Source organism: Medicago truncatula, chromosome 7 (assembly GCF_003473485.1).
Source record: "Medicago truncatula cultivar Jemalong A17 chromosome 7, MtrunA17r5.0-ANR, whole genome shotgun sequence".
Taxonomy (NCBI): Eukaryota; Viridiplantae; Streptophyta; class Magnoliopsida; order Fabales; family Fabaceae; genus Medicago; species Medicago truncatula.
Window position 1 is genome coordinate 54,102,226 of NC_053048.1, and position 144,179 is coordinate 54,246,404.

At 31.9% G+C, this 144,179-nt stretch overlaps 11 protein-coding genes, 1 long non-coding RNA gene and 1 pseudogene across 17 annotated transcripts in view; 2 read left to right on the plus strand and 11 right to left on the minus strand.

The window, feature by feature from the left end:
* Positions 1 to 3,758: 3,758 nt before the first annotated feature.
* Positions 3,759 to 11,680, minus strand: LOC11434191 (protein BONZAI 3). Its single transcript, XM_003626302.4, has 16 exons — positions 11,201 to 11,680; positions 10,192 to 10,239; positions 8,443 to 8,591; positions 8,241 to 8,289; positions 7,909 to 7,965; positions 6,831 to 7,010; positions 6,618 to 6,752; positions 6,461 to 6,522; positions 6,252 to 6,348; positions 6,047 to 6,161; positions 5,883 to 5,959; positions 5,563 to 5,700; positions 4,926 to 5,093; positions 4,559 to 4,672; positions 4,359 to 4,455; positions 3,759 to 4,162 (listed from the first exon to the last, which is right to left on the minus strand). Exons 1-16 carry the CDS (start codon positions 11,345 to 11,347, stop codon positions 4,038 to 4,040), a joined length of 1,758 nt encoding a protein of 585 aa, XP_003626350.1. The 5' UTR covers positions 11,348 to 11,680; the 3' UTR covers positions 3,759 to 4,037.
* Positions 11,681 to 18,878: 7,198 nt separating this feature from the next.
* LOC11432260 (uncharacterized) lies at positions 18,879 to 24,465 on the minus strand. Its single transcript, XM_003626304.4, has 2 exons — positions 24,321 to 24,465; positions 18,879 to 22,536 (listed from the first exon to the last, which is right to left on the minus strand). Exon 2 carries the CDS (start codon positions 22,419 to 22,421, stop codon positions 19,167 to 19,169), a length of 3,255 nt encoding a protein of 1,084 aa, XP_003626352.1. The 5' UTR covers positions 22,422 to 22,536; positions 24,321 to 24,465; the 3' UTR covers positions 18,879 to 19,166.
* A 7,279-nt stretch (positions 24,466 to 31,744) lies between these two features.
* Positions 31,745 to 34,830, minus strand: LOC11433320 (bifunctional 3-dehydroquinate dehydratase/shikimate dehydrogenase, chloroplastic-like; annotated as a pseudogene).
* A 1,273-nt stretch (positions 34,831 to 36,103) lies between these two features.
* On the minus strand, positions 36,104 to 41,597 carry LOC11433321 (uncharacterized). Of its 5 annotated transcripts, none has more exons than XR_003006588.2 (6): positions 41,184 to 41,593; positions 40,631 to 40,706; positions 40,186 to 40,324; positions 39,735 to 39,819; positions 38,083 to 38,189; positions 36,104 to 36,320 (listed from the first exon to the last, which is right to left on the minus strand). It is a non-coding gene; the product is annotated as an uncharacterized lncRNA (long non-coding RNA). The 5 variants fall into 5 exon arrangements; XR_003006586.2 differs by having other exon boundaries at positions 40,186 to 40,334; positions 41,184 to 41,592; XR_005643276.1 differs by having other exon boundaries at positions 40,186 to 40,334; positions 41,093 to 41,592.
* A 1,682-nt stretch (positions 41,598 to 43,279) lies between these two features.
* Positions 43,280 to 46,274, minus strand: LOC11423174 (trafficking protein particle complex subunit 6B). The gene is made up of 4 exons (XM_024771531.2): positions 45,919 to 46,274; positions 45,546 to 45,663; positions 45,218 to 45,449; positions 43,280 to 43,676 (listed from the first exon to the last, which is right to left on the minus strand). Exons 1-4 carry the CDS (start codon positions 46,068 to 46,070, stop codon positions 43,648 to 43,650), a joined length of 531 nt encoding a protein of 176 aa, XP_024627299.1. The 5' UTR covers positions 46,071 to 46,274; the 3' UTR covers positions 43,280 to 43,647.
* A 937-nt stretch (positions 46,275 to 47,211) lies between these two features.
* Positions 47,212 to 59,917, plus strand: LOC11432261 (coiled-coil domain-containing protein SCD2). Its single transcript, XM_024771124.1, has 21 exons — positions 47,212 to 47,232; positions 48,556 to 48,870; positions 48,962 to 49,015; positions 49,112 to 49,165; positions 49,258 to 49,317; positions 50,525 to 50,919; positions 51,191 to 51,272; positions 52,103 to 52,144; positions 52,433 to 52,495; positions 53,518 to 53,567; positions 53,707 to 53,728; positions 54,519 to 54,590; positions 54,691 to 54,759; positions 54,839 to 54,899; positions 55,468 to 55,592; positions 56,161 to 56,262; positions 58,472 to 58,541; positions 58,708 to 58,749; positions 58,968 to 59,008; positions 59,186 to 59,312; positions 59,577 to 59,917. Exons 1-21 carry the CDS (start codon positions 47,212 to 47,214, stop codon positions 59,696 to 59,698), a joined length of 1,989 nt encoding a protein of 662 aa, XP_024626892.1. The 3' UTR covers positions 59,699 to 59,917.
* A 1,821-nt stretch (positions 59,918 to 61,738) lies between these two features.
* On the plus strand, positions 61,739 to 64,698 carry LOC11432262 (superoxide dismutase [Cu-Zn]). Its single transcript, XM_003626314.4, has 8 exons — positions 61,739 to 61,895; positions 62,798 to 62,886; positions 62,998 to 63,099; positions 63,378 to 63,473; positions 63,604 to 63,635; positions 63,744 to 63,819; positions 64,108 to 64,161; positions 64,405 to 64,698. The coding sequence occupies exons 2-8, from the start codon at positions 62,811 to 62,813 to the stop codon at positions 64,425 to 64,427; spliced, it is 459 nt and encodes a 152-aa protein (XP_003626362.1). The 5' UTR covers positions 61,739 to 61,895; positions 62,798 to 62,810; the 3' UTR covers positions 64,428 to 64,698.
* A 770-nt stretch (positions 64,699 to 65,468) lies between these two features.
* LOC11430566 (sodium/hydrogen exchanger 2) lies at positions 65,469 to 69,721 on the minus strand. The gene is made up of 14 exons (XM_024771125.2): positions 69,459 to 69,721; positions 68,630 to 68,748; positions 68,318 to 68,415; positions 68,097 to 68,156; positions 67,960 to 68,006; positions 67,673 to 67,867; positions 67,545 to 67,591; positions 67,268 to 67,334; positions 67,086 to 67,186; positions 66,867 to 66,968; positions 66,651 to 66,789; positions 66,493 to 66,555; positions 65,991 to 66,074; positions 65,469 to 65,879 (listed from the first exon to the last, which is right to left on the minus strand). The coding sequence occupies exons 1-14, from the start codon at positions 69,612 to 69,614 to the stop codon at positions 65,523 to 65,525; spliced, it is 1,635 nt and encodes a 544-aa protein (XP_024626893.2). The 5' UTR covers positions 69,615 to 69,721; the 3' UTR covers positions 65,469 to 65,522.
* Positions 69,722 to 77,159: 7,438 nt separating this feature from the next.
* On the minus strand, positions 77,160 to 87,464 carry LOC11429604 (protein HASTY 1). Its single transcript, XM_003626316.3, has 22 exons — positions 87,171 to 87,464; positions 86,378 to 86,482; positions 86,129 to 86,272; positions 85,952 to 86,032; positions 85,790 to 85,859; positions 84,377 to 84,447; positions 84,139 to 84,302; positions 83,954 to 84,025; positions 83,624 to 83,861; positions 83,140 to 83,202; positions 82,764 to 83,039; positions 82,160 to 82,273; positions 81,911 to 82,040; positions 81,654 to 81,823; positions 81,439 to 81,540; positions 80,376 to 80,479; positions 79,975 to 80,269; positions 79,337 to 79,545; positions 78,633 to 79,136; positions 78,225 to 78,519; positions 77,905 to 78,088; positions 77,160 to 77,629 (listed from the first exon to the last, which is right to left on the minus strand). Exons 1-22 carry the CDS (start codon positions 87,273 to 87,275, stop codon positions 77,550 to 77,552), a joined length of 3,576 nt encoding a protein of 1,191 aa, XP_003626364.1. The 5' UTR covers positions 87,276 to 87,464; the 3' UTR covers positions 77,160 to 77,549.
* A 19,744-nt stretch (positions 87,465 to 107,208) lies between these two features.
* On the minus strand, positions 107,209 to 112,887 carry LOC11420855 (probable serine/threonine-protein kinase At1g54610). The gene is made up of 7 exons (XM_003626320.4): positions 112,224 to 112,887; positions 111,858 to 112,142; positions 111,424 to 111,741; positions 110,831 to 111,058; positions 109,918 to 110,018; positions 109,409 to 109,526; positions 107,209 to 107,793 (listed from the first exon to the last, which is right to left on the minus strand). Exons 1-7 carry the CDS (start codon positions 112,557 to 112,559, stop codon positions 107,470 to 107,472), a joined length of 1,710 nt encoding a protein of 569 aa, XP_003626368.1. The 5' UTR covers positions 112,560 to 112,887; the 3' UTR covers positions 107,209 to 107,469.
* A 1,732-nt stretch (positions 112,888 to 114,619) lies between these two features.
* LOC11432263 (double-stranded RNA-binding protein 2) lies at positions 114,620 to 118,810 on the minus strand. 2 transcript variants are annotated; one of them, XM_024769357.2, is made up of 4 exons: positions 118,668 to 118,810; positions 117,636 to 117,895; positions 116,209 to 116,428; positions 114,620 to 116,017 (listed from the first exon to the last, which is right to left on the minus strand). In XM_024769357.2, the coding sequence occupies exons 2-4, from the start codon at positions 117,879 to 117,881 to the stop codon at positions 114,966 to 114,968; spliced, it is 1,518 nt and encodes a 505-aa protein (XP_024625125.1). In that variant the 5' UTR covers positions 117,882 to 117,895; positions 118,668 to 118,810; the 3' UTR covers positions 114,620 to 114,965. The 2 variants fall into 2 exon arrangements, with proteins under 2 accessions (XP_024625125.1, XP_003626369.1); XM_003626321.4 differs by having other exon boundaries at positions 117,636 to 117,883; positions 118,668 to 118,805.
* Positions 118,811 to 127,153: 8,343 nt separating this feature from the next.
* On the minus strand, positions 127,154 to 133,576 carry LOC11429794 (acyltransferase-like protein At1g54570, chloroplastic). Its single transcript, XM_003626323.4, has 13 exons — positions 132,880 to 133,576; positions 132,221 to 132,272; positions 131,825 to 131,880; positions 131,293 to 131,451; positions 131,078 to 131,182; positions 130,621 to 130,727; positions 130,240 to 130,361; positions 129,989 to 130,097; positions 129,430 to 129,563; positions 128,447 to 128,816; positions 128,014 to 128,127; positions 127,672 to 127,757; positions 127,154 to 127,587 (listed from the first exon to the last, which is right to left on the minus strand). Exons 1-13 carry the CDS (start codon positions 133,307 to 133,309, stop codon positions 127,284 to 127,286), a joined length of 2,148 nt encoding a protein of 715 aa, XP_003626371.2. The 5' UTR covers positions 133,310 to 133,576; the 3' UTR covers positions 127,154 to 127,283.
* A 3,257-nt stretch (positions 133,577 to 136,833) lies between these two features.
* Positions 136,834 to 144,179, minus strand: part of LOC11433323 (WD repeat-containing protein 48) — a 10,948-nt gene continuing 3,602 nt past the window's right edge. Inside the window, exons 8-19 of the mRNA XM_024770496.2 lie at positions 142,975 to 143,010; positions 142,779 to 142,899; positions 142,407 to 142,643; positions 141,600 to 141,695; positions 141,437 to 141,502; positions 141,247 to 141,285; positions 140,984 to 141,118; positions 139,839 to 140,197; positions 139,095 to 139,188; positions 138,574 to 138,774; positions 137,788 to 137,910; positions 136,834 to 137,291 (exon numbers count right to left, since the gene is read on the minus strand). Coding sequence (XP_024626264.1) covers positions 137,812 to 137,910; positions 138,574 to 138,774; positions 139,095 to 139,188; positions 139,839 to 140,197; positions 140,984 to 141,118; positions 141,247 to 141,285; positions 141,437 to 141,502; positions 141,600 to 141,695; positions 142,407 to 142,643; positions 142,779 to 142,899; positions 142,975 to 143,010 — 1,483 coding nt within the window. The 3' untranslated portion in view covers positions 136,834 to 137,291; positions 137,788 to 137,811. The remainder of the gene's footprint in view (positions 137,292 to 137,787; positions 137,911 to 138,573; positions 138,775 to 139,094; positions 139,189 to 139,838; positions 140,198 to 140,983; positions 141,119 to 141,246; positions 141,286 to 141,436; positions 141,503 to 141,599; positions 141,696 to 142,406; positions 142,644 to 142,778; positions 142,900 to 142,974; positions 143,011 to 144,179) is intronic.

Below are 144,179 nucleotides of genomic sequence, written 5' to 3' on the forward strand. Positions count from 1 at the left end.
ATAAAGAAGAATAAAACAAAAGAAAAAAAGCTGAATCCTACTAATTTCTATGTGTAAATTCTCTTGTGCACTCTCCCATAGAATAAGAAAACTTCCATACATGAGACATGAGAAATACTAAGTAATAACCCATGAAATTGGTTAGTTTTGACCCGTTTTATGACCCACTTTTGGTCATCCCAATACCCATTATATTATACTATTTCATTTTATTATTCTTTTACTTGAATATATTTAGCCAACTCAGATTGGTATACATTTGGTAAAAGTTGGTGATCACACTCCTTTATAAGTACCTCTATTAACACTCACAAATCTATAAACTTTTTGTAACGAGGGCAAACAAAATAAAAATTAGAATGATAAATAATTAAATTTATTAATTTACTCTATTGATTCATAGAACTTTTTTTACATTTATTTTTATTAAAATATATATTTACGGAGAACAAATAACAATCATGTATATTTAGGAAATTTCTATGGTACACTCACAATCTTAAGTGTACCGGTACTCTTGTTTCACAAAATTTAAAATTAACGATCACTTTAATGAAATAAAAAGGTATTTATTAATATTTATATTTTAGAAAACATCATTTCATAAGAAAAACCATCATTTCATTGTTTATAAGGATTAAATTAAAAAATTTACATTTTATCATAAAAAATAATCAATATTCATTGTTATGAGTAATAAAAATTCTTAAAAATTAAATTTTATTTCGTCAAAGTTTTTGGTAAATAAAATTTAATTATCTTAGTTGTCAATGATAGAAAATAATTATTTTTCTTCAAAAAAACATCCCATTTATTATTAATTTTATGACTTGGTGTACCGATACATCCAAATTTATTGGATGTACCATAGAATTTGCCATATATTTAACCATCTAAATTGGTTTGATGATGTTGACTTGAATTTTTAGAGTATATATAAACTTAAATACCTTTTTACAGGACACTTAGCTATTAGGAGTGTGATAATCACTTAATAAAATTCAAAGATTTTTCCCATTTCTATTTCACTTGAAACGTACAGCATCGAGTTTTTCAGATATAAAAATGATTGACTCGAGCAAAATTTGGGCATGTGTTAGGTTAAAAGAATAAGTCTCAATTAGGGGTGTTCGCGGTGCGGTTTGGTTCGGTTTCAAGCATAATAATCATCCAAACCGCGAGAGAAAAAAGCATGCGGTTTGGTTTGGTTCGGTTGATTTTTAAAAAGTCATCCAAACCAAACCAAACCAAACCAATGCGGTTTGGATTGGTTCAGTTGATGCGGTTAATCGCGAGATAAATAAAAAAATTACATTAACTCTAATATTGCCAACTAGTACCAAACAATTTTAATTATTCAAAAAAAGAACTTGAAGTTCCAAAATAGCATTACAATACCAATAAAAGTTATTTATCTAAAATAACATTACAGTACCAAAATAATATTTAAGAACCAAAAAAGAACAACTTGGGCTTGGGCTTGGGTTCACTTTGGTATTGGGCTAGTACAGTACTTACTTAGTTTAATAACATTGAGTATTTTTGCGGTTTGGTTTGGTTTGGTTCGGTTGCTGAGATGCAAACCGCAAACCGAACCGAACCGCGCGGTTCAGTCTAAAAGTCATCCGAACTCATCCGAACCAAGTGCGGTTTTTTGCGGTTTCGGTTTGGATTGGTTCGGTTTGCGGTTTTTCTATTGGGTTGGTTTGGTTTTGAACACCCCTAGTCTCAATTCTTAACTCACTCATGATTATTAGTTTTTTTTATTTCTAGTAGCTTAGTGGCTAAAGCTCACACAATTAATTGTAGAGAAGTGGGATGTTCAGGGTTCGAACCCCGGTCCCTGTATAAATTATGCAATGTCCATACCAACTGAGCTAAGCTCACGGGGACTAGTTTTATTATGGATTGGAAGAGAGTAGCGAGTAATGAATAAGTTAGTTGAAGATTTTAAAAATTCCGCATTGTTGAGATGATTTTATATATAGAAATCGAGAAATACTTATTTAGGACAAACCTAAATTTAAAAAGTTTAGCCACACTCACACAAATATTTTTCTTTATAAAGATAAAATGATTTTTTTTTGTGGTGGTCAGGAATCGAACTCGGACCTAATAAATTTTATGCATTGTCTCAACCAACTGAGCTAAGCTCACGATGACAAAGATAAAATGATTTAATGATGTGGTCAATTTTTTCATCATTTAATTTTTGTCATTGTTGTGTGTGCTCAAATAATTTTATTTGTATTTGTGAATATGTAAGTCATTCTCATCTAACTTACCCAACCAAGAACTATGTCAATTGCCAAGTGGATGGGATGAATTGAATGGAACATGGATGGGATGAATTGAATGGAACATGGATGTGAATTTGATGTCTCACATGGAAATTCCCAAATAGGATAAAAATTTGGAATAAGTGAACTTCAAATGTTTGTGGTACCAAATTTCCAAATATTTATTTTTGCTTGTGGAATTAGACATCTAATCAGTGACGTCCCTGTGGTAAAATTTGCTGAAGATTTCAAAGAGTTCGATGTCATTGAAGTTCCGAAAAAATACATATCACTAAAAAATCATTTTTCATCACATATCAAAACTTTGCTAAAAGATTAATAAAAAAAACCTGGTTAAAAGACATGTACTCAAATCTCAATTTCAAACTAGAGTACACATTAGTACCAAAGACCTAAAAATAAATAACATTGATAAAGAACGTGTTCAATTTTTTTTTGTTGTTGAGGAAAACGTGTTCAAATGTTGTAATTCTCCCATTTATCTATTTTAATAAATACTTTAATATACAAAGTAACATATAAATAAATAAAATTAAGTAAAATATCAACTAAAATAATAATAAGAATAAGAATAATAATAATAACATGTGATAATGATCGTTATCAACTCATTGTTACGATGAGTCGACTAAATAATTCATTGTTACAATGAATCGACTAAATTTACTTTTCAACAACTACCCGAGAAGCAAACAAAGCGATCAAGGAATTAATAATCATTTCAAAATTTAAAAAATTATTCTAGAACCTTAATAACTATAGGTAACCATAAAATCATGTACTATTTAGTATTTACTCTTTTTTTTTTGGTAGTGATTTAGTATTTACTCTAATCTTTATAATTAATTTCCAAAACCAAACTACATATGTCCAAATATGCATTATTTGGATTATAGGTTGTGTATTTACTTCAAAAAGTATCCACGAACAACTACAAGGGGTGGGTACTCCTCTCCTTCCAAAAGCACTTATAGAACTAGGAGAAAAAATTGGTTAGATGAGCAATTTTTCTCATGAGTTTGATTTATTTATGGAAGAAAATTTGTGGCTTGGAAAAGATCAGATGATGAAAAATAGAAATGGACAGTAGTGTTGAAATAGAGGAGGGAAAAAAAGGAACATAAGGAAAGTGAAGAAAAAGTGGGGGGAAGTATCGCTTCCAACCTTTTATTTATTTACTTTTTTTTTCCTTACAAAATTGAAACGTTGCGTTTGAAAAACAATAATGATGCAAGGTGATAGATGAGAAGATCATGAGAGGTTTTTTGACATTCAGGGTTAGTCATGAATGAAGGTTTGCTAACAGAAAAAGGTTTTCAGAGAAGAACAGATGAAGGTGGTAGAAGTAGAATTATTTGTAACTGATACCCTATTATGAATATGAAGCAATGGATTCTTACTTTCAATAATTAATGGTACTGGGTACATCAATTATATACATTTTGGAAGAAAGGAAGATCAACTTGAAACTGAATCAAATAACATAATGTAAACTAAAAGCTAACTAACATGAAATAGAAAGAGCATAAACTACTACTATCTAACTTTCATAATCAAGATGCTACATATGGCAGAGATTCATGCTTCAATTTACAGTTCATTTGAATGAAAAAACGCATTTGCGACCTAAAATTTCGTCCGCATCCAACACAAATAAAATGTACCACTTAATATCTAAGGATTGTTGATCAAGTATCTATACAGAGAAGAACGGTTGGCTGTCTCTAATTGTAATATCTATAGAATAGTGGATGGATGAGGGAACTGGGAAACAAGTGGTTTGATATCTCTACTTCTCATGAAAGTCAAAAATTGATTAGGTAGTTCCTCCAAAAGAGCTTGCACAACAGAGATTTGTCCACCTGTCAAAAACACAATAATGGGGTTCAATTAAATGAATAAAAATTGTTAGCAAAAATATAAGAGTAATAAATATTATATTTGTCCACCTGCTAACTTAATGGTACATGGATTGGTGTCAATAAAACAAAAGACACAATAGTTATAAGAATTGAAAGACTATTACACAAGTTAACTAGAGAAGCAACTAGTACTTACTTTGTATTTCTCTCATGGGGACAAACTGCACTATATCTCGTGTAGCTATTCGACCGGTAGAACTTTCTAAGCGACATCCATTATCAGCATCCAGTACCTGTAATAATTAACCTTAGTACTTGTTATTCTCTCAGATAAAAAAGCATACTTAGCAGGAGCCATGTTAAGGAAAAGAAACTTAGGCAAGGATATAAGTAAACCTCCATGCTCTTGAAATCAGTGCTTCCAACACCAACTATAAGAATTGATAAGGGAAGATCAGATGCTTTAACCACAGCATTTATGGTTTCTTGAAGATCCGTAACAACTCCATCCTACGGGAAGATCATGGACATTTGATTGGTTATTTTTAAGGATTTAATTTATATGCGCTGTTAGTGTAAACTTTTTGCATACTGTCAATCAATTTTAATCGTCGGATTATTAAAATGTTTGACTTTAATCAAAACTATTTGAAAGTCACATAGATATATGATTGACCGTGATTGTTTGACAGTGTAAAAAGTTTTACACTAAAAATGTATCAAAATTCTATTCTTAAATCATAGTACTTTGTGTCTTTCTCACCGTTATGATAAGCAATACATAGTACTTAGAGCTGTTATATGATGAAAGGGACGCTGCAGCCATTTGTGCAGCCAAATTTATAACCGGGCCAAATAAAGTGGGTCCTGATAGACTGACACTGCGTAGAGCACTACCATAAGCCTCCATTATTCCTTCAACTCCTACAACCTAAACACATAGGAAAACTATATGTTAGTTTTTTTTAAAGAATGTAACAAGTTCATGATTGATGAGCAAGAGTCCTTCCCTGAACTGTATGCATAACAAATTGTTATTATTAACTTATCGTATTAATATTAGGAGCTGCTACCAAAATTGTAAATGAGAAAACATGGTGATGCAAGTTTTTTAGGAAGATTTTTTTCTGCAAATTTTAAAACTCATGCACTCCATTTCATCACTCATAGGATCAGTAATCGTCCAATCCAACTATGGTCCATAACAGGCTCAATGACTTGTAATATAACTTATAGTAGTATATAAATATTATTATCATTAGAGTTGATGAATGAGGTAAAATTGAGTTTATTAAAGAAGGAAAATAATAATTAGCTATAGTTTTCTAAGTTCTCTAGTGAGTAATAGAGAAAGAAGTCAAAGGACCATTGTACTAAAAAAACAGAAGAGAGGTTCTCACCTCAGAGCTAGTTAGACTCCCATTCAGATTAAAACAATGAGATACGATACCTCCAGGTATCTTTCCTCCAAATCCCCAAGCAGGAAACCGCTTATCAGAATCATAGAACTGTATAACTTCTCCAACCTCCATTATAGCCTACATAAATTGTAGGGTGTTCATTAGGCAAGATAGTGATAATATCACACCAAGTTACTCAGAACCAAAAAAGAAGTTAAAAAATTGTAGGGTGTTCATTAGCGATTGATTTCATTATGTTTCACAAGTTGATGATTAAAAAAGTTGGAATCTTCCATTGACAAGTATCATATTAAGCTTACCTTTTGATATGAATTTAACCGACCAGATAAATCCATGTAATGCAAAGAATCTGGCTGTTGAGGATTTCCATTTGAAGCTGGACACATAGTGAAGCACTTAACAAACTACAGATATGAAATTAGTACTATTATTCACCTTAGTCAATAGAAAAATAGCTACTTACCAGTGAAATCTACCGCAACCATGAAGTTTAGTTCAAATCCACTAGATACGTAGTCAATAAAGCTGAATTGTTCCTTTTCACAATATTGATCCACAAAGAGTTGACCCTTCAGAACCTATAATGAAGAAATTTTATTAAGTGTGAGGTTAAGCAGAGATCAAATCCAAAATATAACACAAATTCGATTTCAGGGACCAATGAATACCTTCTCTTGTCCATTGCGTGTGGATCGCATGACAAAATTTGCGCCTTTTCTCTCTTGGTATAGCTTTTCAAGGTCTGCTACTGATTTTTGCAGTTTACTGTTGCCAACAAACATTGATGTCACTATTTTGCATCTATAAAGTATGAACTAGAAAGTGTAAAGCCTAAAGAAGTTTAGGCTAAACAAAAAGCTATATAATTTGACATTACCCTATAAGTGCATGATTTCCACTGCTATTGAAATCAAAACACTCAATAAGTAACGGATTATCCTGCATAGAGAAAGAAATTAAAAAAATGTCAGAGTAATCTATATATGAATATGATGTAACATCAGACATGTTGCAAATAAAGATGGAAAGCTTACTTTACTTCCAAACTGCTGGAAATTAAGACAAAGTGGTCTCCATTTTGGATTTAAATTGTTGTCTTTAACTTCAGTCTTGCAAATAGGAACAGAACCTCCACTCTCAACAATTCTTGATATCCTTAGAAAAGGATCCTACAAGAAAAAGCAAGATGAGTTTTAAGAATGTAATAAATAAAACGGATATGATGGAGCTTGGTATTGAATATTTACACTTTTAGATAAAATGTCTTTGTTATCCAAGTGAGAACAACGGAAGATAATCTCAACAGCACTCCTTGCAGCAACAGTCTCCTCAGCATGAATGGTAATTGCCCCTTGTTTTCTTTGACCACTAATCCCTCTTTTGTTTTGAAGCTTTACAGTTAAGCTCCGGCTTGGTTTGGTCACTATCTGTTAACCACATCACACAAAAACAATAGAGACACCAATGTCACACAAAGTCTATAATCTTAATTCTGGATGCAACAGAGTTAGCAAGCAACTATAATTATGCTGACCAGCTACATGTGTGTTTATTTCATTGAAATGTGTATTTGTAACGTTATATGTATGCATAATTTTATTACTGAATGAAATTAATGGTGATCACACTAAAGAGACTGATTCATTAGTCATTTTAACATAGAAATATTTATTTAATATACTACCATAGAAGTTTCAATAATGAGAAACTTTGAAGACTGTACATATGAGATTATATTTGGGTATTTTTTTTTTATATTTCCGCAAGAGTTTGTATGTTACATTTTCTAAAAAATGTGAAAGTTAGAAATATGGATTCTCATGTTTGTTACAAACTAAAGAAATTATTCTCAAAAATAAAACATTTACTATAACAAAATAACTATCAATTTCTAATTTCTTGAAACAGATAATTCTAAGAAATTTCATTAATCAAACATTTATTTTAAAATAATTTTCAAAACCATGGAACGAAATTTCCATAAAATTCTCTCATCAAATTTTGAATTAAAAGATTTTTAATATTAAAATAAGTTAATTCATGAAGAACTAAAGAAAATGTCTTATTGCAGAATGTGGGCCACCCAAAAGTTGACTAATATATTTGAGGTCAATAGTCCATCACCAACGAAATTTCTAGCATTAATTAAAGGTTTCTTGAAAAGAAAGAAGAAAATAAAAAATAATGGCTTAATTCTATGGGATCGGATTGAAACATGGGTGGGAAATGGTTGTCACCTAGTAAATGTGAATGGAATGGATAGTTTAGGATAATAGAAAAATACAAACAAAAGAAATACTGTAGTGGATAATATATTATACTGACCTCTGATAAAGTGCAACTCGCCTCTCCAAGGAAATCCTGATCACTCAGTTTCAGTGTCTGCATGAAGTAACATAACATTCAAACTTTCAGTTTTCAAATATATAAACTTCACAGATACCATTACAACTTTTTATTGCAAACTAAAAGACCCTAATGCTGAAGTTTTTTCTTTCAAGAATTTAGCAGGCTATAAGTAGGCCCTGTATTTTACCCCAATCTAAAACAATTTATAGTGAAATTCTGATTGAAAAAAACAGTATAGGGAGAACTCATGACTTAATTAATCATAAAATGCTTAAAATGCAGAGTTATTATATGGTTGGTTTACAAACCTTGGTGGGAACACGATGATATTTTGTGTCAATGTCATACACATGAAACCTGAAAGATAGCAAAATGAGGGGGAGAGAGTTATATATAGGTTAATCAATCAAGTCACACAGAAGCCTCATAAATCTCATTGCTATATCTATAAACAAAGCACATCATTTATGTAGGAATAGGCACATGAAAGATAGATGGAGGATAACTTACACAAGTGGTTGCACCATCTCAAAATGAAATGCAATACTAATTTTTTCTATCCATTCTGGATTCAAAGAATTTGGTATGACTTCAGTGCGTCCTAATTCTTCCAATCTTCCATCTCCTTTCTTTGCATAGACTACAACCATAGGATCACTCTGAAATTTAAAAAAAAAAAAAAACATTGGATGTAGTAGTGGTTCTAGGTAGGGGCAACGTTTAGCATGGGGAAATTGACATATTTCCCTATCTTAGGTCAATTTATCAAGGGCCATTGATTTAATGTTAATAGAGATCAATGGATAAGATTGCTCTTAAATGTTTACCTTGAACTTGGATGGATTTTAATTTTAAAAAACTGATGTACCATTTTTTGAAATTGTACAAATCACCTAGGTTTGATATATTTATAAATTTGGAACATGTTGAAAACAGTCTTGTTTTACTTTCCGTTACCAAATTATTTTTTATTTTTTTTATCAAAATCAATATTTCATTTTCTTTATTATTTAGAAAAACTCGATAAATATTAGTATTTAAATTAATATTTCCTCATTCGTTCAGCTTGAAGTCAGAATCACTAACTTCTTTAACGGTTAACTCAAACTAATAACTCTCTATTCACTTTGTTTATTATAAATTTTTATATTGATATCATTTATTTGAGTTGTTGTTTGACGTAAACATGATATATTTTAGAATTAATTTTTTAATTACTTGTGTTTTTCAGGAATATAGTTGAACTTGTTCATTTCCTTTGGCATGTGGTAGAATTTGCCATGAACTTCTTGATTTTATTTTTATATTTTTTTATTTCAAAAAAAAAGGTAAATTTAGTATTATTAATGATGACCTTAATAATTTCACAAATAATATGAATTTTGACGATGTATATTTATTATTTTTTATGAACCAAGTCATAAAAAAAAAAAAAAAGGCAATCCGGTGCACTAGAGCTCCCGCATATGTAGGGTTTGGGAAGGGGTCCCACCATTTTGTGTATTGTACGCAACTTTACTCTATTTTACACAAGAGACTGTTTCCAGGACTTGAACCCGTGACCTTTCAGTCACATGACAACAACTTTACCAGTTGCGCCAAGGTTACCCCTCTTATGAACCAAGTCATATTCATGTAAAAATAAAAATAAATAAAGTGATAATATTTATTTTTGGAAGAACGTTTTTCACTAAAATCTGAAGGGTAAATAATTGAAAGAGTAGTGTTATTTGAACAACCAATTTTGTAACAACTTATTTGACAACCAAAATTTACAAAGAAAAAGTAATATTGGCACGGAAACCATAGCAATAGAGAGATAAAGTAAAAAATAATGTGAGTATGAGAGAGAAAGTTGTCATAAAATAGATGTTCAAATATCATTTCTCTAATTGAAATCTTTTCTTTTTTGAGGAGATTAAGGAAATAAAATCTGAAGTATGAAAATGGGGCTGGAAAAGGTTAGTAGAGTGTTAAAAAAATATTGTATCTCCCTCCGATAAAGAAATAAATAAATTAATTGGGTTCAAATTATAATTTTGAGTCAGGGGTACAAATTTAAATATAAAAGAATAGGGAGTACAACTCTCATTACAAGTAAAATAAAATTGATCTAAGATGGAGAAATTTGATAACTTGCCCATGTTAAAACTCGCCCTAGGTAGGTAGATAAATAAATAAGAAACATCGCAGGGAAAAAGGTGGCAACCGTTTCAGATTATTAAATAACAGATGCATTCTTATGTATAGGAATATTACCTTTGATGCAATGTCCAGATCAAGCAAGTTACAAGCTGAAAGAGATAGCTGCAGCAAAAGATTTGAAGACCATAAGTAATTGACCAAGGTTCCAAGTTACAAGTAATTGACCAAGGTTCAATAACAAATAGTATATTTGAAGTAAATAAAACAAAAGTCAAAAAATAGGATACCAAACAAATGAAACTTCAAAACACATTCTTCATTGACAAAAGTACTTTGGTAAAACTAGAAGTAGAATGAGAATTGGAATATCAAAGACTAAACATACCATGAAGACATCTTTATGTAACAATTAATTTAATTTATCATGATTATCAAATAAATATATAAAGCAATTTATATATAGGAAATAGTTAACAATTAATCGACTGGGGTGCCTGATTTTGAATCTTAGTTGGGAAAAATCTTTAACCAAACTTTACTTATCTTCTTACCAATTACAGCTGGATTTTGATGATTCAAAAATTAATTCCATACTTGTAAAAATGATTATGACATGTTTGGATGATGTCAAATGTAATTGATTTGATCTTTAGAATTATTTTATTTTGAAGTTAGCATTTTTGTATGCAGAGACTAATCTCTCGAATAATTGTAATTGTTTAGTTATAAATATATTATTCAACCCAAATTTATCATTCTCGGTCACTTATTGTCAGACAACACAAACTCTTACGAATCGACAACCGATAATAATATAAGAAAACGACGTAATTGAGTGTAATCACAATTGTCATGTCAGCGGTGTCTGACATTGGCATGGGTTGAATAACGAACAAATCTTCAATCAGAAGTGTTGGTGCTACATAGTTTCATTCACATTCAACTTATCTTAAAGTTGTTTTTACAAAATCTAACTCATTCAAAATCAATTGTCGAGGACAAAAGAATCAAAAACACACAATATTTAGTCCAAAATTTAAAATATTGGTGTAAACATTTGCAAAACAATCTGTATCAGCAGTAACAGTGATAACGATGATGATGAATTAGAAATGGTTGGTACCTCAACATGCGTGAACAATGGTTGAAAACCTTGAGCGGTGTAGAAGAAATCGACGGCGTCATTGTTATTGTTAGTGGTTCCAGTTTGAGCATTAACACCTCCGACAGCTTGTTTGGCTCCTTTCAAGTCAGAAAAACACGACCCCATTATAAACCCTAATTCGATCGATTTTCAATCACAATCAAACAGTACTTGGATGCTTTTAACTTGTGATTAATTTCTTATCATTTATAATAATGCTTTCACGAACAAACTACGAAACCGCCGTTACTGAACAAAAAAGCTGCTGTAAACAGCGAAAGAAATTGTTTCGTGTGTTTACTTCGCGATAAATACCTTTTTTTTTTTCGTTTAATAAACAAACCAATACTGGTACAAAATAAATAACAAACGAATATCGTGATGATTTAATTTAATTTCTGGAATGTGTTGTATCTATCTGGCTGCAATTTAAACTCATACAGAACGCGTGCGTCCCTTGATCTTATCCAATTTTACTCCATCAATTCAATGCAAAGAATTGGTAGTCACTCGGAAAATGCTTATTAATTCATAATATTAACTATTTGACCAATTCGAGATATCAAACAAATTTATATTCATTATTGCTTTCCATTATCAGTGGGTGGAAGGACTGTGTGTATAAGACTTTGTTGGAGGGTCAATATCTTCTCCATTTATAAATTTCTCCATTTGTTCTATTTAGAGAGATAGAGACACATAAAAAGTAAAAAAAAATAAAAAATTAATGATGGTGGGACCCGCTTAGTGATAGGACCCATCACTTGTTTTTTTGTGTCTATCTCTCTCCAAATTGCAACAAATGAAAAAATTTATAAATGGAGAGGATCTTGACCCTTTGTTGCAGAAGAAAGCTCTCTCTAAAGGTGTGAAAACAATAAGGGCCATACCAACTAATGGTCCGCCCGTCCTACAATAGATGACCTATTTAAAAATGTGTACTATTGATCTAACATACTATGACCTATAAGATTGTATTTTTCTACTAATATACAAAGATAAATAATATTATATAATATGTCGTTGGATTTGTTTCGATGAATATTTTTAAAATATCAAATTTTTATAATTTTTTCTAATAGATTAGTAAAGTTATTTAAGATCAAAATTATGCATTGCATTGATATGTGTGACAAAATCGACTGTTTCATTTAATATGGAACGGAGGCCATAAGTTTTAAGTAAAAATGACACTTTTTACATTTTTGACTTTTGAGTAATCGATTACACTTTTACACTTTTGAAAAACCGATTACACAAGTTACTAGTTACTCCCTCCGTCCCTAAATGAATGACCTAGTTGACTCTGACACACATACCAATGCATATGTTTTATCTTTGATATCTTAAATTCTCTACTAAAAAAAATTATAAAAATTTAATATTTTAAAAATACTCATCGAGACGAATCCAACAACATCTTACATGATATTATTTATCTTTGTGGATTAGTAGAAAAGTATGGTCAAAGTATATCAAGTCAATAATGCATATTGTCAACTAGGTCATTTATTAAGGGACGGAGGGAGTAGCATTTTTCAAACAATAATATAAATAAAATATATGATTTTTAGGGTTGAGTTTTTCATTCTCCTTTAAATAATAAAGTTATAACCTTAAATAAACTTGCTTTTAATAATGTTATATTGTTATATTATTGAAAAATAATAAGTTTTTTCATATTTAATATATTATTAATAAAAAATAAACATTGTTTAACATATATATATATATATATATATATATATATATATAATTTTAATCAAAATTAAAATTTCATAAAAAATATAGAATAAAAAAAAACACAAAAGAAAAGTTGTATCCAACTGATTTCTTCCTTTTTTGGTACAAGTATCTTTCCTAAAAAAAAAAACTATTGATTTATTAATTTTTATATAAAAAGTATCACATAGATTTTTTTTGAGGGAAAGATGCTTATAGCATTTCATTGATCATAATAGTCTCAATACAATTGGGTATATCATAATAGACAGCGGGACTAGCTAAAGACGTGGCCTCTCGTGCAAGAGCATGAGCCACCGCGTTAGCTTGTCGCCTAACAAACTCCACCCTAGAGTTGGAAAATAAAAGTATCACATAGATATCTATGTGTGCAGTGCATAATTGTATAAAGGCTTAAATAGGTCTTTCGTCCCTTCAAATATATGTCATTTGAATTTTCATCTCTGAAGTTACTAATCCTTTCAATCTGCCATTGTAAATATTAATCATTTGATTTTTGGTCTTAATTAGGTTTTTTTGCTGAGGTGGGTTGTCATTAGCGACGTGGTGTCAATGTGGTAAATGATGATTGAGCGAGTTGGTTGGTTTAAATAAGTCTTTCGTCCCTGCAAATATAGTTCATTTGAATTTTCGTCCCTGAAGTTATTAATCAGATGTAATTAGAATCATTTTTCAAATGATTAATATTTGTAGTGGCAGATTGAAAGGATTAGTAACTGACGAAAATTCAAATGGTCTATATTTTCATGGACGAAATATTTATTTAAATCTTGTATAAAATAAAATAAGAAAAAGTAGTTTGTCAGACATGAGAAATAACGTCTGAAATTGAATTGAAAGGGTTTGGTTGGTGTTGGACACGTTTTATGACTGAGTTTTGGTCATCTTTTTTTTTGTCATCTCAAAATGCCCAATTTTATTTCTTATTTAAATATATTTTTGGAGATTGAATTCAGTAAGCAAATGGCTATATCTTTCACACAAAAAAAAAGGTTGTTCGTCTGTAATAGACTTGATAAAATTACACATTGATTCATCGCGATTTGGGAAAAATTATAAAGGTCGTGTTTGTATTCACGGTGATGTGATGTCAAACCTCTGCCTACCGCTACAAGTGTTGCTTTGAAATTTTAAAAGTACAAGTGCATTGGAATGCAAGAAATCTTGAGCTACCACAAAACCAAACATATGAGAAGTGTGGCTTTTCTATGATATCAAACACACACTAAAGACAAATTATTCAAATTCCTACTAAATAATCATCGATCAATTTTTAATTATGTCTCGACCGAACTCTAAATTATTTCACTTGTTCCTATTAAAATTTCTCACATTCCTAATCCTATTTCACTTGAAACGTATAACATGGAGTTTTTCAGGTTTAGAGACACGCCAAAAAGAAATTATTAGTTCTATTGTGTTTGTTTTGAAGCTTTGATGAACATAATATTCAAGTTGGAATTCATCTTAGTTTAATTAGTAATTTTGTGGAAAAATACCATGCTAACCAAGTTGTATGAACCATTTTTAGATTGGTACAAAGTAGAATATTAATAATTTGACTACTAAATTTTAGTCATGAATAAATTATTATCATATATTTTATTGGGAAATGTTCACCGGAACACCGGTTAAGGATATGAAAAAAGAAATTATATAGTAGTTAATGTATTGAAATTGTGTAATTAATTGATAATAAAGTTAAAAACAGTTTCCTTTTATGGTAATAATTCCCTTTTATGATATGTTTAACCAATGCTCCGGGGCACCGGTTAGTAGAACCCTATTTTATTTCAATTCTCTTTTGGGTCAACTGCCTTATGCTTAAATAAACACGATCTTAATTTGACTATAGTAGAGCATCAAATGTGTATCATCAGAGCTAGGTGAGTTATTTTTTTGAAAGAGGTGAGTTATTTGTTTCTTGACAGGACCCAATCAAAATTTAGGGTCCAGTTAGAGAAATGTACGACCATTCCAAGATCACCTGTAGTAAATATGACTCTGGATCACCTATTACCACCATGATGCATTTGCAGCAGAACTTGCGTGGAGGAGAGGAGAGAGAGAATTTTGAGAAAAAATGGTAAAAAGGTATGGATGTGAGAGGGAGAAATCAAGAAAGGGGTGATAGGACAACAAATTTTTGGATTATTGTAATTTAAATTCCGATCAACAATGGTTTCATTAATGAATCATTGAACTCAGATTTTCCTTCACTCTTTGGTGGAAGTCAATTGTTTGGTTTGAGAGAACAACAATTTAAAGGTCCATTGAAATTTTCACCATCCATTAAAAATGAAAGAGAAAATAACTTATAAAAAAAATGAATTTTTTAATAATTCAAATAAAAAAACATGAATTTGTTTTTGAAAGAATCATTTTTCCAACAAAGTCATTTGCAATAGCAGAAAATCCTGATTCAATAATATATATTATTCAATCCAAAATAGGAAACTTGAAGTCCCGCAAAGACGCAACTTTCGCTAATATGTAGGATGAGTGGATGGTGTCTTAGCTCAATGTAAAGACATTCAAGCTCAAATATCACTTATAAAAGTGTTTATGTTAACACTAACAGTCTCGAATCCGAGACTTACAAATACAAGACTTGTCCTTTCGCGCCTACATAGATACTTGAGAACCACTTTTACGGTGTTAATCTCCTTTCTTTCCGATAAGCCAATGTTAATCTCTTTGAAATAGCTTAGTAGTTTAAAGTAGAAGTAAAAGATGAACTTAAAGAGAAACTCAGATTACTTTACATGCAGAATAGATAGATTATGGAATTGACTAGACTTTTTTAATATAAATAAAAATTGACCAGACTTTAAGGTCTTTTAGTTTTATCAAAGATCGATGTTGTGCCTGTGGTCATTATTAGTTATCAGTCTAATGTCAATGATTTTGTAATCAATTTTAGAAATAGATTAGTCTAATAGTTCTTCCCTAATATGTTAAGACTTGTTTTGCAAAATGGAAATTTCAGTATTGTTTGCTCCCGAAATTGAAATGTTTTTGGTTAGTGTTCAACACGTCCTATGACTAACTTTTGGTCATCCCAAATCCCAATGCCCAACTCTAGTTCATTTTACTTTTTACTCCGATATACTCCCTTTGTCCCGTCATAGATGAATTTCTTCAGCCGCTAGGCTATTTGACCACATTTAAAGTGAATTTCTTTAGTTGTTAGGTTACTTGACAAAAAAAAATTGTCAAATAACATTTTTAGTCCTTTAAGCTACATGATTATAACAAGTTAGTCCTTTAAGTTTTTTTTTTTGTTACAAATTGGTCCTTTAAGTCAAAATATTTGCACCATTATCCTAATTTCAACAAACTTAATCAAAAAGTGTTTATGTGGATGTTTAATGTTTAAGTTGGTTTGTCAAAATTCATTGATGTCAAATCTAGAGTTCATAGGTGTGTTATTCGGTATTGATTAAAAAAAAAGACCTATTACTTTTTTTTTTTAGGGAAAATTGACCGATTACTTGATTTATAATATTGTTGATCAAATATTTATATGTAAAACTAGGCCTGAAATTCAAAAACAAGAAGAAGAAAATGTGCATAAGTATCCATGTTTGATGTAATAAACATTTTTGAACCTACCATCTTAATGTTAAATGATTTACAAACACTTTTTAACGAAGTTGGCTGAAAAAATGGATGACAGTATAAATATTCTATGACTTAAAAATGTGTAACAAAAAATAACTTAAATGACCAATTGATAACAAGTTTGGTTCAACTTTTGATAGAATTGATTCTGATAAAATTGATTATGACATAATTGATTTTGAGAGAATTGATTTATGTTTGGATACAATAATGCAAAATTGATTAAATAGAGTGGAGGTTGTTTGGATAGTTTTGATCAAAATTGCTTTTGAATGTATAATTACTAAAATGGACATAGTTGAATGTATATGTAGACTAATACTAAATACAAATATATTATTTAATTTAAATAATAGAGTTGGTTGCTAAAAATGATAAAATATAGCGTAGAAGAAAAAATACAGTAAATCTGGACGGAAAAATCGTAAAGAAAAATCCAAAATTTGGTAACTCATGACCATAAATATTTTATGAGGTTAATTTGGTTCCATAAATTTTTTGATTAAATTTGGTTCATCAAATTAAATACAAACAAAAAAAAAATAGAGAATTGATAAAGGACAATAAAGAAAAATAATGAGTTGTAATAATTAAAATATAAATTTCAATGGAGAATTAATTCTAGTAAACTCAAAAGTTAGGAATTGTAACTTCAACCAAAATTGCTTTTAGAGATTAGAATTGATTTTGAGAAGCTAAATCAAACATGTTGAAATTGCTAATTTTCACTTTTGAAGCTACCAAAATTGCTTTTGAAGGATGTAGAAGCTGAAACAAACAAGCTCAAAAAAGATTAAAGGATTGATCTGTTATAAACATAATATAACTTAAAGACTGCGGGAGGTATTTGATCTAAATAAATTAATAATTCTCGCATCCAAACAAAAGAAATATCTTTAGAACTTGTTAATCCAATAGTGAATAAAGAAATTGTACATGACTTGACAAAAAAAAATTGTACTTGTACATTATGAAATATTATTTTATTTTATTTGTGCGCTACAAAATTAGCTTAATTTTTAACACACGTAATATCAAAGTGAGCGTGACTTCATAATATTCAAAAACTTGCCCCATTCTATTTCACTTGAAAGGTGGAGCATGCTTTGAGTTTTCCAAATTTAGAGACAAGTTAAGCTTGGGATAATCTCACATTTTATTGATAACTCATTCCTTTTAATTATAGGAAAATGCAAAAGAGTGTCTTTTTTTTTTTTTTTAGATAGACGAAATGGTAAAGCCATTATAAACTCACACACATAAGTGGAGGTAACAGGGTTCGAACCCCGATCATGGCATCCGGCCTAACAATTTCGACATTTTTGTCAGTTGAGCTAGGACTTATGGATACAAAAGAGTGTCTTTAAGACATTGATTAAGAGAACAAAAATAAAAATATTATGTAGGAAAATGGTAAAAAATGATGAATACTTTTTAAATTTTAAAAGTATTGTTTTCAATATAAAACTACAACTTTTAATTTCCTTAACTTGTTAGCATAACCCTTAATTATATTATGTTTGTCATAGAGCTTTGATCAACAAAATATTCAAATTGAAATTCATCTTAATATTAAACTCTTATTTATTTATTTATTTATTAATCAATGGTTTATAATACTCACTTTATACTTTAAAGTAAGTGAGTTGTTCATTTAGAAAAGCACTAGCACAAGGAGAAAAGATTTCAAACAATGGAGCATGGACGGTCATCACTTACAAGCACTGTGGTGTTGTTGGACCCAAGAATCAAACGTGCATTACCTATGTTTCAAGAAAATTGTTCTTCTCCCTCTTATTTTTGCTCATTTCCGTGCCCACGTGAGTTAACTCACGCTGAAAAAATATCCTACGTGAGTTAACTCACGTTGAAAATAGTTGAACATGGGTTAATTCACGTTGTACATTTTTAGGGGAATGAGCAATTCTAAATGGGTGAAGAGCAACTCTCTTGTTCCAATCTTCCCTGGATATTGAAAGAAATTTTACCCAGCACTGACATTTTCAAAAAACCTAACAAGATTTTAAAATACACATATAGAATAATGGTATTTTTGTTCAAAAATGCACATCCGACGGCACAAAAAAAATTGTTTATTGAGATTGTATTTTCCAATTGATTTTGGGTGGAAAAAGTTCCTCCCTTTTATAATAATAGACCGTAGCCTATCCATGTAACAGCGTGCCCAGTACCATTGTGACCCTCAAACATGTTAGTCCTACTAGAAGACGCATACTGTCAATCAACGATTCAATAATACAATTAGAAATATATCAAGTATGGAAACAAATTGCCATGAAAGACTCCCTCTCTCTTGAGAGTTGCAAGTTACTCAGTAAAATTGTTAAGGATAAATCTGAACATCAATATAAGTGTTAAATGCCAACACAAGATCTGGCATCGGAGCCAAATCAAGACACAGCAGCTTTAACAATAACAACTGACCATATGGAAATCTTTTCAACACATTTCCGCTACATTTTTCATACTTCAGAAAATAGCTGGTTAAATTGTACCATAAAACATAAGTTTACAGCTAACTAACTGAGACAGAGAATAAAAAAGGCTATACTTCAACTTAAGTGTGTGAAAAACCAGGAATTGAAGAAGGATCGGCCACCCAACACCCTCTGAGTTGAACATCGTCTTCCCCATTGTGCTTAAATACAGGAATCTGATGTGAAAATCTGCCAACGTCTTCTCTTAAGATTTCAATTATACTGGTCTTAGATCGCCGAATAATGGGAGGCTTGAAAATGGGCTGAGATCTGCTATGACGCACCAGAACAACAACTTGTATACTCTTGTCACTGTCTGCTAATACTTCTACTATATGACACTCACTTCTGCCTCTTCCCTGGTTTGAAGAAATGAGTTCGTAGTTCTGTTCCTTGTATAGAGCCCAAATCTCACCTTTTTTAGGGTATATTTCATATATTCTATTTCCCGTGGGCTCAACTTTTACTTGATGAGAGAATGTAGAGGGAGAGAGAATTAGGAGTTTGGCTTTTTTAGTTTTGAAGGAACCACAGGATATTGTTTGCTTCAAACCTTTTGGTGACGAACAGGGTTCAAGTTCAGATACGTGCAGCCGAAAATTAGTGGAGGATTCAATCTTCTTGATTTGAACATAAACATCAGGAAAATTATCCCTATCACCATATATTGCCCATATCTGACCACACTGAAACATCTCCCTGGGTTTTTCCTTATTGAAGTCATAATATGCTCCCACAACTCTCAAATCTTTTTTCAAATGTGCGATAGCACTTCCTGCCAACTGAGAAAACACGGTTTCCTTAATATTATTGTTAGGGTTGGAATGATTATCAGTCAAGTTGTCAGTTGCACAATCGCCGGCACCTCCTACATCATTTTTCTTGCTTAAATCTCTAGGTGACCTTCGAACTGTCAATACATCTCCATGATAATTTCTCTTCCTGGGTTTCTTTGATGTTTCGAAATTTTCATTGGTCTGGCATGCAGCAGCTTCACTTCCCTCCGGTTGACTGCAGTCCCTGTGGCTACTGTTTTTGTCATCCTCTCTAGCCATATAGTGACTAGTGCTTGCTTGACCATTGCCCATACTTTTTGTGTTTGACCTTGGTGAAACTCTTCTACTGATTTGTGGAACTCTTTCAGTACCATTACTCTCTCGTAACTTTGCTTTGTGAACGCTCTCATTCAACTTTTCATGTTCAACTTTACACTTGGAAGGTTCCTGGAAAGAACTTCTTACATTGTTTAACTTCTCATTGTCCTTCATATCCCCATGATCACCAACTTGAAAAACGCTCATAGGTAGGCCAGCAGGATCAAGTTCATACGATCCACTTGGAACGCCTTCCCTTTCTTTACCAGTCATCACAAATGAAGGAACCCGATGTGAAAACCTGTACAACTCAGTAGGTGGAATACAACATAAGCTAATTCCATTCTGCACAGTTTGCTGAAAGAGACTTACAAACCCTTTCACTTTGCTTAGATAACTAACTTTAACACCATCACTCTCATCAAAATCAGATAGGACTTCCACAAATTCAAATTGATATTCTGAATTCTTTTCTGGTTCGGAACTCCATCCTATATCCCAATGTCTGAAAATTGCCCAAGTTTCACCCTTCATGGGATATACTAGATAAGAACCCCTACCACTCCCTTTTATGCAATGCACCTCGTGAGAAAACATAACAATATCTCTACTTATCTGAGAATGACCGAGTCTGTACTTACCGCACGCAACAGGCAAACCTGCATCATGCCAATCAATTTCGTCTTTGCGAACTGGATTTGGTTCCAACCAAGTATATTCCAGCCCGAAAGGGGAGTGCACCTTCTTGATGCGAGCATAGAATCTTGGCATACAATCAGTATTATCATAAACAGCCCAGTATTGACCAACAGCAAAACAATCTTTTTTCCTAACCTTCTCAAAATCACTGAATTCTGGATCAGGACAGCAAATAATATCAGGATTGGATGTCTCCTTTCTTTGTGGATTCAGTTGCTCAGTTTTCATTTTATTCCTTGAAACTGTTTTTTCAGGTTGGGCATTTTCTTTATTTCTCATCTCTCCATTCTGAGCAGCCACATCAGCAGTGAAACTAGTTGGACTTGTGTTATTATTGAACAACCCACCATTTGCAGGCACTTTTCTTTTATCCACTTTAGTGGTCTTATCTTGCCGTTGCCTTTTGGAAGCATTCTTAAACTCACCATCTCCAGCAGTTTCTGTGAACGAAGCTTGCTGCTTTATCTTGGAAGATCTCCTAGAATGGACTCCAGAATCAAGTCCAGAAGGATCAACACCACTTTTTTGAACATCACTGTCTTTCATGCCATTGCTATTTCCATCCATGTTATCGTATCTTGAATCTGCTGATGCTGACTGCCTTGCTCTCTTACTTCCAATCTTTGTTGGGGTTTGTGATTGCTTGGCTTTGGATGTAGTACCATTGGAAGTTCCAGCACCAGCCTTCGTCACTCCTGCAGCTCCATTGCTATCTTTACTGTTTCGAACTTTTGAAGAGGCATCACCTCCAGCACTACATTTTGCCATAGGTACAGGACAAGACGGCACAAATTTGTCTGCCGGTCCTTTACCATAAGGTTTTCCACCATTACTTTTCGATGCTTCTTTTGGTGGCACATGGTTTGGAGGATCTTTATGACTGTTAAATGATGATGATGTATGTCCTGATGGTGCCCCCCAGAACCCAATATCATAAGCTTTAAAAAGTTTTGAACATTGTTGACAATGCAAGGTAGAATTTTCAACGGTTCTGTAGTACTCATACTTAGTATCACAATGTTGGCATAATGTCCAAAATGTTTGCGATGAATTCTGAGTGTGGGAGTGTGAATAAAAACTAGTATTGTAATTATTCCTATCTGCCTGATAGGGTGGACCCTGCGGTGCTGTAATTCCAACAAGACGGCTAATCTTCGCGTTATATAAAGAACGCTTTGTTTGGTCACTCAATACTCTGTTAGCATCCACGATCAACTTGAAAGCAGCCTCTGCCCCAGCAGATTTATTTTTATCAGGATGAAGTAGCAGTGCAAGCTTTTTATACTGCTTCTTTATTGTTGCTTCATCAGTAAATTTATCAGTCAGAAGAATTCCATACCAGTCCATATCAGACATAGAGAGTTTGTTCTGTGCAGCACAGTGAACCTCACAGGCAGTAAGGATCTGCGTAATGTTCTGTATCTCAGGAAACAGTCTTTGAGCTTTCTTAGCAAACTTCAGCGCCCCTACAAAGTCACCACTTTTCATTCTATCTTCAGCAATTTGTTTCGCCTTCAGAGCATCATCCTTGTTGCACTCCATTGGTGAAGATGAAATCAAAACTCAATTAGTGTTGTTCCCTCAGTCATACAACACACAGACAGGAAACTTCTGCCTTTTCACAAATTTGACACCCACACACAGTGCAACATTTCACCTGATTGACACAAGCCAAACCCCCCAATGAATCATTAAACAAATATGTCATGAATAACTTGGATAAACAAAACTTTGAGTGTTTCTAGCATTAATTTTAGCAGAAACAGGGATCTCAAAAGTAAGCCTGTAACAAGATTTATTCCATGTCCTTTTCAAAAAAAGATTTATTCCATGTTTGCGTCGATGTATTCTCAACCATAGTCCTATTAAAATACCAACAGCTGTGATTTTATGTAAAAACCATGTTGTTTGGATATTTTACTCTAAAATCAATTTTGGTCAGATCATCCCATGCTTTTACATTTAGATTCAATATTTTCAACTAAAATCATTTTCTATAAATAAAGGTATTGGAAACATAAATTGCATTTGTTCAAACTCGCTAAAATCAATTTAACGAAATCAAGATCTATAATGCTAAACCTTTAAATATTTACCCAGACATACCATAAGTATGAAATTCTCGAATCAACGCAAAAACTATTTTTTCACTTTTAGGCTCTGTTTGGTTATACAACTAAACTAGCTTAGTAGATTAGCTTATTCGATCCAATGAGAAGTATTTCATAAACAAGCTTCTCTTGCTAGCTTAATTTTATTTTTTTTACCCTATTTAAAAAATAATAAAACAACCGCCCCACCCCCCCCCCCCCCCCCCACATTGTTTTTTTAGGAAAAGCAACAACGCTTTTTTTTACTTGCTCATTATTTCTACCGACAGAATTTTTTAATGGAAGCATCTTGCCTTTTCTATTGTTTTTTAGTTGCAATTTATAGCATATTTGATTTTAGAAAAAACTTATAATTATGAAATTAAACAAGTTTACTTAAACGAAAAAAAAATTCAACTGTATTTATTTTCATATAGCTTCCAATTTTTACCCTATAAAAATTATTCATATAGCACATGTATTGTTTTAAAGACGGAAAATAATTTGAAATAAACATAATAAGTAAGAAAGTGTTTATAAATATAATTTATAAAATTTAAACAAACAAGTACTTTCAGTTCACTTCAACAACTGAGGTTACGAAGCCCTTTAATTTCATTGAATTAGCTTGCTTAAAGGGGTTGATTTTTGAATTGCAAAAGTATATTAGAACAACCAAGAAGTCACAAAGAGTACAAGAAGTACTCAATGTTATAAAACAAAGGAAAAGTACAAAAAAGATACAAATGTTACAAAAACTTATGGCTTAATATTAGTAAACAGACCCTTAGTCTAAAGTACAAATGTGACAACAGCTTAACCAAGCATGCAATGCAATAAAATGGGAGACAAAGTCAGGACCCGTTTGGAATCAAAAAGAATTTTTCTTTTATCTTATTCATTTTCAATTACAAGTATATCACCTTGCATTCAAAAAATTGTAAAGCAAATAGCGAGCAAAAAAATTGATTTCATTGTATCAGTTACAACAAATCTTTGAAAAGAGAAAACAAAATTAAAAATTAAAAATTCCCTCAAACCAAAATAAAAAATCACACACAAAAGTAGATCCGAACATGCAATAAATATAACACAAAAAATTGAAAAATTGAAAGAATTACATGAAAACCCAATGACCTAAAATCAAAATATAAACCCTAATTCAGTTTAAGAACTAATGACGATAATAATTAAAATGATAATAATAAATCGTAATTCAGCAACAACACAGCATAATCTAAACCCTAATTTCAAAATTCAAAAACAAAATCGACAAAAAGAAAAGTACGAAAAGAGAAACCCTAAATGAAGATCTAAAAAAGGAAGAAGTAGAGAAATTTATGGAACTTACTTGCGAGGGTCCTTCTTCCTCCTTCTCTGCGTAGATTTCGCCACTTGAGTTTTTTCTTCTTTAATTTACTCTTTTTTATTTCTTTGTATTTTTTGTCCCAAAAGCATATATGTATTTATATTTTTTGTAGGCATATATATGTGTTTATATTTTTAATTATTTAATGTGCTAAAGACAAACAAAAAGCCAATAAGCGGGAATTGGAAAAATATGGATTTGATTCAAAGGAACAAACGCTTTGAAAATTGAAATTTCCCCATATCTCAATGTTGAGAAAATTCTACATAAAAGCTTTTTTTTTTTTATTTTGAAAATGAATATTTTAAAAGGGTTTTTTTATCGTGTGCATGTGCAAATTTGTACATGTTTGTATTTTTCATATAAATTTTGCTTTTTAATTTTATTTTTTTACTTCCTTGAGACCTTGACACAAGTTAGTGTGATTCAAATAATTTGTCAGTTAATTTACTTTTGAAGTATTAAATAATTTTGTTTTTTTAAATGTATTAATTCGTGTAACTTTCTAATTTTTTAGGTATACATGAACATCTATATGTATTTCAGTCATCTCATGTCATCAATTCAAATCTCATTGCAGCGGAAAACATTAATTAAACAACGTAATGGCACAACTGCCTCAACATAAACAACTTATTAAAATTTCATTCTAGGTAGTTCCTCAACATAATTCATAATAATACGTAACAAATGGAAAACAACACAAATATCCCCATCATGTTACGTATCAGAGCGACCCTAAGACGACACGTGAGTGACTCACTCATTTAACAGCTAACCTTAATTATCTGCAAGTTACCCAATTGTAAAGGCAACATTTCCAAGCAGAAGGGGTGAGATTTCACATTCAATAATAATAAGCATATAATTCATCAATTGCATTTAGCAACTTAACCATCATCAATTAATAATAATAATTCTTCATATAGTACTTCATTAAATCATCAATCAACTTCTGATCATCATTAACATCATATTCATCACATCATATACATTCATACAATAATTCATCAATGATAAACAACATCATATAACAACATAATCATCACATCATAGACATCATCATATAACAACATAAACAACAACGATTAATAAATATTAATATTTCACATAGTTCTTCGTTAACAACTCATTGATAAATGACAACTTAACGACAACGACAATGCGACATCAGCGACTTCGACTTGACAATGCAACTACAACTTCTTAATCATGCATGTGGTACCAACCAGGGCATTAAGTCCTCAACATAAGAGCAAAAGCTCACAGAGCATCAAGCCCTCAACGTAAGAGCAAAAGCTCGCATGGCATCAAGCCCTCAACTTTAATGAGTATGCATGGACTCAACAACCAACAACTTAAACAACTTGTAACTTAGACAACTTCAAACTTAGACAACAACTTACACCTTAGTGACTTTGGCAATAACTTGCAACTTAATGACAATAATGATTTAACAACAGCAGAAACAACAACATAAACATCTTGCAACATAGCAACATCGATAACAACAACTTGAATGATATAAACAATAATAATTTTATATCATACATTTTTCAACACATTATATAAATATCTCAAACTAACCAACAATCATTAATCATTTGATTTAGACTCTCTGTAAGTCTATAACTTATTAACAACTTTCATTCATATCCCAAGATCAACTCACAACATAGGTTAAATACTCTTAAACACCTTAATTGAAATCATAGTACTACTAGTTTTGAGGTTTGGAATTATCCCATAAGTTTTGGATTAACTTGGAAATGGTTATGCTGAATTTTCATAAGATTTCACTAAGACCTCCTTGGAGTATTTTCATCATATCTCAAGAACCAAAAATCATTTTCACGTCAAATCAAAGCCACTGGAAAGCTAACTCAATTATCTACAACTTTCATGTTTACACCAAAGGTCAATTCAAAACAGAAACGTGTGAAAAAGACGCAAGAACATGAAACAGGACGTGCTGTCAGAGAGCAACTCGCCCCGGCAAGTAACTCCACTCACCATGGCGAGTTATGACAAATAGCTCTCGGGAAAACTCCATTTTTCACCCCAAAATCTCAATTTTAACTTCTCTATGCCCAAATTTGATCCCAAAACTTGTCTAACCATTCTATACATGTTAAGGCACTCAAAACCATATAAAACCTGAACCAAAACATTATTCAACACAAATCAGCATTTGACGCATTTTTCACAAAAGTTCTCAAGAACAACAAAAATTCACTTCAAGCTTTATGGTTAAGATTACCGAAGGTTTCAATCATTAAAAACAACATCTTATAACAAAAACAACAACAATTAGAAGTGAATTCATCAACAACAACATTATACTTCACCAATTTTGAGCAAAAACACAAGTATACATATATACATAACTTGAGCATATAAATTCATCATCAACAACTTAATTAACATCAAATTCACATACCCAAACATTGCATCAAAACATAAGCACAAATTTCACCAATTAAATCCACAATAATCACTTTATACAAATAGACACTTATGGGTAGAAGTAGAAAAAGAGTTTATACAAAAGATTATGAATGAAATTTAACCCTAATTTCTATAACATCAAACCTAACAACAACTACAAGGTTAAACCATTTTTCAGAATTATTCAACCCATTATTAGAGAAAGCTAGTCCCACCCTTACCTTAGATTGATTGACGAAGGACTCTACCGCTTTCTCTCCTCTGACTCTTCTCTTCTCTTGGTTTTCTCTCTTTTTCTCCAAAAACAGGTTTCACGTAATCCTTATTTTCTAATTCTAACTCTCCCTTTTATATAAATCACTAACCTATTTATTTTCTCTTATTTCCAAATCTGCCCTCCCAGTCTCAATATTCTATTATAATACATGTAACCTATATTTTCATCAAAGGATACAAGTTCTCTCTTAAGTACGGGGGTTTCCACTCGATTTGTTGCAGGTGCGGATGTTATGGTCACAAGAAAGAGCGTTGTGGAAAACTCCTTGGAGAAACAAACATTATTATGAAAAATACAACGGTGGTACTAGTGAAAGGCGAGGAGAAGACAAGCCCTAATTAAGTCATGGTAGAGAAGGTCCTTGCATTAAATAGTATCTCAAGTCTTTAAAAAAATTAACGGATTTTGACACATTAACATGTTTCTCAAATATCGTTTTATTATTTGTGATTTTTGTCCCAATCCAAATTTTGGCTATATATAGTATTTTATCTTCATATTTAAAATTGAAGCAATAAATTACCACTTATTGAGATAAAAAAGTTCACTTATATAAAGTGATAAAATTGAGGACAAAACTACAACTAAACATATAAAGTACTATAAATAATTAATATAATCTTAAAAAAAAAACATCACTCCCTTGTACATCACTCCCTTATTAGGGTTCGGTGGGGTTCTTAAAAAAACTATTAGTTTGATTGATTTTAATGGTAAAATCAACACTTCCTCCGTTTTTAAATATATGTCGCAATTTTATAAGGTATTCATATAATTTATTTTGACTATAATTTTAACTAATATATAAATACTAATATATAATTTCGTACTTTGTTTCATTTATTAAAGGTTTTTATTCCTTTGCACACCTTGTGCTAGGAAGACCTTTATGGTGGTAATATATTTCATTTTAACTTCTTAAAAAAAAAATATATATAAATACAAATGTGAACATGTAAGATGTTCAATTTATCTCAATGAATATTTTTATAATTTTTATTATAGATACTTATTGATATTAATAGTCAAAATTGTGTATTATCATTCGTAAAGTGATTGAGTGTTATATGTTTTTAAGAACAGAAGGAATATCATTTATTAAAAAATCCATAATTAATTATAGTTAATGGAATGATTAAGTGAGTGATCTCATTTCTCAAGTTTTGGTCTCTCTTGATTGATTGATTGTTTTTTTATTTTATTTGATGTGAAAAAGTTTTGGAGAATCCTAACCAGCACCTTCTGGACAATGATTAAGGATCCAAAACAAGTAGTAAAAGTTTATAAAAAAACTGTGTAACAATTACTTGATCAAAAGTAACTTCTTAGAGCACCTCCGACGGCTATAAAATTGAGTTACGTCCACCAGCTGTAATTACAAACATGGTTATTTTGCAAAAAAAAATTCCTTGGAGTTCGACAGGCTGGAGTCACCGTACTTTGAATAAACAAGTTATAAAAATTGTTACCGTTCTGAAAAATATGACAGCCATTGTGGATTTTTACTTATTCTCTTTTTGTTACTTTTGAAATTCTTGTACCTATAAATTGGGTTCATTTGCAAAAAAAAGATTCACTTTTTTCATCACATTTCATCTCGTTGCTTTTATTTTTAACCCACACGATTATTCTCTTATAATTTTAATTTCACAATTTTATCTCTTTGGTCTTCATTTGATAATACATTTTATTCAATTATTCATTTCTTCACTTCAAATTTATTTTTATTTATGTCAAATAGGTCCCAATCAATATAATTATCAACAATTTTTGTTGCATTTTATGCAAAATCAACAACACCCTAGTTCTCAAAATTCTCAATTTTTTTCACCACCAACAAACTCCACCGTGTTTCCATCACCACCACCAACAAACCCCAACATATTTTATAGGCCTCAAAAAGATACACAAGGTGTACAATTTACTCATTGCGAACTTGGAACATCTATTGGGTCTATGTCAGAATGTCAAGTTCCACAATTTTCAACTCAAGTTGGTCTTGAAAATATTTCACTTGTGGAGAAAAAAAGACGTTCAACTCAAAAAAAACCTCGGGAGCTATTCACAAGAGATGAGGATATACTTCTTATTCAAACATGGCTCAATATTTCAAAGGTTCTATTGTGGAAAATGATCAAAAAGCAGAAAGATTTTGGTCAAGAATCGCTACTAATTATAATCAGTATCGCAGGCAGTTGCGAGAGAAGGGGCCTAGTCAATTAAAATTTCGATTTAATCGAATAAGTGGTCCCGTTCAAAAATTTTTCGGGTGCTACAATTCAGCTATTAATGAAAAGAAAAGTGGGACCTCGAAGAATGACATCATGGATATTGCACATGTTTTTTTTTTTCTCAAGATGATGGTGCTCCATTCAATCTTGAGTATGCATGGAGGTTGTTGAAATATGAACCTAAATGGAAGGGAGCATATATTGAAACTTCTTCAAAAAGAACAAAAACTTCTACTAGTGGGGCATACTCTTCATCACCAAACCCAAAGACACCTTAAAGTTATGAATTTAATTCAACATCTCCAATGGAGCGTTCAATGGGGCAAAAGGCGGCAAAAAGGAAGGCAAAGGCTAAAGTAAATGCAAGTGCGACCGAAACATCTTCTAAGGCCATGCATGATACAATGGATAAAAGAGTGGCGGCCATGGAAAAACTCGCACACCTTAAGGAGGAAGAAAACATTTTAAAGAAGGAGGAGATGGAGTTTAAGGCAATGCAAGTCATGTCAGACATGTCCACGATGAATGAGAGTCAACGTCAAGTTCATGAAAAATATTGTAATAAGCTCAAAGAAAAGTATGGATCTTAGTTAAGATGAAATGTTGTAGTATTATTAAAATTTAATATTATGTAGTATCTATTTTAGTCAAACTAGCCGTTAGTAAAAGACACTGTATTTATTTTATTCATTTTTAATTATGTATGTCATGATTTTAATGTTAATTTTCAATTATTGTTATAAAAATTTAAATTTTATTTTATTTTAAATTATTTTCATATTAATATTAATTTAAAATAATTAAATTAATATTTTAAATTGTAATAAAATTAAATATGAATATAATATTAATTTGTGATGCAAAGTTGTGGGACCCAATATGAGTTTTTTAGAACTCACCATTGGAGTTCAAAATGAGAGAGTTGCTTCAAGATGATGTGTCACAATGGGACCACAAAATAATCATTTGTATGGATCACCACCGGAGTTGCTCTTATATTTCCAAAATAAAATTTTTATTTGTTGAAAGACCAAAAAAAATTTATATTGAGAAGTAAAGTTGTTTTGTGTCAAGTGTGATGGGAGCCTGGAGAGAAGGTTGTAGGATGTGTGTCGATCAAATGGTTAAAATGTCAACTTATATTATACATTGCTAAAAAAAAAGAGAAATGATATTTAAACATTCATTATTTGACAACTTTTGTGATAATTCTCTCTGTCTCTCTCTCATTGTATTTTTATTCTTTTTTTTTCCTTTTTCTTTCTCTATTGTTATTGTTCAATAAAAAAAAATTGTCATTAAAAAGTTGTTGGAAATTGATTGTCAAAATTAGAGCTGTCACAACAGGCCGGGCCGTATAGGCCGACCCGTTTAGCCCAAATAAATATAGGGCTTAGGCCTAAAATATTGAGCCCGAATTTTAACAGGGCTTTTTAGCCCGGCCCTTAAATACCTGGTACCCGTTAGGGCTAGCCCGAACGGGCCACGGGTAGCCCGCATAAGAAAAAAAAACCTATAAATTATATATAGTTTTTAAATAATTCTTTACTTAGTTGATTATCAAAGTAAAAAACAAAAGTGAAAATTCAATGAATTAACACAAATATAAATGTAATATAAAATTATATTTATTCGTTTCGTTATTTATAGTTTTAAAGATCGAATATATAAATATCAATAACCATAGCGTATCTAATTTATTTAAAATCATTTTCCTCGTCGTTTTAGTTTACGACTTTTGTACGAAAATGTTTACAATTTATTTTTGTGCTAGACATTATTTAAACATATTAAAAATATTATTTATAAAAAAATTATAGTAGTGTTTTATAGTACTTTTTAAAATAAAAAATATATAATTTTTAATACGGATTTTTTCCACGGATTCTAAAGACTAGTATGCGACAAATGAATAGGTAGAACTTTACAAGACCCACCAAACAACAAGACTATAGAATGCATAGCCGTAAGATTTGTGCATCCATTACCTATTGCACAAGTTACAGTTACTTACCATAACTGTTCAAGATTTTTTTATTCTAGTATTTCGGTTATCCACATGATCAAGTATAATTTTTCTTTAACAGTTGTTAGGTGTTGTCTGGCATCATAATTGTAGCACCAACTCATAAGAATGTACATTTAAAAGAAAATTGTTGTGACTGATGTTATGTACATTAACTTCTTCATAGTTGCAGACTCCTGAAGTTGTTTCATGATCAATTCATGGAAGCAAAGCAACACCATCAAAACTTGGTCAAAATAATTTCGCTCATAAATTCTTCAGGTGCTGCACCAAAAAGAGGGGAATAAAACTGCTTTAGAACCTCCTAACTTGATATAAAAATGAAGATACACAGCATCAAAGACTAACTGGTACTGGTAGTCTCCTTAAAAATGAGACAAGCATTTTTAATAATCAAAATCACATTGAACATTTTTTATTTTATTTAAAATATAGATTGTAGAACCTCTGCCACTGGAATTCTATCGGTGTCGGGATGCATTCCTATGGGTGTTGCATTTGCAAGAATTGCACCTTTCACTGGCTGAAAGTTTACCAAGTTTTTATAAGACTGAACTTCACCAAATACAGCACAAGCAAGAGATCTGGACTTGTCTTTTTGAACAAAATGAGAGAGTAAGGAATCACATTTACATAACATAACACATACTCTAGAGATCTAAGAAGTTTACATATCACGCCCATTAATTGGCTCAGAAAATACCAGTATTTCTCAGTTTATTTGTCAATCAAATGCTATATAGAGGTATGGAGTATATAGCATAGTTCAAATAAGTTATGGTCCAAAATTGACTAATTTCTAACAATTATATATATTATTAAATAATCAATGGTAATTACAAGTTTGTCTAGTGTGAAGCAAAACACCCTTGTGACTAGTTTGTTGGTTAAACTTAAGCTCCAGCATCAGAAAAACCAAAGAAAATTAAAATTTATATAGACATGATATGCCTTATTTATACCAAAATCAATGTCAAAGATGACTATACGAGCTCCTCTGGTTTTAGCACCAAATGCAAGTGCTTTCCCTGCACCTCCCGCACGAACAAACAATCGTCCATCAAGGGGGTGAACCTGAAGATGTTTCACCATCATTGCAACTATGCTCTGACAATTGTTCCATTGGAATCGCTAAATCAGTAATTATCACACCAATTGTAATTTGACCTTGATAAAGGATAAGATTTCATCAAAGAATATTTGCATTGTAACTACAAAAAGTAAATAAGACAGAATCCTTCATAATAGAGAAAACTGAAACATGGAAGATAATTACTTTTGTAGATGGAAAGCAGTCTTGTTTCTGCATTTATCAATTCAAGTTTTTAACAAAGTTGGTCCTTGATATTGTTTCACAACTTCTTTGGCCAAGTAATAAGGAGTTTGACCTTTCGCCTTTTGGTGTTCATTTAATTGCTTTAGCTCTAAGAATTTCATTTTCACCAATACATTTGACAAGTTCAAGGAAATTATAATAAGAATTACCTATGAGTGCATCTTCAATTGCTGTTATTGATGCCTCGCAATCTGTATTATAACCAACAAGCTTGCCATCTCTTGGTTCTCTTGTAATAGTATTAACAGCTCCTATAGAATGGTAGAGTGTTATGGGAAACAAATCGAATAAGTATTATTACTGAAAAATCATTACATGGACGAACAACCGCATCTCAAGTCTGTTTTATACGGTCACATAACTGTGTTATCATTTTGCAAATAATTCATCTATTTCATATAATCAATTCTTTCTTCGCTATATAAAACTAGCTTAAATTATCTAACAAACATGAGATCATATACAGTGCAGAAAACAAAATAAAGCTCAGCAATTTCACATACATACAAACTAAAAAAGACTTGGGCCTTTTTTTTTTCCTCAATATATATTTATAGGAGAGAAGAACTATCTTGGAAGTTAAGATCAAGCCATAATGTCGGATAACCACCATAGAACACTTCAAAATGTTACATGGAAGAACAATTAACCTGAGCAAGTGGATGAATTTCATCACAAAACCTTAGAACTTCTTCCTTATACTACAGTTCATAATTCATAAGAAAGAAGAAATAAAGACAAACACTTAATGGTTAACTTGATAACAAAGTGAATAAAACACTATGGTTGCAGTAAATTAAATTCTTGTCTTAGAAGAGAACATTTGACATACCTAAAATCAGTAAAATCAGGACTTGGATAGGTCCGAAGGGACAATATATCGACAAGGGACTATATGGTCTTAAGAACACTCTTAATTCCGAAGGGACGGAAGGGAGTAGAAAAAGGAGAAGGACTTGTCAACACAAGTCGAAGGAGGGAGAAGAGAGGAAAAACACAGGAAGCATCAACTGTGAATTTCGGTGTGTGGAATGCACTGTGTGAGCTCTCTATTCACAACTACTAATAAGTGAGAAACTTTGGGAGCAAGTAATTCATATATTAGATCTAGTACAAAAAATATCTCAAATTGAGTCTCAAAATAATCATATTGAGTACAAAAATATATTATTCAGTACAGAAATATATTATTGAGTATCAATATATATTTCAAATCATGTACTAAAATATATTAGATTGCCTACTCAAATATTTCAGATTGTGTTCCAAAATATTCTAGATTGCGTTCCAAAATATTTTAGCAAAATTTGGAGACTAAGAAAACACTTTCTAATAATGATTAAATTAATTATTTAATTTATCATTTTCAAATAATAAAATATATATATCAATATATCTATTTTTTCTCTTGTGCTTACTTCGTTCACATAATTATGTACCCCTATTAGAGGTACACCCCCAATATATAAACACTACTGATGTGTGTGTTCCATCCGCTATGGGACTTCCACTTTTTTCAATTTACACAACACCTACCCAACATGGGAATTTGTGTTTAGTCTTTTTAACTCAATTTCCACACATGTTCCAACAGATCCCATCACAGTTTACATGTCTGAAGGAAGGATTATGCAATGTAGGGCCTTTGCTGTGGCTAACTGGTTTTGAGATGAGATGAGTCCAAAAACTTCGGTATTCGCATTTACATGTTCCAATTTATAGGCTTCCTGTAGACTATGAAGAGAAGGCAGGCCAGGGATTGGATTTCTTGCCAAAGATCCACAGACAAAGAAACCGCCAAACTTTGGACACAGAAATTGGCTTATCAAACCGCTTTCTCCAATCGAATAAGCTATTAATGGTACCTTCAAATCATTAACAGAGCAGGCATATCACCAAGTCCTCAAACAGTTATACTTTATGCTTGAATCTATGAATTAAGCTTCTTTTTTTTTTTCCCTCTAAAGAAATGTTCATGCCTGACAATAAGGAAACAAGCTGAATATTCTTGTTATTTCTGTTATATCAGCTGCATGTGCGACAAGTTTGATGATATCTGTTCCTGTAGCCTGCATGAGTGCAACAAGTTGAAGAAGTTCTTCTGTCGGAGGAGTGATACCATCCACAAAGCAGGACGCAATAATTTTGCCGTGTATATTATGATTTCTCTTATGTTAACACAATAGCCGTAAGGTGAGAAGCTGCCTGAAAAAACATGAAAACAATGTTTGTCAAGGAAATTTACATAATAATTCAAAAATATTATAACTACAGTTATATGTTGAATAATAGATAATCAATTGTCAGATACCCCTCTCTGAGTGCCAAGGCCAGTCTAAAAAAACAACGGTTCTTTCATAGTGAGATGTGATGGATAATGTAATAAGAAATCAACATAGAGATGGGAATGGAATAAATATAGTACTACTATAAAAGTGATGTGGAAGAAAGGGATGGTGAAATAGTAAATCTAGTTTGATCTTCAAAAACATCATTAATTGGTCATCATTTATCAATCTCCGACAGGACCTATGATGCAGATACATTTTCTTAATGCTATTAGAGACAAAGATTGGTAGAATGAAAGCGATCTTTCACACAACTAGTGCAAATAGAACACTGTACTGTACTATTTAATGTAAATTTTGTGAGTACTGTCTGTAATATTACTAGGATTTCCACCCGTCCAACGCACGGGCGAATAAAACGATTTTATGTGATGTTAACAAATTATCACTCTTAACATATCACCAAAATAATAACATTTACTATACTTGTTAAACAAATCGGATTATAATGTCATCATCAAAATAACGATGTCATCGTTTGACATATATAGTTCAATTTAGTCTAAATCATTAACATAGTTCACAACTATTATTGATCAATTTTTTTTTTTGACACACCTATTGTTGATCAATATATTGAATACAAAAGTTAATAACAATATAATTAGACCTTCATTATAAATAGAAACATAACTGATATCCCCATGTTTGAGAAACATAACCGATGTTAAATCAAATCCTTATAGCCTCCCGTATTTGAATCATAGTGTTTGTAGTTAATATAAAGAAATGAATGGAAATGCTAATAACAATATGATGATACCTTCATTATAAATAGAAACATAAATTAAATACTTATAGCCCCATGTTTGAGGAATATAGCACTTTGATCTTAAATCGAATACCTAAAGCATCCCGTGTTTGAATCATAGTGTTTGTAGTTAATATGACCATACAACTCCATTCTTATACAAAAGAGAGACCATGGTATAAAAATAAGAAACTTGTCTATTAAATGTTTGAAGAAGCCCATGGTTAAAATCGTTGATCCCTATCTATAACTTCAAAGACTTAAAATTTATTTCAATTATTCTTTAATTTTGTTGATCAAGAAAAAGAGGATACTATAAAACTTGCTTGTCTAACGTCAATTATTCAATTATTCTTTTATTTCAATTATTTTGATGAATATCCAATGCTCTCAAGTTAACAACTATTATTGATCCAAATACAGTTCCAAAAGAGATAAAATAATACAAAAATTATGGCCCTAAAAAAAACAGACTTAAACAAAAGTTTTGAATGATTCTAAGGTTTGATAGTTACATGATCTTAATACTTAGATCCTCCACCATTTGCTTTCCATTTACCCTTGGCTGCAAAGAAAGAAATTGTGAGAGAACACAACTGACAACAATATATGACAGAAAAGTCTATTCAAATCTTGTAAGTTGGGTATCATTATCAAATTGAAAGAAGCTACAAATAATAACAATCAAACATGGCTATGTATAAATTTTGAAACCTTTATCTGCTGTCATTGAAATGGTAAAAGAACATGTGAAGTAAAACAACAAAGTTGTAAATGATTCATGAGAAAGATTTTCTTCTAATATAATGTTTCTTAATTTTCAATTGTTTTCAATGCTGAAACTTAAGTGAGGAAATTCATATTACAAATTCAAAGCCTATTTTTGAAAATATTATCACAAATTCAAAAATAAAAAAGTATTACTAAAGAAAAAGGATAACTGAAAATGTTTCATGTGTAAATATCTTCAAATATTTTAAGTCAAGTAATTTAAATTGTAAAATCAACTAAACATGAGTTGGTTTGGTGATAGTGTGCGTAGGAAGGTGGGTGATGGTTCTGATACGTTGTTTTGGTTCCACTGGTGGTGTGGAGGGGCGCCCCTTAGAGAGCAGTTTCCCAGGTTGTTTGATTTAGCTGTAGACAAATATACTACTGTAGCTAACATGTTGCCCTTGAGATTGTCGCGGGGTGGTGAGGGGTGGAGTTGGAGGCGGTGGTTGTGGGCGTGGGAGGAGATTGTCTTAGAGGAGTGTAGGACTTTACTGCTTGATGTTTCTCTGTTTACTGATATTTCAGATTCTTGGATTTGGCTTCCGAACCCTATAGGAGGTTATTCTGTTAGAGGTGCTTATGAGGTGTTAACAGCGACTGGCAACTCCATCACGGATAGTGCTGTGGATTTGATTTGGCATCATCAGGTTCCTTTGAAGGTGTCGATATTTGCTTGGCGTCTTATGAGGGATCGGTTATCGACGAGATCAAATTTGGCATCAAGAGGCATCTTACAGTTAGACACTGCTCTTTGTGTCACAGGGTGTGGTTCGATTGAAACATCAGATCATTTATTTCTATCATGCCCGTTTTTTGCGGAGTTATGGGAGCAATTGCGGCTCTGGATAGGCTGTGTGGGGGTCGACTCCAACATTATTTCTAATCACTTCGTGCAGTTCACTTGTCTATCAGGTTTTGCCAAAGCTAGGCGATCGTTTCTTCAGTTAATCTGGCTTTTGACTACTTGGGTGATTTGGAGTGAGCGTAATAATCGTTTGTTTAAAAATGTTGTAACCGAGGCTCCTAGATTGCTTGATAAAATCAAATTGTTATCGTTAGTGTGACTTAAAGCTAAAAATGCCACTTTTGTTTTTGGAACTCATATGTGGTGGTCATGTCCTTTAGCTTGTTTGGGCATTGGATAATCACCGGTGGATTTTTCCTCTTGTTTTAGTCCATTGTATATTGGTAGTAGTCTTTTATGCACACCTTGTGCTAAGAGATTGCTATTGTTTTTGGTAATATAATTTCATTTTGGCTTGTTAAAAAAAAAGATTGATCCTGTTTTCCATCGAATCTATTGTGAAAATGTTAAAAGCAGTAGTCAAAGCTAGCTTCAAAGTAGTCTTTAAAATGGCAAAAAAGAAACTATCCTAAGATATCAAATTTCAATGTTGATGCCTCTAATTACTTGTTTTGTGTATCTAGAATTATAGTTATAAAGAGAAACCCAAAAAAACCAGGAACAAATGAACTGAACAGAAATTCTTTTATTAATCAAAAGGTTGATTCTGAAATAAAATAAAAAATGAAAATTGAGACATGGAAACAACCTGTTGCAAATTGCAATTTCTCAATCTCCTGTGATCTTCTCGAGACATGAATCAACATCCAAGAGGTGTAAATAGTCTCGCATGTTCTTGTTCACTCATCTTAATCTCTACAAAACAAAAATAAACATCAATAACTAAGTTCATAAAAGAATAATAAGACACATCACTAAAATGTTAAAAACATTCAAATTAAAACTTTTGAAAAACATATTTAATGAAAACAAAAGTGATAAGGAAATTATTCAAACAAATTTGAAGACAACGATAAATGATAAATAAGCATCTTAATAACAAATTCCAGAAATCAAATTAAATCGAAAAAATAAATCATGTAAACATTTTTTCAAATATAGAAACGCAAAAATAGAATTGCAAAAACAGGAAACCAACAACCTATCATATCTGAAGCTAATATTAATGCTTAGAGAAGGACAAAAACAGGAAACCAACAACCTCTCTTCTCTTCCTAACAATGCCAATATATTTTTTCTACCTATAGCCAAATAGCCCATAATTTAGGCTTGTATAAAAAATATAACTAAGATGTGTCACTTTTATAACCCACTTAGAGAATTAATTCCAGCAATAAAAGGGAAAAATAGAGTATATCCAAATGGTTCAAAACATGATTGATAATCTAAATCAAAGCTACAAAGTGAAGAGAGGTAATAGTAACTTCAGATCTATCAATATCTCAAAAGCTACAACACCAGCTCACTGTGTTTACCACAAAATAATAATAACAAAACCATAAAATCACAAAAATCAAAGATTGTTAATGACACAAACATTATCAGCTCAGAACATGGGATGTGATATTGTTAATTTCGTTAGGCATATAAATACTCATCAGTTTCACATAACCGTTTCACATACTCATCAATTTGAAATAGGTTATAAATAAGTCAGTTTAAAATTCGTAAGGATTTAAACTTCGATAGATAATGGAGGATGGCTTGTATATTATTAAGATGTCCTCGTTCGTTCTTCTCATAAAACGGAAACAATTTGGGATTTTTCTCAAATGAATGAATTTAAAATTGCAAACAAATAGACAGCAACGTAAAAGATGTGTTTCTAATAAACAAAATGAAGATTATGTTAAGACAAATTACAAAAAACTTAAGTTCAATAAAGCACATCATCACAAAAATCAGTGCTAATTTTCAGCTGAATGATGTGGAATCTAATTCAGAAATTTTTTGTTGAATGTTTAGGATCATACCCTTGTGTCTTGAATCATAGATCATAAATAAGTACTATAATCTAACATGCAAAAAATCCTCATATTAGTTTTTAGCATAAAATAACATTTCTTAAAAATCATATTCTTTTTTTGAAGGATTAAAAATCATATTCTTGAATGTTAATCTTGTTGCATTCAATATTTGTCCTAAAAACCATTCATATATACTATAGTAGGAGCTTAAACAAAATAACACGCTAAATATATAAAAATCACAATGCAACATGGTTGATGCAAGAGATATGATATGATCTTCAAGGTGCATATTGCATAGTCGTTAAATATTAATTCACACAAATAACATAAAATTCTAGTCAAATAAATAAACTATGTTCAAAATTGCATATCTTAAGGATCAAATAACACCAATAAAATCATATTTAGACAGTGAGTCATTAGAACAAACCAAATTAGAACAATGCTAAATATCAATGATGAGATCCTTCATTATTTCTTCCTGAGTTGACCATATATATCATCCAATGTAGTATCTGCAAATAGATCATTGTATGAAAATAATTAAAACTCAATCTCATGGCAACCGGATACAAAACTATAAATAATGAACATGGAAAGAACAATAAAACGTAAGTTTAATTGGTTCAACAACAGTGAGGTTGAGATGCTGAATCTGACACACTCCAAATTAACTAAAGAAAATCATATTTTCTTCTTCAAAAAACTCAAAAGTTCAACAAAAACAAAAATCAATATATTATAGAAGCCAAATTAAAAAAGCAACAATATATTTATTTCAAATCAAGCGTGAATTTTCATGTTGATAGGAACAATTAGGAAACAAATGCAAACATTCCAAACACAATATTATAAAAGGATTATTTTGCTTTGTAACTTACACCGTAGAGTGCAGTATTTGTTAGAGGATTCATCTTTGAAAGAAGGTCCTAGAGTGAGATTGTAACACTTATCAGAATCAGGATCCGCCTTGAGTTCTTCTTTAGATTTGTGTGTCACTATGGAAGAAAAGTCCAGGAACTTGACACGGCTTGTTTGGATGAATTTTTATTAAACTCATTAGATTCAAAAATAAATGAACAGATAAAGATAAACCAAATCGACAAAGTACATATCGTATCCTCATCTATCCTTCTATCACACTCTAAACTCTCTAAAAAAAATCCATAATCAACATAATTATAATAGAACCTGACTATTTTATTTTTACATCTTTCAGCACCACCAAAACAATTTTATTGACTACATTATCAGATTGTATTATTCATTGCAAAAACAAATAGAATGAATCTGAAAATTCGAAAATGGCCATGGATGAATCCTTACCTCCGTCGCAGAAGTGTGTGCTGCTTCCGTATTCTTCTAGTCACAGATTACATCAAAAAGTGGATGAAATAGAAATCTGAAAATTTAGATGGAGAGGAAGATAAAGAACAAGGAGTGAGAGATTGAAAGGAATTCTTCAACTATATAGCAAAAAAAATCACAAAAATGCACAAAAGAAGATCAACAACACAAATCCAAAACAAAATCAATATCAAAACTAACATTCTTTTTACTGTGACATTTTCTCAAACACTTGGTGAGTGCTAAATTTCACAGTAAATAAATCAAGTCAAATACAAAACTAAAACAAATTTAACACCAACTTCAATCAACAAATATGAAGATTTCGTAATGAATAATACAATCTGATAATGTAGTCAATAAATACAATCTGATAATACAATATTCTAAAATATAAATCCGAAATAAAAAAATAGAACAACTATGGAGTATAAGGGGTACCTTGAAAATATTCAAACTGATGAAGATTTCAATAGCTTGAACATGAACACAAATCATGAATTCAAAGACAAAAAGGATTTAGAAATCTTACCTCTCTTGCCGTTAGCGTGCTTCTTCGTCGTCGATATCATCAGAGAGTGGTTATACATTGATATTGGTGATTGTGAAACTGAAATGGTTTTTTTCTTGTGAAGAAGAAACTGGAATGGCAGAAATGTGTGATTCTGAAAGTAGAAAAGGTGAGAGAGAGAGAGAGAGAGAGAGAGAGAGAGAGAGAGAGAGAGAGAGAGAGAGATGGTTATGAATAATGGAGAAGGAAGATAAGAGAGAGTAAGGAGCCAAATGTGAGAGATTCAAAATTCAAATTCAAATTGAAAAAAGGGGATTCAGTGTGTCACAGAAGTTTGAAGAAGGGAATCATAGAAGAGAAAGTGTGTTTCTGCGTGTACAGTGAGAATGAGACTGGTTTTTTCCAATTTCAGCGTGAGACAGAGAAAGAAGAAATTTGTTTTTCTGACATACAAAATCTTAATGAAGACAAGTAAATGACGTTTTTGCCCTCAGCGGCAGTTAACTACCGCTCAATTTATCCGGCGGTAGTTAACTACCGCTTTATATCAACACAGCATAAAAAAAAATGGTTAATTATGTTTAAGGTTCCTATAAATAAACATGTTTTGAACATTAATCCCTACTTAAATTTTCATAAATTTTTAGTCCCAACGTTTTTCACGTTTGTAAGTTTCGTCCCTACTATTAACTACTTTTTGCTGACTGATTCAAAAACCACAGCAGAACGATTTGATACTGATCCATAACTTTCCACATGTCTTAAAGAAGAGATTTGTATCGACCACAAATAAATTACTCCCTCCATTTCAAAATACATGTCCATTTTGGAGAAATTGCACTAACCAAGAAACAAAATAAATTTTGTTATTTTTGATGAAAATATGTGTGTTTTCTATAATACCCTTAATCATTTATTATTTTATTTTATTTTTTTTCTCTCTCTACAATAAATATGCAAGGGTATTATTGACAAGACAATAATTAATGTTGCATTGAAACTTGAAAGTGACAAGTATTGTGAAACAAAATTATTCTCTAAAATGAATAAGTATTATGAAACGGAGGGAGTATTGAATTGCATTTATTGAATGATGATCATGTGTTGGTAGTGAAGTGAGAGCTCAAGTTTAACTCATAGGAGGATGAATATAGGGTCTAATTCAGATAAGTTGAAAATAGAATTTGAAAACACCAACAAGTACAAGTGTCTACAATGATAAGCTAAATATGACTGTCATTGACATGATCAAGACATCAAGTTGGTAGACCAAATGGAATTTTTCTAAATGATAAGGACATTGAATTTATCATTTCAAGGAAATAATTGCACCAATTAGAAAAGTTGCAGCTGCAGATCCATTAAGAATATCAAGTCGACGCTTGGAAGAGCTTAGCAGAAACTTTCATTTTTAAAAACATCTTAAATGGATAAGGTTCTTATATAATAAACACTTGTTTTATAATATATTGTAGATATCAAGTATTCATCATCGTTTAACAATTCCTTCCTTCAAAAAAAATCATTCTTTAACAATGACTAATCTTTTTTACTAACCATATACGAATTTCTTACCATTAAAACCAATTACATGTTCGCAACAAAATACTTTTAAGGCTCTGTTAATATTACTAAACACTTTGAATTAATTAATTATTATACTTTATATTGAAATACACTATTAGTTATCAAATATTTGTTACCTTTTTATTGAAGGAGGATATTTGTTACCTGTAAGTGTATCGATTATCTGCTATATAATTATAATATGTTACCTGACCAAAAAAAAAAAATTATAATATGTTATTTTGCTAAAAAACAAAAAGAATTTTATTATGAGTTAAAGTTTTTTCTTTAAAAGAAAGGTTATTTTTGAATTGTTGAATGAAGAAAATGTTACATATAATTGACATATTTAAAACAATACTTTTATTATTAAACTAAAGTAGTTAATAAACTTTTATTATTAAAGCAAAAGGTTTGCTAAAGAATAAACATCAGATCAAGTTCGTCCTAATAAAATATTTCCGATAGATTGTCAAAAAAAAAAAAAAAATCCGATAAATAAATTTAAGCTAATCCTCCAGACAAAGAAAAAGAAAAAAAAAAAATCATCCTATAAAGAAACAAGTAACAAAAAGTTTTCAAATTGCAGCATTCGTTCCATACAAGAGGGATATAACATTACAATGACTGAAATTCCCATTGTCTTTCAACAGTGCACCATAGTATGTGAGCAACAGACCAATTATCGTAATCTCCATGAAATCTGCAGCCAAAAGAACCAAGTCCTAATTTATCAAAACACTTCATTTGGACCTCTTTCTATACAACCAAGTCAATAGTATTTGATAGTTTAAAATATGATAAACAAACATTCCCCACTCCAGCAAATTTGGGACAAAAGAGCACAGTCCCAGACATCAAATGATCGTTGAGAACAATGTTGATGATTCCCCTCACATCAGTAATACAAATGAACTTATCAAGCTTTAATACGGACAACAAATGAACCTGCCAAATAATGTGTAAAAGGATATTGATCAGAGAAAAATATGTAAACAAGATAAATGGTCATGCATTGGTTGACAATTTCAGAGCAAATAGAAAGATTCTTTGAACTGTATTTGACACAATGAAGGAATTTGCATGCTGCATGTAACGGGTCTGTCATGAATGGATAGGGCAAAACACACTTAATGTGATGACAATGACAACATGGCTCCAGGTATAAACTGAATATGTGAATGTCATCAGACTTTCAAATCAAGCTGAATCAGTGATAATATTATTAGTCTAAGATGCATGCAAATAGTGAAGTTATGTTCATGATTTACTGAACACAGACCTGAATCATGAGATGCTCCTATGTGTGAAGACAAAAAAATGTTTGAATTGTTAAATAAACAAACATGTGTAAACATGAATTTTGCATAAAAGCGAATATTAAACATCCTATACTGAAGCAACCAATGCAGGGGCAGGTAGAATCATACACTATCATAGCATTCCACTTTACCATCAGCACCTTTTGAATAATTTTATTCCATAATGGAAAGAGATATACAGATCACAAATAATAAAGGAACTTATATAAACTAAAATTTTGAAAAGAAAAAAAAAAACTTCAGGTTTATTTCTGACCAGAGGGTGAGACTTGGTGCATCAGACAAGCTGATGTTTCCTGATCACAGAGATAGTTTTGTGACCCCCTCGGGTCTCCACTCATAGGGCTAAGGCTAAATACATCTAATCCATATCAGACCCCCACAATAGTAGAAACCCCATGCCCTAGGCTGCCCCTTCTTGGTTTTTTACCATAGAGAACCAGTCAATGATGAAAAATGATTCATCTATTTGCAAAAACATACAAGTTAGACATGATTGAAACACACACAACTTCACCCAACAGAGATTTGATCAATAAAACTATAGGCTTAAATGCAGTTTTCTCCCCATATGTTTCAAAACATTGCGATTTTGGTCCCCTAATAAAAGAAAAATTCCCTCTATACTTAGAGAAATATGCTCTTTTGACCCTCTAACTTTAGGGAAATATGCTCTTTTGGCCCTCTATCTTTAGGGAAATAAGATCTTTTGGCCCTTTATCTTTATAAAAAGTTGCGATTTTGGCCCCTGTTTTGGGACACGTGGCGTCTTTTTAGCAGCTTTGTAACGTTTTGTAAAATTATAAGGGTTAAAATTGTTTTTTTTTTGTTAGGGGGCCAAAATCGCAACTTTTTAAAAGTTAAGGGGTCACAAATGCACTTAAGCTAAAACTATATCCAAAATCTGACAAAGACACTTTAAAAAGTAATGATACTCTCACACTCTTGAACTTCTCACTGTAACCCATTGAGTGTGAACTAGTCTAGACCCTATTTAAACTTTTCCAAACAGATCAAATTATTCACATCAGACTTGTCACATGCAAATTGTGCATCCAGAAAACACTAAAAATGAAAAGAAACTCTTCACTATCCTTAAAAAAAAAACTTCTTGTGTGTGTGTGAGAGAGAGAGAGAGAGAGGAGGAGGAGATGGAGGGATACGCACATGCTGGAAGGCTCGATATGTCTGCAGACACTGCACAGGGAATTCCCAAGTTGGAAAGAGCTCCTCTAATGATCCCGCATGGGAAATAAAGATGCATGCTCATCGCCTGTGCTGCCTTACTTTCAGCCGTAGGTGCAGAATAATCCTCAACTGAACTAACATTATCAGTGGATGGATCAACCGACATTCGTGCAAGCCACGGAAATTTATTATCTTGCAACACAAATGTACCCTGCAGCAGAACCAAATAACACAACCATCGAAATCAGAACACAAAAATACCAATATATATACATTCAACAAATTCAATATTCATCTTAAAACTCACCCTATGGTTAGTTTTCAAGTTGTCTATCTGCTTCTTAAACACCTCAGACCAAAAATCCTTGCAAATGAACTTGATTGCCTCCAAATGATCACCAAACCGCGGCCGCTCCATTGTATATCTGAATTACACACATCACATTTAATCAATTCATTGCAATTTCACCATAATTTACCTCAGTTATTTCATTTTCTCGAATTACTTCGTGCTTCATGGATAATAACTAATCAACCATATTTTAACCAATTTGACTACAATTTCATGATAATTCACTTCATGAAAAATATTTAATATCAAGAAATAGAATAATCCTACTGTGGTGTGTGATAACAGATCTAGATGAAGAAAGAGATAATTAGGGTTTGGTAGAACCAACCTTTCAGAGAGCTGTTGACCGACCTGATAACCAATGGCTTCGATCCTGCGAGCAGCAAGTTCAGGTTTATTGGCATAGAATCGATTGCAATAACAAGCAACCATCTCCGTCATCAAGCTATCAACGCAACTCTCTGAAACTTCCCTCACCATTTTCACTCTCTCCGAAACTATGAAGAAAATGGAAGAAGAAATTGAATCAAATTGTTTTTTGAACTCTGATTCTGAATCTCACTACAACTCGCTACTCATCATCGTGTTTCCTTTGCCTCTTCCAGATCCATATAAGGAATTTCTATTACCACCCCTTTTTTACTAATGCACCTTCATTTCTTTTGTCAAAGAAAAAAAAAGCCAAGACCAAAAAAGAAAAGGAAATGACTGAACTATCCTAACACTTATATGCATAATGTCATTAAAGAGTAGCTTATAGATCTCGCTAGCATTTTTATTGTCTTCACGCCTAGTGTGATTAATTTGAACTCGTCAGTTTAAACTCAAGGTTACAGATACGGCAGACTAAAGTGGTAGTTCCCCGGTTGCATTTAACATTTCTTGCAACCATATTAACAAGAGATATAGAGTGAGTATTCACAAATACATTCTCTATATCTCAGCATGGAGCGCATCATAATTCACAAGCTTACGAGAGTCTACCCCTTCATCCATCGGCTATCTAAATCGTGTAACAATCTTCCACTACATGCAATGTTTAATTTGTCTTTATGTGTTATCATAATTAAGCTTCACTCATGCCTCTTGAAAACTTCTTCCAACCAACCAAAATAGTGTCTTACTAAAGGGGCACTAGATGATGATGAGTGCAACTATCAACGCCTTTTGCCGAACCCCACCACCACCACATTGGTAATACATAAGGAGTGTATGAGCCATCATCCACGTGAAAGTTTGATTTTATGCGAGCATTTCTACGCCCATATTTTCGTCCACTAATGCTCAAAAGGTTGAAGGTCCTTTTTGTTGAGTGGTATAGGTACTTTGAATCGAGAAATGACAAATATTAGTTCCTCTCCGATCGATGGCATCATGGTCCTCTATGATAGTGGCCGCTGGGAGGTCTAGGATTTGATGAACGGTGATAAATAATATATTTTTAGTAAGAAAGTTCTCGTCTCGTTCACCAGCTGGAATTAATATTAAATTTTTTATAATATTTTTTCGATAGAAGATACCTCAACCTTAAACATTAAGAAATATGGAATGGAAGGACTGGTTTTGTCGTGTGTGTGTATAATTTGACCAGGCCCGGCCCTTAGGGGGTGCAAACAGCTCAATGGAGTTGGACCTCCTTAAGGTATGAGCCTCATTAAAAAAAATTACAGCCCAGTTAAGAAATATTAAATATATAGAGCGAGTGATAAATATCATATTTGCGGAAGTGGGGTAATGGTATAGTTGCAGGCTGGTATAGCCTAAGTCTCTAGTTCAACACTCAGGTTCCATGTTTTCTTATTTACTTTTCCTTTTTGCTTCTTTAATTAATATTTTTAGTATGAGAGACTTTGATTTAGACATTATTTTTTATATATTTGAGGTTCATCTATCCTCTCTTCAATTTAGCCAAATTCTCCTAAACATATTGGATTATATATTTACAAATGAAAACATAATACAAATTATTTTCTTCTTAGTTTGTTAGAACACTTGTAATTTTTGACTCATACTTATTGTATAAGATAGTTAAATTCTAACAACAAATATTATATTTTTTTTTATGTGAAAGAACAAACATTATAATTATTCTCTAAACAAAAAAACATAATAAACCTTTTATTTTTGGCTTTGTACAAAGTAAGAAAAAATATAACCTAGAAGATTGATAAGGATATTCGCTTAAATTGTATTTTTATTTTGTTGATTAGAATATTGATCTTTTATGTGTTAATTACAATAAACATTTCTTTTTTAATCTTTACGGATTTTATTTTCAATTTAAATAGATAATTGCTCTTATAAAAAAACTATCTTTTTTATTTTATTAGGAACCTCTTTTTACATGAGAGCCGAGCCTCCAATTAACTAAGGACGGTCTTAAATTTGACTAAACTTTTATTTACATAAAGAGGAAATTCTAATTGCTAAACAATTAAGAAGTTATAAACATTTTAGTTACGAATTTCAAATCACATAATATAGTCTATTGAGAAGAAGAAAAAAAAAAAAATTATTTGGTGGAAAACTGGTAAGGAAAGAGAAAATGAAAGAAATTATTTGTGCTAATTGTGGTATTAATTACTGAAAGTTCGGGGAGACAGTTACAAAGAAAAGTTCCACGTCATACATCTCATTCAATGATGTTATGTTAATGAACGAATCCCCAATCCTTCCACAATAGATGGACACCACTCCAAGCTTCCTCATACCCTTGTTATTTCATTTCCTTATGATATCTCTTTTTTTCTGACATTGTTTTGTTTCATCGCTTCTCAGGTAATTACAATAGTTATATTTTATCAAAGATATTCAATAACCAATTTCTTTTATATCTTTAGTTTCAATTCAAGGAGATAAATATTCATACCTTTTAACGATCAAATCACAAAGCAAGGTAAGCAATATCAACGTATCAATGACTCGATCACCTTTTAACGATTATTTTTAATTTCTTGTTTTGTAGATGGATAGGCGGAGAATGTATGATAGGCAACAAAGCTCAACGGGAACGCCAACATCACCGTCTTCACCGGTGATGATGTCGCCATTGAATCGACATGCTCGTGCAGGTTCCACAGGTTCTGCCATGAACAACATCGGGAGAACACAAAACAATGCCACAAAAGCCGCTGCTCAACGACTTGCACAAGTTATGTCGCATCAAACAATTGATGAAGAAGAAGACGATGACGATGTTCCTCTTGACTATTCTGCAATTAGTGGCACTAGAAGCATCGGACTTGGTGGTGGAAGAGCAGCGCGGCCTCGCTCCCCTGTGGTAGCTATTATTTCTTTCTTACTTGTATTTATATTGATATGTTGTTGAATGTTCATTCATCCAATTCGATGATGTTGTTGCATTCTATTAGACAGTTAAGAGTACTCAAGAACAACCTCCACCAATGAGACCTCGTTCACCTATGGTAAGCTTCATGCGAGTTGAATTTACTACTAATCACATTATTTTGAAAATTAGTATGAAATTTTGAAACATCTAATTTTTGTGTTGTTTCTATTAGTCAATTCGCTCTACTCAGGAACAACCTCTATCTGCAAGATCACGGTCACCAATGGTATAATTGGCTTCAGTAAATAGAACCGCTTAAATTTTAGATCATAGTTTTTTGTTTGGAAATTTGAAACTTGTGGTTTGTTGTTTTATTAGAAATTTCGCTCTGCTCAAGAACAACCTCAATCTGCAAGACCTCGTTCCCCCGCACCAGTGGTAATTGGCTTCTTCAATCTCAATTTAAATAAAGTTTCAATAGATTCTTTATATTTTTTCATATAAAGTTCATCGTTTTAAAGTTTTACTTACTCGTTCAAAATAAATAAATTACTTATTGAATTCATCAATTAACGGCACATTTTTTTAGTTTTTTAACAAAAAATTTAGAGATTAAAAGTATAAAAATTAAAGGGTCCTGCTAACCGATGGGCACCGGTTAAACAAGAGAATTATTACCATAAAAGGAAACTGCTCTTGACTTTATTATAAATTAATTACACAATTTCCTTTTTCATATCTTTAACCAGTGCCCCGGAGGCACCAGTTAGCATTTCCCAAAATTAAATACACTGATAGAGAGACGAACGCGTGAAATTTTCGCTATTTTTATTGTGCTACATTTGTAAATTATGAAAGGTATTTTTTATGAAATTTTGATTTTGATTCAAAGTATAAGTATAGATAATTGTGACTTTCAAATTATAAAAAACCCAAAAAATCATAACTATATTTTTTCAATAACAACAATAATATAGTACATATCATATAAATTAGACTTAATTGCAGTTTTAGTCCCCATATTTTCACCAATCTACATAATTGATCCTTCTATTTTAAAAATTGACGGTTTTTGTCCATTCATCAACTAGTTGATAAAAAATATGGTGAAATGACGTGTTTTAAATGCTGCTTTTAATGAAATTTTCTTACAATTTAATTTATATTAAATTATTTTTTAATCACGAGATCATATATCACGTTATTTAAAACATATCAAATTACAAATTTTTAGTTCTAAAATACGATCGAGGGACCAAAACTGTTGGATTTTAAAATAGTGGGATAAATTATGCAAAATGGTAAAAATAGAAAACCAAAACTGCAATATGAGACTATGAGTCGTTATCTTTTTTAATTACATCAACATTATAACATTATTATAGAAAAATTTATTTATGAATGTAATTAAAATAATAAAAAGACTATTCCAAAATTCCTCATTCCTTTGTATATATGTAATAGATTCAAAGCTAGCTCGAAGACACATAAGTGAGATTGGTAATGCACCATGCATAAATTTGACTTATTGAGAAATAGTGTGACTATCTTAACTGTGCATTAAATAATTAGCCTAGATATGAATGTTACATATATGTTCCTTAATTGGAACAAAAATATAGAATTTTGATCTTGTTTTTATTAGTCAGTTCGCTCAATTCAAGAACAACCTCAATCTTTAAGAACTATATCTAGTGTTCGATCGTCTTTCTCTGCAAATACTGCTGAGCAAACTCCACCACGAATCTCCACGCATGCCAATCAGGGGGAGCAACAACCACCCTCTGCTCGTTCAACAACGACAAATCGAACCTTTGATTTGTCTCCCTCTGCACGCAGTTTAGCTATGTCTCGATCGGCTCAATCCAATAATGTGAACAATGATCAACCTCCATCTGCTAGAGCAAACTCAGGGCGTCCTAGTGGACTTTCTAAAGTAGTTCCCTTGGTTCCGGCTAGTGTACCTATCACACTTAGGCCAGCCACTTCTGGTAACATTCCTCAAACAGAGTCCATTTCAGATGGCAGAAAAGACAGAAGGTAATATCAAAAAAATTCTTGGTCTTCTTTCTTTGCATTTTGGGTTTATATTATTCTTCTTGGTTATTTTCTATATCTTTCTTATTTATTTATTTTGAAAATGTCAATTAGTATATTAGATGAACGAATAGTTCATGCAAACTTCTTTCATATCAAACATTTTTGTTTTTAATAATATGTATGCATGCCATAAAACTACGAGCTATAACATTGAGGTTCAAAGTTTACCTCTAAACACGTGTAATGTTATGCATTTTTTGTGAACATGTAGATTGTCACTTGATCTTGGGAGTATGAAAGTAAGAGAAAATTTGAATCCGCAACAACGTTCTACCACTGAACTTGAGGATGAGGTATGGTCGATGTCATTGATAAAACAAGGGTTTTTTCTATCATGCAATATTTGCACACGTTAAGAAGTTTAAGGTCAAATGCATCTAAAGGTCCTTTAAGTTTTTCGTTTTTTTCAAAGTGGTCCTTTAAGTTTCAAAAGTCCCAAACAAGTCCTTTTAGTTTTTGAATCGTTTCAAATAAGTCCTTTTAAAGGATGATGGTGATGATTCAGATGATAGCAACAAAGAGCATTATCCACCATTTATCATGCCTAAAAAGATAACTAATTTTAAGTGGGTGTTAGGAGTCATATTTGGTACCAAATATGAGTTCAAGAAAGCAATTACCAACTATATGCTCTCTACAATAGGACTTGTTTGAAACGATTCAAAAACTAAAATGACTTGTTTGGGACTTTTGAAACTTAAAGGATCACTTTGGAAAAAATGAAAAACTTAAAGGACATTTAGATGCATTTGACCGAAGTTTAAATTAGTAACTTTGACTTGGAACTTGTGTTTTTTATATTAAATATGTAACATTTAATCAATAATTGTTGGTTTTCAATGAAAAATTACTACTTTTAGTTACCATAACATGTGCAATATTGCACATGTTAGACAAACCCATAAAACAATATTAATGATTATTATACTTATGTATTCATAATTGGGTTATCTCAATGTTACCAACAAAAGCAAACAGTCTTGTATTTGCACTTATTTTTTTCTTCCACCCCCTTCCATGTTAGTGCATGCACTTGCATTTTTTTAATCTTCAATTCCCTTGTTCGTACATAATTGTTATCTCCTTATAGGAATCTACTAATCAGATGTAAATTCTAATGCAGCTTGATATGCTACAAGAAGAAAACGATAATTTACATGAAAAGGTGACAAGATGCAACATATTGAGTAGTTTATTCTCTATATAGACATTGTAGTTTTTTTTTTTTTTTTTTTTTTTTTTTTATACTTTATCCTAGGTGCTTATAATTGTAACATTGAAATTTAGAAGAAATAATCTCACATGAATTTTGGTTAAATTAGATATGTAACCGGCTTAACTCCCCCCTTGAAACATTGGTTATTATAACATCAATTTTTTCTTCATACTTAGAGGTGGTTATGTTTTGCATACACCTTTTTTGGGTATGTCATTCTTACATGTGCATCCTCAGCTTCGACATGCAGATGAGAGATGCGAGGAAGCTGAAATGAGAGTTAGGCAACTAGAGCAACAGGTAATACATTTTTTGAAACATTTAATATGTGCATGTTGCTTTGACAACCTTTCTTTCATTATTTGTCTTGTGCACAAGTAAACCATATTATAAACAGATCAATGACTAAGAACTTAAGTATACAATAGTATCATCATACACAGAGAGGATTAATTCACCAACATGAATATGATATTCATTTAGCCAAATACATCTGATCAAAAGGCGGTCAAAAAAATCATTAAAAAAATAATATTCTCTTTGTATAAATTTGACATGTATTATGAAAAACAATACATCTATAAAAAAAGGTTTAAATAGATTTTTTGTCCTTGTAAATATAGGTCTTTTAAATTTTCGTCCCTGAAGTTATCAATCCTTCCATTTTCCCATTGCAAATATTAATTATTTGAAAAATGGTCCTAATTACATTTGATTAGAACTTCAGGGACGAAAATTCAAATGACCTATATTTGCAGGGATGAAAGGCCTATTTAAGCCAACCACTTCGTCCAATCATCACCTGCCACATGGGCACCACGTCGTTAATGGCAACCCACCTAAGCAAAAATAACCTAATTAGGACCAAAAGTCAAATGATTAAATTTTGCAGTGGTAGATTGAAAGTATTAGTAACTTCAGAGACGAAAATTCAAATGGTCAATATTTGCAGGGACGAAAGACCTATTTAAGCAAAAAAACTTGAAATCATATAAGCATATAAAGTATACAAACTCATTGTAGAAGCATTTATCTTAATTTATCATTTATACAACTACGTGCATAGGAAGTTTGTCAACAAATAAGTTTGATTTTAACTAAATATTAGTTGTATATATTTGAATACATCAAAATAATTTACAATGACATCTAAGGTTGTATTACTACACCATAAATTATATCGTCAAACATATTAAGTAACATAATAATATATCTTAAATTAAATATATTGGTATAGAAATAGTGCTTCAATATTTTGAGTCTGACAAAATATTTATATTTAGTATCAAATGTCCTAATTTTTCTCCACATTTTCCTTACAGATTGCTAATCTTGGCGAAGGGGTAACTTTGGATGCTCGCTTATCAAACAGGTAAGTTTAATACTGAGACAAATGGGTATGACACAAAATCGACCATGAATAAAATCAAACCACAAGTGATCATGTAAGCCCGATTTTCCTAAATATTTTCTATTTTTTGACACGTGTTGATTTTTCTTTTTCTTTTCAGGAAAGAGCTGCAACAAAGAGAGGTTTGTCGACTTTTTCTTTTACTAACAATTACCTTTTCTCTATGCATTCATCATTATATCACTATACTTATAGAGGACCGTATTAGGTTTATATTCCTAGTAGTTGTGTGCCTATTACTTGTGTATCATTTTATCAAAGATATCATTATAGTCATTACCATGTTGGTTTGATCTCTACTTTTACATAATTTGGTACTTTTTTAAATAAGATTAAATTAGTTTTGGGTTCCTACAAATATAGTGAATTTTGTTTTTAATCTTTGTATCCATTTTGTAGTCCATACAATACAAAAATACATTTTTAAGTCCTTAAACGAGTGACTAAAAGTATATTATTTGTATTATGTAGTGTCCATATACTTCTCTGACTCCAATGTCATCCTCCGGATAAATTTATATAATCCTTTAACAAATTGTTTTATCTCAAATAAAATTATTTTCTTATAAAAACTTAAAAATCCACATCAAATTGAAAATTACCTTGCAAGCCTAAGTACTTATAATCAAAATGGTCAAGAAATGATATTCACACATTCATATAAGAGACGCTTTTGCTACAAGCTACATTTGCTAATTTATCTTTAATATACATGTTTCATCTCTTCGCAAAATTCCTTTATAAAGTAGTGCAATGAGACTCCCGACAATGATTAAGTGGACATTAATTAATTATTTTAATTTTTTTAAAATTGTCACCTCCTTCTTTAAAAGATAAGCAAAAGCTTTTCAAAATTCTGAACTATAATTCCAACAATTAAGAGGCTGATTAATACCATTCTATTTTTTACAGGCTGCTATGGGAATTCATTCAAAGAATCATGGAGGTTTTCAAGGTGGTACATCACTTCAGACGAATGCTGAGGTATCCAAAATTTTACCTTGTACATCATATGGTTTTGTTTTATATTCTGATGTCTATAAGCAATACACTCATAAATTAAATTTAAATATCTCATATATAGGAGGCAATATCTACATTGGAGAAGTTGCAACTTATAACTCAACGAATGATACTCACATCAGAAGAAATGGTTAGAATTTTATGTTGTTAACGATGGATTTAAATTAAAAAACTTATTTTGTTTTGTGGTTTCCCTTTTGGTCTCTTAGGAAGAGGTTGTTTTGAAGAGGTGTTGGCTAGCTCGATATTGGAATTTATGTGTTCGACATGGTAAGATCATTTAATTAGGTTTTCAAATATAACAATGTGTATTTTATGATTCGTTTGTTTAAATTTTGAAGAATGTAAATTATATACATATAATTTATGGATATTTATTTATTTATTTGATAAATCTCAAGTTCAACTTATTTTACTTGCATCTCTGTTCTCTATTATGAACAATGCTACCAAGAAAGATTCTTGACTCTCACACTCTATAACAAACTCTTATCAACATGCTTTATTAAGAAGACTTTAAGTTTTTATTTTGTAGATAGATGTGTAATTAGCAATAATTGAATTTTCTATTTATATTTTTTTTAAGAGTCATGCTATTTAGCACGACAGATTTCCACACACGACATGCACGAGTAGTTGCGTGGCTCCCTCATGTTTCTTTACATTAAATATTAATTAAAATAATTTCAAAAAATTCAAGTAGTTTGTTTGGCACAATACATGTCGTGCCTAGTTGACGACAATGAGTGTTTTCCTTTTTTCAAAGTCACTCTTTATTAATAAATGAAAAAGGAAAAATATTTCACATTCTATTTGATGACAATAAATTGTATCATAGGTATTCATGTTGAGATTGCCGAAGCAAAATCTAAATATTGGTCTACTTTTGCACCTAACAATCCAGTTGATGTCGTATTGGCTGCAGGAGAGAAGGCGAAAGTTGAAACAAGTAATGTTTATATAGTACGTTAGAATCTTTTTTTTTTTTTTTTGTATTCCTATTTTTATTATTTGTGTTTTTTATGTTAGAAGAATTCACAAGTTGGAATATACTAATTTTAAATAGAAATATCATTTTTTTAGCTTATCGAAGTTGTATTTGACCTAAACACAAAAAACTCGATTAAAAGCTATATCTTATTCATATATATTTAAATAAAAAGGTACAAGTTGTATGATAATGTTATAAATTTATAAAATAAATAAACCCAAGTGGTCTATGTATAAATATAATTACATATTATATCACTTTGGTTTAGATTCATTAAAAAAAAATCACTTTGGTTTAGATTGAATTGGATATGTTTTAAATTAAATTTAATGTTTGATCTAGCTTAGTAACAAAAGTCATTACCATTTTTTTTTATATTATATTTTGGTTTTTATGATTGTCGATTAATCAACTTTTGAAATATTTATTAATATACCCCTAGAAAGAATATATATATGAATATGTACGTTGATATTTAAAATAATTGAGTGCTTAACTTTCTCTCAATTTTTGAACTACACTGCAGATCTCGATTTAGAGGATATAGAATATCAACGCGATTTGAATGAACTTTCTGGTGAGGGAAATATTGAGAACATGCTTTTTGTTGAGCAAGGCTTGCGGGAATTGACTTCTTTAAAGGTGTCCACTAAATCTTTTATTTTAAAATTTTGCAGCTATGTCCTTCATTGAGACAATATTATTATGGGTTGGTTAAGTTAGCTAGACAACGGTTAGATTAATTTTTTTTACTGTTTAGTTGCATTTAGATATTTATATATACATAGGGATAAACAACCTTATAATCAATTTCACATTTTTTATTGAACAAGATTAATGAACACGCTACTTCATATTCCTCTAGTAGTTCAATTTGGTATCAAAGGTGTGAGCCTAAAAAAGTGAACTCTTGTTCAATGTGGTCTTCCTTAATGATTTATTTTTTCTTTACTTCTTTTAGCACATTTGCTTTAAAGATCTTTAAAGATCAATGCCATAATTTTTACCTATATTCATTGTCATGGGATTTTCTCGTTTCTCAACCCCTCGTAGGGAAAGTTTTCAAGTGTAATATATTCCTTAGCTACCGCTAAAATATGTAAGACATGTATGAGAGGTTCAAAGTGATCTTCAATTGAAAATGAAGTTGTTAAGTTGTAAAAGGTTTGTTTTAGTGTAAACTGCATTTCACAAAATCAAAATCCTTTCAAAAAAGAAGTTATTTGCTATTAGATTATGTGTCTCGTGTTTTAGGTGAGACTTTCTAGTCTTAATGATACATGACACTACACTTGGTGCTCCTCGTCTAAATTTATTTGGTTAAAACCCTCCAACGGTCAGAATCCTTTACGGATAGTGTTTTCCAAATAGTCAATCCTCTCTAGTAAATAATCAATGTTATGAGCATAAGCCCAAAGAGAAAGGCCAATTTAAAAGATTTTCCTATTAGGTTAGAGACCTATTTAGCTAATACTTCTCAATGTGAGACTCCTAAGTCTAACATCAGGTCTCAAGATCTTGCATAATATATTTGTAATGAATGTATTCAGAACTTCATGAGTAGTTTGCAAAAGATATAAAAGTCTCATGATCTTCATAAACAATGAATAAATTCATTGATTATAAGTCAAAACTTATACACAAAAATTTCCTGCATTATATAAATAGTTGATTTGATAATTACAAGCTCAAGTAGAAAAAGTTGGAGTGCAACTTATTGATCAATCGGACAACGGTTGTATTGGCTTGAGTTTATCTTTTTAGGGTTCTTTTTCATCATTAAGTATATTAATTAATTGGATCAATGATTTAAGAGTTGTCCCTCAAATTTTTCATTTCTCAAACCTTTTGGATTTATACACCAGGTTGTCTAATATATTTGTACTAGCAACAACAACATTCAATGTGAATTTCATTCTTAAGAATGTACATTTCATCCCGAGTTTTCCTCTCAATATAATTTCGGTTAGGTACGTGTTACAAGAAAATGCGTACTCTTTATCAAAAAGGTCATCCTGATATAGGACAGTCGAGAACTCAAGGGTAAAATCTGACAAGGAACGGTGAACTTGACCTTTATAAAAATTACATAGTGTTGAAAGTTTCGCGTTGAATAATGATATGACCTAAATAGTAGTCATAAATGGTTACATGAGAGGATGTTGATAGTCTTGCATTAGATAGTGACATGGCTCGAATAATGATTATAAGTGGTGGACATTTCTTACCTAAATAATTATTATAAGTAAGGATGAATTCCAAAACATGTGTTACTCTTTGTTGATCATAACAATGACTATAAAGCGTTAATTGTTCTGCATATGAGTTGATTTATGTTAAGTTATTGAAGAAAAAAACCCTCATAAAGTTGGGATGCTTGGCATATACCTCTATAATTCTAACATGTATAGTAATGTTTGATCCAAGGTCTTTCGTTTTTATGGAGCTATCATTCTTCAGTAAATTGGTACACATTTTTTTTATCCTTTGTTAGATACATATCTTGAAGCGTGTCATGACATAGTTATAAGGATCCAGTTAAACTTTACCTTATATTGTGTTAAAACATATCTCTACTATAAAGTAAAATTCACGTTACTACACCAACGACATTGAATGATTTGAGCTCAAATTCTACTAATATGGTCGTATAACTTTATCAAATGATAAGAAATATTTTAGAAAAATTTAATGACATTTAGTAGTATTCTCTTAAAATTTATCGATGTGCATATAAAGAAAATAAAATCATTGTGTATTGTGTTCATTTACCAGTCGCAATTGGTAGTAACCAAGAAGCACAAAAGAGGTCTTTCCCAAATCAATATATTCATTGTAATTTTTTTTATAGGTAGAGGAAGCATTGGCAATTGCATTGGCTCAACATAGGCGACCAAATTTATTAAAAGCTGGGTTTTCAGGTGCAAAGTTCTATAATATACATGTGTTAATTTTATATTTTCCAATGTAATTCTCATCTCATATATATTTACACATGTATGTACATATTTTTAAAATTGATACTTAGTGAGTTGCATTTGTTTATTGGCTTTTGTCTTTTTTATTTTTTATTTTTTTTTGTTATAGATGACTTGAAGCTTCCGGTTGAAGGGCAATGTGATGCGTTTCGTAAGTTTTCCATGTTACCGTTTACATTTTCAATTATCATCATGTGGTAAAGTGTATAAGTACAATGTTGGGGGAGTCGTAATATTGTCTAGTAGTATTATGTTTTTGACTTTATTCATGTTTAAACTTATGTGGGATCTAAAGTAGCATTAAATAAGACAATGATTCTGACGTGTTATAACTCACTCACTCACTCGAAAGTAATTTTTTACTTCCAGAATTGAGCCAGGAGGAGGCTCAAGATGTAATTTTTAAGCAGGTACATGCATGCAATTGCAAACACATATTCACGTTATACTTTTATCCTTACTATATATCTTACAAATATAAAAATGAATATGTCACTTAAGTAAGCTACCATGCATTTCTAATTTCAAATTAAATTACATTTGATTATCGACTGGTTCTTTCTTATCCATCCATCATGTTTGTATAGGCATGGCTTACTTATATATGGAGAAGAGCAAAAAGACATGAAATAGAACCAGAGATAGCCGATGAGCGATTGCAGTATTGGATCGATCATAACTCTAAGACACCTACCTCACAAGATGCAGTTGACGGTATTGTCAATCTCATTCACCCTATATATTTTAGTTTGATTCAAATCTTAATCACTATTACAGTATAGGTTCCATCATATCGACTTTTTTTCTGAAAATTAAGACAATATTTACCTATTTTAGTTCTGTCTCACTATTTAAACATAACTTGTATTTTGTACTTTTACATTGCACAATAAAAAATCGTGATTTCATTCATGTGATTTAATATTTATCTATTTACTTTAGATTTATGTTTGTTTGTTTAACATATTTCTTGTGCAGTTGAACGTGGACTTGCAGAGATTAGGAAGTTGGGTATTGAAACACAACTATGGGATGAATCTCGCAAAGAATTGGAACAAGAAACTAACAATTCCAAAGCGCTGAGTCGTTCTGACTTTTGATGATGATAGACAACTAAAATAGGTTTTTTCTTTCAATTTTTTATCCTTTCACATACAATTCTAAGGTGAAGTTGTCTATCACAAAGTCTTGGATGAATAGGTTACATCTTTTAAGTGTATTATATTTTGTAGAAACAATGTTCTCAATTTTTATGATGTTGTAAAAAAAAATACAATGTTAATAATAGATTACAATCATATTATATTTTTCTTTAAGAATTGCAGTTTATACGGATATCATCACTATTTACCCTTCTAAAAATATAGCGACTACTTACTAGAATTAATGTAGAATATCATTAATAATTACTTCTTACAATAATATTTTATTGTTTAAATTAAACCAACCTTTTATTAATGCAATTTTTTTACTGGTTCTTTATCAATTAATTGTCGCATAATAGTTCATGTTTCATATATATTTTTAATTATAAAAGTTGCGGGTAGATAAAGGCTAAACCTAGTAAAAGCAAAAAACGAACAAAACAACCCAATAGGGTTCATGATCACATAACTCAATCCGAAACAAATTAATATGCATCATGCACAATCCAATGCACTCACGTACGAATACGAAATCAAATTGAAAGTAATGAGGTATATAGTCGACGGGTATCAAACCATATCTTCAAAGCGGAGAGTAGATCCCATCGTCAACACGCTAACTAATAAATCCACACACACAATTGTTTGTTGCGATGAACAACAACAAATTAATAGTCATTTCTGGCCCATATTCTATTACCAAAGTGGAAGCAGACATGAAGCTATGAGACATACAAATCTCAACAAATCTAGAACATCAAAGGATCGTCAACCAGGAACACAAAACACAGTCGGTTTCACATCAGTAATAAAGACATGAACCCAAATTATTATAATTTCTACGTGGTGTTGTTGTGCACAAGTGTGAGTTATATGTCTCACATCGGATAAAATAGTAAAGGTTGAACCTCTTATAAGTAAGAGGACCCATAAACCCATCGCTTTAAGGTTTTGGGTAGGAGTGTGGTGTCTCTCTCACAAGTGTGGTTGTTCTAGCCTCAATGTAGACGGTCCCCGAGCTCCCCTCATGATCCAACAGTGGTATCAGAGCCCCGTTCGATGAATGGTGCGATCGAGGCAGCCGGTCCGTTTGCGTAGAAAGCAACAACGGCGGTGCAAGCAGTGTCGGTCCGTTTGCGGAGAAACCAGCAACGACAATACAAGCAAGTAAGAGCTTCCGCTTGAAGGGGGAGCATGATGAAAAAGATGTACTTGCCTTAAGGTTTTGGGTAAGAGTGTGGTGTCTCTCTTGCTTGTGCGGTTGATCTAGCCTCGATGTGGACGGTCCCCGAGCTCCCCTCATGACCCAACAGAAATTAATTTAATTATTTTTTTTGAAAGAAGAAATTAATTTAATCTTTTTGTGTTTGACTTAATTATGTTTCGAAATTAATTAATATAGTTAGCATAACAAAATGCTTTCGAAGCTCTAGTTCTCTAGGAAAGTAATATGTGGTGAAACTGATAATTTTTTCTTGAAAAAAATTCATTACTTCTCTATTTCGTGATTTTTTTATATGGTTTCTTTTCTTTTATATCATGTATTTCGTTCCTTCGTAAATTAAAACACACGATGTAAGAATCATGATTTTTGTATGAATTATGTATGATTTATGAAATTTGAATGGATTATATAAAGATGTTTAAAAGTTAAAGTTTTTTGGTAATAAAAAAAGTTATTATTTCTAAAAAAAATAAAAAATTCAAAAATTTATGGGTACTCATGTATACCTTGATACCCGCATGTTACCCATATATTAGGTATGCACGCAAGTACGGGATAGACACGAATATCATATTTTTCCAACGGTGCAATGACGAATATCATATTATCCGTACCTATGGATACTTATCGACATCTTAAGGGTGTTCGAGCTTCATAGACCATCATCTATAATTTATCATACAACTTATCAATTATCCGCTATTTTTTAGCATAAGTTTGATTAGAGACATAGATTAATAAATGAGTAGAGTAGATGAGGTGGCAGCTGGGGGTAGGTGAATGTAAGAACAGTAGAAGCGTGGAGCTCGTTGTGTCCTGCTCGCATATAAAACAATCAGGGTGTTTCATTCATTCATTCATTTCATTTACTGACTTACTTACTCACTTCTAGATCATTCCTTCTCTTCTCTCTGGGGGTTTCCTGAGGTATGCATGCATCAATCATTCTATTCCTAATTTCTTCATTTTTATTTAACCTTTTCTCTCTGATTTTTTTTTTTTTTGTTTATTTACGATCAATCGTTCGCACTTTTTTTTTTTTTTTTTTTTTTTTTGTTATAAGATTGATCAATCACTTGCTTTCATCCTGATTTGATTATTCTTGAAACCTAAGCTATCTCGTGGATCTGTATCTTTTTCTCCAAAAATTTAATTGTTTTGTTTATTTATTAATTTTTCAATTAATGATTATGTTGAATTGAATCTTTTCCATGGATGCCAATGGGATTTGGAAGAATCCGAGTCAGTTAGTATCTGTTTTGATTGACCTATTTGAGTTTATGTACTGTCTGTTTCAGAGAACGTGTGAAAACAGCTTACGACTTTAAGTCATAATAAGTTTTCAACTTATTTTCACAAGTTCTCCAAGATAGCTTATGAAAACAACTTATAAATAATTTAATTTTATCTTTGTTATAGAAATGACTTGTATTAAGCGTTTATCATGATAAGCGCTTATGTTATAAGCTATAAATCAAGCTGGGTCGTAACTAGACTGGATCTATCTAGTGATCAATTAACTTAACAGCGTTGAATTTGGAGTTCTGCTTTTGGGCTTGATAACCATATTTTACTTCCAGTTAAATCATCTAATTCCTTATATTATTGGCAATTTGCACGAGATGCTTTAGTAATTGAACAAAATTTTATTTTGATTGTAATTTTTTAATGTTTTGGAAGATTTTTTTGGTGCTGTTGTTAGATTTCTGTGAAACTCAATCGGCCAATTTGTTTTGAATAGTCTGATTTTGATACTTTCTATTGTTTATCTAACAAATGTTATTTGTCTTCGCGCATTATATTTATCACCTAGCTGTTTTGTTCTTCAGATCACATTGAACAATGGTGAAGGCTGTGGCAGTTCTTGGTAACAGTAATGATGTCTCTGGTACTATTAGCTTCACTCAGGAGGGAAATGGTAAGTTTCAACAGCGTTTGGTTTGGTCTCGGCGAAGATTAAGTTTTTGTTTCACTCTACTAGTCTACTGTGCTAAGCCAAATCGATTAACATGTATTGTGAATTGTGCAGGTCCAACCACTGTGACTGGAAATCTTTCTGGTCTTAAGCCTGGCCTCCATGGCTTCCATATCCATGCCTTGGGGGACACCACGAATGGTTGCTTGTCAACCGGTAAAGTCCTTGGACAATAATCTGTTTCATTTTTAATATCTTGAGGCACTATTGAGTATGAGTCGGAACAAATTTTAAACCCTCAATTTGCTTGAATAAATATAAAGTGGAGCATTTGCTTGAGAGATTTTATCCTTGCATACGTTTTAAGGTTATATTCTTTGAAGTTCTAAGTCGAGAATGAATTGTGATAGAAGAGACTTAAATCAAACTTCTGCGCTTCTATTATTTATTTAATTTAATACAAAACTTCATCTTTTGAATCTGTTTTATTACAGGACCACATTTCAATCCTAATGGTAAGGAGCACGGTGCCCCTGAGGATGAGACTCGACATGCTGGTGATTTAGGAAATGTCACCGTCGGTGATGATGGTATGGCTATGTTCTTTTAGTTATCTTCTTTTCCAGGCCACTTGATTTTATTTTTTTGTGACCAATTATCTTTAAAATGTGCTTGTTTGATTTTTATTTTAAAATGGTTTCCTCTGGTTGTTTAACTCAGGAACCGCAAGCTTCACTATTACTGACAATCAGGTATGTTACTCATCTCTTGAATTACGTTATTCATTTCTAATGAATTATTCTAAATTGACAACAAGACCTGAGAGTTTCAACTTTTAATCAACTGCTAAATGTTCACAGATCCCTCTCACCGGACCAAACTCAATCATAGGAAGGGCTGTTGTTGTTCATGCTGATCCTGATGATCTTGGGAAAGGTACTCAAAAACATATCTGAGTCATCAATCGTCCCATTTATTATTGAGGGATCTTAACATAACCTTTTGGAAACACTCTGTGATTGGTTAGCATTTTAAAAGTCTATTTAACTGCCCTGTAAAGTGACCGCCATAAATTCAAGAGTGTTTACAAAATAGTGTTGCTCGCATCAGCCTAGCTCTAGCATAATATGACACAACTGTTTTTCACTTTCATCACATGTTACAACTTTTTCTTATTTTACGATAATATCTTGCATAACATTTCATCTCGGTACTGCTGTATAGGTGGTCATGAGCTTAGCAAGACTACTGGAAATGCTGGTGGCAGAGTAGCTTGTGGTAAGCATACACATTCGATAGTAAATTCTATTTTTTTAAACATTCCCTGTGCAATATAAAAAAAAAGGTCATGATGCAAAGATTTAAGGTTCAAATGATAATTAGAGGAATATCAGCAACTATACAGTGAGAAGTTCCGACATTCACGGAGAACCTTGAATTTGTTACTGAGAACCTTTATTCTGTTACTGTCTAATTGTTATTTTGACTGTATGAGTCTCATCTGATCCCCATTTGTTGTAGGTATTATTGGTTTGCAAGGATGAACTTCTGGGATGCATGAAGTTGGAATAGTGCGTGATGATATGTCGAAGCTTTAGAAGAATAAATTGCACTGATCCCATCTCTTGCTTGTTTAGGTCTGATATGTACTGTTGAATTATGTGTTTTTGCTTGTGTCGAAATCTCAATGGCTATATGACTGCACTTGGTACTCAATTTATGAATTCACCTGAAGTTACTGTCATGCTTGTTTTCAGTTTGTAGTATGATCTTAAGGAAATGTGAGCTTTTAATAAACGACTTCATATTACATCATCTTCCGTAAACTAAGGGATATTTTTGCCATATTTAGTAAACGTCCATAACCTTAGCTTAAAAAATCTAGTTGTAATTGACAATTTGCAATATTTTTGCCATGTCATTAACTGCACGGTAAGCCAACTTGTGTAGAGGCGCAAGGTTATTCTATTGGCTCGTGCTCTTTGCAATTGATTTTTGGAAGCAATACGATAGAATTAAATTTTTACTGTCCTTGTCTTCATGGTTACTTACTGTTAGGGGAGTGTGTAGCTTTTAACCTTTTCAACTTATTCTCGAATGCAAAGTAATACGTAGTGAAATATACAACTATGTAAAACAAAACAAAAAAAATCAATTTTGTGCCAAAAGTTGATGTAGAGACTAATTTGTCAATATAAATTTCTAAAATTTATTTTTCGTATTCACTTAGAAACAAAGTTTTTTTTTTTTTGAAGGATCTTAGAAACCAAGTTGAGCATTCACCTAACAATAAGAAATTATTAGTTAAATTGATTTATTAGTATTAAAATATAAATAAATAAATTAAATCAATTTCGATAAAAATTAACAAACTTTTTTAGCATATCTATCTGAACAGATGAAAGTTCTAGAATCCGATATTTTCTTCCATTTTTTCGCGCTCATTTCTCACTTCCATCTTTTATCTCTTCTTTGTGTATTCCCTCGCAAGCAGATTAATAATACTTGATGACTCTTAAAATGCCAAAATCAAATATATCCTGCGGTAAAATACAGAACCTAACTAACTGTATATACCTGTTTGATCTTCAAAAAGTTTTCATTTTACAATACATATTACATCTTTTTCGGTTTTGTTATCAATCCCATTGCAGTTGGCAGTCACTTTCAGTTGGGGAGGTAGGAACAACAGGAACAAAACCCCTGCCGCCAAAAACTGGACGCATAATTGCATCATCAAACTTACGCCATAATCGATGAACAGTGTGTGTTGGAGTTGTGAGTAAGTCACGAATGCTGCTTGGACGATGAGAATCATTGGCATCATTATCATTATCATTATCAACTTCTTCTGAATCTTGGCGGCCTCCAAGGAATGGCACAGTGATTGATTTTGGTGAAGATTCTTCAAGATTCGCCAAGCTGTTTTTCTGTTTTGGTGGGTGACCAAGAGGTATCAAAAACCTTATCAGTGGCTTAGTCATCATTCCAAACACCTGAGAAATGGTAATTAACTTGTGTTAGCACCACCTCCAATCCAACTCAATATGAAAAAGAAAAATGAACAGTGACATAAGATTAGGGAAACAAGAAACAGGGTCTCTTACCATTGTACTGACAAGCACAACAGTGATGGTACTGGTGATCATGATAGCATTGAACTGTAGTTGAGTATGCCCCGACATTGTGAACTGCATTTCATAAGAGTGTTAGTTTCTAAAACATGAACATTGAGACTCAGACTAATGTTCAAATTTGTGGAAACCATCATGTGATGTGGTGGTGACACTATATGGCCTGTTTGGATTGACTTATTTGAGTTTATTTACCACCATAAGTATTTTTAGACTGTTAGCCAGAGCGTACAAAAACAACTTATGACACGTCCATAAGTTGTTTTCAGCTTATTTTCATAAGCTTTCAAGAATAGCTTATAACTTATATGAATTTTTTTTGACTTATTTTATCTTTGGTTATAAAAATAGCTTATAGATAAGGACTTATATGGTAAGTGTTAATGCTATAAGTGCTCAATTAAGTTGTTTATCTAAACAAAGATTTGCAATGTAACAAATGATAAGTCAGCTCTTGATGGGAAGTTGCCCCCACCTCATTATAGGCAAGTGCCATTGAAACAGCACCTCTCATAAGACCAGCCCACCAGATGATCACCTAAAATCAGAAAGAATAGAGAAATTGTACCGATGATTACTTACAGCTCAAGAAATCCTCAAAAAGAATACGTGTTGACAGAATTCCAAGCATACCTGTTTCCTGAAGCTTATTTTCTCATTTTGTGACTTTTTAGTCAAGTTGGATAAAAAGGACAAGGGGAAAACAAATGCTGCTCTTCCAATGAGTACTAGAGCTAATAATACCGAACTCACAATAACAGATGTTCCAGGTCTGCAAAGATTAGTAGGCACAAGATTCATTAATCTTCCATTAATATTAAGAAGTATTAAAGAGAACACATCACGTACCTATCACTAACAAATCTCCATTTTTCAATGTCCAATGCATCCATACCAACATAAAGGAATAGAAATGTCTCGGCGACAAATGACAAGGTTGCAAAAGCATGTCTGTAAGAGTAAGACAAAAAGTAGTTAAATATATAATTAATTATATATCGATCTGGACAGTGTTAGTACCCCAAATAGATACATATATATATAGCTTTAAGAGTTTAGAAGATGTACTTAGTAGTGATTCTTGAGCTCTCAGTCACATTATGCCATGTATAATGAGACATTACAATCCCACAAAAGAATACAGTAAGAATGCCACTCAGATACCATAACTGCACAACATGTAGATATATTATGTAAGACACGAGATTAGATGGAATATGAAAAACTCAATATACTTCTTTAGAACGTACTTCAGCCAGAATGTAGGTAAGGTATGCCATTAGCATCATGAGAGCAACCTCACGATCAGTTGAGTGCCTACATTGAGTGGCAAATTTGTTCAATATCCCAAAAATTGTTCTAAATTCTAAATAGCATTACTAACTGAGTTTTATCATACTTGATTTTACTTAGAAGAAACTGAAAATATATAAAATATAAAACAATAGGATGCTATCTTAAATATTAGAATGCCTGCTGAATGAAAATGGAAACGGCAAAAACAGTTCTGGAATTCCAATATGATACCTTCCAATATAAAGCTTTTTGATAATGTAAGCACTAAGTAGACCACCCTGTAAGGCAATGAAGACACATCACACCAGAGCCACATGCACATTTGTACTTGAGAGAATCAAAGAGAGCAAGACAGTTACCAAAACTCCAAGCATGGTGCTTGCTATAAACAGATACAAGAAGTTGCCAAAAAATTGCAAAGCAATTCCATGGTCAAGTTGTTCAAGATCAAAACTTTTGATTGCATTGAAAAGCACTACTGAAGTAGCATCATTCACAACACCTTCGCCAAATACAAGACTGTATAGTAAAGGTGTCTCATCCTGGTTTAGCACCTGCATAATCATCATTTAAAACTTCAGTACTTAGCATTGACATCTTATAGTTGCTCTGAAACATAGATAGAGTAAAGATTGTTGTTACAAACCTGCAACGTGCACACAGAATCTGTTGCAGCAAATATTGCACCAATTGCTGAAATTTTATTTACAAAGTGAGTCACAATCAGAATTTGACAGTTGACAAATATATCGATGATATTGAATAATGTACTTCAGTAATTACCTACAGCCTCCCCTAGATCAAGCGTACCAATACCCATTCTCTTAAAAATTTGTGATACACCTGAAACAATGCTTCAAAATATTAAGTCAGATCAGAATTAGACAATTACCCACAAGGATAAGGGATGGTTTGCTTAAAGTAACCATCTGAGTTTTCTCTATGTAGATTTTTCAAAAACAAAATCATAAAGGTTAGAATCCATATAAAGAGGAAGGACATACCAAAAGTTATGATGCTACAACTTATTAATGTACCAACAGCACCAAACGACATGATAGTTATGAAGTTAACAAAAAACCGCTTCTTTTTAACCTGAAACCTGAAATAAATTACAGTTATGTATAAGCTATTTCTATAATGAAACCAGAACATAGTTAAACTATTTCCACAACCTATCATATAAACTTTATATTGAAATATACTAAAAACAAATTCAGAACACACCATAAACCATTTTCATAAGATTTTAACAAAGACTTTCAAGTGTTCCTCAATCAAACAAACATAAATAGAGCATGGTACAAAAAAATTACCCGGCATTAAAGATGATGGGAGGTAGAAGATATATAAAAAAAAGATCTTCACTAAAAACTAGTAGATGCGAGCTTTTACCACCACTTATCCACAAAATAACCACACCGGTGCATAGACCCTGATCAAAGCAATCCACATGAAATTTAGTCACCACCATACCACTCACACTTCACACCAATGTTTTTAAAAACCGAACTTACCAGACGATTCAACCGGTTGAACCGTGAATTGGCACCATTTATGATTCAGATATTTTAGTGGCTCAACTATAATTTTCCCTATGAAACACGAACTCTGACACAAACATCTGACATGCCGACACTGCTAATTTTAAAAATATAGGACACCCACAACGGTACATATATATTTATATATTTATTTATTAAATTATCTAAAAAAAATTAAATGGAGCAAATATATATCCAAAAATCTAAGTTGAGCATTTAGGATCACCACAAAAAAGTTCTTATACAAAATGTTATAATTTTCACCTTATTCATCCATATACTATATCGAAAAGATAAAGATAATAATATCTTCAAGCCCTTCGTAGATCATCCCTACTTTGACACATCTTTAACCCCCATAGAAGAGTGTGTCTAATGAGTGTTAAATTGTGTCAAAACAAAGACAAAAAGTTTTTCTGGGACACTTATCATACATGTATGGACACCACGCTTAATATTAGAGGTGTTTGTACTTCCGAGATTTTCGCCCTAGTTCGAATGATTTAAATCACTTGAACTATGATTGTGAGGTCTCGCTCTCGTTTGATTTTTAAAACATTAGTTTACAGAATAGAAATGAATGGCAATAAGTAAGACTTACTAACAAAAGGGCAGTGATAGACTCATTCACCCATCGATTCTCTTCAAGAAGATGACCAATTACTATACAAGCACATAGCAATGCCACAAATAGGTTCATAGAGATTATGGATGCATAATCCGAAGTGGTTAACATTTGAAGTGATTCAACACCCATTTTTCTCAACCCTCAATGATTATAATTTGTGCAATCACATTCACATTTTATTATAAAGTTCAGCTTCACTTAATCCATGCATCTGTTCTCGTACTTTTAGGATCTTAATCTTAATCAACAAAATAGCATCTGCAAAAAAAAAAAAAAAAAAAAAAAGCAGGTAAGATTTCTAAATGAACACAAATTATAAAAAAAAAATACACATGTTTCTGTTTAGTCATTAGAATCATAAAAACACATGAAGAAACAAAAAAAAAATGCAAAAGAAGATTAACGAAAGTAGAAGGTGAATGGACGTGTGAGAGGAAATGTAGAAACGTAAACGAAACGCTCACAGAAACGTTAATGGAAACATAGGAAGGAAACCATGCGATTTTGAGCTTGGTGCAATGATTGAGGAAAAGAAAAAGGAAAAGAAGTTTAGTTTTGTTTGAATAATAATGATTATTACAAAAGAGGAAGAGGAAGAGGAAGAGAAAAAAAATCGGAGAAAAATGGAAGACCAAGGATTGAAAATAAATAACAACCGTGTAACGCGGGAATCACACACTCTTTTCTCTAATAGAAAGAGAGACAGCCTCGCTAATCTATTATCACCTCAGCTTAAGCTCAATCATTACACTCTACTATAGCCGTTTGATTGTGCTACTAGATTGGAGGAAAGGGTTCACCGCTTTACATGATGATATAATTTGAAACTTCTAGGTACCATTTGGCCCAATTTTTTTTATTTTTTTTTTTTCTTCAGCTTTTCTACATTTTTAAGGAGATGTTAGGTCAAACACAATATCAATAAATACCTTCGAAAAAAATACTTTTCTTAGAATGCATAAAATTGAATAGAATAAGTTTTGACCAAAAGTTGTTGAATGCTACTTCAAAAAACTACTTCTCTTGTAATTTATTTCACAAACACTTCTCTTCAACTAATGCAGGTAACTTATCTTTTATTTTTATTTGTTTTTTCTTCCATTTAATTTTTTTGGAACCGGTCCATATAATTTTTTTGTAAAGGAGGATCAATTTAATTTTATTATCTATTTTTGAAGGAATTTTATTATCTTTTTATCACTTATATATTTAATTTTAATATCGTTTAATTATCACAACCTCACAAATATTTTTATTCATGTTGTCATTGAATAAAACCAAATATTTTTATTCCCTTTCTTCAACCTCACAAATATACACACACATTAGCGTTTAGAGTAATATTTTATGTCTGTATGTCTGTTTTTTTTGTTACGCTAATGCGTATAATTTTTTTAATGTTGCGTAATGCGTACAATTATTATTTTTATAAAATTTTGATTTTAATTAAAAGTACTAGTATAGATGCCTAAAAAAAATTATACTTATATATATTTTACACATTTAAATTGTAACAAACTATGCATATCTTTTTCTTATTAAAAAAACTAAACATATCTTTTTCAATGACACCAACAACAATGTAACAAATATAATATCATATAATATAAATTCTTATCTTTTTAAATGACACCAAAAATATGATATTCTTATAACAAAATTTGTTATACAGTATAATTGGAAAAGAAAAAATAAACTATTCTCTAGCTTAGTCTATACTTAATTTTAATGTAATTTTAGCCCCTAATAAAACAAATTTTGTTTAATTATCCTTAAACATTTAAATTTTTGAATGATTTTTTTGAGACAAGTTTAAAACATTATGCAAGGTTCATTTACTAAAATTTAGTATTTTTTTTATATGAAATGAATTAAATATGAATTGTTTTAAATGACAGAAGGTCGAAATAAAAATAACAAAAATTTGTATAGAAATTAAATTTTGAGATAATTTTTTGTGAATAACTTTTAGCAATGTTCTTAACACGTACTTCTACAAAAAAATTGTTCAAAAAGTTAAAAGTTTAAGCATAATTAAACAAATTTAAATTTAGTAGGGACTAAAACTGAATGCATTTTTTTTTCACAGTAACTAAAAGAACTAATAAAATTAAGTAAGAATTAAACTTCGAGGGTCTCAATTTTATAGAGACCAAAAAATATTTACCCTTGAAACCTTTTATATTATAGTTGCGAAACCATCTTGGTTCTTTGTGGATTACTTTCTCCGGTCACTATTATAAATAAATATTTATTTTTCAGATTTATTGAATAATTGATGCATCTGAACTATATTATAAATTAAATACATCAATTATTCAACGAATCTGAAAAAAATAAACATTTGTCTATACCAATGACATATTTATTTACATCGTGATATATATATATATATATATTCTAAACTACACTTTGCTTATGTGTCACCTCACCAATGCTCTTTTTTTAATTTAACTTTATTTTAAAGCATTCTCCTACCTTGCTTATGTGTCCTTCCATCAAACTATTGCCTCATTTTTTTTTATCATAACATTTAAATCACCATATTTCTACTGATTGAATGTAAATCACTCTTTTATAACTCTTTTAATTGCAATGGCTGGTTTCATTGCCTAGACTCTAAAAATTCTAACGTACATAACATAATTCATGCAATCAATTTTTTTTTCTTCTATTTACTATTGAATTGTAACGCACATAATAATTCATGCAATTAGAAAGTTTTTATATATATTGTACCTTCTCCAAGAGTAACATGGTGGCTCTTAATTTTGGATTTTGCTTGATGTGTTTGGCAATTATCAGTATATTGTTTGAGTTTGCTCTATGATATAACCATACGAGTAACAAAATGAATTTTAAAAGTTGTTCTTTTAATATTTTTCTTTTGTTGCCCATACATAGACTAAGAATGTTGAATTCTTCCTAGAGATTTCTCATACAAAGACTAGAATAAGAAAAAGCTAACAACTTCATCATGCATGCATCCCAAACAACAATGTAAGACGACCACACAATTTCTTTTTTCATTTCCCATTTATTTAATACCTCATCGATAATTTCAACAATAATAATTTTTATGCTTTTAAGGTTTGGATCTCATTCTTGAATTGGCAAAATTGGATTTGGGACTGTGAAAGTCTCTTAGTCACGATATTACCAACCCTTGATCAATGTACATTCATCCTATCATATATGCAGATTTTTGATTTTATACACCACATTTTACTATATTAATTTTATGTTTAACTTGATTTTTTATTGTTAAAGAAACTTAAACTGATGTTTAACTTTATCATGGGCACGACATCTCATGGGCTACTATTTATACGTGATTTATATTAGTGTATATTGTACCCCAAAAAAAGTGTTATAGAAAGGGAATCCTACGTCAACAATGAATTAGATTAAGTTGTAAATGACTTCGACCCCTTAAGCAATTTAACGATATGTTTTTGTTATAGAATCATTAATTGGTTCTGAAAAATAAAAATGGATTGCGATTGCTAAATAAATAGTTCAATTTCTAATCACAAATAAAATCCAATATTAAGTACTAATTAATCTTCTAAATTCTCTAATTGGTCAAGGATAGACATTTCATTTACATTTTATATTTTTTTTTGGATTTTTTTTTGCGGAAAATTTACATGTTATACTTGAGTTCTTTCATGTATCAATTTCTTTAATTTGTAGCTAAACCCCTTCTTGCTTATGTGTCATCTTTATAAAACTCTATTGCTTTTCTTTTTTAGAGATAAAACTCTATTACTTATATGGCAACTCTATAAAACTTCGTATTTTTATTATAAATTATATAAAACATCGTATTTTTATTATAAATTATAAACCTCTATGTTTACTTTATAATAATAAAGTAACTTCCTAATAATCTTCTCATTAAAAATCTCAAATAATTTATAATAATCAAGTAAACGTAAAGATGTAACTGAGGTTACGTTTCAAAAACTTCCATAAAAAAAATGGCAAATAATAAACAATTTGATTATAGTGCTATAACTCTATAACTCCGAAAATATATGGTTCGGATTTGTTGTTTTATATACAATTTGATTATTATAGTCCACAACTCTATAACTCCAAATGTATATGGTTCAAACACAACTGAAGATATAATCAATCATTAACTCTTTATTCTAACCCTTTATCCTTCTATTCATTCAACTATGAATTATATAGGTCATTGATAAGACACATAGTTGAAAGATGTAAAATATGATTTCAAAAGAGAATAATAAAAATGGGTAGTGGAAGAAGTTCAAAGCACTATTGACCATTACATAATAAAGAAGTACACGAATGAATATGAATGAATTCTATACAAATAAATACAGTGAATTGATGAAAGAAAGAAAAAAAGAAAAAGAGAGTCACATGACGTAAGTATGAGAGATTAGCTAGAAAATGGGGAATTTAGTGAGGTGACACGTAAGCAAAGTGCAACTTAGATTATCTAAGTTACATGTTGTGGTAGTTTTCACATGATCCTAAAAAAAAGTAGTTTGCTTAGAAAAAACACTAAATGAATTATATAATAAAATCTGAAGCAATGTCCATTAGAAAAATATCATAAGCAAATATGCAAATATACAAAAATTGTTTAAGAACAACAAATCCGAAATTATGCTTACCTTACAATCAAATTTTAGATTATAAGAGGATTAACACACAAATCTAAGGTTCTCTAATAAGATATAGAGGGGATTTCACAAACGGGTGAGATGAATAATATAGGGTGTGCACACTTCTTTAAGTTTTGATCGTTGTCGTACGCGATCAAAAATAAGTATTTGAAAACAAGAACAGAAACTACGAATTCAAAAATATAAATTGGGGCGGTTTCTGTTTGCCTCGCAGAACAATTTGCAAATTAAGAGAGATTCAGTTAAAAAAAAAAAAACAACAACAACGTTTGTTCTTTCTATCATGGGTTCTTGATAAGCATTCACTCACATGTCTAAGGTCTGATTGATTATAAAACTAACTAAACAAGCGATAATTAGTTTTATACAAATTCCATTCTATTAATCATCAGAATGTGTTCAATTAACCATGACAGTGGACAAGCGTCACAGTGAACACAATTAATATCATAACAGAGTTCAATAAATGTTATATGCTAAGCGCCATAACCTATATCAATTTCTATTCAAACTGATTTAAACAAGTGATAAAGCAACTTGAATAATCTCAATGGTGCAAAATCGAAATAAATTGAGTAAACATAAACAAAATCGAATTTGCATCAAATAATCGAATCGAAACTGAGTAAGCATCAAATCGAATTAAAGAGACATAGAATTGATACATGTACACGAAAATAGCATTAGTTTCAAACCTCGAGAATTCTTAAACGAAGTACCCTTACACCAATGGATCAATTTAGGGTTTAGGCTTCCATCACAATAAGTTTGCACAAATATTAATAATACGGTTGAATGAAGAAGAAGAGAGTTTTTGGCTTTTTTTAGCTTTATTTATATGTATAGACATTGACATAAAGGTGTAAAACGAGCTACAATTATGTTGACCACGAAATTCGGTAAATTGTTATTATCGTAAATGGGTTGATTAGATTTATTGTTCGCCGAAATACAAGATAAGTTGACATAATTTTTAATAAATTTGAGACAGAAAACATATTGACGTGATTTTTAAAACACATTTGGAAAAAAAATGTGATTATACTTGATAAAAATATTTGTTTACCATTTGTACAAAAATTATAAAATTACGTTGTTATATACCTAGTATATATGTAATTGTTAATAATATTACGTTGTTAATGACAATAGAACAATCAACCTCTTTATCACTTCACTGACATATTTATTTACATCGTAATATATATATATATATATGTGTGTGTGTGTGTGTGTGTGTGTGTGTGATTGTTAATAATATTACGTTGTTAGTGACAATAGAACAATCAACTTCTTTATCACTTCACTATTTAACTCCTCCAACCAATCACAAAATCAATCTTTTATTCAAGTGAAACCATTTTCAAACTCTAAACTATTTTGTTTTGATAAAAAAATGACCATTTTTCATCCTCAATTTTTTTAATGATGTCATCTCGTGGCATCCACATTGAATGTCATGTAAGCCGTTAATATGTGCCACCTTGTTTTATTCGACAAAAATTAACGGAAGTAGTATTATTTTCATGGACACACCTCAATTTCAGAGACTGACTTTTTGCTATTTCACAAATTTTAAGGACGAAATGATCCATCATTACAATATTTGGAACTAACTTGATAATTTACTCGTATGATTTAACTTGCGTGGTAAGCACGATGTGAATTGTGATCATCCATCATTTCCCAATATTGTTTTTTTGAAGGAGATTGATTCACAACTTAAAAACTCACTATTTGAGAGAAATAATAATCATCAGAGGTCTTTAAAAAGATCAATTTCTACTTACAGTTGAAAAAAGACACACGAGGTGTCCGGGTTAAGCGAGCACTAACTACCACCTATGACATGTCTCAGTCACACAAAATGCATAAATACACCGTTTATTACAGCAAGGTTGTTAAATGCTTCAGACCTTTCATTTTCCATGGACCTATATCTTTAACTCTTTAATTTCTCTAATCCATTAGCTTAACATATGAGCTACTCATCCCCTACTAGTACTAACTACTAGTAACTAGTTTATTGTATTTTTGTAGAAACAAGGATCAATAAATTTCAATTTGTTGGAGCAATATGCTGTCAAACATTATTTACAAATATACTAATGTATAAATGACAAAATATCGATATTATTAAGCAAAAATTAGACCATGATGGGAAAAAAAAGATGGCACTAGCATATACCCTTTGAACCAACCACACATAAAACATAATCATTGTTCTCAGTCCCTAGTTTTAACTCATCAAACTCAGTTCTTTATTTATTTTAGCTGATAAGGATATTGCATTTTATATGTAGAGGCAGGGGTTCGAACCCCAGACACCCCACTTTTTCACAATTAAATTGTGTGAGTTCTAGCCATCAGACTACTTGACAAAAAAAAAATTACAAAGAAAATGAGGTATTAACACAAAAACCAAAACAATAATGTGAGTGTGAGAGAGAAAATTGTCACAAAAATTATAAAAAATAGTTGTCCAAATGACGTAAAAGAAATGCCTATTCGCCTTTTGAAAAGCATATGAGGTATGGAGTTTTCATTTGAATTCACAACAATTTAGGCACAATGTCTAGATACACTTACATATTTTAAAAAAAGAATTAAATAATTTTTAAAGTAATAATCATATAAACATGGAGTATGAGAGAATAATTGTAAGATTTGACAATGACGAAAAGTCTTCTCTCATCACATTAAAATAGGACAAATCAAATTCTAGTTCCCTAGCTCTTTGTTCAAAATGTAAATAAGGCTCCCTAGAGTGTCAATATGTTTCCTCAAGTTTTTTTCTTCTTTTTTTACAAATATATTTCCTCAAGTTCATTTGCACAAACTAAAATTTGAAAATAAAAGTAGCGAGAAAATATGAACCAATAACACCAAACAAAGTAGCTGAGAGAACCCTTAAAAAAAATACTTGAGGGAAGGAACTGATCCCAAACTACTTATTCCTCTGAAATAGAAGTAATTTAGAGAAGACTAAATCGAAGTAAAACAGTGATAATTTAGAGATGAAATTCAAGGTTTACTCTTAGTTATATATACTTCACAAGGGAGTATGCAAGGTCATAATCATAACCCAACTTCACACTCAAAAAAATGAATTGAAATTTAAATTACAAAGGTCTGAATAATTGCCAATTGTGGTTCAACTACGCTGAATGGAGCTTATACACTAACACAAAAAGTAAATATCTGCATACTGTGTAACAGAATTCTCATGTTGCTAAGAGGAAGGACATGCAAATATTTGTACTCCCATCTGATTTCTCATTTGTAAAGGTTGCAGGGGAAAAAGACGTTTTAACACCATGTTGGTAAATAATAAAAAGCTAAATCTTCTCAATATAAGCTCACTCCTGTACACAAAACCTTCAATGAGCTCAAAATAAAATCAGATCATGGCTGCCAAACCAACAACATCACCATCATGAACATTGGACTCAGGAGCACTGGCTGAGCTGCGTGGTCTCACTGCATGGCAGAAGCATAAAAGGTTAAATTTTTCAAAATATTACTCTAGAAAAATAGATAAATAGATTATCCTAATAACAGCTGAGACGCATAGCAGTATAGGGAAACTACCACACTCACGGGAACACTCAAATCTTAATATGTTATCTCACAATTTGAGAACTATAATGTACACACTACGACAATTCATTGATAACTCATGCTAAACCACACATTCCAGAAGTTGGAGAAGTAAAATACAGAAAGAAAGAAAAACATTAAAAGTCATTGCTTACTTGAAACATTTGTAATGATGTTTACACTTTTCTGCGCTGCAAGTGCTTTTAATTTGTTCCCAGTTGCCAACAGAAGCAAGCTTTTCATGTGCTGCTTTTGTTCCTTTGGACTTGAAGTTTTAGATAAAGATTCCTCAAAGGCATGTAAGTCGTGAGGAGTAACAAATGGGAGAGATTGCAAAATCTACAAAAAGAGTGAACACATTATTAATATGAACAAAAAATCTATACTACTCAATGTCCAAGGGATTTTTTAAAGGGTATTCCAAAAGTTAAATGAACTAAGAAAAAAACTATCAAAATCATGGAAAACAACTAACCTGCCGGGGGGCTGGGTGTCTATCACAAAGATTTACAAATATCTCTCGGCAAATAGCAACTAGATCAGAACTGATTATTGCATTTGATTCAAGGGATAAACCTTGAATAACGGATGTGAAAAGATCTCTAGAAACATATTCTATGAGTTCAGTATGGTTTGTTACTATCGAAATAACTACCATCGTAGAGCAAAAAGAAGAAATCTTTGTCACAGCTTCACCATCCGTCCATGTAAAAACTTCTAAACACATTCTTAATGTTGGAAGGGCAAGACTTTCATGCTTTAGAAGGAAACTGTAACGTTTAAAGACATAATGAGCAGAAGAAAAAAGTTACCAAACTGAAGTTAAACAATAGGAAAGAACCACTATAGATGAAGTATATTCCAGAACAAGTAGAAAACATACCCAACCAAAGAGCATGATGCAACTGCATCCAAGCTTTTCACAGAAGACATGTCGAAACGAATAATATGCCCAGACTGTTCCAAAGAAGGGAATCCAGTATTCAGGGGAGGAGAAGCAATCACAGAGAGGAGTGAGCACATCTCACGCGTCAGATCCCTCAAAATTTTTTCCTCCATCACTTCTACTTTCAGGTCTGATCCAATAAGAATTCCATGAATATCAGGAACCTTTGCTCTACCATCTTGCAGAAGACTAGACCATGAACAACTAAGAGCTTGCTGAACATGAACAAATAGTGGGTGCAGAAGCTTTTCCAGCCAAATTTCCCTCATATCCACAGGACAGTGTTTAACCAAAGGAATCAAAATGGAATGAACAAGCAGCCTCAAATGCCTGAACTCCATTGACTGTATATTCTCCATCAGGGCAACAGCAACAGAGTGTGCATCCAAATTTTTGAAAAATGAGTCCCCAACGGTAGTTGACAAGCCCAATACATTATATCTATTAATATAATAGACCAAGCATTTAGTAATGTATGGAGACATAAATAAAGAGCAATGAAGATGTCATACATGCAGATTCATATATTAACCAGGAACTTAATTTGATCTTTATTGATATTTGGTGAAAAACAAAATTGCCAGTGAAGAGCGATCCAATTTGGAATAGATAAAAAATAAAAATTGAATATGCACGCTTACCCACTGTCTCTGATGCCTTTAAACCAATTTCGTATATCAGATCCATTTGGTTCACCGTATCCTTCCTTAGGGTTCTTTGGCAATTTAGGGTTCTCTTCTCCAAGAAGACTGAACCTCTCAAAATCACTCATTGCCATTGCAGCTTTGATCTCTCCAGGTAAAGTTTGACTTATAGACAGAGACCAAAGAGAATGTAAGCCTCGAAGTAGCTGGAAAGTAAAAAATACACACTATTAATATTGTTAAAAATAAAATACAAAACCATTCATGTGTCTTAACCACCTAACAGTTAAAATTTTGAAATGGTTGATGACGTTTTACAAAAGCCTCTGATCAAGTGATCTTGAATTCAATCCAAGCCATCCCCATTTTATTCTAATAAAAAGTTCAATTTCAACATATGATAGGTAGGAATGTTCACTATCCACTCTTCAACCCCAAATGGCTGTTGAGCGAATGGACATGTTAGATATATAATATTAAAAGTTCATGCCTTTACCAAATAACTTAAGCATCTTGGATAGTTGGTTCATGAAAAGTTCAAAGATTTAAAGAACAACATTGAAAACATAGCAACCATTTTGATTTAAAATACTAGAGGAAACACATGGCCAGACTCTTCAAGGAAGTATGCATACTTTCAAGAGAGGAGTTAGCATCCATAACACATGAGGGGCCATTGGATTTAAAGGAGTTGAATCTGATGCTGAGCTGTTTTCTAAATTCCCGTGAGCTTTCTTCAACCCACTCCTCTTGAGCGCTCTCTCAAATAATGCAACTGTGTGAAAAATTGACCACATAACTGGCGCTTCTGAGCACAACTGAACCAAACCATGTGGATTAGACAAATATTTATCCTGCCACTCCAATTGTATCCACTGTTGGCTCAAAGGTTCTAGCAGCCACTTTAAAACTTCTTGCTGCTGTTGAATCCTGTGGCAAATTAAGAAATAACAAGTGAGATAAGGTTAAATAAATCTTAACAGAGTATAAAACAAAAAAAATATCAACAAAATTATCTACTCTGTTAGATCATTACCCAGCAGAAGAAGCCATAATAAGAAAAGCTTCGCCTATAAGATTATGCTCTCCCTGAAGTAAACGACCCTCCCTTTGCAAACAGGAAATGGTATCAGCAATGCCCTGCATACAAAGTTGTAAAGGTAAATATACTAAATCTCCTCCCGAATTACACTCTAAGCAAAGGGGCATTTTCAACTTGTACTCAAGTGTCCAAAAAAATGAAAGACAAACTAGTGAGAACAAAGCTACACTAATTACAAAATATAACGCTTTAAGGTTCCCTGAGTTATTTATATAATCATTCAATAGTGCCATTTTCACATGATAAAAATAGCGGATAGAAAACTACATTGTGTCTTTCAAAGATTTAAGTTTCACCAGTCCAATTCCAGTCCCTCTTCAATTCTTTCGATTAAAAGTCAACTTCAATAAGTGTGTGGTTTATAACTCATCGAAAATAGCATCACACACTAATATATTGACGTGTTTTAGAGGAGACTAAAGTGATGAAAAACAAGTTGGAAATTAACAAAAGACAAGTATGAAAGAAAATAGACAGTTGCTCTTCTTGAGGCCACCTGAGTTGCTCAACCTATTGGAACATATCTTTCGATAAGGTTTTTTTGCTCACAAAACCTATCGGATTTCACTATATTTTGAGCAATGCAGGGGGCCCGTAGAGTAATATTCATGAAAATACAGTGCCAAATACCGATTTCAAGAACAATTTTACAAGGTCACCTGACAAGTCAAACGAAAAATTCAATCACCAAATATTTGTATTATACCATAGCAGCAAAGATTTTTTCAGGAAACATATTTTCATATTTGTATTATACTACACCGGTGTGTTGACAGTTGACACATGAATATAACAATAGATATCAAAGTAGCCCCAGTTAATTCAGCATGATCCCTGTAGTGGCTGATTTTTATTATGTTATGACTCAACTGGCTTAAATTATATTTTTAATTCATAACTAGATCAAGGTTAGTTATATAGCTTAACACGTGTGAAGATCTGTGAACATAACCAGTTAATTGCAATCGTTTAACGATGGATGTTTTAACAAATGCACCTTCATATGAGGCAAGATGCTTTTATCAGCAGCTTTTGCTATCCGAATAAATGATGTACAGATCTGCAACCTTGCATGTCGAGCACTTGATGTTGATGGATCCTACAAAGAGAATATATAACTTTTACTTGTCAGAAAATTTAGATATAGTTGAAAGTAAGAATGAAAAGGGGCTTTCTTCAAAAAAAAGAATGAAAAGGGGCTGTTGAGGGAACCTTAATTTCAAAGGGAAGAGATGTTAGAAGTTCAAATAGTTTATTGATAACACTGCCAGCTGCATCTGGGAAATACTTCAAAAAGAGACCCATTCCTTCCAAATAGCGAACAAGTACTTCCACAAGTGCAGGCTCCTTCCATTTCAAGGAAATAAATTGTTGGAGTAAACCTTTAAGACACAATAACCAGAATTATTACAAAGGTCCAACCAGACAAACTCAAAAACAGCAAAATATGGAAAATAAACTAAAACAACCTTCAAATGTTCTACATAAAGCAAACTGAACTTCAGCATTCGCCTCGGCAATATCATTGTTGGATCTGTCAAAAACAGCATTTACAACATTCTCTAAAGCCAACTGCATGCTTTCCACCACAGCTAAGTCCTACAACGAGAAAAGCAGAACAAACAACAGTCAACACATAGGCATGAAATGATGGCGAGAAGCTGACATTTTATCGAGACTAAATTCAAATTGAAAAATTAAATAGAAGGCATTTAAACCTGAGTTGCCACCGGTGAAACCAGGAAATTCTTGATTACTATATCAACTTTTTCAGAAACTTTAGCCGCAGCTATCAGGGGTTTGTGTGAAGCAACAAATCTAATCAGCTCCAACTGTTTTTAGAAACCACTCATCAGTAAAAAATATTTCAAAAGGGTTAAACCAAATTTAAAATAAAATAGAAATAAGTTGGTTTTAGGGTATAGTTTTACTCTGTATTTTCACGTGTTGTATTTTTCTTTCTATTAGATTGTCAGTATTTCATAGCTTTGAACAGCTGTGACTAAAATATAGTTACAGAAGGCTCCTCTCCTCTTATATCTATTAATAGAGTAGGGAGAGTCTTTGCAGTTTACCTCTCATTTTACACATTGACATGCAAATGGTGAATTACACAAACACTTCCTCTTATATAACATCAATCAATGGAATATTGCAAGCAATAAAGCCACTTTCCGAATACTATCTCAGATTATGAATAAATTCATCAAAGTAGAAACTTCCTTAAAAGATGTTCCATAACAGAAATTATTCCTGTAAGTATGGAAAAATAATTTGTATGATAGACAATAATATGTTAATTTTTATATGCCTGAGACATACCAGCCTAGAACGATACTGGCTGAATTTACTCTTGTCCTCAAAATCGTCACTCCACAACTCCAATGCCCCTAAAGAAAGTGCAGTTCCAGGCAGAATTTTCTCTCTTTTAAGCATGCGAGGGAAAGATGTATCTAACATCACACCACAAAAATCATCATTCACGAAGCTTAGAGTCTTCTTCTTTGCATTCTCAGAACCTGAGCCACTAGCAGCTGAACTGTCAGCAGCTGAATGAGTGGAATTTTTTGGCTTTGACAGTAAATCCCTCATAAGCACCTGCAAGTAAACATTTGTTGCAAGAAATGAGAGATATGACAATATGATCCAAAAAAGAACCACCACCACCAGACGGTACTTTTGTACAACTGCAACATACCAGCCAGAATTGCAGGGATTGAAAATGAATTGCAAACTTGTAATTTTTGAAAAATCCCAGCATCTGGAGAGAAAATAAAATGCAATGGTTAACTGAAATGCAAGATTTATAAGTGTTCATGTAAAATAGAAGTAAACTGAAACAGCGAAATATTCCATCCATCCATATGATAGCAACATGAATTAAACAAAAGAAAATCAACTTGTCCTTTGGCGAACAAGTTATGCGAATTTTTTTGCAAGATCTGTTGTGAAACGAAGATATTTTGTCATCTGCATGCAAGTATCTCTACTGTGGAGTTTAATCAGCACAAAAGCCAAAAGAATAATGAACGATATTGAGATTAAAAAAAATCTATAACAAAATTGCCAAAGAGAAACCAAAACCACAATTAATATACTTCATCTTGAGCCAAACTTCCCTAACCTAAGCTGCACAATATTACAAACTTACTATTACTATTATTATACTATACATTAATTACCTGTTCTAGGTAGAGTGAAAGTATGGAACTATCTCCAGCAATACTTTGCAAGTTAAAGGAACCCAGTAACACCATACATTCACATACGCATTCAGCAAATTCATATTCACCCTCATCTACAGAGCCGGGAACTGAACCAGATTTGTACAAAAAATCCCTAGATATATTCATCAACAATTGAAAGATTTCCCTCATAACTTGGTCAATTTCAGAAGCAGATGCATCAACAGATCTCTTCCTACAATCACAATTCAGATATATCATTCATCAACAAAAAAGAAAAAAAATGCCATCAGAATATATCAACCATTAGAGCTCTATAATGCATACCTCGACGAAACAAGTTTGAAAAAATCAGAAGCATGAAGACGAAAGTCTGGAGCAGATAGTAGGAAACCACAACTGTTGGGAGGCAACAGAGAAATAAGGCGGGAAGAGACAGAGAAATAATGTGCTTATGTAGCAAGAATATTGTATTGAGCTAGAATAGATAGTAAACAATGTAAGATACGTACCCATTAATGATACCAGACTTGGAAAGATCAGTCAATGGAGCCCACTCGGCATATGCAATTATTGCATTTAAAGCAGCTGTTACTGCAGCAGCATGCAGTTTGGCAATGTCAGTCTGTTTTCTACCAGCTTCATTTAGTGCAGCTACAAAGTGTCTTTCTAGTAACTGTACCAAGCATCACAGCATTAACAATAATGCTTAACAAAGAACTTGTAACGAGGTTTAGGGCTCAGACATACACTGTACAATAGTGGCAAAATTTCAGGCAATGATTCAGTTAGCCCGCGCAAAAGTAGCCTCCGGCGCTCACCTAAAACATCAATATTGCAAGTAAGAAGGACATATAACATTTCACTTCCAGAGAATTCACTCAAGACTAAATACATATTCATTATTAAGTGCAAACGGTCATATTCTGCTAAGTGCATTTTGTGTTTTGTATTTTACTAGTACAACCAAGTTAGTCAAAATTAAGGTTTTATTTAGGACTGGGAAGAGCAGTCAAAATCGTATCATAAGATGGACTGCCAATCCTACAAAATTCAAAAAAAGTGTGTGTATCTATGTATATATATAAAATAAATATGGAAAAAAATTAAATCATACAAGCTTTTAATTAAATTCGAAAACAGTGCCTTATAATGAAAACTTATTTTTATTAACTTTACTCATTCCTTTTATTACTTCAACTGACCTAGTCTATTTGTCTGGTCCAAACAAGTTTAAATCTTCTCTCGCTAGCCGAAGGAGAAAACTTAAATGGGCTCAAACAACAGGCCCAACAAACCCTAATCCCAGTTCTAGTTAAACATTAACAAACCACAGCAAAGGAAAACACAATAAGTGACCACACACAGGTTTCGGCTGTGGAGTCTAAAGTTACATGTCCAGCGGCAAAGATGGGAGGAGGGGCTGCAAGCAGCCTCCATGGCAGGCTGTGTACAGAGGATACACAAACAAAGACAACCAGCGGTAAGTAACTTCAGCGCAGCAGAGAACGACCTTCAGTCACAGGTTTTTCAAACAGAACCCTTTTTTTTGGTAAACAGGTCACAGATTCGACCCAGAATCACAGCTTGCCCAAGATCGACGCTTTTACAGATTTTTCGATCTTGAGCGGCAATTCTACCCAATCCTGACTGGCCGCAATATTGCGCAAGATCTGGAAGGTTAGGATTGGGTCTGAACTCTGAAAAAATTGTGAAATCGAGCGATATGATCCAAATCATGATTTTAGGTACTATGAGTACAAATGCCTATATTATTAGAATAAAATGTAGACAGGGAGGCAATCACCGAGTTGGCACATCCCATTACATCCTGCAACCTCTTCCTCTCTCTAGTATGCATTTTCGTTCTGCTCTTTTTTCACTTACGCACACACATTAAGTTTATCAATGTATCAGATGGAAAACATTTCAGAGAGATATGTAATAAATACGCCATACTAACGTGTCCCATGCCCTTTTTTTTTTTTAGAGCAAATGCCCTTGCTTTGTTTATTAATATTGGATGCCCAATATTACCATTAGAAACACTCATATCTCTCCATTATTTAACACAGTTGGAGCAAGTTTGATTCTTTGACTCAATTTGTATATACGAGCCCCATTTACTAAAACCTATGTGTGAAAGCTCAAGACATTACAAACCTTCTAAGTCCTCATTGTGAACTGTAATGTCCTCAGGAAGCCACCGCAGCATCATTGAAACCAACTCAGCCTGTATGTATTTTCGAATTATTAAAAAACAGTGCATAGAAATAGAATAAATCAAGCATGAAAATGAGACGAGAGAGGAAACTTGAAATTTACTTGTATTGGACCCTTGCTAGATAGAGTAACCAAAGATGGATGTATTTCTCGCCATAGATCAAGACCCTCTCTTCTAACAATCTGTGAAAGTACCACCAACCAAATATGGTTTAGGCCAAGCAAAATTTCACAAGTAAGAAGCAATGTAAATAAAAATGAAGTCATTGTGGTGAAAACCTCGGCAACAAGGGCAGCAGTCTGACTTTTAAGAGCCCAGTTTTCAGAAGGATCTGCAATATCATACATTAAATCCATGGAGAGCTTTGCGAAATTCTTGTGCTCTTCGGAGCTTAATTCCTCCCATCTTAACCGCACCAAATGCTGTATACAAATATATTCTCACATAAGAAACAAAAACACATATGCTCGAAAATATTAAGAAAAATCTCCTAGAAAAGGAAGTAGTAACAGCATATGAACATGAACCTGCAGCATCTTAAAAGCATGCAACCGGATTTCAGATGACCAATTCCTTTTCACCAGAAGGAACAACGTGTTCGCTAATGTCCGTATATCACCACTTGCCTTCATCTGTAGAGATTTGAAATACATAAGTCTTTAGAAGATATTCAAATGTTAACCAATCATCACCGTAAATTAGCAATACTAGTAGACTACAACAACAGCAATCAAGCTTTCTTTTCTGGTGGTGTCCGGGGTTCGAACCCTGGACCTTGCATATATTATGCATTGTCCCTACTACCAACTGAGCTAAGCTCGCAAGGACACATCAATCAAGCTTTATCCCACTAAGTGGGGTCGGCTACATGAATCAAACAACGCCAACGCCGTAATGTTCATTCATCATATACTAGTAGACTACTACTACTACTACTACAATAACTAAATGCAGTTAAAATAATATAATATAAAAGCAAATACTATAAGAATGTTGTGAACAAAGCTGTCGAGTAAACTCAATTAGGTCATCATCATCATTAATGTTAAAAATAAAAACTAGTCTTAAAACTCTCCTTTATTATTATTATTATTATATTGAACAATCCCTGACAGTAACATAGTTGGTGAAAACAAGGATTAAATATGTGTTTAACTGTGATTAGGGTTTCTTGTGAAAAAAAGGTTGAAGTAATTTATGAACAGAAAAATGAATTGAATACAAAATTTGATATATGATCAGATGAATGGGGAAATTGATAAACCCTGAAAATGAGGAAAGGAAAGGGAAAAGAAGAAAAAGCGTTAGAGAAGAGATTACGGAATCGAGAAAAGAGAGAGCTTGTTGACGAGAGTCAGGAGTAGAAGACCAGTTGAGGGCGGTGGCTATGGCTTGAGCCACATTGTGAACACTACTGTCCTCCATTGAAGCAAACTTCACTGCAACGATAATCACTTTTCAGAGATAATCGCTTTTCGTCAACAGAGAGAAAGAGAGATAATCGCTTTTTTTTTTTCAACACAAGTCTCGTTCGTTCGTTCTTTGGGGTTTTTCAGTTTTCACTTTTTCATTTCAAGTCCACACACACACACCAGCCTGGGTTTTGTTCATCGCCTTTTATAACGGTAGTGAGTGCTTGTCTATTACGCTGTTATGCTATGTTACCCTTCTCCTTTTTATTACTCCCTCCGTTTCAAAATACATGTCCAATTTTTGCAATGTGCACTATTCACTTGACTTACTTTGACCATACTTTTTAACTAATATATAAATACAAATATTAGCATGTAAGATGTTGTTTGATTTGTCTCGACAAATATTTTCAAAATATTAAATTTTTATAATTTTTTACTTTAGAAAATTAAAGATATTAACAGTCAAAATTATGCATTGGCATATGTGAAGTGGTTGACTTGGACATGTATTTTGAAACGGAGGGAGTATTATATTTTATTTTTATATATCGATTGATGCTTCATAAATTGGTCGGAGTATCTCTCTTTCTTTTCTCTCTAGTTTCTTCTCCTTCATTTGCTAAGGAGGGTGATTTAAGGTCAATTTTTGATCCAAAATCATCCCTCTAACTCGTTTCTATTTTCCTTTTATTGAAATAAGTGATTTTCACATCTATTTCGTTTTATTTTGTGATTTCGTCGTCTTCGTGTGACGTTGGTTGTTCGTCGTCTTTGTGCAACGTTGTTTGTTTCTCTCAGGTATTTGATGAATGCTTCAGATTGTCATATCAACTTCGATACAGTGCAGATCTAATCAATGACTTTGGTATCATCCACGTTGCAGATCCGGAAACATGGTTATTCCGGAGATTTAAATATAGTCATATGTGTAGACATTTGTACTTTGTCGTTTTATGTTATTAACATGGATGTTGTGAGTCTGTTCACAAATTCATTCTTTTTGTTTTTAGCGAATTTGCATTATATCGATGTACTCTTTTAATTTGAATGAATGAATATCTTTTATTTTGTAAAAAAAAATTGGTCAGAGTGAAAATCTTTTAATTAATGTAATTAATCAAAATTAATTATGGGATACACACATTGTCGAATCAATTAATTTCGGATTAGTCAGGTGGAAAGAGAAACATAATGACAGTATAAATGGTGGTAACCATGGTTTAAAGAGGAGTCATAATGCTATAAATAGCGATCTCGATTTATTTATTTGCAAAATCTCACAAAGTATGTTTGAAATCTATTGTGAGTTTAAAAAGGAAATTTCATTTTTAAGTAAGAATTTGGCGGAAATAACAGTTAATAATGCTAGTTAATGATTAATGTTTAATCGTGATGGCTTCGTGATAACTCTCTCATAATATTAATATTTTTGTTTGAAGAAACAATGATATTATTTCTAACAAACAAATTGAGGTTTTAGTAAAAAAAAAAATTGAGGTTGAGACAAACAAGCAAAACAATATTCTGTTTCTAAAGTTACCACATTTGGAAGCTTCAAGTCAAAAGATCCTAAAGTATTTAAACTTCAAACTAAGTCTAAGAATTGCTTTTGAGATAAAGAACATGCTAGTGTATATGGGGGACAAATGAGAAAAAGGACGAGGGTACGTAATTGTGAGGGATAAATAACTCAAGTTACCACCACGTAATTCCTAATAAGTGCAAAATATAATCATCACTAAAATGATCGATAGTGAAAATGGAAGCCACGTGTTTCAAACATGCTTTCATATATTTCACAATTTTCTTTGATAAGTGGTATGGATACAAATATGTGGGGATTGCTGCCTATAAATATCGGATATGTTGCACATATATTTAGTGTGTTTGGTTCTACTTTGGATAGAATTGATTCTGAGAGAATTGATTCTGACGGAATTGATTTATGTTTAGATACAACAATAAAATGAACGTTGTTTTGATTAAAATTGATTTTGAATGTATGATTACTAAAATTGACATAGTTGAATGTATATGTAGATACATATTAAATTTAGATATATTATTTAATTTAAATAAATAAATTTCTATATATTAATTTAAAATAATAAATATGATCATTAAATCAATTTTTTTTACCAAATATTTGTTAATATATTATATATTTTTTAATAAAATATATTTAAGTTAAATAATACTAGAGCTAGTTGCCAAAAATGTTAAAATATAGCATAAAAGCAAGCGTAAAAAAAATACAGTTAATCTGAATGGAAACACCATAAAGGAAAATTCAAACCTTGGTAACTCATGATCATAAATATTTTCTGGAGCTAATTTGGTTCGTTAAGTTTTCTAATTAAATATGGTTCATCAAATAAATACAAAGCAAAAAAAAAAAGAGAATTGATAAAGGGCAATAAAGAAAAATAATAGATTATAATAATAAAAATATAAAATTTAATGGAGAATTGATTATAATATTTAATTCAAAAGTTATGAATTGTAGCTTCACCCAAAATTGCTTTTGGAGATGAGAATTGATTTTGAGAAGTTAAACCAAACCTGTTGGAATTGCTAGTTTTCACTTTTGATGCTACCAAAAATGCTTTTAAATGGTGTAGAAGCTGAACCAAACACACACTTACTAGGTTTGAATTCATTATATATGCTACTAATTATTTTGTTGCCAAGTTACAATTTATATGCTATAATATAGTGATTGCGCATTATTATAGTCTTTCAATAACATCAAGCATGGAATCTCTTTAATCATCCCTCGACTCAATTTTTCCAACACATGTTTAATTTTGTCTTTTCCTCTGAATTACTATGCTCTCTAGGTTGGCGATGGTTATGCATGGAGGTTTAGGTTTTGTTTGGATGCTAAAGGAAAATTTAAGGAAAGAAAGTGAAAGGAATGATTGTTATAAGACTAGTTGCAATGGGGTGTTGAATTTGGGATTCAACATGTTGAAGCCATGCAATGAGGGGTGTTGAAAGAATGAAAAATCTGAGTTGGAGGAGGGAAGTGATGAATGAGTTCAACTAGTTGAATGCCTGCCCACGGAGCCAGCTGTCGCGCGCGGATTGGCCAAAGCAGGCGCGTGCACTACACGCGCCGACAGGGCGCGTGGCCGAAGTCAGACGCGGAGAGAGAAGAGAGGAAATGGATAAAGGAGGATACGTGGCATTAAGTGATTGGCTGCTTGGATTTTTATTTTCTTAATAATTTGGACCCAATTATTTCATTGCAAATAATTTTTTTTTTTTTTTTTTACCAAAATTCGTAATTTTTTTTTCTCTATAAATAGAGACTTGAATCATTTGATGTGGACACAGAAAAAAAAATCAAGTTTTTCACTCTCTTAATCTTATCATTAGCTTTGTATTAGCCTTTCTTTTGAAGTTTTAGTGTTTATTCAGTGAAATGGATCCCACTAACAATCAATTCAACACCCAAAATTCTTCTGATTATTTAAGCTATTTGTGTGACCCGTACTTAGTTTGTTGTATTGCATTTTATTTATGTTAAGAAAATAAAAATAAATTATTTAAATAAATTTTGTTTTTACAAAAAAAAAAAAAATTGTTAAGTGTTTCTTCATTTTAATTTAATTATAATCGATAATTGTAATTTTATGTAATTATAAAAACAAAAATATAAAATTAAATAAGAAGAATAAGAAATAAAAGGTGGTGGGGTAGGGTGTTGAATGAAAAAACCATTGGAGAGGTAAAAATTGAATGGGTGTTGAATTAAGAGAGAGAAAATGATGTGGAGTGTTGGGAATTAAAAAGTGGATGTTGAAGGTTGTTGAATGTATTTTACCATTGTAAATGGTCTAAGAAAGAAAATGAAAAGAAAATGTGATGATTTTTTAGTTGTTTGGTATAAGTGATAGAGAAAGGAAAGAGATTTATATTTAATAAAATGACTAAAATAACTAATTTAAAGTTATAATTTTATTAATAGTTAAAAACTACATAACTGTACCATTTTTAATATTGATAGAACACAACCATTATATTTTAATTTTAGTTTAACATGTTATAATTTAATGTTAATTGAAAAACATTTGCATTTATGGATTTTTATGTAATTTTGCTGAAAATAGTGCATTCGCCATACGTTTTCAACAGGCCAGAAATATTTTCGGTGTGGGTCTCAGCCATCATTACCTTTGCACCCTCTTTTTAAGGTGGTTCTAAACCAAAGAAAGAATATCAATCTTACTACTTTCTATCCTTTCTCAATCTTTCATTTTACCTTTCACCCAAAACAAATAGGCCCGTAAGGACATAAAAAGCAATGTATGGTAGAAATGAAGCTAACTCTATCCAAATAAAGGAATAACTTCTATTTGTAAGTTTCATAGTTCCTTTGTCTTCCTAAACTCTTTGGTTTCGAAAATTCTTCCAATCATTCCAATGCCCTTCACAAAAGAATTCAATCAATTTCTCCAAAAATGTAGCCGGTGGAAATGAGATAAGAGATTCATCATATTCCTTTGTTCACATAATCACTATCTTTTGTCTTATTTTGAGCCCTAGACAACTCAGCTTCTTCGGTTTAACAAATTATACAACCAACCAATTCATAATAATACCACAAATTGATATAGACATCACTGTTATATGTAAAAAAAAATCAGTTTTAGATTTATTATGCGTGTAACAATTTATGGTATTATTGTGAATTGGTTCATCCTAAATATATCGATTATTTAATAAAGGGTTAATGGGTCTTTAGCCCCCTGTAATATAGGTTACTTTTAGTTTTGTTCCCTATAAAAAATTTATTTTAGATTAAAAATCAAGATTCTTCAAAAATAGACCTTGATCGATCTGACTCACCAGATTCATTGACGTGGCGCTGACATGGATATTTTTCATTTTTTTTATTTGGCCGCATGTGTAAATCTTTGACACACCATAACTAATTTAAAAAAAAAACAAAAAATTGATGAAAATAAACCCAGATCTTCTTCTTCATCCCTTCCAACGTCAACCCAGATATCAATTAAATCTTCATTTTTTTTAATTATAATTTTTAATTTATATAAAATCAAACATTAAACCCATAATTTTCTCCTTCATCAGTCACACTCTAGTCACTATCACACTCTAACAGACATTCAAGATATCAAGATATGAGCGAGACACAACAAACAAGAGTAAAGGGTTTTGTTGTTGTTGAATCAAATTGAACATCTAATTAATGGGTGTGTCTGTAACAATCATAGTGCTTATCATTTAGCTACATCTCCTGTTGCTTTTCAGGCGAAAGTGGTTCCTGATGAGTACGATGACCGAACTTTCTGTGTTTACACCATGGACGCTTCCACCGCTTTCTCTCTCCTGCTTCTCAGTCAAACTGTTCGTAACACCGTCACTAGTTGTCTTTGCTGTGGTAAAGGTCTCATCTCTGGTTGCTCCACCACTTGTGCAGTCATCTTCATTCTTTCATAGTAAAATTCCAATCATCACAGCTTTTAATTTTCCCCTTAAAAAGCCCATTTTTTTGTTCTTTTATTTTTTTACTTTCAATTTGTTAATTGGATTTTTAGTAAACAAATGAACTTGTTGTATACTATATAACTTCGTGAATTGATTTTTGACTTTGCACTAAAAAATTAATTGTGTGGAATTCGGTAATATGATAAAAACAAAACTGGTTTGAGTTCATACTTCATATATATGTTATATTTTGATTAAAATTGAAAGGTTGTTTGATAGGGTAGATTTTGTAGATGAAGATTGGGTTGGAAGGGATGAAGAAGAGGATTGAGATATGAGTTTATTTTTATGATTTTTTTTTTTTAAATTAATTAATGATGTGTCAAAGATTTACACATGTGGCCAAATGAAAAAAAATGAAAAATGAAAATAAATATCCATGTCAGCGCCACATCAGTGAATATGATGAGTCAGATGGATCAGGGTCTATTTTTGAAGAATCTTGATTTTACAAGGAAGGAATCTAAAAAAAAAAATTTATAGGAGGCAAAATCAAAAGTGACCTATATTACAGAAGGCTAAAACACTATTAACCCTTCAATAAATATAAAAATGGTTTTTTATTTACGATAGTGGTCGGAGGATGTACCAATTTATGCTAATGCTATACAAAGGGACAAATAATAATCCCTTAAAAAAAGGGACAAACAATTGGATTATATAAATACTCCCAAATTAGGAATAATAGTACGAAATTTGACAGATATAATAAGAAGAAAAAAAAGTAAAGATATATAGTTGACTTTTGCTTATAATTTAAATCAACCAACAAAATATCTTAGTTGTCTATATTCGAGATTGAATGGGCTAATTCTAATCCAACAATAAACTTTTTAGTCGCATAATTTTTATTTTTTTTTCTTTCTAAAATTTGATATCCAATCTAAGAACGGAATGATCACATTGTACACTAGCGAGGGTTCAATTGAAGATAAAGTAAAATTTGGTATTGACTAGTCCAACATAGAAATTGTTGACACTTGAAAAATTGAACATATGACCTTAAAAGGAACACACTCGTAGATCTAAGTCTTCACCACCTGACCAATCTCATGTGGTAGATTGAGCTAGAGGATCATGATGCTTCGAGAAATAATCCAATTCTAATAATTAAAGGATAAGTTGTCAAAAACCCGCAACATATAATGATTAAAAGATTCGTGATAGCGTCGTCGTGAGCTTAACTCAGTTCGTATGGACAATACATTGTTATATGACCTTGAACACCTCCATTATTCATCTTAAAGGGTAAAAAGGATTCATGTTATCAAACATTATACTCCCTTAACACATTTTCTCAACTCACATTTTCCTATCCAATAAAATTTAAATAAATTCAACTGTTTTGAAAATAGATCACACCAATTTATCCAGATTCCATATTAATTTAGTAAAATGGATTAAATTTTTAACAAATAAAAAATTATATCAGAAAAAGAGTTTGTTATACATATTTCATTCGGTCATCCTTGAGAGTTAAGACCACTTATTTTCAAAATTCATTCCTTTGTTAGAGTGGGTGGTAATTAGACGGGGTCATACTTATAACATCTTGATGATTTTGGAGGGAGAGATTTGGAGGATATAGTATATATTTTTATATAAATTGGATATTTAAAAAATATTAAAAGAGCGTCATGATTAATATTTTCACATGATAATTCAATCATACTTAATTGATTTAAAAAATAGTTTTTAGTGTCCGTAGTTTAAAAAATAAAAGTTAATAGTTCCATGACATATATCTTAAGAAAGTGTTTTTTTCTTTCTTGTTTTTAATTTATTTGACTTAGTTTATGATTTTCTCTTCGTGCCTCTCTTGGGAAGTATTATGGTCTAGTTCGCTGGAGGCTTTTAGTTCGGTATTTAGAATTAATATATGCTTTGCTCCCTTAATTTATTTTTGGATTTTATTTTGGTCCTCTAACTATAAAGTGCCTTAATTTGGTCCCATAAATCTTTTTCCGTTTACTATTTTGGTCCTCTCCGTTAGTTTTTTCAAAAATTGTTAACCCTTGTCCACATGTCATTTAAGATTTGTGATCAAAGATTAGATTTGAAAAGTACGCAAGTATACAATGGACTCACAACATATGATCATTTCTATTTTTTTAATTTTCCTAAAAATAAAAATTTAAACACCATCAATCTTTATCTTTTTATATATTTTTTAAAAAATTGGTATTTAGATTTTTAAAAATTAAATATTTTCCAGAATTTTGTAGAAAAAATTTAGAAAAACCTTTTTTTTTTTTTGAAAAAAAAAACTGACCTTTTTTTAAAATTTCGTTATAAAAATTTGATTAAGGAAAAGAGCATATTCTATTTTGTATAAGAGATTAGGAAAACAACATTATAATTAACATGATACTAATTGAAAACAATGAAGGAACCAACAATGTGCAGATTAACGTTACATAATAGTTAGGTTTATAAAAGAGACTGCAAAAGTGTCATAAACTAACCAAAAATGGATTTTTATCAATATTTACATCAGACAAAATGAAAAGAACAAATGACATCCCAAAGTCAAGATAGTTTACGATTACAGTCCAAAGTGATACGCCAAAATAGTTGAAGTTCAAATAGTTTAGCAGCAAAGATCTATTTTGGAACAACTCGAACGTGCAAGTTCTTCGAGGACTTTTCGAGATCAAAGATGAGCTTACCACCTTCTTCCATCAGACGTTCTCTGCAGAATTGAACCACTGTCAACCCAAGTATTTTTCATAGCTTGCTCTTTCGACGGTAATTAGTTGATACTTATACTTTCTCTGTGTCTGGTCATCAATGAGAGTGATTGTTTTGCGCTTTTCTTTCAGAATTTTTCTTGACACCTCGTTTGGGAAATGCTAAACAGGGAAATAACTGCAATATGACTCTAATGCATATTAACATGGATAAGATGTATGCAAATATAGTTACATATAATTTATAAAATGAAGGTAGCATAACTGATTTTAAGCTAAAGAAAATGTACCAGGAAGTAGCATAACTAATTTATCTTCATATTATCTTCCTATAGAGTATAGATAAATGCATGCATGTGAACTATATGTATCCCGTTGGCCAATTAACATTGTTGAAACAAATGGAAATTAAGCATCACTCTCGCATGTGCATTTATAGCTAGCACCATTTAACATTGATGTCTTCAAACATTTGGTGCAACTCTCATAATACCATTCAACCTGGTTAGGATTGAGTTTAGTTGTTTTTCAAATAGTGATGCAGTATGTATCCTAACACAAATTATGCACATGAAATAAAGAATAATGTAATATGTATTTTTAATTTGTGCGTAAAAAAACTCAAAGCATGTTTGTGCATAACAAAAGCAGACCTTGACTAAGTTTATAAATTCAACAATTGGTCTAACTTGAGACAAATTGAAAAAATCGTTGTACGAAGCACGTTGAGAAACCGAACTCCGACTTAAGTTCTGACTGAAGCTTTGACTCTAAGCTTGAGAAGTGTTAAGGTCACGACAACAATTCAAGAAACATGGTAAAAAAAACAATCAAATCAGATTGTGAAATAATAAGTTACTCTAACATTGTATTGTGAAATCATAATGCAAACTTACTAAGTCTTAAACTTCTCAACAACCGGATGATGTAGGTTGATGAACAACCTCGAACCTGACCAATTGTTACATATATTTGGGTTGCCATTGACTACAAAATGGAAGCAAAGAACTCAAGGTAAATAGATGGTAAATGATAAAGCTACGAAGTATTTTTCCCATGGTGTTACATCAGCCATATTCCCACTGCATAAGGAAATACATCTTTTAGATCATTATCAAACTTATACAAAATTCTATCATCTGATGCTGACAAATTAGAAAATAATACCTTTTATCTTTCAACACAATGTTCGTACACGATGTCTTTCCAATCTCAATTGGCGTTGTCTTGACAATCTCATGAAGAACCACAATGATTTCTTAAAAAAAATTACATCTATAAGAACATTATAATCGGAGAAAACACGTAAATAAATTAAAGCACATAACTATACAATATAAAATGTCAGTTTTGAATTTTTCATCTTGAATTTCCTTAAATAACTTAAAGCGAAATTCATGAGTAACAATGTTAGTTAACTTGTCATACTTCTACACTTTTGTACCAAAAGCAAAAACAACATTAATGTCCAATTCAAGAATCCACACATAAAAATAGAAATACAAAAATAAATAAACCAAATATGATTTGGACATTTGAAAAATAGGATTTGGAGTCCTTTGATTCTCATTACTACCAGTCACAATCCAAGAATCCAACACTCCAAATACTATTTTTCAAATGTCCAAATCATTTTTTAGATCCTTAATGTAGTCATGATCCTTTGACATTGAAAGTCCTATATGGAAATACAATAATACATCATTTAATTTTATTCCCTTTGTTCATTCTCATATCGAAAGAATCTAAAATATTTCAATGTGATCAATTTTTGTATCATGAAATCAACGTGAACTTAAATGCACAAAATTCTGTATCATCAACTTTCTGGACCTCAATGATGTGACCAAAACAAATTTTTACCAATCAACTTTCGTATGACTCAATGATATAGGAAAAAATTAACCAAATATGAAAACTGTTACAACTTTAGGATTACTCACAAAAACTAAAATAATCCACATGCATCAATTTTTTCAACTACAATACCAGAAGGTAAAATAACAATTGTGTCAAAACCTTACCACTGAAGGAAAATCGAATTCAAAATAGAATAAGCAGGGGATAAAATTTTCGATTTTCTTTCCTTGGATCATTACGAATTACACATGAATCAGTGATCCGATTGTTACCTCGAAGTGTGGAATCTGAAAGTTGTAGACTGGAAACTGGAATCACGATCACAACAAAGCAAGCAGCAAAGCCTCTAGCAAGTCCACACGAACAGTGCTCCTCCAAAACTCGGTGCTAGCCAAGGAATCAGAAGTTTCAGAGAGCTAGGGTTTCTCAACAATGTGCAACCTCAAACTTTAGCACTAGGGTTCTATTTATAGAACTCCTCATGTGCTCTGCAAGTCAGAAGCCACTATTGGGTTTCAGTAAGCCCAATAACGTGTTTAGTAATTCTGCTAACTAATTAGCGTTATTTACTAAACACACCCTTATATAAGTCATACTTATATATTTCTCTTTTGATTGTTCTTTGTGTGTGACCCTATAGGTTCTAGTCATGTTGGCAATAATATTAAATCTAATATTTAATATTATAAACAATGAGCAGTATCTAGCAACACATCATTGCTACCCAAGTGACAAGAATGTCAAGTGATCTAACGAAACCTTTTCCATGATAATAATTATGTGTACAATTACTCTTTTGTCTCGATATCTTTATTGATCCCAAAGCATAAATATTGTCACCCTTGTATAGATCAATGTTTATATTTCTTGATTCCAAAATATACTGAATAACGAATAAGTCCAATATCTCATATTGACTTAGTTCGGCATGACCATGCAATTTTACAGTATATTTCATCAAGAGGCCTAAAGATATATCTCCTGTTTATGAGGAGGGACAAATCCCATCTAGGACACTCATGTCCCTCAACATGATTTATCAAGTACCCATCAACCAACGTTATGGTTATCCTTTTACAGACAACGTTAGAATGACAACAAAGTACTTGAGTCCACATCTAGGGATCATAGTGGTTTCAGGTCTAAGAGCGATATACACTATTATCATTGTGAGAATATCTTATGACAATCTCATAACTTACTATGTAGTATTCTCACGGTGGGTCTATCTAGTATAAATATTACTCATAATATTTATACCTATGTATAGACTTAATATCTCATATCTATAACCCATGAGATGCGGTCATCAGTCTACATACATAATAGTCTCGACGCTTTATTATTATCCTAATTCATATTAAAGCTTGACTACAAATACATTTAAGAATAACGTTCTTTATGATAATGTAATCTCATGATAAAGTCACACTTAATATATTATTACACGAACTATCTATTCTAAGGACTTTATTAACATTACTATAAATATAATAAAGAGTGTCACATATTATTCAATAATAAAAGTCATGATACATAAGATAAGTTTAACATAAACTATTGGCCTCTAGGGCTTACACCAACAATATAAAGGTGCAATATATATATATATATAAGTATAATTTTTTTAGGCATCTATACCTTTTTTGAAGAAAAGACATCTACAATTTTACTTTTAATTAAAATAAAAAATTTTATAAAAATAATCATACGTATTATGCAACGCCAAAAAATATTATACGCATTAGCGTACTCTAAATGTTAATGTGTGTGTGTATATTAGCGAGGTTGAAGAAAGAAAATAAAAAAATTTGCTATCACAAAATGACAGCGTGAATAAAAATATTTGTCGAGAAGTGGTTTTGTGAAGTAGCATTAAAAAAAGTACCTTTTTTAATAAGTACTAATTGATTTTGTATTTGGCTTAACTTCTCCTTAAAAATATAGAGAAGTTTAAAAACAACCGGGTCAAACGGTATCTTAATCTCTCACAACGGCGGTGTAGAAACAACTGAATTTGGGAGAAAAAATTGGAAAATAGTTAAAAACAAAAAAAATTGGAAAATAGTTAAAAATTTTAAAAAATATAAAAATGGGAAAATAGTTAAAAAAAATCGGTGAGATAGCACTCAACCAATCAACAATAAAAAAAACTATATGCATTAGCATAACAAAATAAAAAACAAACATACGAACATAAAATATTACTCTATACATTAATGTGTGTGTGTGTATATTCGCGAGGTTGAAGAAAGAAAATAAAAATATTTGGTATCATTAAATGACAGCGTGAATAAAAATATTTGTGAGGTTGTGATGATTAAACGATATTGAAATTAAATATATAAGTGATAAAAAGATAATGAAATTCCTTTGAAAAAAAGATAATAAAATTAAATGGAACCTCCTTAAAAAATTAAATGGAACGGTTCAAAAAATAAAATAAAATAAAATAAAGTTAAATGGAAGAAAAAATATAATATTAAAAAATAAAAGAAAATGTTCCCACTGCGAGTTGAAAAGAGGTGTTTGTGAAATAAATTATCGAGAATAGTTTTTTAAAGTAACTTTCACCAACTTTTAGCCAAAGTTCATTCCTTCAATTTTAGGCATTCAGAAAAAAAGTATTTTTTTATTAAGTACTTAATTGAAATTGTGTTTGGCCTAACTTCTCCTTAAAAATGTAGAGAAGTTGAAAAAAAACCGGGTCAAACGATACCTTAATATCCCACAACGACAATGTAGAAGCAACTGAATTTAGATTTATTTTTATTCTTACGAAATAAATATAAAAAAGAAAAGAAAATAATATAAAATAAATCTACTTACTATATATTAAATATTAATCGCTATGATTTTACCATTTTGCCCCTAGGAGGGGCATTTTTGTAGTTTTCTAATTAGTGGAATTTGGTTGTTGCCACCTCACCATGATATGGGTGAATTTCCCATTTTGCCCCTCACTAATTTCTTTAAATTATTTTAAAAATTTTATATTTTTAATAACTATTAACTATTTTTTAATTTTTATGTTTTTAACTATTTTTCGATTTTTTTCCCAAATTCAGTTGCTTCTACATAGATGTTGTGGAAGATTAAGATATCGTTTGACCAAATTATTTTTTCAACTTCTCTACATTTTTAAGGAGAAGTTAGACCAAACACAGTATCAATTAAGTACTACTAAAATAAAGTAATTTTTTTAAATGCATAAAATTGAATTGAATGAGTTTTGACCAAAAGTTATTGAATGTTACTTTAAAAAACTACTTCTCGACAATTTATTTCACAAGCACCTCTTTTCAACTCACGCTCGGAACCTTTTCTTTTATTTTTTAATATTATATTTTAATATGTTTTTTTCTTCCATTTAAATTTATTTTATTTTATTTTTTTGAACCGTTCCATTTAAATTCTTAAGGAGGTTACATTTAATTTTATTATCTTTTTATCAAAGGAATTTTATTATCTTTTTATCACTTATATATTTAATTTCAATATCGTTTAATCATCACAACCTTACAAATATTTTTATTCACGCTGTCATTTAATGATACCAAATATTTTTATTTCCTTTCTTCAACCTCACAAATATAGACACACATACATTATCGTTTAAAGTAATATTTATGTCCGTCTGTCTGTTTTTTTGTTACGCAAATGCATATAATATTTTTTAGTGTTGCTTGGTTGAGCACTACCTCACCGATTTTTTTAACTATTTTTCAGTTTTTATATTTTTAAAATCTTTTAACTATTTTCTAATTTTTTCTCCCAAATTCAATTGCTTCTACACTGCCGTTGTGGGAGATTAAGATACTGTTTGACCCGGTTTTTTTTTTTTTTTTCAACTTCTCTACATTTTTAAGGAGAAGTTAGATCAAATACAATATCAATTAAGTACTTATTAAAAAAGGTATTTTTTTTAATGCATAAAATTGAATGTAACGAGCTTTGGCCAAAAGTTGTTGAATGTTACTTCAAAAAACTATTTCTCGACAATTTATTTCACAAGCATCTCTCTTCAATTCACGTTGGGAACCTTTTCTTTTATTCTTTAATATTATATTTCAATATGTTTTTTTCTTCCATTTAATTTTTTTTAAAGAGCCATTTAATTTTATTACCTTTTTTCAAAGGAATTTTATTATCTTTTTATCACTTATATATTTAATTTCAATATCGTTTAATCATCACAACCTTACAAATATTTTTATTCACGCTGTCATTTAATGATACCAAATATTTTTATTTTCTTTCTTCAACCTCGGAAATACACACACACATTAGCGTTTAGAGTAATACTTTATGTATGTCTGTTTTTATGTTACGCTAATGCGTATAATTTTTTTTGGAGTAAATACTCAATTTCCCCCCTGAAATTGTAAGTTTCATCAATTACCCCCCTGAAATTAACAAAATTTCAATTACCCCCCTGAAATTTCACAACGTTAGTCAATTTACCCCCTCCCTCAAATTTTTCATTTAGTGAACATGACGTTTTGCAAATACCCCCCCCCCCTGAGGTTTTGCACTTATGTGCAAAATGCCCCCAAACTTAAAAATTTATATTATTTTTTTCTTAAAAACAAACAATTAATAGTTAAATATTAAAACTAACTATTAATTTAGGAATTTGGAAAAACTACATGCATATATACATCAAAATAGGCTCCAAAATGGGGAAAAATATGTATTTTTTAAAGTGACAATAATGAGATGATTTGTAGATTAATATTGGGGGTTGTGTAGTTTAAATGGTTTGACCAAATTGTTGAAGGAGTTGGAGGAGTTAAAAGACTAAGATGGTGAAGGAGAAAATATAAATTTAAATCTGATTATTAATTTGTTTATAAACCTCTAAAAATAATAATTTGTCTTTTAGAAATAACCATTATTGTCACTTTAAAAATACACATTTTTCCCTATTTTGATGTATATATGTATGTAGTTTTTCCAAACTCCAAAATTAATAGTTAGCTTTAATATTTAACTATTAATTGTATGTTTTTAAGAAAAAAATAATATAAATTTTTAAGTTTGGGGGGCATTTTGCACATAAGTGCAAAACTTCAGGGGGGTATTTGCGAAACGTCATGTTCACTAACAGAAAAATTTGACGGAGGGGGTAAATTGACTAACATTGTGAAATTTCAGGGGGGTAATTGAAGTTTTGTTAATTTCAGGAGGTTAATTGATGAAACTTACAATTTCAGGGGGGAAATTGACTATTTACTCATTTTTTTTTGCGTTGCATAATGCGTATGATTATTTTTATAAAATTTTGATTTTAATTAAAAGTAAAATTGTAGATGTCTTTTCTTCAAAAGTAATTAAAATATTTCAATTTTTCTTTTTATCCCCTTTTAGCGTTTCTTTTCAATTATGATTGTTTTGAGATTTCAATGCTTTCAATTGCATCTAGATCCTTTGGTTTCTGATCTGATCCTTTTAGCGAAACTAACAGAAGGTTGTAGTTGGTGTAGATGACATGCTTTAACGAGATCCCCTGTTATGCGTTCCTTCCGTTTCTTCCGTGGATATAATTTAAACCATACGATCAATTAAATTTAACGGTTAAGATTTGGTGTAAGTCTTTTGACTTACACCTGGTGTCAACGGATCCTGACTCATATATATATATATATATATATATATATATATATATATTGTAACAAACTATGCATATCTTTTTCTTATTCATAAAAACTAAACATATATGTTTCAAAGTTTTGTCCTTGTGAGTTTGGCTCAGGTGATAGGAACAATGCATAAATATATGCCAAGTCCGGGGTTCGAACCCCAGACACCATAAAAAAAAAAAAAAATTAAAGTTTGTACAATATTTTGTCAAGCAACATTTAACTTAAAAATAGCTTTAAAACCAAAAAAACAAAGAAACCAAACAACTTTAGCTTCTTTCTTAAAGGTCTTTATTTTAACTTTGTTTTGAAGTAACTTTTAGACCGTAAAAAACCTTGGCCAAACTGTATCTAAGTTCAACTGGGAACATTGTTTCATTTTCTTCTTCATAAGATGTTATTTTCTTCCTTTTTTCGTGATTCTGAGACCATGCATGACTTGAATTGACCAATTTTTATGGCTTGAGTGGTTCTTTTTTCGACACTGTTTTAGTTTTTGCTTCAATAAAGGTGGTTTTCTTCCTTTTTTCACAATTCTGCATCGTAAGGGTTTTTTTTTTAATTGTTAGTGGATTATGTACCAGAAATTGTTATGTTGCATGGTTGTAGAAAAATCTTCCTTTGTTATGTGGATTATAGTAGAGGTCATGATGATTGAATTTTAGCTCATGGTAAGGTTTTGACACAATTTTTATTTTAGCTTCTGGTACTGTAGTTGAAAAAAATTGATGCATGTGAGTTATTTTAGTTTTTGTGAGTAATCCTAAAGCTGTAACAATTTTCATATTTGGTTTATTTTTTCCTATATCATTGAGCCGTACAAAAGTTGATTGGTGTAAATTTGTTTTGGTCATATCATTGAGGTCCAGAAAGTTGATGATACAAAAATTTGTGCATTTAAGATCAGGTTGATTTGATGATACAAAAATTGATCACATAGAAATATGTTAGCTTCTTTCGATATCAGAATGAACAAAGTGAATAAAATTAAATGATGTATTATTGTATTTCTATATAGGACTTTCAATGTTAAGGGATTATGACTACATTAAGGATCTCAAAAATGATTTGGACATTTGAAAAATAGGATTTGGAGTGCTGGATTCTTGGATTGCGACTGATAGTAATAAGAATCAACATATGAAGCTCATTATTTGTGATGCAAAGGTTAGATGAGTTAGTTAAGATTTGCTGTAATTTCCTTTATGATTTATCAATGTTACCTATTAGTGAACATTTTGATTTATATTTATATTTGTTGGTTTCTTTCTCGGATTTAGGGTGATCGAGTTCATGTAATAACTTGATATAGAGAATTGGAGCATTGGAAGACTTTGATCGAGGAAAACACGACTTATACTTTGTATAATTGTCATGTGTTTGATAATGACATTGCATTTAATCCCTTTAAAGTTGTTTTTGGTTCTGGTAGAAACGTGCAGAAGTCTGATAAGTTAACTAACGTTCTTACTCATGAATTTCGCTTTAAGTCATTTAAGGAAATTCAAGATGGAAAATTCAAAACTGACGTTTTATATGATATAGTTATGCGCTTTAATTTATTTCTGTGTTTTCTCCGATTATAATGTTCTTATAGAAGTAATTTTTTTTAAGAAATCATCGTGCTTCATCATTAGATTGTCAAGACAACGCCAATTGGGACTGGAAAGAAACTGTGTACGAGCATTGTGTTGAAAGATAAAAGGTATTATTTTCTAATTTTTCAGCATCAGATGATAGAATTTTGTATAAGTTTAATAATGACTTGAAAGATGTCTTTCCTTATGGAGTGGGAATATAGTTGATGTAACACTATGGGAAAAATACTCTGTAGCTTTATCATTTACCATCTATTTACCTTGAGTTCTTTGCTTCCATTTTGTAGTCAATGGCAACCCAAATATATAAAACAATTGGTCAGGTTCGAGACTGCTCATCAACCTACACCATCCGGTTGTTGAGAAGTTTAAGACTTAGTAAATTTGCATTATGATTTCACAATACAGTGTTAGAGTAACTTATTATTTCACAATCTGATTTGATTGTTTTTTGACCATGTTTCTTGAATTGTTGTGACCTTAACACTTCTCAAGCTCATAGTCAAAGCTTCAGTCAGAACTTAAGTTAGAGTTCGGCTTCTTCTCAACGTACTTCGTACAACGATTTTTTCAATCTGTCTCAGGTTAGGCCAATTTCTGAATTTATAAACTTAGTCATTGTCTACTTTTTTAATGCACAAACATGCTTTGAGTTTTTTTACACACAAATTAAAAATACATATTGCATTATTCTTTATTTCATGTGCATAATTTGTGCCAGGATACATAGTGCATCACTATTTGGTAAACAACTAAATTCAATCCTAACCAATTTGGATGATATTATGAGAGTTGCACCAAATGTTCGAAAGACATCAATGTCAAAGGTGCTAGCTATAGATGCACATGCGGGAGTGATGCTTAAGTTCCATTTGTTTCAACAATGTTAATTGGTCAACGAGGTACATATAATGCACATGCGTGCATTTATCTAGACTTTATAGGAAGATAAATTAGAAGTCATGGTACATTTTCTTTAGCTTAAAATCGGTTATGCTACCTTTACTTTATAAATTATATATAATTATATTCGCATACATCTTATCCATGTTAATATGCATTAAACTAATATTGCAGTTATTTTCCTGTTTAGCATTTCCCAAACGAGGTGTCAAGAATAATTCTGAAAGGAAAGCGCAAAACAGTCGCTCTAATTGATGACCAGACACGGAGAAAGTATAAGTGTCGCCTCATTACCGCAGAAAGAGCAAGCTATGAAAAATGCTTAGGTGGCAGTGATTTAATTTCTGCAGAGAACGTGTGATGGAAGAAGGTGGTAAGCTCATCTTTGATCTCGAAAAGTCACCGAAAAACTTGCACGTTCGAGTTGTTCCAAAGTAGATCTTTGCTATTGAACTATTTAAACTTCTACTATTTTGACGCATCGCTTTGGACTGTAATCGTAAACTATCTTGACTTTGGGATGCCATTTGTTCTTTTCATTTTGTCTGATGTAAATATTGGCAAAAATCCCTTTTTGGTTAGTCTATGACACTTGAAGTCTCTTTTATAAACCTAACTATTATGTAACGTTAATATGCACATTGTTGGTTCCATGTTAATTATAATGTTGTTTTAATAATCTCTTGAACAAAATAGAACATTCTCTTTTTCTACAGTAAGTCTTTATAATGCTTTGGTAAATGTTTTAGAAATGTACACACACACATATATATATAACATCTAATTAACACTGCAATTTGTTTTGTACCTAACACTTCCCAAATGAGATATCAAGGACATTTCTAAATGGAACACGGAAAACAATCACACTCATCGAGAAACAAGCTCAGAAAAGGTATAAGTGTCGCTTGATAACGACAAAGAGAGCAAGTTAAGAAAAATACTTAGGCGGCCAATGGTTCAACTTTTGCAGAGAACATATGTTAGAGGTAGGTGATAAACTAATTTTTGATCTAGAGAAGCCACCTAAAATTATGCACATCAAATCGTTCCCAAATAAAGATTTGGTGTTCATGATCTGCACTTTCAACAGATCACCTTAACTCTAATCCTAGACTAGATTATCTTCACTCATCGATGCTACTTCTTTGCTTGATTTCATCTGATGTAAATACGAGTATCTATCCTTTTTTGGTAACTCCAACAACAAAACTCTTTTTTATAATTTTGGATAATATGTAATCATAATTCACACATCATTGGTTTCTTTATTGGTTCCAATTGTTTTCATCCTAAATATTATGTCAATTCATAATCTCATAAACTGATTATATGCTCTCTTAATCAACCCATACATATTTTATGATGAATCACAATGTTCCATCATTTTAACATCTCTTCTTTCGAAGAATTTTTTTATCGAATACGTTATTGAACCCGTGCGAAGCACGAGTTTATAACTAGTAAAAAAGAAAAGAATAAAAAAGAAAATAATTTAGATGAGGTGACACTCTCCAAGGTTAAAGAGTTATAGAATTACCAAATTGCCCCTTCTAGGGGCAAAATTGTAAATATATATGGCATCAATTTTAATAAATAGTTAGTAGATAAATAGTTAGTAGATAGTGTCAAAGGATTGCAAAAGACCTTGCTACTTGGTTCACCAACACAGTGTTGAAATGAGGATAGGGAAATACCTTTTTTTTTAACAATTCACAACGAATTAAGCACAATTTAGATATTAACACGGGTCTCCTTAATGAAATCAAGATGTACATCATGATAATTCATTCTCTTACCATACTGACAGTTTAAACAGAAGAAAAAAGTTTCAATTAAAAAACAAAAGAAATTATGGGGTATACTTTGAAGATGTAACTAAAGATGGGGAAAGATTATTCTTATATCATCACTTACTGATAGCTGTAAAAAAGAAAACATCACTTGCTGATGCAGATTAAGATTCTTAATTGGACTTTTTAAGTAATAGATATCTATGCTATAATTGCCTTTCCTTTAAACTTATCTTTGGGGGCACCTGTATGCGGTTTTAATAAATCCCACGCCTCTCCTGCGGTGTATTTCTTTCGCTTCGACACTCCAATATCGGCAGCATTACCAATTGGACCTGACCATGCTTGGAATGGTTCCTTTGAATAGGTATATGTGGTTGAAGTGAAAGATATATCAGCAGGAATAGTATCTGGATCAATATGATGTGAAGATCCCAAAGGAAAGCCAAGTTGTCCATCTTGATGAGGTGGAGGGAACTTTTCACTCTTGCTCTTGGCATTTGCATGAGTAATTAGACGTCTTCTCTGTTTTACATGAAATGACAGAAACAAATTTACTCTGACTTTACTTTAAGTCACAATATCATAATCATGCAGGTGCAGATTTCTTATATTGTTAGAAAGAAAGTAGCAAACAAGTATGTGAAAGGATAGATTTCATCTCTAAACGAAGCACAGACGAAGGTAAAGATGCACAAAAACATAAAGGCATTAATACAGAAGAGAATTGTTGGAACACTAGTGTATATTGGCAAAAACTTGGAGTATACTAGTTGTTATGAGGAGACATTGGAATGTAAACACAATGATGTAGAAACTAGTGTAAAGTGTGAATTGAAAATTTTATGTCCCACATTGGGTAGATCACACACTCTAGTAGTGTTTATATATGTGGGAAATCACTTCCAAGGGAGTGCCCTTGGGTACCCACTTTTGTGAACGGAGTGAGCCAAAAATTATATAAGCGCCGCCGTCCGACCGGACTTGGGCTAGGCTGGGCCTTATAGAAATATAATTTTTGGCGCTCAGAAAATGAAAAATAATTTTTTGCTGCTCCGGGAAAAGTCCCGCACGTTTCCGCGTCGTGGGTTTGGCGGGTCGCGAACCGGGTCGGCGGAGAAAACAAGGTCGAAACCTCTCTATAAATAGAGAGCTCGGGAATGAGATTCTTCACTCCAAAACCGATAATCGAATCCTCTTCTCTGGTTTTCTCCCCTTCTCATCTCCCTCGGTTTGTGTTATTCTCGAGTGATTTCTGGCAGTGGTTTTTCGAAACTTTTCGAAACCATACTGAGGTGTTATTCTCGAGCGATTTCTGGCAGTGCAGCCTTTAATCGTACAGTAAGAATCTGAGCTGTTTTATCCTGAAGACGGCGCGGTTGCTAGTCTACCTTGCACAACTTAGGTAGTGCCGCGAAACGTCTTAAAGAAAGCGACCTGGTCGTGACTCACCCCGGTAATTGTTTCAAAAAGCTCTGTCGTAATTTTTAAATCCAAAAACAACAAGAATTTTGATATTTAAGTTGTAAAAAATCCAGGATAAATGAGAGGCTCAAACTGCTTCTAATTAAGAAGTAGGAAACCATTTTTAGCTAAGCTCATTCAGAAGAAATATAGCTAAAATAATCGCTTTAATTCAAATTATTCGAGACAAATTCAAATATCTTAAGGTACCTATTGATAATCTACCATACTTGAGTCGGATTGAGAAAGTTTGGTGACCAAATCCTAATTGTTCTCTCTACTTTGGCCATGTTTGGATAAACAACTTATTTGCTGATTATAGCATAAGCACTTATGATGATAAGCCCTTCTGTATAAGGTATTTCTATATCAAAATACAAAACAAAGTTAAATTGTTTTCATATAAGCTATAAGCTGTTTTCAAAAGCTATCTTGGAGAATTTATGAAAATAAGCTAAAAGTAGCTGTAAGCTATCTTTATAAGTTCTACCAAACAGTCTCACAAAACTTGTGTCTCAAATAATCCAATCCAAAGAGGCCCTTAGTCTCAATCTTTTCATTCCTTAAGCATTCTTAAAGACATTAAGCTCAAAGCACGTGTATTTAGCAATTGTATAAAACAAAGCATCATTAGTATGCTAGAGATTAGCAATATTGGTAATTTGTTAGAACGTACATCAATATTGGATTGAAGCTCGGCATTGGCTTCGGGAGCAGGCATAGCTTTCATAGAACGTTCACGAGTACGATGCTTCTTTGAGCCATCAACCTGAGCTTTGCTTGCAGCTCTTTGTCTGAAAATTTATAGACAAAAAAGTATCTTAGAGATGATCAAACATACCAGGTTGGATAAATCATGACTAGAACACGTTACCCAAAACAAAAGGAAAACTTTTCACTTATGACTGCTGTAAATGTCATCGAGTATGTTTTGACTGTAGGGTTTATTTATGTATAAGGCTGTTGGAAGAGAAAATTTGTTAAATAACAGGAGATTCAAAATTGTCATTGAAAAATGCAGATAATAAAATATTTTTTGGTAATATCCGGGTCAACACCCTACATTTAGTCCTCACAGTTGATATCTTCCTTCCACTTTCTCCCTCCCAATCGCTAGATGATATCTTATTTAAATATATTCAAATACTTCCAATATACATAATGGAAACTTAAGAGTAGAAATACCTCCTCACTTCATCGTCACGTCTTTTAGCATCCATTTCTTTGCTTGGGGGGTATTTTGGAAGACTAGAAGGATCACAAGCATAAGGTTCTGTGGTAAAGAACTGCAAAATGTAGGAGCAGACAAGCAGTAGTTGTAACTCAACGGGGATAGCATCTGAATCAGATTCAAGACAGTTTCATTTTATAAACTCATACAGGATAAGCCAATATTAAATTGATTTGGTCTGTCTATGAAGTGTCGACTCACTGGTAAGAGCTTGATCTTGTAACCTCAAGGGACATAGTTCTAACTTCCTTGGAGACGGTTGTAAAATGGGCAATAGTGCCACTCTATTAAAAACAATTTCCCCCCTCTTCAATTTTTTTAAAAAACTGTAGGACTCATTTATTTTTAATTTTAATTAAAAAGAAAACACCAAAAATTTGCTAAATCTATTCCAAGATGGGATTCATGTGGTTAAGATAAACACGGCTTAATACAGGGGCATCACCTCTAAGACTGCATTTCAAGGTATGATGGACTAGTTCTCCTATAGTGGCAGGTTATGATCGTCAAGCACATTGTTAGTATAGGATATCCAAAACAAGAAGCCAAAGAACCAGGTCCTAAGAAGATTTAATGTAAAGATCAGAATATCCACTGGATAAGATTGCTGTTAAGGATCATATAGCCTGAAGATTATAGGGCTTGATGCAGCTAAATATGAAGTCTAACCATTCGTATTACAAAGCAGAGCTTCACGTATGTGGTTTATGCCTTCATTTAGCTCAAAATGCAGCTTAGTCATACGTATCAACAAACAGATCTTCAAGTATGAATATACTTTAAGGATATCTATATGCACGGACAATATAGCAGTCTAAGACTCTAAGTGGTACGACTACAAAGCTGGGAAATTTCGAAAAAACCCACCTCACTTCTTAAAGCATCTGAGGCGGTTTCCCGTTCTACAGGATCAATCGCAAGAAGTTTATCAATAAGGGGTAGAGCAGACGGTGGAAAACCTTTGAATGTCTCTCTTATGCATCTCTTATATGGCTCTCGAGGTTTAAACAATGTAGCATTGGGCAACTTTGACTTCTTCCAGTATTCATCAGAAGGTGAACCGCATAGTTTGTATATCTTATGCAGTTGCTCCACCTATGCAAGAAAGAAGTTAGATAAGTTATTTGTGATTTTGGATAACTTGCTATGCTATATAAATATAAAATTCTTACAAACTACACGAGTCATGAGATAGGATATAACTAAACATACGATCTAGTGTACCACTAAAAAGGGAAATATACCATAAACATAATGATTGTGCGTACATTGTGGACAACGTAATTTGGTAGTCAGCATATTTAGGAAAATGAAATGAAATTTCTATTAGCATCTCTATATTCTCATAAATGCAAACTATAATTAGACTGAGATTACTGCAACTTATATAGACGTGACACAGAATAAAAGGGAAATGAAAATTCCTAAAAGCCAACAAAACGAGATATGTAAGTTTTTACCTCTGTACGGCCAGGCATAATTGGTTTCCCGACCAATAACTCTCCTAAAATACATCCAGCACTCCAGAGGTCTATACCCACACCGTAATCTGTGGCCCCAAGAAGCAACTCAGGAGGCCGATACCAAAGGGTTACTACACGACTAGTCATGGGATTCATATAGTTTGGATCAAAAAAGGATGCCAAGCCAAAGTCAGCAATCTTAAGTATTCCTTCATTGTCAATAAGAAGATTTGATCCTTTAATATCACGGTGAAGTACACGACGGTTATGACAATGCTCAAGTCCCGATAGCAGTTGATTCATGTAACATTTTATCTGCAATTGAAGGTGCAATTTTTAAAAACAAAATCAAATACTACAGCTTGAAAAGAAAATAAACCAAATACCAAAGAATAACATAAGTAATTAGTTCAAGGCAAACCTGGTCTAACCTGAGACTCCGTAAACCTGATTACCGGACTTGCAGCAAGTCCGGCTAAATCATGCTCCATGTAATCAAACACCAAATACAAACTACAAGACATCCTAGATGTAACTAAACCTTGCAACTTAATAACATTTGGATGATCCAACCTTCGCAGAATAATAATCTCTCTAGCCATGAATTTAATGCTCTCGGGTTCCAAATTGTCAAATCGAACCTTCTTGAGAGCAACAACTTTACCGGTCATGGAGTCTATAGCTTTGTACACATTACTATAAGTACCTTGCCCAATCTAAAATAAGATACAAGAATCATAGTCAGAACTTAATTTGAGATTCTACAATACAAGCTACAAACAGTTAATTCAATCAACCTTATCGATTTTTTCAAATGTGTCAGCCTTTCGCGGAATCCAACCAGTGAGAGCTTCTCCACAGACAGCAGTGAGCCAAGATGGCCATCCAGCAGCAACCTGTTCACCACGTAAATGCTTAGGTGGATTACTTAGCCTTGGATTCGGCTTTGATCTTCGAGAGCGTTGAACACTATCATCACTCTTCTTCTTCTGATCATTCTCAATCTCTACCACATTCTTCTCCTCACCGTTACTCGCTGTCGTCGCCGCAGAAGCTTCATCAACCTTAATCCTGTTAGTTTGGGCACCTGAACCCTTGTTTGACGAGGCTTGGCGACCAATCACACATCCCATTTCTTGAAACTATGCTTCATTGTCACTTAGCATTGCTTCAAATTAGAATAAGAATTAAAAAAAAATAAAAAAAAAATGAAAGAAAAATAGAAAAAAGGAGTGAGAGAGTGAGTTAGTGTAATAATGGTAAATAATGTGGAGTTGTTGTAGTAATAGAGAGTGGTTGTGTATGTAGTGTTTGTTTTATGGCCTCAGACAAGAAGAAAAGAAAGTGAGATCTCCTTCTTCTTATCTTTGCACTCTCATTTTCAAGTCAAACTACTTGGTATAACTCAATTTCACAATTTACAATACAAAACCATTTGTTTTTGTAGTCCTTCCACACATCAATATACGGACGGGTAGGATTTGGAGGTGAGTAACAATCTACTACTTACTTTTGCGCTTTCTTTGTGACGTAACGTAACTCCTAAGGCACCATCATGGACAATATATCCGTATTTCACAATCTTTGTAATTTCTTTTATGAAAAATTTGTAGCCATTGTAGGTGAAGTGGACTAGGGACACATCAGGGTCAAGATAGACATTGAATTCATAATATGAATCAATTTTTTATAAGTCGAATCAACCTTCATGGGTTTTATTAAATTATTCCTTAAGTTGAGAGGACATTTTTTTTTTTTTTTTGAAGATACTACTTTTTTCATACAAGAACAAATCGAATATTTGTTATTTAAAAAAATAGTGAGAAAAAAAGTATTGAAAATTTTGTAATGGAAAAGGAAGTGTCTCAACAAGACTTGAAATTGAATTGTGTTTGTCCGACGATAAATGTGAATGATGTGGGGTTATGCTGTGTGTTGCGAGACAACTGACAACCCAACTCATGTGCTACGGAGTATTCATGTTGTTAAAATCAAACAAAAATTCGACAAACACCCTTTATCCACATTAATAATTTTTCTCGTGTTTCCCTCTGCTTAACTTTCCAGGGAAAAGAAATGATATTTATACAATCAATAAAGAAATGATATTTATACAATCAATTTTTGTGACAATTTTTTCTTTTATATTAACATTATGTTTTGTTTTTACTTTATGTCTATTACTTTGGTTTTCATGTTAATAATAATTTTATTTTTTGTAAATTTATAGTTGTCATATAACTGATTGTTCAAATAATACACATCCTTTACTTGTCATAAATAGTTTTTTTTGGATGAATGTGTATGCTTATTATAGTAGCGGTTAGCTAATACTAACCCTTCTGATAGCAATTTTTTTTTGATAGATAGACAAAATGGCAAAGCCATTATAAAATCACACACAAACAAGTGGAGGTATCGGGAATCCCTTCTGAAAGCAATTTACTGTTTTGTTTCAAAATCATTAATTGTTTATTGATTTTGTCAAACTAAAACACAAATTTTGTTAATAAACAGTTAATGATTATAAATATAAAAAGTAAAATTATTGGTAAATATGAACAAAAAATGCCTCAAATTAAAATTGTCACTTAATTATGGCACTGTGTTACTGTCCTTGGCATTTCGGATGTTTTTTTTTTTTGAGAAACGAGGAAAATAATTACTGCTTAATACTCCCCTTTATCCCTAATATAAATTCTTTTAAATGACAATTGAAAAATATAGCAGTTCTTTTTTATTTTTTTTAAAACATTTTGATTTATTTTCCAAAATTATTCGTTCTTTAACTCATTTATAAATGATATGAGAAATAGAGATCGCAATAATTGAAAGAAGAGAAAGTCATAGTTACGAGCATAATAGAAAAAATAAACTTAATCCATAAGTCCTAGCTCAACTGGCAAAATGCCAAAATTGTTAGACCGGATGCCATGATCAGGGTTCGAACCCCGGTATCTCCATTTGTGTGAGTGAGTTTATAACGGCTTTGCCATTTTCGTCTATCTACCAAAAAATTAAAATAAAAAAAATAAAAACTTAAACTTAATACTTTATTGGTATTGTAAAACAGTATATAAAATGAGACTCTTTCTTTTTTGCTAAAATGACTTGTGGAACAAACAATATGACAATATTTAGATCACTATTATATTTTTTGAATAACCATTATTAGAACCATGCAATCTTCTTGTTTTTATCAGGGAAGAACCGTTTAATCTTAATTTCACGATCGAACTATTACTATAATAACTTAGGTGAGAATTTACATTATCAAATCCGCTCACCATTACAAGTCAGGTAAACCTGACTTCAATTCCCACACCCGATTAAATCGGTGGGATCTCTTGTCAAAGTTGGAGGTTGGAACATATTTGTAGAGTTTTTGTTTACTTATCTACAAAGGCAACCAACATATTATTTGGCACGACCTACCACTACATGTTTTAACTTTTAACCGCTATACTCATTACTTAATACTCATAATATTTATATTTGAGAATTAAGATGGCCAAGCTCAGAGCTTAGTTCTTGGGACCTCATTTGTCTTTGGGTTTAGAAACTCCTTTTTCATTGCTTTTGGACGTCTCTGCCACGGACCTCCTTGGAGGAGCTGAGCAGACTGGAACTACTGATCTGATTCTCACAGCTGGGGCCATATTGAATCGAGGAGTAGGCGTTCTTACCATGCCTGGATTTTGTGGGACCCCAGTTCTCAACCTTGGAGCAACAGCCATAGGTACTTCTCTATGCTGCACTGTGGAACCAGTCGATGAAGTAGGGCCCGTGGTTCTCACGGTGGAATATGAAGCTGCTGGTGATCTAAAACATCTATTGGAACTTGCTTGTGAATGTGCTATAGTAATCCTGGATGGGTTTTGCATGCTCCTATGAGAATCCCATTCAGATTTCAAACTTTGTTCTCCTACCAGTCCATTTCTACTACTACTGCTTCGAGAGCCGACATGATTCTGTCTCACATTCTCTGGAGCTGGTGATTGGACTCTTGTCTCATTGCTAAAGTTGCAAACTTGGGAGTCTTCTGCTTTTTCTTCTTGTATCTCTCTAATGGTTACTGTTGACCTACCCGTGTTTAACTGGGGGACAATTTGGTTTGAATAGTAAAATGGAGGCCTTGGTGTAGCAATAGAGAAATTTGGTCCTACAGGGAATGATGATAACTCTTTAGATGGAAAATAGAGATAGCGATCTGGCTGGATCACAGATTGCATTAGTGGATAAATCTGTGGAGCGGGTGGAATAATTGGTTGAATGGTTAGTGCCATCATTTGCTGCATAATTTGTTCTTGCTGCCAAGTCTGATAAAGAGCCAATTCGGGCGAGAAATTAGAGATTCCACAATGCTGGTATTGCATAGGATACATCCCTGGAGTTGGCTGGGTTGACACCAATGAGGTTGTAGTTGACTTTTGCCATCTATGTTGATGATCACATTCCGGAAAGTTCTTTGACCCAGATGATTGTAAGCTTGCAAGGACCCGAGCAATAATAACATGTTCTTGTTCTTCATTGCTTTTAGACTCGGATGAAAATGAGGATGAAGTTGAAGAAGATAACTGATTTGCTGACACTGGAAAGAAAATTAGAACAAATAGAATATAAAGCAAGTCCCGGAAAGAAAAGAAGCATAAGCCAGATAATGTCAAATAAAAAAGAATAACAGGCAAATTGAAAATAAGACAAAATGAGGTTGTACTATCCATGAATCTGAACTGGAAATATATATATAAGGAGACATAATTACATCCGCAAAATGCTCACATTTTCTCAATGCAGACCAAGCAGCTATTGCAGCATTTTTCTGAGCCTGTTTTTTGGTCCTAGCTGGGTCTCCAGTAAAATGCATTCCAGCAATCTCAACGGTACAATAGAAGTTAGGGACATGACCTGGTCCTGCACGAATAGTCCTATAAACAGGAAGGTTCAGTCCAGCTCTGTGGGCAGTTTCCTGGAGCAAATTCTTGTATACTCCTGTTTCATCCTGTAAACATCCAAACAACAAAATGTTACGTTTAATATATAGGGAAATAGTTGGACCCATGAGTACTGCATTTCCCTAATATATAGCATTTCCCTGATATATATTCATGAGTAGTGCTAGTAGAACCCACTCTAACACTCTTTCCAACACTCATTCTCTTACTGGCTGTGAAATTCATGCGGGTTTCATCACTTTATGTGGGGCCATTTCCAAAATCATGGGACCCACTTGAATTTCAATAAGACATAGAGTGTGGGAAAATGAGTGTTAGCGTGAGTGTTGTTAACACTTCTCATATTCGACATTGCAATAGAAGAATTTTAATATGGGGGGAAGATAGAAAAGAAATCAAAAGTACTATAATACACTTGAATCCAACAAGTGAAAATATCTAGTATTCTTTAGAGTACTGGAAATGAAAAGCACTATAATATATGAGGGGAAAAGTTAAATTGATAATCTCAAATTCTTCTATTCATTCCATTTGGATATAGAACTGTTAAATCTAATGATTCAGACATCTTTTAAATCCTTGAGGAAAAACTACAAACTACAATAGATGATAAAAAGGGAACATGAAGTTTTTTTTTAAGGAAAAAGGGGAACAAAAGTTAGAATCCATTTGTATTTTATTTATCAACATCAGGATTCAAAAGTCCAGTAAAGACCTAAATGACAATGTATATTTGGTCTTCATGTTGCCTGGTTACTGGTTAGCATATTTGTCCAGTAAAGAGAAAGTGGTACATTGACCAGGTATAATTCATAAAAAAAAACCTGGGAACTGAGCTTATACGTAATAGATACAAACTGAGCTATTAGTTTATAGCAGCATAGCTCTTACTTCATAGTTCATATAGCTGATAGAGCAATATCAGTGTAAACAACAACAACCAAGTCTTATCTCATTAAGTGGGGTCGGCTAATAGATCAAACAATGTCATAATGTTCTATCATACTACATATCACTGTAAATAAAAATTAATATTCTATTGTCGGTTATTTTTATAGGATGGAGTTCTCATATAAGCTACCATTGAACCACCTATTTTTAACAGTTATTTCATTTATTTTAAAATATGAAGCTAAAATTATTAAGCCCTGACTTCATAATTCATATCAATTGACACAAAACAGTGGGATCCTAACCCTATGATCATCTGTTCTAGTATTCAAAATCAAAAGCATTATACGTCAAATTTCTCACCAGAACTCTAGCTGCCAAAGTTCTAGAGGGACCTCTGGTTGCGAGTGTGTTGAGAGCTACCTCAGCTGCAGCATGTTCGGCCTGTCTAAGAGTAGAGCAAAATGTAGGGCTTTCAAAGGTTTCTCCATTGAAGTTGACAGTTACCTTGAAACGAGGAGCATGATCTGGCCCTTCACGAATGCATGAATAGGCCGGCAAATTAAAACAGCTTCTTTGAGCCAACTCTTGCAACCGGTTCTTATACATGTCTGCACAGTACACTACACACAAATGAACTTGCCAGCAGCCTAAGATAAAAAGCAATTTGTTTTTTTTGTAAAGCAAACGAGCTTTGAATAAACTTCTGTTCAAACTATTAGGATAAATAATTGCCCCTGCAACAGATTCTATCCCGGTGCGGTAATAAATGGATACGATGACTAACAATACTATATGAATATATGGTAAGCAATTTATCACATGCTTTTTTTTTTTGAGGAAAAGCAATTTATCACATAATGTGAGTGAGTTACTATAATATTATCCTCTACATTTCTTTCTCAACATTATTGAGTAGCACAAAACTCAATGCAACCTAACATTCTATGCAGGCAACTACATGATCTATAAAATCCCAACAACTTAAAACATGCAATGCAACATCTGAAACATCTCAAATTCTTTGTAATAGTTCACTATTACACCAAATTTTAAGAAAACAAAAATTCTCTGTAATCACATGCATCAAGCACAAAACACACTTTCAATTTTAAGTGTTTACGCTCCTTAAATTTTGAATCAAATACATCAACTTTTGTTGACCAAATGTCGACCGAAGATAGTGTAATAAACTCAACACAACAACACAGTCATTCCATGTAAAATAAATAAATCACAGTCGAACAAAGAGACAGTAAAAACACCGAAAAATGAAGCAACTGAATCAGATCGAAAATTCAGACAAAAACAGCATGCGAATTGCATTAATAAAATAAATTAATAAAATAAAAGTAAAAGAGCATAAAGCGTGGAGTGGAATGGAATCAAACAAACCTCTTGAAGGATCTGCGTGTGCGTGTGAGGGAGCAGAGTTAGGCGACAAATTTTAATTTAACTCATTTCACTAAATTTTCCACAGAAAAGTAAGTCATGGAAAGTTTAGGAAGAAACATGATAATAATTAGTATTAATATTTTTTAGTGTTAGAGTTTACACAATTAAATATGGAGAAATGAGATGTCTGAGGTTCTAACTTCGACCTCTACCTATAATATATAATATGTAATATCTCTACCAACTAAATTCACGAGGATATATTAATATTCTTTTATTATGATTTATTGCCTACTAGAGCTACATTCATGCTTTCTGCTTCCAGAAGCAAGGCCCAAACTAAAAACTTTTTTTATTTAAAATTTTACAAATGCCAAAATTAAACTTTTTTTGTTTTTGTTTTACACACCTTTTTCGATGGAGTTAGTCCACTTGATCCTTCTAAAATAATTGACCTTTTTGTAAAAGAAAATAAAATTGATTTGACATTTGCAATTTTTTACTTTCGGTTTTAAAATGAATGTCAATTTATTTCGAAAATTGTTTTAAAGTGAATGTCATTTCAGTTTTCAATACAATAAATAATATTATTTTTTCTTTAATAAAAAACATATCAATAATTAATAAGGATAATTTGGTAAAATAACAATTCTCTTTCTTTTAATCAATGCATTTTTTAATATGCATGTAAAAACCTTAAACGACATTTGTTTTTGAAACGAAGGAAAGTACTACACGATAATGATATGTTAACTAATGTTTATTTTTTTTCTCCTTTAATTATACAATTTTTTTAATATGTGTGAAATCATCAAGTAAGTTGGTTAATTTAAAAAGAAGGAGGGTGTGTTATATCAACGAGAGTTTATAGGGGAGAATACTCTTGTAAAAGAAATTTGAAGTATTTATAGTCCCAAATTTATTTATTTTTTGACAAAATTATAGTCCCAATTTGAACATGGAAGTTTTTTTTCATAATACAAAATCTCTCGAAGAAACAAATTACAAATATTTGGTCATCATCAAACGACGTTTGTATGTCACATTTTTAAGATTTATAAACATAAAAACATGGCTCCATGAAGATATAATTCATAAATAATGTTCGCAAGTCATAACTCGATTGATGAAAATGTTAGACATTGTGATCAGGGTTCGAACTTCAATCTCTCTATTTATGTGTGTGGATTTTCAATGAATATTATCATTTCGTCAATTAAAAATAGGGAAATGTTAACAAGTGGGCACCTGACAGAGTTTTAAAATGGAAATTTTGTCTTAAAATTTGTGAACTCAACACATTAAAATATCAAAAAGTAACTTTTTCTACATAAAAGTTATTAATTGTTTCTATTTTTGAATCCTTAACAAAAAATATCATAAACAACGCAGAAACTCTTAAAAACAATGCAGATTTGGTTTGCCTAATTTTTGATTCCCTTAGATTGTTTCTTTTTCTTCGAGGGTTTTGGTTTGGTCCCCCTCTTGTACATATTTTTTCATAATCTTTTCTGATATTAGCAGTATAGGATGGAGGTCTCACTGAGGTACCAACCTAGTTGGAATATCGTGGTTTTCTCCTGATAGTGAATAAATCACACTTTTATTTCATAATATGAAATGCTTATTGTAAACATTGTTCCAAATTGCACTTCATATTTTATTACACACCAGTAGTAGTCACTAAATACAAGCATGTGGCATTGGATTAAAAGAAACTACGTTCTTTTCGACATCAAAGAGTAACACATGATTAGATTGGTGATAGGCTCCCAATATATTTGGCACAGCCATAACATTCATACAAAACATATTCCCCTCTTTTGCTTTAAAGGTCAAAAATAACGAGTTAGGATCCACCTCAAATTTAGAACCTCCTTGAAAATAGTAAGCCATTCCTGGCTTCACGACCCTCTTTGGAACACCAAGATAGCAAAGATCATAATCCAATTTACGTTCTGTAAAAGGATGCAAATTGTATTTCATTCCAAAGTAATCAATCACACTTTTTTTCAACACGTTAAAAGCACCTTCAACTAAATATGTAGCAGGACTTCCCGAGTCAAAGACAAATCCACCTTCTATACCTGGTTTCAGTTTGAACAGTTCCGGGTTTATTGGGAGGATTTTCCCAGAGAAACTAATTCCCGTACAAACAACATAGTATCTTGTCAGTTTGGTGTTGCCTTGTTTTGTCAAAAGTTGTATGGTTTTGAAGTCTCCACTTATTTTAGCATCGTTACCAAAACGCAAGTAACTAGTATGTCTAGATTTTGACGTTTATGGTAAGTCAAGACAATAAGAGAAACGCATTTTTGTTTCACCTGACAACTGTGTAAGAAGAGATCTAGGGCTTGTGTCCATACCAAATACTCCTCCTATGATATTAGTATCATCCATGGTCTTACCAAATGTAATTCCCCTGTTTTGAAGGCCACAACCAAAAACCACTCCTTTGAAACTTACAAGAATTCTGCTCTCCACCCAGCACAAAACACTCGTGCCCTGCAGCCTTGCTCAAATTATCCATGCGTTATTTAACTAACGCAAGTGTAAATTTTTGCGTTAGTTAAGTGAAGCGATAAGTCATGCAAGTGTAAAACACTGCGTGATTTAACTCACGCCCGGTAAAAATGGTATTCCATGCAAAAACACATAAAAATGGTATTCCACACAGGTTCTTTAAAACAACAAGCATCATTATACCCCACGTATATATTTGATTCATCAGCTCTTGACACATATTTTTCAAAGTTGTTCAAGAAAGTGTGCAGGTTTATGTTTTAAGCAGAACAAAATTTAAAAGGTGCGCTAGTTAACTCACGCGGCGTGAGTTAACTAGCGCAAGGGTAATTTAGAAAATGCTGCAGGGCGCGAGTGTTTTGTGCTGGGGGAAATTCTACTGTGAAGTTGTTAGAATGACTTTTTTGGTAAAGTTATTAGAATGACCAATCATAATGCAGTTGTGTGTTTAATGAATGTCACATCAAATTATAGTGTGTATTGTACATTTGTTCATATGGTGTACCACTATATTTTTACTTATTGCAATTGTATCTTTGATTATTAAATCAAAATTAAACATTTTTGTTATTTTTTTTTCTTAAAATTTATGCATCTAAATTGGATACGACCAATTCATTCCATCTTCCCCATCGCACAAATTCCTCAATAGCTTCATCAAAATTCCAGATTTCTTCCTCCCATCCTCTCCAAAATTCCTTAGTAAAACTCAAAATCAAATCGTAAATTGTAAAATTAAAACTAAATCCAAAAAACTTCTTCATCTTCATCTTCCTTTAAGGTTCACTTATCATACAGATTCCAGACTTTGTTGAGCTTGTGGAAACACTCCTAAAACATTCTACGAGCATATGGACAATAAAATGACAGATTAATTGTTTCTAATTTTGTCGTGATATTGTGTAACTACAAAGGGTTAATTTGTTTGTGTTTCTCATATAAACAATTATTTTAAAATTGATGTCGTGCCAAAATTGTGTGATTGTTATTGTGTGGGTGCAGCCTTGCATCATGTTAATTACTAATCTACAATGACTTTCATAGAGTAAACAAAAACAAATTTGTAACTTCCTTGAAAACAAAAGATTTAATCAAGTTTTTTTATGCAAGAACCTTAAAAAAATAATATGTGAGTGGCTGGTAGATATGCAAAAGAAGTATGTGCTTTCATCTTGCCATCTAATTCTCATCAAAACTACGTAAAAATCGTTTCATTTCATTGTGTAGAAAGGGAGATCTAATCGGATCGAATAGCGGGTCAAAATAACCCATTTATAGTTGACGGACGAAGAAGATGAGTATAAAAAAAAAAAAAAAAAAAAAATCAGCAAGGCATGACTCAAACCAGCGCCTCAAACACAAACAAAGATGGCGACTTGACCAACTGCACCACGCTTACAATACTATAATACATGGATTTTTATTTTATTTAATATCTATTACCATTTTTGAAATGATCATTTAATTCATTTTATTGTGGGTTTTTATATAGACCAAGTCTTACATAGACACAAGCCTGAGATTTTAACCACGTTTCAGTCACCGGAGGAGTGTAGTTCCTAAGTTAACTAGTTTATAAGCGGATAGTTTGCCCGATCGATTTACCTCTGAGAATCTGATCTGAGAAATTTCAGTTCCTATATCCTTATAGTTATACTAAATCCATTTTCAACGGTCTAATTGATTGTATTTGTTGTCGTTCAGATTCTAGCCACGTTTCAGTCATCAGTGAAGTGTAGTTCCTAAGTTGACTAGTCTCATTGGGGATAGTTCGTCTGATCGACTTACCTCTGGGACTATTTAACAATGTCTCAGATAGGTTAAATATTCTTCATCGCTCAATCGTGTCAGTCAGTGTCTCAAAATAAAATTAACAATGTCCTTGATAGGTTAAATATTCTTCATCGCTCAATTGTGTCAGTCAGTGTCTCAGAATAAAATTAACAATGTTTCATATAGGTTAAATATTCTTCATCTCTCAATCGTGTCAGTCAGTTGCTCCAAATAAAATTAACAATGGCCCAGATAGGTTAAATATTCTTCATCGCTCAATCGTGTCAGTCAGTGACTCCAAATAAAATTAACAATGTCCCAGATATTTAAATATCTTCATCGCTCAATCGTGTTAGTGAGTGTCTTAGATTAAAATGAACAATGTCCCAAATATTTAAGTATTTTTTATCACTCAATCGTGTTAGTTAGTGTCTCAGATTAAAATTAACAATGGTCCAAATATTTAAATTTTTTTCATCGCTCAATCGTGCTAGTCAGTGTCTCAGAATAAAATTAACAATGTCCCATATAAGTTAAATTTTCTTCATCACTAAATCGTGTCAGTCAGTGGCTCAGCTTAAAATTAACAATGGCCCAGATATTTAATTTTTTTTCTTCTAATTGAGCACTTTAAAAAATGCATTTCTAACACAAGAATAATCTAAAAAATCAAATAATAAAATAATTAAAGAGTAAAATCAACAAATAGTACATAAATCCTGAACCTCAATTCAATACTTTATTGTATTTTTTCATTAATAATTACGGTTACATATATTCCTATAAATCACTTAAAATCCACTAATAACTAGACTAAACTCTTTTCATCTACTACTTCTACTACTATCATTAGAAAACTGATTACTACCATTCTCTCTCATAATTACCCTTCTAATTTTTCACTAAATCCATTATTTTATGGGTATAGCCGTTATTTTCACCTTTTAATTAATCTAAACAATCTCCTAAAGAGATTAATTAATGCACACCCAATTATTTACATCTTCCAAGCAATTTTTATTTGGTTCACGTCCTTTTGCTTTCCCACTGATCCTTTGTCAATAATATGCAGTATCATCATTAGCATTATATTCTACATTCCCCATACATTTTCCTTTGTCAAAGCAGTTTCCCTTTTTCCCAATAGGTTCACAAATGCACAACTTTGTTTTCAAAAAATAAAAATATAAAAAATTCTAAAAAACGTGTCACTGCAAATTCTTGCAAACTTTGCAACTCTCCCAAAAATACTTAATAAACTTTGCCGATGTAATTGAGATATGTCAAAATCATGTATTTGCCTTCGTTAGGCCTTGTGCAAAATTCATGTAATTGTTTATCTCAATCTGTCAAATTCACGTGATTGAGAGAAGAATCCATGCTAAGTTGCAATGTTGAAATTCAACTATATACTGATTCATTCCTCATTCAATTTTTCATGTTAATTGTTAATGAAGAATATTTAACCTATCAAGGATATTGTACATCCACTTTGTGACAACTTCTTGACAACTTTCTTTCTCGTACTTACATTATGTTTTTATTCTCTCTCTTCCTTTTTCTCTCTCCATTGTTTTTGACCAATGAAAAGTGAGAAAAAAGAAGTTGTACCAAAAGTTATCTAAAATGGTTGTTCAAATATCACTACTTTTTAAAAAAAGTGTTATACTGATATGACTAAAGTATTAAGATCGAAGCTATTATAAACACCAAAATGGAAACACGGTTTTTCTGAGGAGGAAGAAGAGGGAAAATTTGCTTTGCTTAAACACAAAAAAAAATCTCGCCTCTCTTTAGAATTAATTACAATAAATTAAGGTGTGAACAAAAACACTTTTGAGAAACAACCTCGATTATTGCACAAAGGAAGAAAGGGTTAAATGAGTGAGGTGGTTCTCTATGACACTTGACATCAATTTTTTCGCCAACCAGATCAACTTTGGCTTAATGGATATATCAACTTTGGCTTAACGGAGGTTGATGGAAAGGACCTATATGAAACAAATTTGAAACTTAAAGGACCTATCTAAAACCTTAGAAACTTGAAGGATCTATCCGAAATAAACTCGAAACTTAAAGGACCTATCTAAAACCTTAGAAACTTAAAAGATCTATCTAAAACATACATGAAACTTAAAGGATTCATGGAGGTATTTGGCCAATATAATATGAAAAGTAATATAATGCTTTTCTTTTAAAAAAAAAAAAAGTAATATTAATGCTTCATTAGTATTGTAAAACGACATATAATTTGAGACAAACTTTTTTTTGAAATATTCAAATAAATAGAGATTTATTTGATTAATATTACAATTGAAAATGTATCTTTATTTATTCTAAAATTTTCAATAAATTCATATGATTTACCAAAAGTAAAAAGTAAGTTATGACTTATTCAAGTTTATAAAAAAATATATAAGGACGTCATGAAAATTTTGAAACTAAGAATTCATTTGAAGTTTTACCGTATATTATTATAGTATATTTTTTCTTTTATCAATTTGTATGTTATTTTCTTAAATACACGTTATCATAACTTAGTGTAACTTTTCTTAGTGTAATTTTACCTCAAAAAAAAAAAAAACTTAGTGTTATTTTTTTATTTTTTTTTAAAGAAACTTAGTGTAATTTATAGATTGTCTAACTTTTTTTTTAAAACAAAAAGGTGAGGACTGAGGAGATAAGGTACTGCTACACCAAGATAAAATATGGAGAATGAAACAAATCCTCTCCAATGTGATAGAATTCCATAAAGAGAAATCATTTAAAAGATAAGCCTAACTTTGCCAAATCATCATCACACTGATTCTCTTCTCTAAATTTTTTTTTAGAATATTCTCTTCTCTAAATTTGGATATATAAAGAGAGAGGAAAGGGATCCATTTTTAAAAAGAATATATATTTTTTTTTTGTCAAGTAGCCTAGTGGCTAGAACTCACACAATTAATTGTGGAGAAGTGGGGTGTTTGGGATTTGAACCCCGATCCCTACATATATTATACAATATCCCTGTCAACTGAGCTATGCTCACAGGGATATTATTCTTTTTCTATTTGAGCTAACCTTATTGTCACACGGTTTTCCAATAATATACAAAATATTTATTAGTCGTGCATATCATTATCAATAGGAGTGGTAAAACGGGTTGATCCATTGAATTGACTCGTTTAACATGTTATTTTAAATGGGTTAAGTTGAGATTTTGAGTCTATTTTCTTATCCCATTAGGTTTAACTCATTAAAAAGCAGGATGTGGTGAGGTGCGACGGAACCGCAAACTCATTAAAAAATATTTATTTAATTGCTAATATCCTAATAACTAATAAGCAACCCAATTTTCAATTTTGTTCACTAAATGTAATTGGACAATTCTTTAAACACGAAACAGGAGGATTGATTCGAGACGCTATAGGAAATTGGGTGACAGGATTCTCATCTAATGATGGTTGTGGTGATGCGCTTATTGCTGAGTTGTTTGGAATTTATAACAGTTTGGTCTTGTTGATAAACAATTCGGTGTTGCATGTTGAGTGTGAGACAGACTCCACTGAGATCATAAACTTACTTATGGACAGACAATCTCACTCATTCCATGCTTACGCTTCTTTACTAGCTAAAATAACAAGTTTGTTGGATCATCTCCCAGGTTTGGTGTTCAAACATGTGCTCCGTGAAGGCAATGTATGTGCAGACTTTTTGGCTAGATTGGGGAGGAACTCTACTCTTGGAGTAACAATTTGGGTGACACCTCCTGATGAGCTGCTCTCGTTGCTCAACTTTGATACTTTCGATTTTTAGTTAGCTTTTGTTTTTTGTTTTTTTATGACCTTCACCAAAAAAAAAAACACGAAACAGTTGGACAATTCTTTAATAGAAAGTTATTTTTCTCTTTAGATGGGATTAGAATGGAGATAAATTGGCTAAGAGAAAATAAAAATGACTTTTATAACTATGTATATTTTTTTAATAACATTTGTAACAATGAAACAATTTTGAAAAGAAAAAAAAATTGTTAGAGAGGTCAACCCGCCTCTTGGTGGGGCGGGTTGTGTGTTTGAGTCAGTTGATTTTTTTTTTGTGTTCGGGCTTCGAACTTCAGACCTTGCATATATTATATATTATGTATTGTATTTATTAACCGAGTTAAGCTCACGGAGACCGAGTTCACTTGATCTATAACAAGTATTGTCTTTATTAAATGAAGGAAAGCACCATTTTTCTTATTACAATGATGATGACCACCCACATATATTAATCAGCTTCCAAATAATTATGATTACATAAAAATCAATAATATAATGTATTTCTATCAACAAATTTTCAGGGATTAAATGTAGGGGTTTGATCATTTTCAGAAGGATATAACGCCTGATACATTTTCCTATCAATTAAATTCCTATAAGGATCCTCCTCCCTCTTCTTGATCAAGTAATCTATGTTTTTCTCAACTTCAGACTTAATCTGCAGGTACAACTGATTTGCATTTTCTTTGTCTTTTAGTATATCCTCCATGCCTTTCATTCTTATAGGCTTACCAAATAGATAGTAAAATCGACCCGGCATTTTTGGTAGAACCACTGGAAATGACAGATTTTGGTTTGCAACCTCTCCACTTTTCTCATCTCTGAAGGTTGAAAAATATATCTTACTCATTCTTTGACTTACTGAATAAAATCATATCTCATAAATTGAGATGAAGAGTAATTACCTAATCTTAACCGAGTCTCGATTAACATCTCTGAGGTAATCGCTGACAACCGGAATCTTCATTAAGTCGTTGTAGTCAAGCATCATCTGTAAAATTCAATAAGAAATGACCAATTAGATATACATACCAAATGTTCATTCCTCTCCACAACAAGGCTTGATTATTTTTATATGAAAACTATGAAATTATGTTAACATTAGATTCTTTGAAGCATAATAACCAAAACATTCAACGTATGCATCTATGATCGGTATATTAAATTTGACTCAAGCAGAATGAAAAGTCTAAATTATCATAGTTAAAAAAATAAGTTAAGATCTTGAGAGAAAAGAAGAAACTTACTTCAGCTATATCATCTTCGCCTACAGCTCCAAATGGAACAATCGTGGCACCAAATCGTGCTGCCATTCTCACAAATTCTGGATGATCCGGCCAAAACAATTTGTATTCTTCACCCTGACATTATAATTTATAGGAGCACATCAGTAGAACCATCATCAAATAACAGTTCGTGTTGATCTCTAAGTTTGGCATATAGGAAAAATAAACAGAAACAAAAAATAGTACAGAGAGAAGGAAATGAACTAATTTTGATTATTACGTACAAAAACTTAGTAAAATTTAGATTGAAATATTATCCACAAAACTAACCAACACTCTATAAAGTATAGAGAAGGACATGAACTAATTTTTTTAATTAATATTACATAGAAAATGTAAGGACATAAAATAACCGTGGATAAAAAATACGATAACACAGAGAAAGATGATGCACCTTAAAATGGAGAGCCTCACGTGCACCACCAGGATATAGGAGAACGTGAGATTTTGTTGAAAGTAATTTAAAAAGATTGCTTGCTGAAACAGGCACCCCGCCAAATACCTTCACCCAATCAATCATGGAAAACTCAGACGAATAACTATCTAATTTTCCTGTAAACAGATCAGGATGGGCTATCCCACGAAGAGCAATACCCTTCTGACTTAGAAATTGATCTATAAGTGAGATAAGTTCTAATCCCATCAACATGTGATAACCGACGAATAAGACAGGACCTTCATCTGGAACACCAGACAGATCTTTTACTATCTTTCCATCCTCCAATGTAGAGAACATCACAGATCCGGTAACAGAACGAAATAATCTGTCATTCACGTCACATCAGTAACATATTATCAATTTAAACTGATTATTTCCATTTGATTTTTCCCTCAAAAAAAAAATTTCCATTTGATTTTATATAGTTAGAGAGTTGTTTTACCTTCCATTCGTTAGTTACATACTAGTAGCCTTTCAGTTTTGTATCCTTAGAGCCTCTATATCATTCAATCAGTTCAATAAATATTGAATATTCATTAAATTGATTGAATGATCAAGAACTATATATAGAAATTTGAATGATACAAAACCGAATAGATACAAAGACACCAGCCTGTAATTAACTAACGAAAAGTAAAACAGAACTATGGAAACAAACTATTCAACTAACTTAATGAAAGTCTAATAGATTGAAAACAATTTGAACAAGAAAGATGATGAAAATATAGCATGAAAGTCTAAATGATGTCAACTTCGAAGTTTATAATTAAGAAGAGGTGTGACAACTGGTGTAACAATTATCTGGTCTTGTTTCCAGATCGATGTTAACTGTAGAGGTCTCTTCTGTTTATTTATCTGTCTATGCAACAATGAACTTAGCTAATAGATTTCAAATAAAAACAATATGTGGCAAGCATAATATTGGAAAATCAAATTACCCAACTAGTCGATCCATTGCATATCTGAATTCTGTCATACTGGGGGGAAGGAAGTCCATGACTAAATCATACCTCCTTGAACGACGGTACATGCAAGTCCCCTTGATGATTGTTAGAAGACCAATGCAATCTTCCTGCACTACCATGCAGAGCACAATTAATCAACTAAGATGCAGATGTTATCACAGAAGATTACATAGGCTGTAAATCGGTAACTAGTATTGTTAAAACCGTGTAATAAGAAAAGGCTAGCCAGTTCATACCATACTGCAATGTTAAACGGTGTTACGTAGGAAATAACAGCTTAAAATAGATTAAAAAAAACATATCCAAAATCCTACCGAAGACAATCATGCTTGAGGAGTAAACACTAAATAAGTCAGTGCCTGTTCCAACAGAAATTGAAAAGATTGTTCGCCACTTTAAAGGAGACTAATCAATCAAAACACTGTTGGTTCAATTTTAAATGAATGATCGAAATCACAAATGATATTAGGTCTCGCGTTTATTTAAATTAATGTCGATGATAGGTGTAAGTATATCTATCCATTACACATACCAAAAGAAGGGTATGCCCATTGTCCTTAAAGATACGGATTTTGCAGTTCTTCAATGAGCCCGCAAGTCTTTGAGCTTCATTTACACTGGGAAGCATGTTATCATTGCCACTAGAAAGGAAACTTTGTCAATCTTAACACCCAATATGAGAAAACCAACTTAAAAGTAATGTCTCAATGCGTGTATAAGAACACGAGAGTCACAAAAATACACGATATTAGTATGAAACATCAAATCTAGAGAGATACTGACCTAGCAAGCACAAGCACTTCAGCTTTGACAGCATGTAGACGCGAATTCGTATATGCAGCAGCTGATTTGAGAAGTTTAATCTTCCAAAGAAGAGTGTCTTTTGGTATAATATTAGCCAGCTCCTGACAATAGATCACAGAGTAAAATTTGATTGCAGCTCAATATAATGCTATATTGTATGAACTTGTAAGAATTTGTCTAGAAAATAGACCAAAGGAAAATGATAGATGAAAAAGAAGGATGCTACTAAAAACTACTACAAAATAAGGGATGCTTAAAAACAGTTAAGAGGGTCACCAACAAGGTACCATTATAATTTTGTAAGTGTGTTTTACCAAAGTTTAGGAGGTAAATTAATTACAGCATAATATCAATTCTTACTGGTAGACATGGCAGCAATGAAGTAAGGTTGTTTGACAGTTGTTCAATTATCTTTGTAGGAGGGAGCCTATTTTCGACATTGACTAATGCCATCTTCACTGGATCACCTGATGATATGAAATTGTATAATATAAATGAATGACTTATAAAGAAAAACAAAAGCTTTATTAATGAAAAATGAGGTCAGTTTGGTTTAAGAAAGATTTTTATTTGATAATGTTTGTTAAAATAGGATGAAATAAAAAAATTCAATTAAGTTTCACTTAAAATATTACAAAATTTTGCAAAATATCTCAATATGCATGAAAGCTTTCATTTTTTTTTTTGCAGATCAGAAAAGAAGCCTTAGCAGAAAATCAAGAATAAGAGGTATATATCATAACATTTGCAAGAGAATTATATCACCATGAAAATGTAAATGGAGAAGTTGAAAGACTTGAGTAATTAGATGATTTACCCATAATGAAACTAAGAAGAAATGGAACAGTTACATGTAGTTCTTCAGGCAAAGCCTCCAACAGAGGTAACAAAGGTTGCAACTGAGATCTACCAAAGGATGTAGCTGTGGTTGAAAGGTAACAGAATTATTATCATGCTACGGCATTGACAAATCATTACCCAATAAAATGCGAACAAATTTGACAGAAAGGAATACAACACTGATAGACTCACCAGGATTGACTAAAATAAGTACTAGATCAACCGTTGGATTACGAGCGGCAACAGCAAGTGCAAGGCATCCACCTAAGGAATCGCCGACGATATAAATTGGCTTCTTTGGGGATAGAGCTTGCTCTTGTTTAACAGCTTCTTCAACAAGTTTCACCAGTCCTTCATAAAATCAATAAACAAAAAGGAAAAGCTTTCAGTTCAATAGATAATAGTATTAGTAGCACACAATAATCATGGCTTTCACATTGAAATTCATTCATAGTTATAACATTCTACAATCAATTGCATGTTCAAATTTGCTTAAGTTTTGGGGGGAAAAACATTTTTACCGATAAATAAACTTGCATATTCTGATTGTAACCTACTTTCCACACAACATAAACTAATCTAAACACACAACAAATGTTCTTACTGACATTTGTCATTAAAAAAAAAACACTAAATGTTCTGATATTTAAATGCATCATCAACAACAACGAGACAACAATAAACTTCAGAAAGTTGACAAAAGCATACATTAAAAAGCAAAGACCTTCAAATGGTGTTCGATCATGAACAGGAATATGCAAGCAACGAACTTCAAAAAACCTGTTGTGCAAAAAGTAAATGTGATAATTAGAGGAAGAAAAAATAACAAACTACATAGAATAAATTTTCTGACCAGCACAATAAACTTCTCTGCTTGGAATCAGTACACACATGTATGAGCAGCATAATAAACTTGTTTATTCTTACTGACATAAAAGGATCAATTTCAAACAAAAAAGATTAATTCAGTGCAAACATTAAACTTAAAAGACCCTAAGATACATTTATCCATATTTATTTTTTTGAATGGCATACATTTGGCCATAATAATAACAATAAATTGATTTTTTTTCTATTTCGATTTTTTTCCATTATCTATTCAAAATGCAACAAAAAATACTTGGCAAGAGCTTGATGGTGCAAAGAGAGACCCGATCCAGTGCCATCCATCCCTGCAATAATTAAACGCAAACTTGCACATGTTTAACTCATTCTTCAAATGCAAATATAATAAAATTATTATTAGGGATATTTCCTTCTCCTACACCTTCCCAATTTTCAACTACTTTATTTCTTTACTATAATATTTTAATTAAGGTTTGTTAACATGTAAAATGTTGCACGTGTTAAATAAACTCAAAGTAGCAATTTTTTATTGAAAATAAAAATTATTTATTAAAAGATTATATATTTAATATAAAATACACAATTTCAATACAAACTTAGTACTATTTTGAACTTCTTACACCCTTTTATACATATAATGATAGAAACATAAATCAATTATCTCTTGTGAAGATTAAACTATCAGTTGTCAAAACATTTGATACTAGTACTACTACTACAAACTTTCTTAATTAATTTTTTGTAATTTAGTCAACAAGCTCTTATATTGACGGACGAAGTAGCGCTAGTTATTTTCAAATACAGCTACAAAATACACATGTTAAAGGAATTAAAAGTAGCAATTTTTTTATTAAAAACAACAATCAATTATTAAAAAGTTATACAATTGATGTAAAATAAAAACTGAGATTAAAGAGTAAAGTTGTTACTTACCAGGTAGAAACATAAGGGTGGGAGAACCTTGGAAAGGAGAAGCACATTCGATTGGGCAAAACCAACGTGGTGGGCCACCATCAAACTTGCAAATCTCTTTGGATGCAGCAAAGTAATCTTCAACAGTGCGATTCCCATACCCATCATCCCAAAGTGGTGCCAACCCAACCTGTTCTTCATTCTTACTCTTCTTCTCTTCTTCAACAACATTATTAGTAGAACGCAATAAAAGAGGAACCTTGTTTTGGTTTGTTTCAACAACAACAGAAGAAGAAGAAGAAGTTCCGTTTAATGGATCAGATTCAGATGACAATATATCTAAGCTACGTGATTGATGAACTTGAAATTTACGAGGTTGAAGATATCTTCTTTGAGAATATGTTATGGTGGAAATGGATGAAACACCAAAACCCATCATTGTTGAAGCCATGAACGACAAGTGAAAAAAGTTGGCTACTTTGTTTCTTCTTATAATACTAATAATAAGAATATGGTACTATTGAATTTAGTGTAACACACACACTGTACTTGTTTGTTTATCATGTACTTGGGTAAATGTCAGAATCAGAATCACGTGGTTGGTGTTCGTTCAGCGTGAAGTGAAACTATGTACTAAAACAGAACATAAAAGGAGCGATATGAGCGAAAATGAAGGCAACAAATACAATTAGAAAACCGTGGTGTGTTTGTTCACAGAACACACAATAATTGACGTGCATTAAAATCAGACAATTATCCTCCTTCATCAACCAATCACTTTTTTTTACCATTAAAAAATAGTAACAAATGGCTAACACTTACCGTGTAATTCTTTATCGGTCTTTAAGCATGCTTTATGTTAATGTAGCGGTGGGTACAAGTCATGTCATCCGATAGGGGCCTACGACCTAGCATATTTAAAGTCTAGTTCGGCCCAGCTTGTTTAATAAAAGGGTCAGACTTAAGCTTTTTATAAAGTCTATTTAATTAAGGAGTATTACTTTTCCCACCTATAGGATTCTCGCGCGTCCTGTGTTTTTTTCAAAAATGCCCTTGAGGTTTCCGGATTTCATAATCCGGAATGGTGTTTTCTTTTGTTATAGGGTGAAAAATGGAGTTACGGATTTTTCCAGATTTTGTAATCCGAAAACTTCAAAAAATAGGGCGCGTTACATGATGTTTCCGGATTACATAATCCGGAAACCCCCTAAACACCCTTTTTTAAGGTAAAATAGTTCGGATTATATAATCCGAACTGTATCAGCACAAATCCTAAACATATTTGTAACATGTATAGCCGTTTTAGGGACAATATTAATCTTCCTAACTCTTATCCTTTTGTTTTGGGTCATCGTTCTTAGTCAAAAATCGGGTTTTCGGGCTACTTGATTGGATTGCTCTTAAACTTCCCCAAAAAATCAGAAAAAATTCAAGGACCATGACTCCCATAGAAGGGACTTCTTAAGGGACTCCGCCCCTCAAAATCCAAAATTCCATTGTTTAGACCCATTTTTCATTATTTTTAATTATTCATATTCTCATAAAAATCTGAAAAAATTTGCACTAGTTTTATTTGATTTTTAGAATTTTTTGGTGGTATTTTTATGATTTTATTTGACAGGTTTTTAGCATTTTTTTACTTAGTTTTTTTGTGATTTTTAAAAGCAAAACTCAAAACTGCTGAAATGTGAGAGATTCTGATGGCTGATTATACATAAGAATTGTCCGGATTATAAAATCCGAAATAGTAAACATGATTCCGGATTATGAAATCCGGAAACCTCAAGGGCATTTTTGGAAAAAACGTAGGGCGCGCTAGAATCCTATAGGATGGGAAAAGTAATACTCTTAATTAAATATGTCAAGTTGAGACTTACAAAAAAAGCATATTAAACCCGTCAGGCTGGTCTATTAAGCTTTTTATATATAATATTATTGATATTGTTAAAGTTTTTTTCATAAACTTGAGCCGTCCTGTTATTTGGTTATTTAGTAGCAGATATATTAGTGTGATTAGACCTTCGTAAGATTTTGTTATTTAGTTGCAGATATATTTTTGTGCTTTAGACATTCATAAGTTTCGGTTTGTTTAGTAGTGTGCTCATAGGTGTTGCTATGCCTTGGTGTAAAATAAGCTTAAAACAGCCTTTCGGCTTCATCAGACCTTAAAAATGAGGCTCTGACGAGTAAGGTTAAACTCAGACCTATAAATTTTAAAGCAGGTTTAGGTTTTTTAAAGTCCGGTTTGACCTAGCCCAAAAAAATCAATTTTAAAATAGATTTTTGCATTTTATGCAATTTTTGAAGTTTTAAAAAGTTGATTACACATTTTTCAACATAATAATATTTCAAATCTGGAGTACTTATCTTAAACAATGCTGTCAAAACTGTTATATTTTTATACTATTTATTATATTTCAAAAGCTATAATTTTCATGTTTTATTTCATACTATATGACCAAAAAATTAATTATGTTTTAATTATGTTTTACTAGGTCAATGAAAGTTAATTTCCAACGTGTTATTCCCTTTTATATTCATTTCCATTACTTTTAAATAGTGTGGTTAATGTGTAACAAATTGGCTATTTATTAGCAACAGTATTGGCATATACAGATTCACGTTTTCCTCACTTCTATTATTCTATCTAGGGGTGTTCAAAACCGAACCAACCCAATAGAAAAACCGCAAACCGAACCAATCCAAACCGAAACCGCAAAAAACCGCACTTGGTTCAGATGACTTTTAGACTGAACCGCGCGGTTCGGTTCGGTTTGCGGTTTGCATCTCAGCAACCGAACCAAACCAAACCAAACCGCAAAAATACTCAATGTTATTAAACTAAGTAAGTACTGTACTAGCCCAATACCAAAGTGAACCCAAGCCCAAGCCCAAGTTGTTTTTTTTTTGTTCTTAAATATTATTTTGGTACTGTAATGTTATTTTAGATAAATAACTTTTATTGGTATTGTAATGCTATTTTGGAACTTCAAGTTCTTTTTTTGAATAATTAAAATTGCTTGGTACTAGTTGGCAATATTAGAGTTAATGTAATTTTTTTATTTATCTCGCGATTAACCGCATCAACTGAACCAATTCAAACCGCATTGATTTGGTTTGGTTTGGTTTGGATGACTTTTTAAAAATCAACCGAACCAAACCAAACCGCATGCTTTTTTCTCTCGCGGTTTGGATGATTGTTATGCTTGAAACCGAACCAAACCGCACCGCGAACACCCCTAATTCTATCGGTATGAAAAAAAAAGCAATTTGTTTTCTACTTTGCTGACTACCTCATAAGAAAAAAGAAAATTTGTTTTCTTCTCCTCCAATTTTCTAATTCCTGAATAAACATCTACCTGATAAACTTATAGTTCTTGCTGTTCTGTTACCTCCATCACTAGGAGAAGGACCTGTTGTACCCTGGAGAGTTTGCGCACATTGAGGCGGATAACTTATAATTCTTGCTGTTCTGTTACCTCCATCACTAGGAGAAGGACCTGCTGTATCCTGGGAAGTTTGCGCACATTGAGGCGGATAAATTCTAAGGACAGTCTTCGTGACGCCTCAGGTTAATACTAACGTATTCAATTTTGCAGATTTACTTTCTAGTTTGTTTTGCAGAATCTGATTCGATGTTATTTGAAGTTGCGGTGTTATTCGAAGTTGCGGTTGCTGTTTACACATCAGGTGCAACAAAAACACCTAGTAGAATTTTCCAATATTTTTGGTTCATGGGAGCATTTTTGCTTTTCGGCATTTATCATGGTTATGTTTGGGCCACATAAACAAGTGCCGTGCTTACTATTTTCGATTGAGAAAGAAGGTATTTTTCCCCACACATTCAATTGAAGCTTAACTTTGGCCACGCGTTTCAACCCTCACCAATTTCATTTTATATATAGGGGAAAGGGAGAAGAAATGCAGGATCAAATATGAGAACTAGTACTAGATATCGAAATAGTTTATTTGAACTTTCGAGAATAATTTTACTAGCAATTAACAATTAGCAAAAACCTGTAGAACATAATTTCTATGGCTAGATTATTTGATGCACAGTTCAAATTTACAATATTTCCTTTATCATCTTAAATTAATCGCCTGATTCCTGAGAAACACCCCAATATGCCAGCATAATCCCCAGTAATTCTCAATGGAACCGATTAATAACCCTTGTGTCAGATGCAGACCACTTATGACTCCATCATGTTCACCAAAAGTATTCACTTCAGCTAGATATAATTCAAAATTTATAGTAACAACTCTCTCTACTACAGAAAAACTATCCAAGCAGGTCAAGACTCAAGAGAATGCTACTAAACTTGGTGACAAACGAGTTCAGAATTTACAACATTCTAACAAGCCATCGATCAATGCAGGCAACCAATGATGAACCAGTGCTCAAAGGTATTTTTAGACAATCACAAGAAAACCTGCGAGATTTAACCATAATAAAGTCTGAATAACAAAAATCAAGTATATACTTAAACCCAAATAGAATGGTAAATTCAGCAAGAAGAGTCAATTAAACAAAAAATTTACCTTCTTTGGTTTTTCTTATAGATAAAACTTAATGTATGGCGTAAGAAAGGAAATAAAATGGTTACACAACAGTTCCAGACATTTAGAAATTATTAGCTACACCAATAATGACACAGGTGATTTCCTCCTATTTGATTGAGAAAAAATTATTAACAAAATTAGGTTTCATCAACTAAGATTACTTTTGTAAGATTTGCATCAATAAAAAAATGCTATCCATAAAATAAATAAATATAAAAAAAAATAAAAAAAATAAAAACTTCCCCTTTCTAGATGGCAATAAATTATTCTTTCTTACAGAATAAAAAAAATACAGGAACAAAGCCATTAAATCATTAATATCACATTGTAGCTGATAAAAGCCAAGCAAAGCTCAAGATTTGGTACCTTTGATGCATATCCGATTTGAGGTCACCTGCTTTGAACCACTCTGTAATTTAGGATTAGGTCATCTCCTTTCTTCCATATATAAGCTCGCACTGTGGCTAAGCTCATATCAGGAGATAACACCTGGACATAAACAACAGTCAGCTAAATTTACATTACTTCAAGATGAGAAAGTATCGTATTAAAGCAAAGACTAATGTAAATTCTATAAAAAAAAACAGAGAGAGAGAGAGAGAGAGAGAGAGAGAGAGAGACAAATGTAAATTAAATCAAACAACTTCCAGTTAACTAGGGTCAAACAATATGTTTCTTTTGTTTGAAAAAAGTGCTGTCATCATTCAACCAATCATGAAGCTTTATTGTTGCTTGAATTGAAGCCAAGTTTTTCAACCAATCATTTGAAATCAAGAGTAAATGGTATTTTGAGCTAATTTTAGGGATAATCAAATCAAGAATACTTAAACCATATTAAAAGCTACCCACCCAAGATTTTATCAATACATCCTGCATCGTGATTCTATAAGTCAGTCAAAATGGTAGCTTCGTAAATCAAGCTACAATGCAAAATGAAGTACAACTCTGAAGATGTATGATGTATTTGAGAACTTACACCAAGCAACAAAATGGCATATGCATAAATTGGAAAGATTCTAGAAAGCATATGCATGAATTCAAAAGTAGGTCAAGTGTAGAAAAATAAAGCACGAACTTGATCAACCTCAGCATCTAGAGAACTGTTTTACATGTATGTCATCCATACTTTGTTCAAGAGAACATATAACTTGCCTGATTGCAGCACAATATTTCAATTGAAGGTCTAAGCTTTTGCCAAGGCTTCAATCCAGATCCAGATCGGAAAGATCCATCCCCGACTACTGGAAGTAGTGACTGTGACCCAGCAACGCCAGGGGCAAAATTACCATCAGCGTGTAAATTATCCAAAGGTTTATTATCGAGCACCAACTTTTCTACCACATAATTAATAACCTAAACCAACAAAAAAAAGGGCAAAATTACCATCAGCATGCAAGTTATCCAAAGGTTTATTATCGAGCACCAACTTTTCTACCACATAATTAATAACCTAAACCATCAAAAAGAAGGGGAAAGCCAAGTTAATCAGTCAAAAATGCATAGTCATGTGGGAGAAATACGCTTCCAAAGTCCACAAAATACAAAAACTGAAGACTTTAATGAAAGAAAAAAATAATCCTTTTGATATCCATGACCAAAGTCAACAACAAATGCAAAGATTTTTAACAAAATATAGTTCCCAATTTTTAATCAATATAAATATGAAATCTTACTTTGTGAATTCTCAATATACGCGGAGCACTTAGCTTCCCTTGTGTCAAGATCTGGACTGAAGAGCCTTCGCATGGTTGCAAATAGAAACTGCATCTGTTAAAGGTTATAACAAAAGAAACTATATCAAAGAGAATCCTATGATCAATGATAATCATACTAAAAAGAATATCCATCAGACTCGGACAATGAATTCATAAGCAATGTTCCATTTGTTGTCTAAATCTACAAAAGTAAGTAAACAAATTCAATCTTTTCATGCCAAAACCATTAAAAGTACATAAGACTGTTCAAAGATAATGTACTAATCAACACATAGACATAGACCAAGCAACAAATACCATTGGCAAAAGATGGATTCCAAAGACTCCTCAAGCCATTCGCAAACGATGTCAGGTATAAACGACGTGTCATGCACCATCATTTCTTTTTCAAAAAATGCAAGAGCAACAAAGTACTTCCATTTAACATTCTAGAGTCACATTCTCATTAAGAAGGGCAGCACTAATTTTAAATCATCAAAACATACCTTGCCTAAGATATGATTTTCAGACATACAAACACACATACACATGTATATGATGCTGCTGATGATGATAAATGTATCATCATCGTAGCATTAGGAAGTTAGCTACAGTAACAAGATATGCAAACTTTCATGAACAAGGTACCTTTCTTTTAACTACAACCATGTCTTAATGCAACATTTAGGGAAGAAAAAAATGAAGAGGAAGGTAAAAAATTACTTCGTATTTTCTCGAGGAGTTAACCGATTATTCAAAACACAGTCTAGACACCACCAGGGAAAGTCTTTTTCGTCTTCCGTTCCATCTAAATCAGTAATTTTTTTCCTCCACGGACCTCCATGAGTGCCCTCGGTAACAATCGATGGAGGGGAAACAACTGAGAATTCAAACGGAGGATAAACCGTAGCATCATTTTCAGAACTCACATCAACCTCAGCTCTTGAATGGATAAGACTTCTAGAAGCAACATCCTTTCCAGATAATTCCCCATTAGCTGGAGCTGGAGACCCCATTCTTTGCTTTCGTTTTCTCAACCAATGAGTCAAGAGTCCTTTTAGGGTTTCTCGACCCAAATTAACCTGTGCAGAGTAACAGGCATTGATTTGGATTGTTGATCATAAACTACTGAAAACATTTACATAAATGTCATTTAATCCCATATTTCTTGAATAAATTGAAACAAAACGATGTAGAATAACTCAGCCAATGTCAGTTCAACAGAAATGTGACATTTGAATACCACCAGGCCCATAATAACAGTACCATGATAGGAATCATTTCAGATTGAGCAAGTATATGGACTACGATAGCAAAGATAATTTTTTTGATCCCTATTATATCCGGCTCATGAAAATAGTTTCCTCTTTTTAAAATCAAACTTTTTATTTAAAAATGGTGCGTTATGCAAGTCTCTTATTTTTATTTAAAGGAGTAATCAAGTTTTAATGTAAGCCTTTTTCTTCAATCTTTTATTTAAACTATTTTATTTACAATTTTGTCAAATTACAGACTCAATCAAATAGATGAAAAATAACCACATAAAATTGTGTAACTTCTATTATTTGCACCGAGAAAAGCAGACAGACAAACACAGTAGTGTAAATAATATATCATTATTTTATCATTTATTTATTGATGTATTTTTTCCTGGATCTGCCCCTGGATGGATCCCACATATGAGGAGACAATTGGTGTCACCAATTGTATAAACTTGAGATTGATTATTTTAGTTGACAATAACAAGCAAACAATTGCATGAAGTCGATTTGGATTCTTACAGAATACAAAAAACTATGAGCAAAATCAATATAATAAGAAATTCATGATAAGGGCAGGTAAGTTGCTTACGACAAAGGAGTCAGTACCTTGTCGTCTTCAGGCTTGCCAACAATGTTAAGATCAGCTGAATACATCTCTGCATTAAAGCAATGTTGAGTGTCCAAATGGACTGACAAAGTTCCGAGCCTGGTATCCACTGTGAACCATCCAGGAACACTTACCTGAAGAAGCAAAGAAAGAAAAATAAACACCAGCCAGAGCTAACAAACAGTTACAATTATGATATTTTTCATAACAAATAAAAAGTACGATTCAATATAAAAAGCATGCTGTAAATCATCAAGTGTACCATCTCAAATAGCTCTTCCTTTTTCTCCTTAAATGAAACCTAAATAGTCCACAAGTAAAATATGAGCTATTACGAACCAATAAATTAGCTGGCTATAATTGAAATTCGCAAACATCATTCAATAAAGGCAAGTTCCTTCCCCAGCAAATATGCAATGAAAGTTGGCAAATAAAAATCAACCGGTAGTCACCTTTCCATAATCTTCAACCACAACACCTTTGGTAATCTCCCAAAGCTTCACTGAATCAGATGTATCCTACACCAAGTGCTCAAGGTTATTATATTTACAACAGAATGAATGACAATATTAGAATGTATGACATAGTAACATGAAAAAAGAACAATGTGATCACCTTTGTCAGCACATGCCTCTTATTATTTAAAACCTCATGTTGCACTATTCCCGGGGTGCCCCTGATAGTTAAGGTGGGTTCTTTATATATAGGAACCTATTAAAAATTCATAATTTAAAAACAAATTAGACAATTATTAATTCCCAAGAACAGAAAAAACCAAAAGAAAATTGATTTTCAACAATAACTGTTTAGAGGACAGCCCCAGGCATATCTACAAATAGTAAGCAATAATGTGGGATATATAGATGAACATGCTTCATCAATAAAATCAATAAAGTTACTTAGATCTGTTTGGGAGTTAGGAGAGAAAGGGAAAGGAGGGCTTGGAGTCAGGAAGGAGAAACATAAGTGAAAACGATAATAGCCCCTCACTTTGCCGGGGGTTTATTTTTCTCCATAAAACTAAAACTCCTATATGGAGTAGAGAAACTTAAAAATAAAAAAAGGGTATTGGGAGTGGGTTTTGACAAATTCTCCAAATAGTTTTTCCTCATTTTTTAATATTCTCAAAACACAAAAAAATATTATCAAAAGCATTCTCTTCCCCCTCTGTTAAAATTTTCTCTCAAAAAAAGCGAGAAACTTCCCTCCCTTGCCTTCTTAACTCCCAAACAAAGCCTTAAGAGAACTGGTTAAGGAGTATTTATTTAGTATACTGTATTACATGTTATTAATTATTTTTCTAAAAAATATTTCTAAAAAATGTATTTAATGGTATAGTAAATTCCCACAGTAACACAACACTTCGAAGATAAAATAACAGAAAATTAATATGATGATTTTTCAGAAATAAATGCAACATACAGGAGTAGATCCTTCTAGGGACACCCTTGCTCTTGAAAAGGACAAGTTTCCAGCTAAAAAAGAATTGCCTCTTTGGAAAATCTTTTGAGGGTCGCATCCTTCAGCAGGCCATCTATGAACTGAAGAATCTGTTGATGCAACCCATATACTATCATTGTGCAAAGCTAATTGACGAATAGGGTGTTCGCCGGTGCAAAGCAAACTACTCTCTCTTGTTTGCAAGTCTGTCAAGTATAACTTACGGCATAAAAGAATTTGGCATTAGAAAGACGAGCTCACAAGTTATCAAACAAAACAAGGAGATGTTAAATAAGTTCAGGTCATATTCATAAATAAAAAAACTGATGTTATTTGCATGGAAGTCACACTCACTGAAAAGTCTCTGCCACCACTATAAACATGACTAAATGTTGGGGTGCTGGCAAGTGCCCAAACAGAATCTGTATGAACAGCATAAGAATGAACACATCTCTGCTGACCTATATCCCAAAGCCTACGAGGAAAGATTATTAGTCAACCTCAGAACAAAACAAATAGAAATTCTTACAACACCGTATGCATACATTACCTTATCATAGAATCTGATGATCCTGATAAACAATACCTGCAAAAATAAAATGCTATAAGTATTACAGCTGACTTGTTTGGGGAAAAACATACGACTTAAAGTCAAAATAACAAATTTATTCAATGAAAAAGGCACGGCAGCATAGAATAGCAAAGAAAACCCAATAACATTTCTTTCATTGTACTGACTATCAAATTAGCATTCCACTGTGACATAGCTAATGAAAGTTCTTGGGATCCCACATTGACTAGACATATGGCCAACGCAGTTTTTAAAAGGCTTTAGCAATCCTCACCTCTTGAGCTAGCTTTGGGGGTTGAGTCAGATAATCTAGCCCAAATTCTAAGAGGGTATCAGAACTTATCCTAAATATGTTATTGTACGACCTTACTTGTACTTGTCCATTCTCTAGATTTTCAGTCATAGGCCTGAGAGGTATTGTTATTGGGTCACCATGTTAATCACAGACAGCAGTTCAAATTTCAAAACCACGAATAGCAGTATAACTTGAAGCGGGATGACCGCTATACTAATCATTTTTTTATATTTATTAAATGATATTAAATAATTAATAACTAATACTTTGTGTGTGTGTGTGTGTGTGTGTGTGTGTCTGTTGAATACAGCACAGCAGCCACATTTTCATCTTTCCCCTTCTTCTCATTTGTGTGTCCTTATTCTCTCATCCCTACGTCCTTCACGTTTCTGACCAGGAAACACAAGCTAGCCCTGTAACGAAGAGCAGTCAATAAAAACTTGATAGAGTGAATCCGGGAGGAAGGAAGACCTTGAGGTGGTCGTGATGGGTCACTTCCAGTCTACAATTGCCGCACGTAAAAAATACCCTGCACCGGCCTTTCACATCACAGAAGACCTTGATTTTGCTCCGTGATCGCGTGCTATTGCGCCGCTATTCACAACATAGGGGTTACCCACATTTTTTCATGCTCAAGATGTTCATTCCTGGGAAAGTGAGTGTAGAATACCACACCAACTAGAGATATCGCCAAAATAGTCTTTTTAAAAGGCTTGGGCAACCTAACCTCTTGAGCTAACTTTCTTTGAGTTAGGCCTAGCCCAAATTCTAAGAAAAGTATTACAAGTTTGTCATGTGTATTGTTATCTATCTATAGGTTGTAGGAAGGCAAGAAATGCCAAACTAGAAGAATTAAAAAAAATGAGGAAATTTTTTTATATTAAAGAAA

Bases quoted from the DNA above. Each gene is read 5' to 3' on its own strand.
- LOC11434191 (XM_003626302.4), bottom strand. From the start codon at position 11,347: ATGGGGTCGTGTTTTTCTGACTTGAAAGGAGCCAAACAAGCTGTCGGA. The intron at 8,592-10,191 runs GTAATATTCCTA...TTTAAATTTCAG, and splicing joins ATCTGGACATTGCATCAAAG to AGTGATCCTATGGTTGTAGT. The intron at 5,094-5,562 runs GTGAGAACCTCT...CTATGTGTTTAG, and splicing joins GGAGTCTAACTAGCTCTGAG to GTTGTAGGAGTTGAAGGAAT.
- LOC11432260 (XM_003626304.4), bottom strand. From the start codon at position 22,421: ATGGAGTGCAACAAGGATGATGCTCTGAAGGCGAAACAAATTGCTGAA.
- LOC11423174 (XM_024771531.2), bottom strand. From the start codon at position 46,070: ATGGTGAGGGAAGTTTCAGAGAGTTGCGTTGATAGCTTGATGACGGAG. The intron at 45,664-45,918 runs GTTGGTTCTACC...TGTGTAATTCAG, and splicing joins GGTCAACAGCTCTCTGAAAG to ATATACAATGGAGCGGCCGC. The intron at 43,677-45,217 runs GTGCGTATCCCT...ATTATTTGGCAG, and splicing joins CATATCGAGCCTTCCAGCAT to GTTCATTTGTTGTCCGTATT.
- LOC11432261 (XM_024771124.1), top strand. From the start codon at position 47,212: ATGGAGTTGGACCTCCTTAAG. The intron at 52,496-53,517 runs GTAATACATTTT...TTTTCCTTACAG, and splicing joins TTAGGCAACTAGAGCAACAG to ATTGCTAATCTTGGCGAAGG. The intron at 59,009-59,185 runs GTACATGCATGC...ATGTTTGTATAG, and splicing joins AAGATGTAATTTTTAAGCAG to GCATGGCTTACTTATATATG.
- LOC11432262 (XM_003626314.4), top strand. From the start codon at position 62,811: ATGGTGAAGGCTGTGGCAGTTCTTGGTAACAGTAATGATGTCTCTGGT. The intron at 62,887-62,997 runs GTAAGTTTCAAC...TGAATTGTGCAG, and splicing joins CTTCACTCAGGAGGGAAATG to GTCCAACCACTGTGACTGGA. The intron at 63,636-63,743 runs GTATGTTACTCA...AAATGTTCACAG, and splicing joins TCACTATTACTGACAATCAG to ATCCCTCTCACCGGACCAAA.
- LOC11430566 (XM_024771125.2), bottom strand. From the start codon at position 69,614: ATGGGTGTTGAATCACTTCAAATGTTAACCACTTCGGATTATGCATCC. The intron at 68,416-68,629 runs GTAATTTTTTTG...AATTTATTTCAG, and splicing joins CCCATCATCTTTAATGCCGG to GTTTCAGGTTAAAAAGAAGC. The intron at 68,007-68,096 runs GTAATTACTGAA...ATAAAATTTCAG, and splicing joins TGATCTAGGGGAGGCTGTAG to CAATTGGTGCAATATTTGCT.
- LOC11429604 (XM_003626316.3), bottom strand. From the start codon at position 87,275: ATGGAGGACAGTAGTGTTCACAATGTGGCTCAAGCCATAGCCACCGCC. The intron at 82,041-82,159 runs GTTTAAATGCCT...TTCTCGTTGTAG, and splicing joins TTTCACCGGTGGCAACTCAG to GACTTAGCTGTGGTGGAAAG. The intron at 80,480-81,438 runs GTGCATTTGTTA...CTTTGTATGCAG, and splicing joins GCATCTTGCCTCATATGAAG to GGCATTGCTGATACCATTTC.
- LOC11420855 (XM_003626320.4), bottom strand. From the start codon at position 112,559: ATGGGATGTGTGATTGGTCGCCAAGCCTCGTCAAACAAGGGTTCAGGT. The intron at 112,143-112,223 runs GTTGATTGAATT...ATCTTATTTTAG, and splicing joins CATTTGAAAAAATCGATAAG to ATTGGGCAAGGTACTTATAG. The intron at 110,019-110,830 runs GTGGGTTTTTTC...TACATTTTGCAG, and splicing joins CAGATGCTTTAAGAAGTGAG to TTCTTTACCACAGAACCTTA.
- LOC11432263 (XM_024769357.2), bottom strand. From the start codon at position 117,881: ATGTATAAGAACCGGTTGCAAGAGTTGGCTCAAAGAAGCTGTTTTAAT. The intron at 116,429-117,635 runs GTGAGAAATTTG...GGATGTTTACAG, and splicing joins CTTTGGCAGCTAGAGTTCTG to GATGAAACAGGAGTATACAA. The intron at 116,018-116,208 runs GTGAGCATTTTG...TTTTCTTTCCAG, and splicing joins TTGGTCTGCATTGAGAAAAT to TGTCAGCAAATCAGTTATCT.
- LOC11429794 (XM_003626323.4), bottom strand. From the start codon at position 133,309: ATGGCTTCAACAATGATGGGTTTTGGTGTTTCATCCATTTCCACCATA. The intron at 128,128-128,446 runs GTGCATCATCTT...TTATAATGTCAG, and splicing joins GTGAGGCTCTCCATTTTAAG to GGTGAAGAATACAAATTGTT. The intron at 127,758-128,013 runs GTAAGTTTCTTC...TGAATTTTACAG, and splicing joins GCGAAGATGATATAGCTGAA to ATGATGCTTGACTACAACGA.